Genomic DNA, 140577 nt, shown 5'->3' with positions numbered 1-140577 from the left:
TATTCATCTTTTCCACTATATTTTTTATTGGATTCAATCTCTCCTGTTCTCTGCCAAGTCTCTCTAAATGATAATTTGTAAACTTGGCATTTCTGAATTCCCAGTATAGGTCCATTTAGAAATTAGTAAGAGTAAAATTAGCCAAATCCTAATTTGAAAGAAAATAGGCCTTCTTCTTGAAACTATTGTTGTTGTATTACAATAGTACTGAGAGACACAAGCCAATAATGGAACTGCATTGTTACAAGACACTGAACAGATATAGTAGGAGATGAGTCAGACCTTGAAAAATGTACAATCCCAGTAAATCAGAGACAGAGAGAGCAAGGAAGTGACTCAGTGAGTGTCACACAGTAGGCAATGGCAGAGGCAGAGCAAGATCTTCGAGTTCATCTGTAGAGTCATGCAGTTGAGTTCCTGATTGCTCACTTGGACCTTAGTCCACTGTCTGACTGCACTGGGTACAGCTCTGCTGCATGCCTCCCTCCCTGGAGAAACTAGAAGGTGGAATAGAGGCAGGTGCACCTTTGAGCTTCAGTCCTGCAGACAGTGTAAACACAAATCGTGTTCTGGGACTCCATGGTGTCAACACAGCTAGCTTACACAGTCTGGGGAGAAAACATCAAGTATGCACTTCAGCACTGTCCCAAAAGTAGTAAAATACCTTGGTCTCTTGTCTCCCAGTCAGGTAACCTTTCCTTTGATTGCTTTTAAAGAAATATAGCAAGCTCCCCTCAAAACAAATACCCTTTCCCTCCTCTAGGAGAAGGAGGCAACACCAACATAAGCAAGAACACAACCAACGGTCTCTAGTAGAGGCAGCATTGGGTGGGTGGTTTTGTCCGTGTGTCTGCGTTCAAAAGGATCCTCTGATGTTCACCCTTCCACGTGTCCCTTTGTGCCAAACAGCCCCATTTGTGGCCATCAGCACCAGAGCCTGTCCTGTGCTGTCTCAATTCTGCCAGATGCTCGTCCTGCTATCAAAGCTAACCAACAGGGAAAAGAAAGACCAATTTCACCTCTGCTGTTGGAGTGATCCCACCTCTCAGCAGAGTTCAGGACTTCCCAACAGGATGGACAGAATTGAGTTGTGCCATTCAAAGGAGGAGAGAATAAGTCTAAATCAGTGCTAGGTCATATGAAAGAGAGACAAAGAGAAAGGAGCATAGCTTCAATCTCATCAATGTGTACAAGTATCTGAAGGGGGGGTGTCAAAAGGATGGGGCCAGACTCTTTCTCCGTGATGCCCAGTGGCAGGACAAGAGGCAATGGCCACAAACTGAAACACAGGCAGTTCCATCTGAACATGAGGACAAACTTCTTGACTGTGAGGGTGACAGAGCACTGGAGCAGGTTGCCCAGAGAGGTTGTGGAGTCTCCTTCCCTGGAGATATTCAAAACCTGCCTAGATGCGATCCTGGGCAATGTGCTCTAGAGGCCCCTGCTTGAGCAGAGGAGTTGGACTAGATGATCTCCAGAGGTCCCTTCCAACCTCAACCATTCTGTAATTCTGTGGGGCTAACAGCTGGGATAGAGTGCTGAAGAGCTGGCATTTCTGTTCTTCATGCTGCTGGGAGGGCAGAGAGGACCTGGGCAGTCATGGTGTCTACCCTACATGCCGTGATCCCTTTCATGCCTCAGTGGTATGTTGGCTATTTTTCTGCCCACAGGACACTTTTGAGCTTAGGATCACAGACAGTTATCTCACATCTTTGTTACCACTGTGCTACAGTTGCAGAGAAGTGGGGAGTCTCTTAAAAGCTCCAGTCTCTTCCCTGACTTTTTGGTGTACTGAGTTGCTACAGTGCATTGCTCCCCTGTTGATACTTCTCACCAGCCATGCTCCAACATGCACCCTGCCTGTAGGTGTGCAGAGGGTGGTGACACAGAGCTTCTGCACAGGAAAATTCTTGTGTGGGTGCAGTTCTAGGTGGCCAGTTCTGCAAAGTGTGTAACTTCTTCCTGTGGCTGTAATGGTGCAATGGAGCCATGAAAAAATGGACCCAAATGCAAAGCAAAATTTATGCCACCATCTCAGACAAGCTTATTACTAAAAAAAAAATAAAAATCACCAATAAATGGTTGAAAGATTACTTAAACTGCAAGCAAATATCTTCTCTTGATAATAGATGCAATACTCAGCATAACTGGATAGTAATTCGTCTTTGAAACCCTGAAAATAAAAAGGGATTAGTACTGCTCGTATTACTATTAAACTGAAGTCTAGGAACTGTCTCCCTATTAAATATGAGTGGCTTTACATTGTCAAATACCACGCTATGGGAAAAAAAAAAATATTCTTCTTTTTTCCTCACACAATAGTAGTTTTCATTTTATGTTAGCACCTTTGGTACTATTTCCTTCCCACTCATAGTGCATTAGTGTCAGTCTTCTCATACCTTTGAAAAAAATAGCTATAATATGCTTTGTTCTTGTATGTTGAATTAACCTTTTTGTATCTTATTACCGTCTTCCCCTTCCCACCTCATGCTGTGCTTCTGCCTTGGCTTGTTGCACATTTCTATTGAAAGTCGTGCCTTTCATTTTATATTTAGGAACTGTGCAAAAATATATATATACATATATATACACACACACACATACACACATGCATATACACATACATGCATACATACATACATAAATATATTTAGTCCCTGAGATTGTCCCAGTCTGTTTCCCAGATGAAAAGAGCTGGCTTGATCCCTGTTAGTCACACGACACAGCTTTACCCTACATGTGATTTTCTTCACAGCTGCACATCTTATCTCAGCAGTGCAAAGTGAGTATCAACAGTCATCAGCCACAAAGAAATGTCAATGTTATTGTTTAATAACTTTGAACTTTTGGCTTTAGTTCCGTGATTTACTTACTGGTGCTAGCGTGGAAGTTGTACGCGTTCTTGTTTCCTCTCGTGTCGCAGGCACTGGCCACTCATTTAATCTCAGACTGCTGTTTACTTAGTCACCTCAGACAGCTAGTACTATTGAAAAAAAACTTTAGCTTAAGATTGAAAATCTTAAAAATGAATAAAACAAATGTAAAAAAAAAAAAAGTCTTATGATCATCTTTCAGAACTGTGTGCACAAGATTGTCTTGGTCTTGGGGTCCAGTTTCTGCTCCAATACTTAATGTGGAATGGGGTCAAACATGCTGGAAAACCAGCTGGAACCTAGGTTTTCCTGGTGAGTCTCTAACCACTGTGTGCTCACTTTGACTTGCATAACCAACAGTCGAGTATTGTATGTAAAAATGAATTTAGTGAAGAAGCCAAATTTAAGTGATCCAAATTGGATTCTTTGCGGGGGCAGCTACCTTCAGTTACTACAGGGGGAAGTTAAAGAGGCTAGCATCCCTAGACCAAGTTTAGACTTTGTAAATGTGCCCTCAGGCAGTAATATGCAAGTTAGTGCAGCCATCCAGAAGAAAACAATTTAGAGATTACTTTGCTTGAGGTTGCAACTACCAGCTTAAACAAGCTGGTTTCAACAACCAGCTTTGGTTGTTGAAAACATACAACCTCCTGAGCAGACTCTGAGACTTCAACTTAAATGCTGTTTCTGGTTTTCATAAATAGAGGTGAAAGCTGAAAGCTCAGCTAGAGATCTCAGCTCTAAATGCCCTCCAGAATGAAGGCTGCAGAAATAGCCTGATTGTTAAATAGAAGGAAGTTATTTCAAATTCTGAGATTTTTACTGGAGAGTTTAGTGAAGTCTTCTCCTCAAAGGATTTTGAAATAGGTAAGATTTGTTGATGAAAAGGCCTGAGTGTGCATCGTGGCAGACTTGTTTTGGAGCAAGGAGAACGCACACAAAGGGGACTGTCCAAGTAGATTGTTCTTCAGTACTCTGCTCAACTTGAAATCTCAGAGTCTTCACAGACTCTGGACAGAGCAGCCAGAGATAACAAGGATGGCAAAGCCATGTTCCTCTTCGAAATGACACATGAACTTTGATAGACACAAATTCTGTGCAAATATGAACATAGATATATACCCCAAATATGAACATAAATACATGATACCAAACCAAAACCAATATTCTTGGCTCAAACAGCTCCAAACCTTGAGACATTTTGTCTCTGCACAACGAGCTGTCACATCCTGGCAAACTGGCAGTTTATAGCCATTGTCTTGCTCCTACAAATTTGGAATTTCTTGCTCCTACAAATTCAGAATTTCAGCATTTTTCAGCAATTTCAGAAGGAATTTCCACAATTCCTTCAGAATACTCATAAAAATTATTTTCTATGGAAAGGAGGAATAAATCTGTAGGGCATTCTAACTCACTATCGTCAAGTAATTAGTCAAACCATATCCTGTTTTACCTCGACAATAAGAATTTGTTATATATATATAAATGTTTATATCAGATATAGGTATATGGTTTCATGACGGGTTCATTTTTTGTTCAAAGTGTCACACAATGTTTCAAAAATGAGTGACTCTCAACTTTATTCTTCCATCTGTCTTATTTAAAGAGTACTTTCTTAAATTAAAGAAAAGTTCCCAACATATTAGGGACACTGTCAAGATGTGCAATCTTTGACTGTGCTTTAGCTGTAAACAGACGCTCTAAACCGATCTGAAGTGCAGAAAGGTATTATGCTGTGTATGACTTGCTATTGTTAAATGACACATGACTAACGCACTGGGTTTGGGATCAGCCAACTCTTCTGGTTTTAATCATTTTTTTTTCTTTTCCATTTTGTAACCAAACTGTTGATGTTATCCTGTCTCATGTGAATGCTAAGTTCAGGGTTTCACAATAAATGAAATGTCATCTAAACCAGCATGAACTATCCACATAGTGTAATCTAAGGTGCCCGCAGAAGTTGAAAGAGGACTAGGCTTCTGATATAGCCAGTGGGGTCTCTTGGGAGTAATTCAGTTCTCAAAAATATGTTTCAGTTCTGCCTCTGGTTTCTCTTTGCCTTCCCAAAGAAATTTAATATCTTATTTCAGCAGTGAGAAGATGAACCATGCAATGGGTGGGGAAGCAAGTGCTCTGGCTTGGTTTAGGGTGATATTAGGCAGTTACTCCATCTTCCTGTGCTGAGACCTTGGTCTTGTTTCCACCCAGAAAGGCCCAAAACAAACATTATATGAGCTGACTGTATAACACAAGCCAGGAAAGGAAACCTTCGCAATAATTTTATTTACCAGAATTATAAGCTCTACTTGAGCACTAACAATCCATTAAAACAGGCACTCATTTCTTGTCCTAAAGACTGCAACTTGTGAGAGAGAATCTATCACCTTTTCAGCTAAATGTTTGCACTCAGGATAAGAGCAAAGCCCATGGGCTTCACATGTGCCAGGGAAGTAAAAAATGCCAGATCCTGATCTCTGGCTTTGGCATCAGTTGGCACAGTATGGACATACCCACCCCATTAAATTCTCTGCGTCTTCAAAATCGGTGACCTTATCGCCTATTGGGAATCGTCCTGGGACCATTCTAGCCAACCTATGCCTGGAGGGGTTGTACAGTGCTAGCTGACCCAGCCTAAAGCTATGCCAGAAAATGCTCTGTGAATTTAATAAAGTGAACAGTCACATAGCAGTATCTGGCCCTGTTTAACTTACCAGTTTAGATGTAGCTATTAAGATTTTTTGTGCGCTACACTGAATGAAGTCAGAACGTAGCTATCTTCTGCTGTCACAGGATTTGATACATCTCTTTGTGACTCTAGCAGAAATTTCTTCCCCAAATCGTGATCAAATGGTAACCTGTCATCTCTCTTGAACAGACAACACAGATCTGATCAAACTATTTAAGACTGTCATTACTAGATATGTTTCTGAGACATCACATTTGTCTCTCTTTTGATCCTTTTCCAATTTGAGAACTTCCTTTTGTTATGAAGACTACATACATCACATCTCCCCAGTCTAAATTGACACCCTCTTGCTTATACACCTAAGGCTCAAGATGCATTGCTGCAAACAATCGCTTTCAGCTTGTTATCTGCTGGAAAGAGACATTCAATGAAGTACATCTGCACTGAACATCTAGTGAGTAGGTTCTTGATCTCTCAATTTGATTAGGGGTTGTCATCTAAAAACCTATATGAGACTTTGAATGAGACCAGAGAAGGACGGATCCAGCAGAGTGAAGCAGGCTCATCTCAGGACAAACCAAACAACTTTGAGACCAACCATCACAGAACCACAGAATCACAGAATGGTTGAGGTTGGAAGGGACCTCTGGAGATCATCTAGTCCAACTCCTCTACTCAAGCAGGGGCCTCTAGAGCACATTGCCCAGGATCGCATCTAGGCGGGTTTTGAATATCTCCAGGGAAGGAGACTCCACAACCTCTCTGGGCAACCTGCTCCAGTGCTCTGTCACCCTCACAGTCAAGAAGTTTGTCCTCATGTTCAGATGGAACTGCCTGTGTTTCAGCTTGTGGCCATTGCCTCTTGTCCTGCCACTGGGCACCACGGAGAAAGAGTCTGGCCCCATCCTTTTGACACCCCCTCTTCAGATACTTGTACACATTGATGAGATCGCCTCTCAGTCTTCTCTTCTCCAGGCTGGACAGGCCCAGCTCTCTCAGCCTTTCTTCAGAGGAGAGATGCTCCACTCCTCTGATCAACTTTGTATGGACTCCTCCGCTGGACTTGCTCCAGGAGTCCCATGTCTCTCTTGTAGTGGGGAGCCCAGAATTGGACACAGTACTCCAGGTGAGGCCTCCCCAGGGCTGAGTGGAGGGGAAGGATCACCTCCCTCGACCTGCTGGCAACACTCTTCCTAATGCAGCCCAGGATAACATTGGACTTCTTGGCTACAAGGGCACGTTGCTGGCTCATGGCCATCTTGTTGAGCACTAGGACTCCCAGGTCCTTCTCGGCAGAGCTACTTTCCATATGAACGCTTACTGCAGCGAGGTCATCCAGGATAAGCTGTAGCTGCGTGAAGCTTGTCTGACTTTCATTTTCGAGGTTGGTCTAAGTCTAAGAAGCTCAGGTTCGTCTAAGTCCACCCCTTAACTAGATTCAGCTCATTGCCCATAGGACCTTCCAGAGCTCTGCTGGTTTCTACGCTGTGCTTACCAGTGTGAACAACACTTGGGCTTTGAAAGTATGCCCTTCCATCCACCTGTATTTAAGGGGTGTATCATTCTGTTAAGTTAATCATACCGAGTGATTCAGCTAAATGAGCTTTTTCAGTATCCACTGACCTTTTAGTCTATTAAACTGCTTTCTATCAGCACGTATCATCTCCTAAACAAACGTTAACTGTAAATTTGACTAGCAATGATACAGCTTATTTCAGATCATCGATGAAAAAAAATGAACCCTTGGCTGAGAGCGGATCTCAACTCAGAAATTCTACCTGTGATGATGTGAAAAATTGCTCTTTGTTCAATAGGTTTTTTTACTCATTTATTTTGAACTAAATTGATTTTTGTAGAACTAACTTCAAGAAGTCTGAATGTCATGTGGGACTAATTACAAGAGAATTGTTTTAATATATTTGGATATACCTGAGAGCTGGAATACTTATGACTGCTTCCAAAACTACAGCCAGGTTGTTATATAAGATAAATTTTACATGAAGTCATGCTGACTGATGATTATCTTCTGTTATTTGTCACTCAGTTGACATCAGGCTGGCTCTGGGACTTGATGTCAAAACCTGAATTTTCCTTTAGTACAACCTAGTCTTTTCTCCTAGATTGCCCAGCTTTTTTGGCCCCCAAGTGCAGTAGGTATCTTCTTCCTTTGCTGGAAGTTCTCTACCATTAGGCATCCACGTATGCTCTGAAATGTCTGTTCTGAGAAGGCAGCCATTGCTCCCTTGAACAGCTCTCCCCTATGACCCAGGAGGTGGAGAGCCAGCCACCCACCACCTCAGTTCCTGAAGGAGTTCTGAAAGCTAAGTACAGCTCTGAGGACAATTAATGTCACCTTTGTGGAGAGAACAACAGGAGAGTTTTGTCAGTGAGCTACAGGTTAAAGCCCTTTCCAGGAGGTGTGGGACCTTGATTCAAGGCCTGACTCAGCCTGCAGAGACCCCAGTGCCATGACCTCCAGGCACTGCAATACTCAAGGCAAAGGTACTTTCAGCCCTCTGCTTTAAGCATTCTTTGTGTAATTAGGAACACAGGAGTTTTGTGGTGAGAAGGAAAACAGGAAAGAAGGAACACAGTGGATACCTAAGAATCCTCATAGCTAGAAACTCTGCTAAGATGAAATGAGATTGTTATTCACCATTAAGGGCTTTATTTAATTGTTTAATCCAGTGAATTGTTTAATCCAGCTCCTCAGGGAGGAGGAGTTTATCTTTTTCCTGCCTTGCTTTTTAACAGGGTAATTTGTAAGGTAAGGGCTGTTTCCTAACATGTTCATACAGCAACCTGGCTGCGTCCTTTAAATATGAGCAGATAGGAAATCCCTTCTGTGATTCGTTTCTTATTTTTCTGCAAAAGTTCCTTTTACTGTCTATTCTCAGAGGAATCGGATGTCCAAGGATCAGAGACCCAAAGTGGCTTAGACCTTGTAGTGCTCAGTCCTATATAAAAATAAGGTTTATGTCTCTGGGAGCAGAATCGGATTTGAATTTGTTACCTGAATTCTCTGTTCAATTAATGAGGCAGATGTAGTAAGACTCACAACACCCAGCATGCTGCCAATGGGAAATCCTGATGCAGGGGTATGATCCCAGACAGGGATTTTGTTGATCCCAAAAGACAATTACACCCTGAGCAACCTCCATGAGATTGGTTCACTTGGAAGCTATAGCTGGTGGCCAATGCTGAACCACCCTTGCAGAAAAGCCTAATAGACTACCTCCTCAGAAATGAGTAAACAGGGTTTCAGGTACAGCCTTAGGACTCAAAATGATTAAAACCCATCATATATATTTCTCAAGTAAGTACCTTATCCCTCACACTCACAGGAAGCCAAGAGCAGAAATATGTGATGGGATCATTTCAAATTCTCAGAAGGGCCAATGCACAACAAGATTCTAGCCCTGATTCTGCTCGATGTTGTCCATTTCTTTATGCCATAACTGTTAGCTGTCAAATGTATAAATAGCTTTTGGAGCAAGGACACCTTTCTGCACCATCCTGGAGGGTCATGTACCATTTGTTTTCTCTCCCTCCACGTTGTGATTTATGTGCAGAGTGATCCAGGTTCAACCTGAGGAGAAAGCATCTCTCCTTACCCCATTCTCCTTACCCCAAGGCACTATAACCTGCAAAAGAAAACAGGTTTTTGAGCCTCTGAAACCAGAGGAGGGAACTGAATCCCTCACTGAGGGGAGGATGGCTGAGCTTTTAGCGAGAAGGTGCCCCCAGAAGGCTGTGACTGCTACTGAGTCCTGCGCTGTGCGTGTTGTGCTGCCTGTACTTGGTTGCTGAATTAGATTTCTCAAAGCCCTTGAGGGGACTTTCTGCAGGGATCCCTTGTGTGAATCCCAGATGACTTTGGTAGGGAAAAAGCAAGCACACATGCAGCTTAGCTGAGGTGGCAGCATTTTTGGGCCTGGGCTTGCTGGTGAAACTCAGGGCTTTTAGACACTCTCAGATTCCTAAGGATTTCAGAGTTTAGGTGTTACTGCTCTACTTAAGCACCTAAATTCCATCTAGATTGCACATGAGATGCCTACACGCTTTGAGGGATCCTACTTAGAATTCCTTATGTCTGAACAGAGTAAACTAGGCCAAGCAGAGTGTGATGCTAATGCAACTTAGCATATCCAGGTACTGGAGTTAAATAATTTAGAATAGCTCACATTGTCAGTGTGCTGACTGGATGTTGTCCAGGCTACAAGTCAAGTTAATGGCATTTCAACCACAGGTCTGTAAACTGCGTGCACTAAAATCAAGACTTGCATGTGTAAAGATGAGCCTATACCACCTGTTTGGAGCCTGGAGCAAAAGCTGGCATTGTTCATAATGACCGAGGGAGCATTATGATGATTTTAGGCTCAGACATTATAAAGAGAAGATGGATTTGGGTGTGAGGTTTTGCTCTCTGGTCCCTCATCAAATAATAACACAAAGACCTGGAGCGACTCAGAACTTGGTTCTGATCTGCGACTCTGCAGCTGTGCCCACTGGCCTGAGAGCATCCTCCAGCTCTGCCCACTTGTCGTATGTGCAGCTCGGAAAGTCCTGCTGTCAGCAATGTGACCGTGACCCTTCTGAACCCCTTTGGTGAACAGCTTTCCTCTAATAATTCAGCACAGAGACCCTCCTCCCCATACCCCCCCCCCCCCACCCTCTTATTTCCCTGGAAAAAAAGCTAGAAAACAAAACCAAAACTCCTAACCCTCCTTCCCCTGCCCGATCCCGCAGCCTGAATTTATTTCCCAAGGCTGCTGATAGCTGAACGGCAATTGTTTTTGCTCAGTAATGGCACTCTGAGGAGATTTGCGTCGCAAAGCTGCTGGAGAAGGCACGGCACAGAGCGGAGCGAGAGGAGGGGGTGGGTGGAGAGCTGCTCTGCCAAGCTGCCAAGCGGGCAGGCAGGCAGGCAGGCGGGATCGCCCTGGCAGCGGCTGTGCTGAGCTTTCGCTCTGTGCCTCCCCAGGGACTGCGCCTGTCTCTCGCTCCAGGCTTCTCCCATGCCACATGAGAGGGAGGGAGAGAGGAGAAAGCAGAAGGGTCCCTCCGCACCGCCAGCACCCAACTGCCTGGCTCACGCCTGCAGCAGGCAAACCATGAGGAAGGGTCTCTTTGCCCCAACAGTCACTTCACCTTTGGTTTAAAAGCTTTGTCCACTTCCACAAGGGACAATGGAGGAGCAGTATATTTCCAAACTCCACCCAGTAGTGGATTACGGAGCTGGGGTCTTTCTTCTGATCACAGGTGAGTTCACAGCCTGTCTGCTTGTTTAGGAAGCCTAGGAACGGACACACCAGAGCAGCCCCGTCCATGCTGCTGTCCAGAGGAAGCTGGAGGGAGATGAGAGAAAATTTGCTCCTGCACAGGTGCCCTTGCTTAGTGCCTTCTAGCTGGTTGGGAGCCAGGATTAATCTCTGCTCTCAGATTTGCAGTTCTTCACTTTGATGCCAAAGACTTGCCAGCACAAGTTCATCTCTGCGGCATCAGGAGTATTCAGAATACGCTCCCTACCTCTTATTCCAGCATCTCAGTCCTGTGCATGAGACAAAGCAGCTTGTCTCATGAGACTGACCAGGGGACAGCAACTTTGGTCTGACTTTTGTGTTGTCTGGCATGGGAGGGAAGGTTTTGTATAAAGAGCAGCTGTGCTTTGGGGGATAACCTGGTAAAGTAGCAAAGGGTTTCCAAGTCACGGTTCTTTTTGTCTGATGGCCTCTTTGCCCTGCTAAAGGCAGATGTACAATGAAATGCAAATGGAGATGAGTACCATGCAGTCTGCTCCTGCATGGCTTTAGTGAAGCATTTTATTCCTTGTCCTTTTGTTGTATGTGCCCAGGTGATCTGTTTATCATAGCTGTAGATTTGGAGAGGAGCCGAAGTGGTTTAGGCATGCAGTCCAGCTGAGTTTTAATAAGATGTGAGTACCTCCCTCTCTTCAGCTCATTTGAAAACCCTGGCTGATGTATATTTAAGAAAGACAAGCATATATATTTTGTGTGCTTTCTTAGATGTGAAATACATTTGCTGGTAGAGGATCTGTGAGAAATACAAAGTAACGGTGATTCATGAGACATTTTGGTCATTGGGGGAGTTTTGGCAGCAGTGCTGGCTTTGGGATTTCACATCTCACCCCTGTTCCTGAACACCTCTCTGCACTCTCTGTCCTGCAAAATGCTGTCCCCTCAGTTGTGCTGGCAGCAGAGAGTGCAATTCGAGGTAAGAAAAAAAAACAGAATCCGCAAAGCAATGAAGGGGTTTGCTTTTAATCCAAGCCAGGATGCTAGCTGCTTTCTCACCTAAAAGTAGATATGCAGATACAGGTTCAGATAAAAGGACAGGGCAGCAACAAGGGGCCAGAAGCTGATGTGCCTTTTGCTGGTATTGCTGCTGAAGTTCCCATGTCATTGTGCAACAGTCTCAGACCTCTCCTAAAGGACTTTCAGGCACCTAAGCTTTAGGCATAGCTTCCAGCAGTCAATCAAGAGCCCTCTGTTAGACAGCCAGGCTTGCTATATGGTATGTAGGAATGGGGTCTCAGCCCATACACGAAGTGGTGAGATACCAGAGACTGGAAACTGTGTTGTGTTTATTTGTAGCTTTGCCACCTCACTGAGGTCCTGCAGCAAGGCCTATTTGTCTCCTGAAATTATGTCTTTAGCAGGGAACAACAGGAGCAGGGCATGAACTGCAGGACTCTCCACCACCCTCTGTGCTATTTGATTACTAGCGCGCTTTGTACAGTTTTGTTCTGTGCCAGCTAACACCCTCAAAGGCAGTGGGACGGAGGGAAATACCATGTGTCAAAGTAAAAGAAACGGTGGTGTGGGATGGCTGCCCTTGATGGTAAGACTACGAGATACTTCCTACCTGCAGTTAGAGCACTCACACAAGAAGTGAACTGGGTTCATTATCCTCCTAAAGCCTGAGGATGTCCAAACCTGTGGTTGCCATTTGGCAGGAGAGTGCTTTCCCCACCAAGTCACAGGTTGCTATTTGTCAGCAAGCGGCTACGTGCCAAGCCACGGTGGGCAGCTCTCTATATGTCCAGATGTACCACTCTGAAGAACTCAGGGACCTTTTAAAGCATGTACAGAGGTGCCAAATGAATATGTGTCATTAGAAAGCAAAGGAATGAAGGAATCTGGGTCTCAGATTTGTGTTTCTTTTCCATTTAAGTCTCACTCTTGGTATTGCTGTCCTTTCTTGGATTTGTGCCAACGTATTTGTTCCGTTTTGTTGCATGTCTCTTGATTCATTCATCTGTGGGCACTTTATTATGTGGTTATCTGTGAGCAAATGCAACCTTCTTCCCTTCACAGCTACAAGAAAACACTGACAAAATCTTTTTCTGTTTCCTTATTTCACTTCTGACTTTACAGGATACCTTCTCAGGAAAACCTTTGATCAAAACATAGCTCCAGAACAATATTCACTTGAAAGAAAAATGAAAATGAGTTGTTCGCTACCTGTGCTTCTGACGCTGTTGTCATTAACACTTCGAAGCCCTATGGCATATCTGAATAATGTATGTCCTAGAGACCTTGTGACTCTTACAAAGTAATCTCTGGTTTGTTGCATGCCTCTAGCAAAACAGTTTCTATGGTCTGTCTTGCTGAACTCAGAGAGTACCACAATAATGTGGCTATCTGAGCTGCAGCACATACTAATTCTCAGCTGCCAGACCTGTGAGGACCTTGAGCTGCCCAGCCAGCCAGCCCACCTAGATTGTCTAGGCAGCTGAGAGCCTAGGAGCTGCACAACCATGAGCAGCAACTTCTGTACAAAGTGCAGAGAAACCCTTGTGCTGGGACACACCAGTGGAAGATATGTTGCAGAGAAGGAAGGTTTGGGGAAGTGGTGGGCACAAGATGGGAGGAGGGGATAAGTAAGTGGGACAGCTGGAGTTCTTCGGTAAGCAAGAGAGGTAAGTGGGGATAATACTGGAGAAAAATGAAGGTGGGTAGGTACTTGATAGTATATCTGAGTAAGATATTGTAGGAAAATGGAGAGAATGGAGGTGGGCTATTCACATGAGATAGGAGCCATGGAGGAATAGGTGGGATATAGCTCAAGAAAGGGAGAGGTGGGTAACATGGAGGTAGACAGCCATAGTATGGTGGTAGGAAGGGCAAGATATGGTCTAGTATTCATATGACAACGTTTCCCTCAGTCATTAAGGCTGGCCAGTATTTTAGGCACTATAAGAGGCTGTGAACAGGAATCTGAAGGCCTCTTTGCTCTAGCAGGTCATTATCAGAAACACAGCCTGACACGATACGGCAGATACACACCAGCACATTTTGAAAGCATCAACACAACACAATGTTGGCCAAGGGTGATGCTTGCTTCTAGCAAGTCTCTCAGTGCACCTGTCTTTGAGACCTTACTTCCAGGCATTTTTCAGGTCCTTTGCATAGTCAAGCTCTTCAGAGGTGTGCTAACTACATGGTATTATTGTTTGTCCTGATTCTTCTCTTTTAGCCATTCTGACTATCCTTGGAAATTCAGCAGTCCTTGCTACAGCTGTGAAACGCTCTTCCCTCCTGAAGTCACCAGAGCTACTCACAGTAAACTTGGCCGTAGCAGATATTGGAATGGCAATCAGCATGTACCCGCTGGCCATTGCATCTGCCTGGAACCATGCTTGGCTGGGAGGAGATGCATCCTGCATATATTATGCCCTGATGGGTTTCCTTTTTGGTGTCTGCAGCATGATGACGCTGTGTGTGATGGCCGTGATTCGGTTCCTTGTTACCAATTCATCCAAATCTAACAGTAAGTAATGAATTACATCTCTGGTGCCCTAGTAATTGTGCTTTTGGCCTGTTATGCTCAGAGAGGCACTTTGCTGAATACGGCATACAGTACCAGTTCAATTACTTTAGGAATCAATATCAAACCTCTAATGTTCCTAGAAGGATCTGGTTAAATTCTTTATTCAGCAAAACACTCAGGCTCCTCACAGCCCACTAATATCGAGCAAAACTACCTGAAGGTAGAGAGCCTAAATATTTTGCTGGATCTTCCCATTCATCTGAAAACAGAAATTTGTGAGGTAGGAGAATGTTCTCCTGAAGTTCCTGGGCTGGGAGTACTAGGCTTTTTTGTGCCAGCTTGATCTTGCAAAGCTGCCTCACTTAGCGGACTTTACATAGGCACTTAGGTCTGCACTGAGGTCTCACCTGATCCATGGACACTTTCTGCTGTGTTTCTCAAGAACACTTATGCCTGCATACCTTATGAGACTTAGGATGGGTAAAGGCACTGTCCTGGACCTCAGCAACTGGTGGTTCAGTTGCTCCCTGCATCACATGCATTTCTGGTTGCACTTACATTGGCCTGCTGAGATGCACGAGGAAGCATCTAGAGTCCTTCCCTTAGTTTATGCATAGTGGAAAATAATTAGGAGCATGATACAGTTCCAGAGGTGCTCTGTATACTTGGATTTTCTTTCCATGGAAATTAAGGCCTGATAAAGGCTGAAAGTTGATGCACATCCAAGTTATATTCCAATATAAAGCGAGGTTATAGCTGAAATGTCCATCGTCACTCAAGAAATGTTAATTGCTTCCCTGTTAGGTACTAAAACAGTGTTATGATGTTATATGCCTCTGTGCTATGGTACTATACACCTCTTTTCTGCCTTTTAACTGATAGAAGTATTAGGAATGGGAAAGTCTCTCACTGGCATATGGATGCACAGGTTTCCTAAGGGTGGAGAGGAGTGTGGCCACATCCCATCCTTTACAAACCAGTACTGGCTAATGAAGCAGTAAAGTTTCCAGTCACATAAGCTGATAGTAGCACAGCTTGTTCATCTAGATCATGGATCCATCCAGTCCTCAGTGGGTATACAAACTTTAGCACAATGGTGCTGCAGCAATAAGAAGGAATATGACACGGTTATGAAGACACTGCTCCCTAACGAGGCATATCTAGCCCTTTAAGACCATGCACACAAGAAACCTTAGCAGTATTCAGAGTGCTGCTACATTTTGGTGCGTCTTGAGCTGCTGGAAGAGTGCATCAGGGGATAGTGCAACTGCAGTGTCTATAAATTGATCCTTGGTCCTTGACTAGCAGCTATTGATCCAAGGGTTAGGGAATTGCAGCAGTAGTGCAGCCATATTTGGTGACACAATTCTCCTGATGAAGAAGAGGTTACGACCAAATTGTGTGGTTGAGGTGCGATCTATATAGACTTGCTCTTCCTCTTTCTTGCAGGTAACAAAATCACCAAGAACACTGTTTACATCTTAATTACTTTCATCTGGCTCTACTCCTTGCTCTGGGCCATTCTGCCCTTGATAGGCTGGGGCTACTATGGCCCTGAGCCATTTGGGATCTCTTGTACAATAGCCTGGAGCAAATTCCACAACTCCTCCAATGGCTTTTCATTCATCCTGAGCATGTTCCTCCTGTGCACAGTCCTTCCCACACTGACCATTGTTGCCTGCTATTTGGGAATCGCCTGGAAGGTTCATAAAGCATATCAAGAAATTCAGAATATTGACAGGATCCCTAATGCAGCTAAACTGGAGAAGAAGCTGACTTTGGTGAGTTATCTCAGTGACCAGAAGAGTCTGCAGTAATCAAGAGCTCACAGAGAACTGGCTCTGGTCATGTACAGCCCATGACGACCTTCATTGCTTTTGTCTAGAATAGACCAAAAGTGGGGACGTGGCTCCAGTCTCATCCAGACTGTGCGCCCCTCAGAGTACCAGACGGCTCCTGGTAACCTTGTTACTGCAGTAGCTTGGTTACAACAGATAATATATCCTAGATACTATGCATACTATTAAACATTCTTTAGACATTTGCATCCATGATTTGCATAAGGATTTCCAGTTATGCTGGAATAGCTACTGAGTCCATTCATAATATAGTTGGAGTACAAGCTTTGTCTTGTCATCTTAAGTATTTTTAACTGACTGAGTAGCTATTCTGAGTGAGAGCTACACAGAAGTTCTCTATAGAAATATATCTTTTTATATAAAATTATTGTTTAAAATAAACACTTCGTTGCTCATTTCCTGTGTAGAACCAAAATTGTCCCAAGCTTTCTAGAGGCCACCATATTGATAAGCTGTACTTTCTGGTAGGACCATGTCTCCTATGATATACTGCAGCCGGAGCCAGGGAAGGAGATGAAAATGATAGCTCCCTTATAGAAGGCCATCTGTGTAGATCTGCTAGGTGGGAGTAAGAGAATATAAGCACTGTCTGGTGTTACCTATGCTTACGTCACAACATAACAAAAATCCTGTTTCAGGTATTTCCTCTATTTCAGGTGTGGTTTCGTCCACACACCATTTGCCTAAGTGTCATGTTTCCCTTTCAGATGGCTGTGCTCATCTCAGTTGGATTCCTGAGCTCCTGGACACCGTATGCAGCTGCCAGCTTCTGGTCCATATTTAACTCCAGTGATTCCCTACAGCCCATCGTTACACTGCTGCCTTGTCTCTTTGCCAAATCTTCAACAGCGTATAATCCTTTCATTTACTACATCTTCAGCAAAACTTTCCGCCGTGAAATTAAACAATTGCGGTGTTGCTGTGGCTGGCAAGTTCATTTCTTCAGCACTGACAACTCTGCTGAAAACCCTGTGTCAATGACGTGGAGTGGGAGAGACAATACACGTCTCTCTTCAGCTGCAAAGGTGGAAAACCAGGGAGCCCCAACTCGCTGAAATGCAGTCAAGATTTCAGAACACAGGTCCAAATTTGGAGTTGCTCATGAGTCTGAATGAGTAGGAATGCAGCACATGGGGTCATCACTGTGTATCTTATGTCAAATACTCAAATTTAAGTATATATTTAAGTATATTTTAAGTATATATTTTAAGTATATATTTTTAAATAACTCCTGATCATTGTTTTTAAGCTATACAACAGAAAAGGAAAGTTTTTTTTTTTTTTCTCCCCAAGAATTTCCACTTTAGAAAAAGTAGATAGATTTATGTTCTAAATAAAACCATTATCAGCTTTGGTCCCACTTATTTTCAGGGAAACACTACAACTAAAAGAGGATTTACTATTTTTGTATTTTCTTTCTTATGCTTTTGACTTTATGATATAATCTATCTGCATACTCTTGGCTCTGTCAATAAAACAACTGTCAGAGAAATGGTAAGTTGAACACAAAGTGCTACCAAATAAATATGGCTGAGACTGTAGTTTTCCCAACAATAGGGATAGAAAACCACATGAGTAGCAAGAATATTCACTGTCAGGAAAAGATGACAAAGTAGCTGGTATCAAAAATGTCTTAAAAAGATCTACAGCTCCTTGCTCCATCAGAGGTACCGTACCAGCTCCTTGAATCACAAGCTGGAAAAGGAGTTTACAAATGTGGCAGCCAGCAAAGGGTGCCTTCTGTATGTCACAAATAGCAGGATGAGAGGTGAAGGAATCTTTTAGCAAAAGGAATTATGCACTTAAGTGATTGTTCACTGCAGTATAAAGCTCTTCTAACACTAAAGCCATCTGAGCATTTGCTTTCTGGAGGAGCATCCTGCATGGTTGGGTATAGCATGCCAGCAAGCTGCCCTGCAGATGCAGTCTTAGCTCTCAGTGAACGCTTCAGTGAGAGGTGAAGACACTCAGTTCCTCACTGGTTGGAGCGCTCACCCGGTCGCAGTTGAGTTGGGTTTACCGATTCCGTGTAAAACATACTCCCAACCACAGAATCATACTGCTCTCCTGTTTTAACAAAAGAGATTTTGAGGTGGAAATGACTAGCTCCTACAGTTTAAACTCTCTCTCTCTGACTTACTTTTTATGACTTTAAAGGGCATAAACCCATCTCTAGATTTCAAAACGTGGATATTGTATAAAACATGGCTTGATAATTGTAGCAGTTCTTGCTTTCACTGTTTGCTCAGTTGAACACATCGATCTTTGCCATAGGTGCAGTGAAAATGGAATGGTTAAGTCAAAGACAGATTTAGCATAGCTTTTGGAGAAGAATCTAAAACAACAGAGACTGGACTTAGAGTTCTTAAAAGCTTCCACCACATTGGCACCCTGATAATTAGTTTTATTGCCATAAACTACAGCTGATGCCAAGAACAGGATTAAGATAGGGTTAAGCATTGCTAGGGAATGTAACATGCTGGAAAGGGAGTTGTTATGGTAAATGTCTATTTTCAGTATTTTTTCAGTTTTAAAAAATAATCTGATAGGAAAATGAAACTTTTTTAATAATCATCTTCCACCTTTCACCAGAGTTTTTGTTTTGACTTGCTCAGTTGCTTGATGTTTAAAATAAACAGCAATATATATATATTCTTATCTGGTAATTGCAGATTTGTGAAAGGGACAATAACATACATGTTAAAAATGTAACATGAGATTCCTCTGTGAAAAATTAGAAAGCAGAACAGCGACACATCCACCTGCAAACACTTTTAAAGTGGGTGTATGCAACAGGAAAAATATGTCACTCTATAATACATATAAAATCTGTGTAACACCAAAAGATTCACATATTGCCAATGTTTAAGATAATGTTTTAATGGCTTGATTTATTACCTTTGTACTTCATTTTTAAAAATCGAAGTCCAAGTGTTTGTGTATGAAAAACAGCTCAACTCTCTTTTCCTTTGTCTAGAGTCAGTGAGGATCAAATCAGAACTTCCTCAGCATAGACTCTACTTTTCAGACATTTTTATGATACATAGAGAAAAACAATTCAGAAAGCAGGGCTCCCCTTGGACCAGAGAACTAGGTCAAGGGACTAGTTTTTGTCTCAGTTTTGTAAAGTCTCCTCACGTTGATTTATGGTCAAATTATCTTTCTGAATTCATGATACTTCCTACCTAGCCCTGGACTATCTTGTCAGCTAAGTGATGTTCTAGACACTGAAGCATTCAGGAGTGAATCAGGGCCCCTATGTTTATAATCACCAGCACGATCATCCCACAATACAAACATTTAAGGTAAAAACTTCAAAAGCATCTAACCTGCTAACACACTAGAGGTAGGAGTGACCTCACCAAATTTTAGAAGTTTAAAATGCAGATTTCCACATCTGAGCTAGTCACTTTTAGCTCCTTTTAAAGTAAGTGGAAAAAAAACCCTAGTTACTACAGGTCAATTCCTCACCTGCTGTCTGGATAGATAGGTTGAATTGTGCCCTAGAAGTGCCAGTTTCTTTCCACTGAGGATAAATGGGACCCTCTCCTCAGGTGATGAGATATAAAGTTAGTTTACACAAATACCATGCTGAATTGCAATAAAATAAACTGGAACTGGATGGTTTACTTGGAAAAGCCTTCTAGGCAGCCCTCTGTCCATGTAGGTGCAGAAATAGCTAGCAGATCAGCCAACTTCTCTTCAGCGTCAATTTTCTCATCTGCAAAATGAAATGTGACCCACTTCAGACCAAAGATGATGGAGATCATTGTTCTAGTGGTCAGCACAGGAGACTAACACTAAGGAACCTTGGCTCCACCCATTCCTTTGCCAGTAAATACTATGTGTTCTTAGGCAAATCGCTTCATCTTTGTCCTGGGTTCTTCTCCTATCCATACAGTAGAGATGGTCTTGCTGCTCATCATGGCAAGGCAGATAATATCTGATGAACAGCGAAACACAAGTGTAAAAGCAGCAACACTGAAGGTACGAAACAGTAAGAATGAAAAATGGACTACAGTTCCCTCACAGTGTTTTGCTCTCTGTAAGATCAAGCTACTGTGTTCTGGAGGTTACCCTACAAAAAAAGAGTGCAGACTTACAGCAGCCAAGTTAACGAAGAGTGTGCACAGTAGCTGAGATTTTAGTTGGTAACCATTCACTGTTGTGCATGAAGACTCACAATCTGACATTAACTTGTCAGTAGCAGCAGCAAAAGAGAAAAAAAGGAAAAACCAAGAAAGAAAAAAACAAAGTCAAAAAGCAAGAAAGAAAAAAGAAAAGGTAAAGCAAGGAGGGGCAAGGCAAGGAAGGGAAAGATAAGGAAAATGTAAAGCAAAACAGGGAAAGATAACAGGCAGGAAAGAAAAAGGAAAGAAAAAAGGAAAATAAAAAGCAAGAAAGAGAAATGGGAAGAAAACCAGGAGAGGAAAGCTAAGGAGAGGGAAAAAAGGGGGGGGGGGGGACCAAGGAGAGGAAAAAAAAAAAAAAACAAGGAAAGAAAATATAACACAAAACAAAGAAAGATAAAAGGCAGGAAAGTAAAGAAAGAAAAAAGGAATGGAAGACCAAGGAGCAGAACAGAAAGGAAAGAAAATATAGAGCAAAACAAGGAAAGATAATGGGTAGGAAAGAAAAGAAAGCAAAAGGAAAAACAAAAAATGAAGGAGAAATGGAAAGGCAAAGCAAGCAGAGGCAAAGCCAAAGCATAGAAAGGGAAGAGCAAAGCAAGGAGGGGCAAAGCAAGGACAGACAATATAAAGCAGAACAAGGTAAGATAAAAGGAAGGAAGGAAAGGACAGCTTGGCAGAGGTGATCCTTGAACATCAACCAGCTTTCTTGCACCCCTGCCTCTTCCCTCAGCTGCCCTATGCCATGGCACAGTTCTTCATGCAGCAACACAGCCTCGTGCACCAGCGACGTGCAAGCGCTTGTGCTGCCACACACATCTCAGCCACTTGATTTAGGAGAGCAACTGGCAGCAAAAGCACTCAGGCATCTCAGCATCAGTGCAGCCTGAGAGAAAGTCCATCCCGACAAGTTTCACAGACATTTGGACGGGCACTCAGATGCAGACTGCACATGTAGTGGGGGGCTTTCATTTCAGTCCCTGTGTGCAAGCATTTCCATGAGCCTGCCTAGTCGCCTGCTTAGTCTGCTTTTGAGTGTCTCTGCAGACTCCTGGGATGGACCTGAGTCCAGGTGGGATTCAGCTGCCTGAAAGTGGGTGCCTAGAGGCCTTTGAGTATACTAGGGCATGGCAAGGTCATTCTGGAAGGCATCACAAGTGGATGCATGCTGGTGCTGGTGTTTAGGCAACTGAAACCTTCCCTAAACTCTTCTCGGACTAGGACTGGAGCCGAGATTCCCACTTCACGCGTGACGCCACCCGTAGACACTTGGCGTGGGGCTGACCACTAGGCTGGCTGCCAGCAGAGGAAGCGTGAAACTTGGGATGTTGGGCACTGTCTGGGCCCTGGTTGTCAAGCAGGCACAGGCCTCCTGCTTGCCCCCTCCAAAGCCTGAGTCCTCCTGTGCCAGCAGCAACAGGCAACGTTGCAGCTGTGTGGGAAGGCCTGTGCATTGCTGCGTTGTCCCCGACACAGAGCCAGCTGCTGAAGCTGGGAGCTCCTCCAGCACCAAGTCCATCTGCTCCCTTGTCCCAGGCACCATTTGCCTCCCCGCAGCCACCATCGGGACACACAAAGGCAGCGCCTTGTCCCTGGGGGCGTTGCGGGAGCCAGCAGCGGTGCCCCAGCCCCACCAGCTGCGCTCCCACGTCGCAGACATGGCAATCCTGTGGCACCAGAGGCACTGGGTGTCCGGGGAGACTCCCCTTTGTGCCCACAGCTCCCGGCCCATGCCCCTGGTGCTGCCCCACCGCCTGGCTGGCGCATCACAATGTGTCACAGTGATGCCCAGGTGGTCCCAGCCACCAGCACCCACCTGTCCTCCAGTGCGGCGCTGTGACAGTGCAGGGCAGCAGGGAGACGCAGGCTCCCAGCCCAGCAGCACTGCCAGCACAGGGACACTGCTCCCAGCCTTGCTCAGGCCTGGCCGGTGCCTGGCGCTGCTCGGTGCAGGGCACGGCTGCGCCGCAGCCGCCTGCCCGGGCAAAGCGCCATGGGACAGGCCAACTGCTGCCGCGCCTGGGGCGCTCCTGGCCCCGCTCCCGGCACGCAGGCGTGGCCCGTGGACCCTGGCTGCACGGCCCCTGGTGCCCACCTCGGGCTCATGGGCAGGGGAGCCTCCCAGTCCCCGACGCCGCTCGGCACCTTCGTGTCGCGCAGGAGCCCCCAGCTCCTGCTCAGCGACCGTGTGCAGGTGACGCGGCACCAGCGGACGAGGAACAGGCACCTCCTGCTCTTCCCCGATGTCATCGCCATCGCCAGCTTCAAGTAAGACTAGCAACCACAGCTGTCCTTGCCCCTGCCACCTCCTCTGGCACCAGCCCCAGGGCACCGCTCCTCCCCGGAGCTGCTCCCATGGGAGCAGAAAGTGCCTCCTCCTTGGGGCTGCCTGCACCGCACTGGCCACAGCGGACACGGGCTGCCTCTTTTTAACTCTGGCAGGGCTGCGCAAGCACAAGGAGCACGTGCTTTCCTGTCAGCCTGAATGCCAACGGAGGCGCCCACAGCTGGGCAGGAGAAGGGATTTTAGCCAAGCTCTTTGCATTTGTTCTTTCCTGAACAGCAGCTCTCGGCAGCAAAGAGCAACACTGCCAAGTAGTGCTTGTCGAAGCCTCTAGGACCCAAAAGGCCCTTGGAGGCTGCCCAGAAGGAGGCCTTCCTCCTGTCCTCGCTGCGTGGGCAACGTGTTGATGCCCTTTGCTCCTGACAAGGACTCGTGGTCCAAATGACCTGCAGTCCCCTGCATGGGTGTCCCTACACGGTGGGGAGGGACACTCCTTCCCTTTAAACTGGGGAGGTGTAAGAGGAAAGGGGGCAGGCTCCTGACTGCTCTCCTGACCCGCAGCCCCTGATGAAGTGCCTGCTGCCATTGCTGCCCAGCAGTGACTTTTCAGAAGTGGCCTCTCTGCGTGCTGGGCCCGCGGCTCCTTTCTCCCACCCGAGGCTCGGGGTGGCCAGCCCAAGGCTCTGCCCCCGGGAAACGGCTCTGCCCTGGAGCACCGCTGGGGCTGCCCCCACCACACGACCTCCAAGGCCATCCCTGCTCTTCCTCCCGGCAGATGGGGCTCCACCTTCCTGCTGAAGCACCGCGTGCCTCTCAGCGAGCTCTGGGTGCTGTGCAGGAAGGACGAGGCGGTGTGCGGGCAGGCGGATGAGGAGGAGGTTTTTGGCCTGAAATGTGCCAATACTCTCGTCCTCGTGTGGCCCAGGGACTGCTGCGTGGTCACTTTCAGGTGAGTCTCGGGGCCACATCCAGGGCCTTGAGGGGTGCAGGGCACTGTGTTGGCCTTCATTCCTCCCTGGGCTTGCTGGAGCTCACGTCAGGCTGTGGGGAGAGGAAGGAGAGGCCCTGCTTGGGTTTCAGACGCTCACACAGGCAGCTCCAGGTGTGCACAAGCCACCCGCCCCCGCCACGTCCCTGCAGCTCTGCTCACGCCAGGGACGCTGCTGGGGGACACCGACCGGGGCCTTGCTGTATGGTGGTGTGGAGCAGGGCCACACGGGTGAGATGTGCCTGGGGGCCTGTGCCTCTGCAGAGGAGGAGGAGGAGCAGTGGGCTCTGAGGCTGTTTCTCCTTTCTGCTGCAGGTCGCAGGAGGTGAAGGAGCTGTGGCTCCAGGCGGTCCTCAGGTGAGCCCTGCTGGGAATTCAGCCTGCCGGTGGTGGGTGTCAAGGCTGCAGGCGGCGGAGAGCTCCCGGGGGAGCTGCCCACAGCGGTGCAGCAGGGGAGGTGGGGGAGAGGGACACCCCCTGCACGGGGCAGCTCCCGGGCAGAGCAGTGGGAGGTGCTTTGCCTTGAGAGGGCACAGGAACAGCAACACAGCGGAGCTGTCACTGCAGCTCCTTGCTCGCCTGCCTGGGGAGCCTGAGCTGTCGCTTCCTGTTTGCATGCGGAAGAGGCCTGGAGGCAGCCGGGCCGGGGCGCTGCGGAGCGGTGCTGCCAGCTGGCGCTGCAGGAAGATCTGCTGTGGCCGGGTGGGCTGGAGGTGCGGGGCTGGGGTCAGGGCGCGAGCAGGGAGGGCTGGCTGTGACCGCGCTCTGCCTTTGTCCCCGCCCGTGCCCAGGCAAAGCCCCGGAGCCCCGGAGCCCCGGCTCACCCGCCTGACCTCCCTTCGGCTCCTTGTGAAGGCCGTTGGCTTCCACGGTCCTGTAAGTGTCCCGGGGCTTTCCGCTCGGCCCCAAGCGCCACGGGGCTTTCGGGAAGAGCCCCTGTGACCAGCTGCTCACGTTGGCTCTTTGCTCTCCTGCCTAGTCGGTGTCGCTGAGCGCCCGGACCGTCGAGGCGTTGGTTTCGGCGGAGGTGAGCAGGGGTTCCCTCTGCGCCAGCCCTTGCTGGGGTGCTGCCGGGAGGTAGCTGAGTCTTGAGAGGGAAGATGGCAGCGGCCAAAGCCCTTGAGACACTGACTGCGGCCTTATGAGGCGGTCTAGGAGGAGCTACCCAGTGCCGGAGCAGCATGGGAGGGCAGCCTGTCTCCCTGGGCCGAGTTGAGGTGCCTTGTGCAGGGCTGCGCCTTCTCAGCATCCACCGGCCGCCCAAAACCACCCGGGGGGCTGTGGCCTGCAGGGCTGGCTCGGGCTGGCCGGCTGCAGCAGCAGCCTTTGCCACCAGCGCCCCTGTTGGGCAGAGAGGCAGCGCCATTCCCCACCCAGTGTCTCCTCCACAGGCGTGTGATGACCTTGGGATTGTCCCTGGAGCTGCTCACACAGTTGTGCGTCACTGCAGCAACTCGCTGGCAGCCCTTGCTGCCAGGTGGGGCGGCTCTATGACCTGAATGCGTTTTTTTGCAGGCTGACACCAAGCAATGCCCTGTCTTGGTCCCATCAGCTCCTGGGGAGGGACTTTGCCACTCGCCTGGTGAGTGTGAAAGAGAAGCTGAGGAGCTGCCTTCCCCCATAGTGCTCGACAGCGGCTCCAAAGCAGGAGCCCCTCCCGCCCTCTTGCCAGCCCCCCTTGGACAGGGGCATGCTCAGACTGTGTAGCCACAACTCCTGTCACCGCCTTATGGTGGTCCCAGAAACCTCTGCCATGACACATGTCAAACATCCCACGGTTCTTTCTGCGCCCTGCGTGCTCCAGCAAAGCAGGAGAGCTGGTGTGCTTAGAGGGATGGTGACACTTTCCAGTTTCCCCCGCGCAGTCCGAGTCGTCGTTCCCACACGCAGCTCTGCCCTTCACTCGGCATCCTGTGGCGCTGCACACAGACAACTCTCCTCCAGCTCTTTTCACCTGACTTTTGCTTTCCTCTTGCTCGCAGCATCTGGGCCCAAGAAAAGAAAGAGGCTGATCCCCTGGCCGTTTGCTCGGGGACGAACCTTGGCCAATGGGGACTGCCCAGGGCAGCCGGAGTCTGGCCTCAAGAGGCCCCTCTTTGGGCAGCCTCTGGCAAGTCTGTGCGGGGAAGAGGAGACCCTGCCCCAGCCAGTCCAGGTAAGCCAGCCTGGCCATGCGGTTAGCCTGTTCCCAGCTTCTCCGGCGAAGCAGCATCGCCAGAGCTTGGGCTGTGGCTCTCAGGAGACAGGGCATTTGGGGGGTTTGCCCTCCACGAGGTCAAGTGTGCGGGCTTGCACAGCCCACACAGCTGCTGCGGGAAGTAACTCTGGAGTGGAGACAAGGCCGGAGCAGGAAGAGGAGAAGCAGGTCATGCTGGTGGCCTTGCAGAAGTCCTTGAAAGGAAGCTCTCAGCAGCATAAACAGCCAGGGATTTGTGGATTTCCCTGAAAAGGGGTGGCTTGGGGGACAGCCGGGTAACTGCCAGTGTAATCTACCGGCAGCGAGAACTAGATGTGAACCCAAGTAAAGTAGAGCGCGTCTCCCAGGCAAAAACTTGCTTCTGCCTCCGAACAAACGCTCCCCTAAGGCTAAAGGGCCTTTCTTCACCTGAGGAACTCTTCTCCCACCGCTGTCCGCTTTTTCCTGCAGGATCTCCTGGCCATATTGTACAGGGAAGGGCCTGCCACTGAGGGGATATTCCGCAAAGCTGCCAGTGAGAAAGCGCGCAGGGACTTGAAGGAGGACCTCAACAAAGGAGTCACCGTTGACCTGGACAGTAAACCTGTGCACCTCCTGGCAGTAATCTTGAAGGTGAATTCTTCTGCCTTGCAGCTCTGAGAGTACACTGCGAACCTGCAGGGGCCTGCTTGAGCGCCTAGATGGGCCCGGGGGGGCTCAGAGCTGAAACTCTGGTGAAGCCAAGCCACATGTTTTTAGGCTTGGGAAGGTTTGGCCTTTTTTGAGTTTTCCATCTGGTTTTCAGTTCCCCTTGTTCTGCCACTCATTTCCTGCCTGCCTGCCCATGGGAAACTCACTTCCTCTTCCTCCTCCCCCTCCCCCTCCTGCCCTGCACCCTCCTCAGGGAGGAAGACTGAGATTCCTGAGTGGACTAAAGGCTGATAGGTACTGGAGCCTATTGCTGCACTCAGACAAGCGTGTCCAAGTAGGGCAGGGACTCACACAGCCCACTGCTCTGTCAGTGGCCATGAGCACCTTGGAGGGCAGGTAGCTCCAAGCAAGCTGCCTCCTTGGGAGCCCAAGTGCCAGGGTGCTCCTTGTGGGCTCAGGGGTGGTGTCCAGAGCCTCATCTCCGTGTCTTGGCCTTGCAGGACTTCCTCCGCAATATCCCCTCCCAGCTCCTGTCGGCGGCCCTGTACGACAAGTGGATGCTGGCTCTGGAGAAGCCGAGTAGGGAGGAAAAGATTGAAGAATTGAAAGAGTAAGTGTTGTAGCCGGTCGCAGCGTTATGGAGTGGCTGGAAGAGGCTGGAGCCTTCTCTGGCAATGGGGAGCCTCATGGAAAAATCTGTCATTTCTGTGAGGTTGCTAGCGCGGATCCTACACAGCACAGGCCCAGGCTTTCCCAGGGCCTTCGCAAGGCCTCCCGTGACGTCTCCTGACAAGCTTGCCTATCTTCACGCTGTCGATCTACTGAAAAGCATGCACCGTGCTGAAACACTCACCTTTCAGTCAAGATCTGGTCGTTCCAGATCTTGTACTGAAGCATGCGCTCCGCTGCCATCAGGGGTTTCTGCACAGCACTTGTGTGAAGCAGTGAAAGCAAGCACAGGTGTTCCTCTCTTTGGAGGACTCACCATTTGTGGCACTTTACTTGAGCCTTGCTCACAGCAAGGAGCAGCGGCCACTGCCCCCTGAAGTCATGGCCCGCTGTGTTTGTGTTCACACAGGGTGGCTGACCAACTGCCTCGGCCAAACGTCCTCTTGCTCAAGCCCTTGCTCGCTGTGCTCCACCGCATCAGCCAGAACGCAGAGACCAGCAGGATGGGCTCCAGCAACCTTGCGATCTGCATTGGGCCCAACATGCTGAGCCCAGGCATGGACAGCCCACTCCCGCTGCGAGTGCAGAAAGAGATGAACGAGAAGGTATGTTGCACTCACCAGTCAGCTAGCTCCCCCATCGGGGCACAGCCAAGCCATCCCCACACATCCCTCGGCCACTGCAAAAGCTAAATGCAGCAGCAGCAGCACCTCGGAGCATGGAGGGGACGCTGCTCAGCTGGGCTGTCTGCAATGTGACAGGCACATCTCTTGCTGGAGCTGCAGCCACAGAGCTACAGCCTTCAGGAGAGAAACAGCAGTCAGGAGCAGCAGAGACTGCTGAGCACGTTTTCAGCCCCTTGCACTGACACCCATGGTTTTCTCTGTGTGTAGGTGACGATGCTGGTGGAGTTCCTTATTGACAACTGCGCAGCAATATTTGGGGAGGACGTGGCCTTGGCTGGCAGCCCCTCTGCCGAGGAGTGCCCCGAGCACACGGACAGCTCTGCAGGTAGGAGGCTGCGCTCAGGACTGGCACCGGCCGGGGCTGCTGGTTCCAATTGTTTAGCTGGCTAGGGGAAGACATCTGGGGCAAAGCAGAGAGGTGCGGAGGGTTCTATACCTTCTGGCAATGCCTTGCCCCTGCAGCACTTTCCAGAAGTTCAGAATGACCTTCCTCACACCACAAAAGGCGTCCCAGATGCTAAGCCTCTGTAGAGCTCTGCTCTGCACAGCATTGCTCACTATGGATGGGAAGGGCACTCTCCCCATGCAGGGTATGGCCCCTGGCGTTCCTTGTGTTTCCTGGACTGCTCCTCACATGCATCGGTGCTAAGGTTGCAGCTTGCCATCTGCCCGGGCTTCATGCTGCCACCGGGAAAGTCCCCCTTTCCCTTCAGAGGGCCAGTACCAACTAGCTAACAGGCTCTTCCTCCCCGCAGGACACCCAGGGGCTGCTCAGGAGGACGCTTCTGCCCACAGCAACCCAGAGCCTGAAGCTGGATGCGGCCTGCCAACCTTGGAGATGCAGCAGCCCAGAGGGAGAAGCCCCAGCAGGAGCAGGACCTATGTCATGTGTGTCTCTGCCCCACCACTGCCTCATCTGAGAAACGACATCAGCGTGGTGCACAGGAGCCTCTCAGAGCCAGCTCTGTCCTTCCAGGACCATTTGGAAGGCAGCAGAAGGCCCCAGAAACGGAGCAGAAGTGTGGACAATGTTGCTGTTGAGCAGCAACAGGTGAGCTTGGAGGAGGAGGCACTGGGAAAACAGCCTGCCATCTTCCCTGCACAGTTATCACCTGGCGCTCCTCCTCAAACGTCCTCCAGGCACTCCCTGGAGAGCTCCTGTCCTGCTTCCCATGGCCCCTCTATAATCGCCCTGGGACCCGATGACGTTCCCTCTTCCTGCCTGCGCGCCTCCAGAACCATCTGAGCAGTCACCAGCATTCCTATTGCACGTTGAACCTGGGTCAGGAGCCATCAGAGCCTCAAAGGTCGTCGTGGGCCCGGATCAAGTCGGAATTGCCTGCTCAGAGGTGCTTTTCATCTGAACTACTGGACAGGCTGAGGTGAAAGCCTCAGTAGCTTCAGGCTGTTTTGTATGAGCAAAGAAGACACAAATACCTGCAAGGAAACATTCTGGATTCCTGTTTTAAACAGCGAAGCATGCCCCTCATATAGGAGAAACAGGAAAGAAAAAACAAAAAGGAAAGCAAAACCAGGAAAGAAAGAAAGGAAAGAAAAGGGGGAAATAAAAGAGGGAAGAAGTGTAAGGAAAGAGTAACAAAGAAAATGAAAGAAAAACCAAGCAAATTAGAAACAAGGCAAGAAACATGGAAAGAAAGAAGGAGCAAAAAGAGGAAAGAAAAGGGGAAAGCAAAAAAGGAAAAAAACCAGCAAAAAAGGAATGAAAGATCAAGGCAAGAAAAAGGAAAAGAAACAAGGGAAAAAGGAAAAGCAAAAAAGAGGAAAGAGGAGGAAAAAGACAGAAAGCAAGAAAAAGGGAAAGAAAATAAAGGAAAGAAGGTAGGAATCAAATAACTAGGAAAGAAAAACACAGAGAAAATAAAGAAGGAAAAAGACAAAGAAAAAAGCAAGAAATAAAGGGAAAAATGGCAGCAAAAAGGAGAAAATGGAAAGAAAGTAAGAAAGTAAGAAATGAAAGAAAAAAGGAAGGAAGGAAGGAAGAGGAAAGAGGAAAGAAAGACAACAGAGGAAATAAAGGGAAAAAAAGAGTAAGTAGTTAAGGAAAGAAAAGCAATGAAAGAAAAAAGAAAGAGAAGAAAAAACGAAAGAAAAATCAAAGAAAATGGAAAGATAAAGCAAAGAAAGGAAGTCTCCTTTCATAGTCATGAAAGAAACAAGGAAAACAAAAAAGAAAAGATAATAGGAAAAAACAGGAAAGAATAAGGGAAAGGAAACAGGAAAGAGTAAAGGAAAGAGGAAAAGGAAAGAACCACAGAAAAGATGAAAAGGAAAAAAATAAGGTGGGAAAAACAAGGAGAGGAAGAAAGAAAGGAGAAAAGGAAAGGAAAGCTGAGGAAAGAAAAACAGTGAAAGGAAAACAAGGAAAGAAAATAAAGAAAACACAGGGAAAGAAAACATAGAGCAAGACTAAGAAAGATAAAGAGGATGGTAAGAATGGAAAGAAAAAAGAAAAAAGGAGGAAAAAAAGAAAAAAGAATAAAGGAAGTGAAAAGGAAAGAGAAGAAGAAAGAAATAAGGAAAGAATAAAGGAAAGAAAAGAGGAAGTAAAAAGTAAAAGAAAACAGAAAAAAGAGAAAAGGAAAAAACAGAAAAAACAAGGAAAGGAAAAAGGAAAGGAAATGTAAAGAGAAGAGGGAAGAAAGACAAGGAAAGAAAAAAGGAAAGAAAGAAGAAAGAAAACCAAAGAAAGTGAAAAGGAAAGACAAGAAAAGAATAAAGGAAAGGGAAGGGAAAAGTGAAAAAGGAAAGGAAAAAGGCGGAAGGGAGGAGGAGAAAGGAGAAAGAAAAAGGAGAAGGAAAAAGAGAAGGGAAAAAGGAAAAGGGAAAAAAGGAAAAAGAAAAGAAAGGGAAGAAAGGGAAGAAAAAACAGGGAAAGGAAAGAGGAAAGAAAAACAAGGAAAGAACAATAAGAAAAAACAAGAAAGAAAAACAAGGCAGGAAAAATAAAGAAAAAGGAACGAAAAGCATAGAAGAAAAGCGTGGAAGAAAAGCATGGAAGAAAAGCATGGAAGCAAAAAGGAAAAAAGAAAGCAAAAAGGGAAGAAAAAGGGAAAGAGAAGGCAAGAAGAACAAGCAAAGCAAACCAGCAAAGCAAAAAAGGAAAGGAAATCTAAAGAAAAAAGGGGGAAAGAACAAGCAAAGAAAGAAAAGGAAGAAAGCAAGGAAAGAAAGAAAACCCCCTTGGCAGTATCCTTATCACCTTGCCACAGTGGGCTCTCTGCTGGGACGTGCAGTGTGTTTTTCCATGTTGAAACTTGGCTTTGGCTAGCACTTAACTGCCCGTTTGGGGCTCAGGGTAGCCTTGGACCCGGAGCAGGGAGACTTTTGATCCAGTCCCGCCTAGCTTCACTACAGTAAAGCACTTTTCTGCAGGACTGTTTAACGGCTCCTTGTCTCTCCTTAAAAAACGCACAGACACTACAGGTATTATTTGTACACTTCTGCGGGCACGGCAGGTCTCTTTGGACGGCCTGGCATACCTAGTAGCAGGAGGGGAAGTGCCTGAGCAGCGGGATCACTGCTCTGCTGTTGTCAGAGACTGCAACGCAGCGAGATTTGGGGAAGAAATACCTCTCTGTCCGGGAATCCAGGGACACCCCCAGAGAGCAGCAGGCACCAGCCAGGTGGGAGAGAAGTCACCAAGACGTGATGCTGCTGCAGAGGTGGCTTATGAGAAAGCGAGCCCACAGGCATGGCAGGTGGGATGTGTCTTGAGTGTAGCTGTTCCCATACCAGCAAGGAAAGGGGCAGGAGAGGACCTGGCCTGGCAGGAGCCATTTTCCTGGCCTCTAAGCACACCAGAAAACCCGGGGAGGATGAGCACAGAGACTTTAACAGAGAGCAAGGGGATCTTCCTTTGGACCCAAGCAGGTATCCTAGTCAGACGTGACAATCACACTCAGCAAGCTTAGCTAGGCTCCAGATATGGAGGATACCTGGACCTGAAGCTTCCAGCTTCTGCAGAAGAAAAGAGTTCTTTATCCATTGGGAGCCTCTTCTGAGGCACTCCCAAAGCAGCAAGGGAAACAGGTGGACAAAAAGGCAAAGGTGGACAAAACCCAGAGGAGCTCTATACAGTGGTAACGAACAAGGGAGAGGGTGAAGGAGTTGTCAAAAAGCGTGGTCCACGCCCCCTCAGCTCACAGAACCGCAGAAGCCTTAGAGATCATCTAGTCCAACCCCCACTGCTCCAGCAGAGTCGCCTAAAGCAGGCTGCCCAGGACTGTGTCCAGATGACTTCTGAATAGCTCCAAGGATGGAGACTCTACAAGCACTCCGGGCAACCTGTGCCAGTGCTCCGTCACCCTCGCTGCACAAGATTTTCCTTCAGAGGGAATTGCCTGTGTTTCAGTTTGTACCCGTTACCTCTCATCCTCTCGACACCCTCCCTTCAGTCTTCTCTTCCCCAGGCTGAAGAGTCCCAGCTCTCTCAGCCTCTGCTCATGTGTTAGATGCTCCAGTCCCTTCATCATCTTTGTGACCATTCACTGTAAATCTGTAAATCTACACCTTTCTTTTATCAAGGAGCCCAGCACTGGACACAGCACTCCAGGTGTGGCCTCACCAGTGCTGAGCAGAGGGAAAGAATCACCTCTCTCAAACTGCAGTGCTCTTCCTAATGCAGCCCGGCATGGTGTTGGCCGTTTTTGTTGCAAGGGTGCATTGCTGGCTCATGGTTAGCTTGTCCCAAAGGACCCCCAACTAAACTGCTTTCCAGCCTGTCAGCCTCCAGCCTATACGGCTTTATGGGATTCTTCTTCCCAGAGTGCAGGACTTGGCACTTCCCTTCACTGAAGTTCATGAGGTTCCTCTCTGCCCTTTTCTCAGGCTGTCGTGGTCCCTCTGAATGGCAGCACAGTCATCTGATGCATCAGCCACTCCTCCTAGTTTGGTATCATCAGCAAACTTGCTGAGGGTGCACTCTCTCCCATTGTCCAGACCGCTAATGAAGATGTTAAACAGTATTGGCCCCAGGACTGACTCCGGGGGTACACCACTAGTTACTTGCCTCCAGCTGGACTTTGTGCTGCTGATCACAGCTCTCTGAGCCCAGCAGTTCAGCAAATTTTCAGTACAGCTCACTTCCCCCCTATCTAGTCCGTACTTCATCAGTTTATCTGTGAGGATGTGATGGGAGAGAGTGTCAAAAGCCACGATGAAGTCAAGATAAACAATATCCTCCACTGCTCTTCCCTTGGCCACTGCGCTAATCATTTCATCGTAGAAGACTATCATCAGATTGGTCAAGCATGGTTTCTCCTTCATAAACTCATGCTGATTTCTCCTAGTCACCTTCTTGTCCTTCATATGTTTGCAAATGGTTTCAATGATTATTTGCCCTACCACCTTCCCTCGGATTGAGGTGAAGCTGCGTGGCCTGTAATTCCTCAGATCCACCTTCTTCCCCTTCTTGAAGCTAGAGGTGACATTAGCTTTCTTCAAGCCACCAGGAGCCTCTACTTGATAGCCATGACCTATAAAAGATAATTGAAAGTGGCCTTGCCACATACCATACCATATTGACCAGCTCCCTCAGCACTCAGGGATGCATCCTGTCAGGTCCCCTGGATGTGTTCATCCAGTTTGTTTAAATGCTCCCTAACCTGATCCTCCTCTACCCAGGGTCTTCCTTGCTCCAGACTCTCCCACAGGTGCCGTGGTCTGGGATTCCTGAAGGCAAGCCCACCAATAAAGAATGAGGTGGATAAGGCATTGAGTACCTCAGCTTTCTACTTGTCCTTTTCACCAGGTCCCCTGCCCCATTCAGCAGCGGGTCGCATCTTCCCTAGTGCTGCTGGTACAGCTATAGAAGCTTATTGCCCTTCACATCCCTTGCCGGCCCCAGTGCCAAATGGGCTTTAGCTTTCCTAATCACAGCTATGGGCACTTAGATAGTGTCTCAGTGCTCAGCAGGCTTAGCTGGGCTCCAAATATGCAGGACACATGGGCCTGAAGCTTCCAGCTTCTGTAGAAGAAAAGAGTTCTTTGTCCATTGGGAGCTTCTTTTAAGGCGCTCCAAATGCGGCAAATGAAACTAAGAGACTTGGACAAAACCCAGAGGAGCTATATACATTGGGAACAAACAGGCAAGTGGGTGAAGGAGTGCAGTCCAAAAGTGCAGGCCAAAAGTGCAGTCCAGCCCCTCCTCACCTCATTCTTGCACTAGTTCAAGTCCAAGAAACACCAAGGTTAAACAGGACCTGCATGCCAACAGACCCCCACAAGAGAGTGGGGGGTCTCATCTACAGAGAACTTTTGTCTTCTGTCATCCCTTTCCTTGAAGACTTGCCCTGTCAGTCTGCAAACTGCTCTTCCAGACATGTCCTGAGGAAGCCTCCAAACAGGAGAAGTTCCCTGAAAGCAGAGAGCTTTACTTCAGCCTGAGGTGGAAGTATGGTTAATGGAATTGGGGCACTATGAATACGCTAACCCTGTGATTGAAATACGCTGACTCTGTGTTTGACCTAGAGTAACCTTGCATAAGGACTGCACTAACTCTTGTTTGACTTAGAGTAACCCTAGCTGCTTGAGCAACAGCAAGTAGATACATGCCTGAATCCACCGCCTGGATCTGGATTTGGAGGTCACGAGTAAGCAGAACGAGACAACTGATAGCTCATGAACTGAGGGACCAGACCAATCAGGCTGATGGAAGATGCACATGGACAAGGGGACCTAACCAATCCAAGCACTGGAAGTGGCGCGTGATAGCTCGGGGGGAAATAAAAGATCACTAGGGGGAAAGCTTCGGGGCTGCTATGCAGACGCTATAATAAAGAGCATTAATTCATATTGAATGACTCTGACCTTTCTTCTGCTCCGGGGAGGCATCGCTGAATTTCCGACTGCATCAGCCCTCGAAGTTTTGCCTTCAGCTCAGAACAGCCTTACCCCGCTACCAGAGCAGCCAACCACAATCAAGGATCCCGCCTAGCCCTCCTGGCCTCCAAGGCTGAGGTACTTGAACCACTATAGCCAACAAGTGAATTATTGGAGGGCCTTGGATTTAGAGCTGCATCAGCAGGAGCTGAAGTAAAGCAGAAGATGCAAGCACTGCAGTGGCAGACAATGCTGCACTTAAGGCTGTTAGTGCAGCCTGAATTAAGCTCCTCACGTCTGCCTCCTGCTGGTGTTTTAGATCGCATGATGATACACTCTTCCCAGCAGGATGTCCTAGGGAGGAACCACGGTTGAACACCTTCAGTCAGGCATTCCCCAGCTCAATCTGCCCAGCAGAGCACCAGGGCTTTGAACATCAGGGTATGTGTGATTTTCTAGGATTTGAAAGAGCAAACAGAGGAAAGAGTTCACAGGATCACAGAACAGTTGAAGTTGGAAGGGAGCCTTAGAGATCACCTGGTCCAACCCCTGCTGCTCAAACAGGGTCACCTGGAGCAGGCTGCCCAGGACCCTGTCCAGATAACTTTTGAATAGCTCCAAGGATGGAAACGCCACAAGCCCTCTGGGCAACCTCTGGCCAGTGCTTCATCAGCCTCATGGAACAAAAGCTTTTCCTTATCTTCAGAGGGAATTGCCTGTTTCAGTTTGTGCCCGTTGCCTCTCGTCCTGCTAGCAGGCACCATGGAAAAGGGTCTGGCCCCGTCCTCTTGACACCCTCACTTCAGATATTTATAAACATTGATAAGATCCCCTCCCTCAGCCTTCTGTTCTCCAGGCTGAACAGGCCCAGCTCTCAGCCTTTCGTCATCTGAGAGATGCTGCTGTCCCTTCATCATCTTAGCAGCCCTTCACTGGGCTGGCTCCAGGAACTCCACATCTCTCTTGTACTGGGGAGCATAGCACTGGACCCAGCACTCCAGCAGTGACCTCCCCAGGACTGAGGGCAAGGATCACCTCCCTCAACCTGCTGGCAACACATCTCCTAATGCAGCCCAGGATACCGCTGGCTGCCTTTGCCACAGGGGTGCCTTGCAGGCTCATGGTCAACTTAGTGTGTACCAGGATCCCCAGGGCCTTTGCCAAGCTCCTTTCTAGCAGGTCAGCCCCCAACCTGCCCTGGTGCCTGGGGCTATTCCTGCCCAGGGGCAGGACTTGGCATCTCCTGTTGTTGAATTTCCTCTTGCCCTATTACAGTCCCTCTGAATGGCAGCACAGCCTTCTGGTGCGTCAGCCACTCCTCCCAGTTTTGTATCATCAGCAAGCCTGCTGAGGGTGCACTCTGCTCCTTCATCCAGGCCACTGATGAACAAGTGGAACAGGATTGACACCAGCCTTGAGCCCTGGGGTACACCACTCTCTGCCATTCAGCCGGTTTCAGTCCAGATCACCATCTGCTCACGTAGCCCTGACTTGCTCAGCTTGGCTATAATGATGTTATGGGAGACAGTGTTGAAAGCCTGTCTTTAGAGAAGCCCTTCTTGTGGTCCTTGACATCCCTCGCCAGATTCAACCCTAGCTAGCCTTTGGCCTTCCTAGCCCTAGCCCTGCATGCTCCAGCAATGTCCCTATCTTCCTCCCAGGTGAGCTGTACCAGCTTCCACCCACTGTACCCTTTCTTCTTAGGCTGGAGTTTGGAACTCCATTCTGGAGCTTGGTGGAGGTGATCCTTGAATACCAACCAGCTTTCGTGCACCACCCCTCTTCCTTCCTGGGCCCTATGCCCTGGCACTTTTTCTCATGGAGCAGCATAACCTCGTGCACCAGCAAGGTGCTAGCTCTTGTGTTGCCACATGCATCTCAGTCACTTGATTTAGGAGAGCAACTTGCAGAAAAATCACTTAGGCATCTATGCATCAGTGCAGGCTGAGAGAAAGACCGTCCTGGCAGGTTTCACAGACATTTGGACGGGCACTCAGATGCAGACTGCACATGTGGGAACTTTCATTTAGGTACCTGTGTCCAAGCATTTCCGTGAGCCTGCCTAATCCCATGCGTAGTCTGTCTCTGAGTGTCTCTGCAGACTCCTGGGATGGACCTGAGTCCAGGTGGGATTCAGCTGCTGAATCCATGCTGACTGCTCCCAAATCCAAGATTAGTTGCTCCAACACTTTCCTAGGGACTGAGATGAGACTTGTGTTCCTCCTTTTCTATCATTAAACATGTTTGCCTAAGTGGAAGAACATGAAAAAAAACCACAAAGTATTTCAATTGTTTTTCCCTCAGCTTAATTCCTAAAAAAAAAAAAAAAAGCAAAAAAAAAAAAAAGGGAGATACAAGGTTAATACTTACCCTAATTTGGTCACCCAGTATACAAGTCACTAAAAAAGTCCAAGGATGTAGTGTACTTCAGAGCCTTGTCAAGCTGTAGGAATTTATGTTACCATTTTGATTTAGTGTTTTCATGAAGAATTTTTAGGCTCATCATGTGATCACTCTGTTGTCATTTATAACTATAAATATTTATTTAAAAGAAAGATCTCAATATGACTGCATCCTAAAGACTCCCTACGTGCAGGAAATACAATGGCACATTTTCGTGAAAACTTGTGAAAAATCAAACTATAAATATAAATATATATAAATAAACATATATAAAAATCAAACATAAAAATCGAACTATAAATTGTGCCATTGAATTAAAGTACACCAATATCAATTACAACAATTTTTATTTTAAAAATATAAGCCTCTGCACTTAATTTGAATATCTCTGCAAAAATGTCTGATTCATTAATTTTGTCTCAACTCTGCAAAGTTTCAGAAATAATTGTTAAGGACTTGTGCTCAGTACTTCTAATCCACTAAAAATAAAAGTGATGCATGAATTAGTGAGTCTTGGTACTTGAGAAGACAGGATTATGATGCGAGCGCTGAATTTCACTTGTGTAAGGCCTCATTCGTTATACATTTGAAAACACTCACATTTTGGTTCATGTTGTATGCTCTGAGTCTGGGAGCCCTATTAAACCAAGTTGTTTTAAATATAATTCAGAAAAAATGCATAGACTCACAAGACAAAAGTGAGATATGAGGATTGTGCTATGGGTTAAAAGTACTAACACTACAATAAGACATTAATCACAGCATTAATGTCAATGAAATTAATGAATGGAAATTCAAACCAAGAAAATTCAGCAGGATTTCACTTTTTAATTGAAATTTTAATACAGCCATCTTCTAGAAAGATATACTTAGCCTAACTTTGTACCATCTAGTTTAATTACAACACTTATACATTTGTAATGGCTAAAAATACAGATCACTGTTATACTACTAAATTGGTAAGGTATCTTATCAGAGGTAGGAACTACTTAAATTAACTAGACTTTTATCTGTGCTATTAATTCTTGTCTTAATTAACAATCTGCTAAAAATACTACATAGTTCTTTTATAGTAATGTTCATTTGTATTCAAGTGTTCGTCTATAGTAGATACTAATTGCTTTTTCCTGCAGTTATAGGAAAGCATACAAATGAAAACACTGTGACTTGATATAACAAGACAGAATCAATGTACTTTAGTCAGTCCTTACCTAGTTCTTTAAAGGGCCCTCAAGGCTTGAAGCGTTTCCAATTGAAGTTGGTGGGAACTTTTTATTGAACTCAAAGGAAACTAAATGCAAATTTTAAAGGTCATTCAGTTAAAAAAAAAAAAAAAAAAAGGAAGCTTTAAGGGAGGCCAATGTAGATTATATACATCACCAAAGAGCACAGAAGCCATAAACAGGAAGAAACAAATGAAATTAACATCGTGACAAAGTTTAGAGCTCACCAACACTTTGACCACATCTTTTCCCGGTTGGCTGGCAAGAAGGCTTTGAGGTGGTGTTTCTACTGCTGATGCTTTCTGTATATCCTAGTTTGAACCATAACAATATTTCCTGATGGGAATCAGATGCTTATAAAAATCAAAGATTAAAGGCCACAGAGTTTTAAAGGTAAATCTGTTTATTTCTGAGCAATGTGAGAGTATGAGCACTTATGCTCCATTAAAGAAGTTTTAAGTAAAGATCTCATCAGTTGCAATCCCTGAAGCAAAGGCAAGATGGTACCGACTGGATCTGCAAATTCCAACTATCTGCAGAAAATTTCACTTTATATGAAGTACGATGGTGTTGAACCTCTCAGAAGTGTGCTACAGCCTAGACATATGAGTTCTACCACACAGAGGCTTTAGTATCATTCTATGATGTGATGCAATGAGCAACAAGGCAAAATGAAGTGAAGTGGGACAGGGCCAGAACGGCAGGGACTGCCCCCGGCAGACTCTCACACCCTTGTTTGCACCGTAAGGATTCCAAAAAGGATTTTGCTCTACTTTTAGCATTTTACATGTATAAATCCAATTCCTCATGTAGGGGAGACAAAAATGGTGAGAATTTAGGATCAAGTTACCTGAAGAGTCCAATTGCTAATAGACAGAAATAGCAAGAGTAACAGCGGACATAAAGACAGAACTAAGTAAGGGAGACGGAAGGAAATGAACTTTATTTGAGGAAGGGTGAAGCATCAGGGAAGAGCAGCGATGTAGACAGGCCAGAGTTGGACAGCTGCTTCTGTATAGGACACTGCCAGATACAGGATTTGTATCTTATTAAACAAACCATGAACTTTTAAAAATTATGGTTTACCTACTCGCACCTTTCTAAAGCGAGTTGAATCAAATTAACAGCAACATCAAAGTGGTGTAGGATTCAATCACATCTCCATTGAACTTGAGTGATTTTGCCTGAGGACTTCTAGGTCTAAATGCCTACCAAATACATGATTCCAAAAATTCAAAAGAAATAATCCATATGTAAAAGAGATCAATGGAATAATCAAACAGCTGAAATGGATATTTTATTTAGCAGCATATGTGGGGAAAAAAAAAAATTCAAACCCAGTTTCTGAATTCCCTTCATAATTTTAGAGATAAAATTTTCAGGTGGATACATATATAAAAAAAATCTTCAGATAGAACAAGCCAGAGAATTTATAACTTTCTTAGAAAGCACGAAACACCACGCCACAGGGCAGTGGAACCAAAGGTACGTGGCTGGCCAACCCTTGCTGATGATTATAAGCAGTTATTATAAGATTAGTTGCGTTGTGTGAAATTTCAGCATTACATAGATTGCTGCCTCTTCTCCAGGCACCTCTCAATATCATCCAGCACTTGTACAGCCGCTTTCGGAATACGAGTCCCTGGACCAAATACATTGGTAACGCCAGCTTCATAGAGGAAGTCATAATCCTGTTCAGAAGAAATTTAAGATCTGTAGTTAATACTGCAACAGAAAATTGACCTTTACAGTAGGTGCATGCTCTTTCTTACATGCTGGGCTTGAGAAAGCATATGCATCAACTCCTAGAAAGAGGCAAGACAGTGTCAAGGGAAGTGGCATGAACAAGAGTTAGGAGGGAAACAGAAATACTAAAAAACACCCACAGGAAATGTTTTACCTGTTTAGCATCAGACTAATGTCAGATCCTTGAAGATATTCAAAAAACAACTGGATGAGACCCTGAATAACCGAAATTAACTTTGATCGAACTTTCAAAAATGTTGCTTTGAGTGAGGGCTTGGACCAGATGACTGCCAGTGGTCCTTCAAACCTAAACTACTCTGACTTTATGATTGTCCTAAAATTTCAAAAAATACTTGGAAAGCAGCTATGTAATCTCACTTATATATAGGATATAGTATATCTGTTTCAACCACAGGCTGTTAGCATCTCCTGGAGAGACACTGGATGGAGCATGGTTTGGTTTTATAAAAAGTACTAATAGATTTCTACTTTTTCATTTTTAAAGTCTGTCCTTCCTGAACACTTATCTGATTGGTTGGAAAAGGAAGAAGTCTGGGAAAAGGGAGTATTTATATACAACATCAGTTTGAATCTCTCTAGACAGAAGAAAAACCTAAAGGTGAAGAAGCCAGGCACTTTGTGGATGAGCTAAGGAAAATTTTAGGACAAAGGCACAAACGAGACTGCAAGGCAATTTGACAAACTGTTGAACAGTTTATAAAAATAGGTAAGGAGCGGGAATGAGAGGCAACCCTCAGCCTAATGAGAGGGAATACAAGGAGGGGCTAAACAGAGAATGAGACGTAGCCTACAGGTGTTGGGACCTGTCATAAGTGTTAGTCCATAGCCATGCTTCTTCAGAACTATTACTGTAGTCATGAAGGTCTCTCAAGATAGGAGCTAGCCTTTATCAGTAATTTGCAAAGTACTAGTAATCAGAAACAACAGAGCATAAGAACATCCCCCTGAGGCTAGTCTTTACACAACAAAACTTATTATTCCATTCAACAAACACTGTAAGTTAAACCAGGACAGGCTGTACAAAAAACCACATCAGTGAGACTTGACAGCACGCTGTGACCAATCTGCAGATCTATACTGACCCTGGTGATCATACACAGCAGCCTTCAGCAGCATAAATCAACTCTGACATATAGGAAATAGCTAAAAACAGCAGAAACTGAAATAAAGCTGTCTCCTGGTCTCGACAGAAATGGATGTTGACCCATACCTGAGGTGGGATGACACCTCCGCACATGACAAGAATGTCTGGGCGGCCAAGAGCATTGAGTTCTTTGATGAGTTCAGGCACAAGAGTTTTATGACCTGCGGCGAGTGTGCTCACACCAACACAGTGCACATCTGCATCGACCGCTTGCTGGGCCACTTCTCGAGGTGTCTATATGGAAAAAGGATTACATTACAGATCACAGTTAGCCTCAATCTAGTTGCTGAATAAGCATCACAGGGAAAATCAAAAATCACTGCATTCAGAATACACTTGAACAGACGCTGCTGATTCAGTCGTACCTGGAAGAGGGGACCTATGTCCACATCAAAGCCAATGTCTGCAAATCCTGTAGCAATAACTTTAGCTCCTCTGTCATGGCCATCTTGGCCCATCTTTGCGACAAGTACACGAGGCCTGCGCCCTTCACGATCCATGAACTTGTTAACTCTGATTGGGAACACACATTGTAACACTGTAAGTCACCGTGTTTCATTAAAAGCACTTCTACAAAAAAAAAAAAAAAAAAAAAAGCAGCACTGTCTACAACTGTAGCATAATTTCGGTATATTAAATCAAAGGATTTTCCAGGTCATGGTTAGTCTGTGTAGTCTGCATACTATTTTAACACGTTAAGTGGTTACTAACTGATTTCTTCTGTCTATCTACTATCCTGAACAATAAAATGTATTTTAAAAAAACCAAACAAAAAACAAAAAACCCTCCAATACTTTTCTGCTCTGCCATAGCCAAAATATTTTATTTTTGGAGGCTTTAATGAGCTGAATTCAAAGTAACTAAAACACAATTATCAGATTTTAAGAATAATTAGGACTCATGACTTCAAAAGTACTTACGTGTCACGTGGAATATAGAGATGGATCCTAGACCTCATGCTGTGCACCTACACATCACAGAATCGTTTAGGTTGGAAGGGACCTCTGGAGATCATCTAGTCCAACCCCCCTGCTCAAGCAGGGCCCTCTAGAGCACATTGCCCAGGATCACGTCCAGGCGGGTTTTGAATATCTCCAGGGAAGGAGACTCCACTACCTCTCTGGGCAACCTGCTCCAGTGCTCTGTCACCCTCACTGGAAAGAAGTTTTGCCTCATGTTCAGATGGAACTTCCTGTGGTTCAGGAAGTGGTTCATCATTCAACTGAGCACAAGTCTGTGCAGAGAAGGATGACCTGTATCCCCGACTCCATGCACTCATTCCAGTGCCTCCCTTTTTCTAGGTTAATGGCAGTCCAGATTTCTGCTGGATTAAAGGAGCTGTACAGCCTTAGAGATCAATCTTTCATCTTTCTTCTCACTATCCATGTACTGTAAGTCTTTATCTTGGAGTGGGACATTAAGACTACTGCCTCTCAGAAATATCATTAAAAGTGGGTTCTTAATATTATCCTGTTCTGTGTATGCTATTAATGATTGATTGCATGGATGTGGAGCATCCATTGAAACCATCTGCTGACATGGCTGGGGTAGTCACTACATGAATCCAGTGGTACAGGTTTGGGAAGAGTGACTCAAGATAAAGCATTTATCAGCAAAGATTTGAACAGCCCAGGATGTGATGCTAAGACAGAAAAAAGCTTCATGTAAGTGGGAAATAAATAAGTAAATAAATAAAAGACTTGGCCAGCTTAAAAAGGAATATGTCAAGAGAGCTGGGGAAAATAGATTGGCAAAGCTTCTGCTTGAGGATCTAAAGAAGCTGGGCCTGCAGAACAGAAGGGCTGCTAAGGATATAAATGAATTAGGTATCTGACTTGATACGTGACTTCTTAAAATCCTTTTCTCCGTATTGCTTTGTGATCCAATACTCTTGTTTTCTTATTCTTCTGCACATAGGCTCTCTCCCAAAGAGAAGAGCTCTAGGTGCTCCAAGCCTGGCAGGCTAAGACCATCTGAGTGACTGCAGTTCAGGGCTTGAGTTAAGAGTGGGGGAAATCTGAAATTCCACTTTTGAAAGGCTGTGCAAAGGTAGCAGGCAGCAAAGCCAGTTTTATTACCATATTTACTAAATGGTACATATTACCTTAGGCATAAGGCACATGTGTGAAAAAGGGAGGTACACCTTGTTTCTCAAGGAATGGTTCGGTTCCATATGAAGTCATAATTATAAATGCTTATCTTGGCATTTAAAATAAAACAAGATGGTGCCACCTCCCAGAACACCTACTTTCAAGTCAGGCTAAACATCACCATTGTGAAGCCACCAGGACATTCCTTTTTAGAGACCCTGTAATTCTTTAATGTGTAAGCCCCACTATAATGGGGACTGATGAGCATCATATTACATCACCACCTACTACAGCAATTCTGCCTCCTCACACATGAGGACAGCAACAAAGGTAGAAGCTGGTAACAGATACAAACAAATACTATTTTCGCACATACTCCCATCCTCTGATGTTTTCTCTCTAGTGATATGAGTGACACCCACAGACTGGAAGTTGTATGTGAATAGCCAGACAGATTTTAGCCTTAGAATTCTAGGAACGTTGAAAGTGAAGCTGCAGGGACAGCTTACGGACTGACCAAAACCAGGTTTTGCAAATATGAATTGCTGGAAATATCTGTAGAGATCCCTACTACATAGTCTTCAAAAGAAGCAATCCAGTGTATGGGCTTTTCAGGCAACGTTTATCAGATTCTTAATCTTAAGGCTGACAAGTCTATTTGAAAAAAAGTGTCAAACCATAAACTATTGCAGTGGATTTTGTTTACAAGCAAATAAAAGTTTGAGTAAGTATTGACTGTCCTCTTATTGTGCTTATTGCACTTTTTTCTTCTTATCCTATCCTGCATATCTGCTTACAGGCATCAGAATGCTTGTGATGGTGTTTGTTTTGTTCTGCAGTCATTTTTAGGATTAATTTCTGCTACCTTGCCCATGACTTGGGAAATGCTTTTCTAGCAAGTAGCGAGTATCACAAATGTTGAATGGATTAAACGTGAGGTCATGTTCAGCTTCTTTGGAAATTACTCTCACCTATTGATGGCATAAAGAATTTCATCACTCTCTCCAAACTCCTGGCGATAAGCTCCGCTCACCATTCGGTCACTGGCTTTATGCTCCCCAAACACCTTCTTCATTGCATCTGTTATTTCTCCAACAGTGCACCTAAGACACAGAAACAAAACCGTAATGTTCTCAGGAGGATTACATAAATACAGAAATCACTGGCCCAATTATTTGCCTTGCTCCAGGAGCAAATTCAATTACACATGGTTCCCCTTTGGTCCTACAACTCTGAGCATCTGACTCGCTCTAGCGTCATCTACTAATAGAACATGTAAGAGTATTAAAAAATAAAAAACAAACAAACAAAAACATACACACACAAGGAAATAAATAAACACATTTTCCTGATGTGAGAAGTGATTTTGCAAAAGACAAGACAACCGAGATTGTTGCACAGCAAAATATTTCAGCACGTTGAATCAAATTCCCTTAACTGGGAATTTTTTAATGCTCAGCTTGCAGGATCTTGTACTTGGACTGATAGTACCATCACACTAAAATTTGAAATATAAACTCAGGAGGAAAAAAAAAGAAAAAAAATACACATAAAAGCAGTTTGGAGCCTAAGTTATTTACCGTAATTTGCTTGCTCTTTCTTTGCTCTTTATATTTTAGTATTTACTAAAGATGCAGAATAACTTGGGAAATCCATTTATATGCCACTTTCAAGCTTTGTTTGCTACTGGAGACACTGTGCATGCAAGATATAATACACTTTTTACTGATGTAGCACAATTGCTAGAAGGACACTGGGTTGTGCTGTCCTTAGCTTTGTACAAATGTAAGAAATAAGAGCCTCTGCCCCAAAGCATTTCAATATCTTGAGCTTAATAGATTCCACCTTTCTGTGAAAAATCTAATCATGCAGACCTGTACCAAAAAGACAACGTTAGGCTAAAACTACAGTTGAGCCCAGAATCAAAGACTGAGGAAGAGCAACCTAATTAGAGGAAAAAGCAACTCATCTGTGGAGAAACAGCAGTTTAGCTACTATCTCCATTACAGCAAGCTTCTTACTTCTGATATGAAGTCAACTGGGGAAGTCAACTGGGAGTCAGTACCGCGTAATGACTGTGAAGGTATGCTACTGAGCTCCTGACACTTTTTGTCAATATAGTCAGTAAAAGTTATATTTGAATAGGAAGAGACTAAGGAATTCACACCTAAATACATACACACAAAGAAATGAATACAACTTGTTACAAAGTCTGTCAAAGTGAAATGAAGAAAAATACTACCCTTATAATACAGTTTGAAAGTACGCTTATAAATACAGAGACCAAACCTCGTCCATCTGGCTACTGCTAAACACATTCCAACCCAAGGAATTTGCACTTTTTCTTGCCATATTACATTTAGCTACAAGCTACTCTTAGCCAAAATTAGATTAAATATCCTCTAAGCTTCTAATATGAAACGCTCAGAGGACACAGGATATTGCTGCTTTATGTCATATTTGGACAAGTTACAGCTTCTTGTCCACATGCTTTTGGAAGGAGATGGCCAAATGAATTGTACTCAGCTCCTCTTCTACTGTTTCCAGTTCCAGTAGTTATCGTCTGATTCTAACCCTACATAACCTGCCACACATACTATATAACTGAAGATGGATTTCTGCTGTACTAACTGAATCCTTTAATAATTTTCCGAGAGATATTTAACTTCCTGTGACTCCCCTGCTATTTTGCTTTTTCTTTCTCAACCCATCTGTTGTAATTCAGCAAGCTTGATCATAATTATAAACTGTAACTACACTAACAAAAAAAAAATCACAGAAATCCTATCTTGAGCATATAGGTGCGTGCATATGCTCGGAGCTGGCCTCTTATCTCAAGGGTATCATTCTTAAGGGTTGGCCTGCTTTCTCTATAAGACAGTATCATGCCATAACATACATTTTTTAGTCATGGTATTGACACACTCTCGGCCACTTCTCCCCTGCAACACAAACGTACACTTTCTGGAAACGTATTTTGAAAGTTCTCTGCTTTTATCCTTTTTTTTTTTTTTTTTTCCTTGGCACACTAGGGAATTCTTATCTGGATTCATGAGGACCACAGTCTAGAAGAGCAACTAATGCTAAATAACACCTAATTTATAGTATCTGTACGGCTGTGTGTGAACGTAACTTAGGCTGACATTCTCTTCAGAATTATTTATCAGTAGCACTTTAGAGACTAGATTTGGTCAGTATTGGTTACAAAGCAACTTCTCCGTGATTGCACCAGAATCTATTGACATCACTGTGTTAATACTTCCATTTTCACAGCGCCTGTGAGATCTCAGAAAGCTTAGCAAGCGCTACTGAGCTACAGTGAAGACTGTCTTCACTGATACAATGATTTTTGTTTTTCAGGACATCTAAATCATCTTGTTAATATTTTTCTCTGATGTTACTAAAAAACAATTTGAAAATTACACTGCGTAACTTCTCCAAGGTTGTACAATGAGGCAGAAGCAGATCTACAAACAGGATCTAGACTCCCTTTCAGAGAGTTAGACACCACAGATTGCAGTGTGATCTAGCTACATCCCACATATAAACATTGTTAACTTACTTCTGCTTAAAAGCTATCTGTTTGCTGAAGGCTTACAGTGGCATAACATGCTCCTTTTCTTCCAGAGAAAACTTTAAGGTTAGATAAATATCTCTCTTCCTTCTCTTTTGCAAAATGAGCACTCTGAGTATAACTTCAGCTTTAAAACAAAGTGCAGCACGCATCTAGTTGTATTTGTGCTTTTCTGTTCTTATTCTGTAGAAAACTGAAAGTTTCAGGTAATAAGTGAAAATGAAATGATCTGGACCATCAGTTTGACTGAAACAATCTGGGAGTTGGAATGAAAAAGTTTTATTTGTACTGCACAAAATCTATTTCTTTCCTCTGTAAATACACGCTCTCAAATCCATTTAGAGTACTCTGAATATTCTGCCCCAAATTTCTGTAACCCTTAAAATTCAAAGTTTCTAAGTAATAAAGGGGTTTTGCTTTAAACTATTCACAAATGTTGCCCTACTATTGGCCAATAAACATATTTTTTTAAAAACTCTGCTCACTTTTTAGTCTTGTTGCATAGATGGGTGATATCTACTGAAATGCATCTGTAGTGGGACAGCTCCATCTGGAGCCAGCATTAGAGCCTCTCCTCTTAGCAAGAGGAGGAAAAGCAAATTTTCTGTGCAGACTGCACTTTTCTTTAGTCTAACCAGATGGTGATAGCATCAGACACTATTTCTTTACAAGCTAGATGTAAAAAAAAAAACAAAAAACCAAAAAAACAACTTTTTATCATTTACAGCAAAGTTTTGCTTTTGAGAGAACCGCTTTCATCTATTATAAAATATATTTACTATAACCAACAACTATTATTCATTTCCAGTTATTTCAATGCATGCTGATAAAAACTTACTGGACAATTATACAATATTGAGGGATTGAGGAAAAAGCAGTCACTTCATCTTTACTTTATAAATTCGTATTTCCTTCATATGACTGTCACTCACATTTGCCTTGTGCTGAACTGCATGTTTTGCTAGCACCCTTCCTTTTGATGGATTCAGACAGTTTACAGCCTAATCTATGGTTTCAAGTAAAGTTAAGATTTTGAAGTGGAGACTAAAAGATAGCTATATACTCTGCTCTGTCCTCCATTAACCTATAGCGCTTAAAACACGTCTTATGGCAAGGATGACATGTTTGTATATAAACTGTAGTCTGCATCCTATAATCTTCTGTGCATCGCTCAGAATTACTGTTGACCAACTGTGCTACATATATCAATCACCAGCGCGCTCAATTGCTTAGATTCTCTAAGCTTCCTGAAAAGCAGGGGATTTTCACACAAGAGGAGCTTGGCTCTTGGCTAAGCTTTTGGGTTGTTCAACAAGATCCATGGGATGGAAGACCATCACAGCTGAAAAGGCCAGAGAGGACATAGCTCAACTCTTATGTTCTAGCAGCCACAGGGTTCCTCCCCTTTAGCTATTTGTGCTGTGACTGCCTCACAGTAGTTCACAACCAGCTGTGCAGAGGCTACACTGCACAAATACAAATGTGAGAAAAGAAACCCAATGAACATAATGTACCTGTTAGGACTGTCACCTTCTCTCTGTTCAGTGTCAGTATTGCTGCTGCCTCTCTGCATTCACCAGTAAAGAGAGAGAGCACTGTCTAATCAGGTGATAGAGCCAGTACTCTGAGGACATTGGCAGGCAGAGAAAGAAGCAGCACTGCATACCACATTACACTTACGGCCTTTCTTTTCCATTACTCACAGTTGGCACAGCAGAAAGTGCAAGTTTGGAGGGGGAAGGAAAAACGCAGCACTGCCAATGAGGAAGATGAGAGCATCCATCTCATAGTACTACCTAATTCCATCCACTTTCCTATAGTGAAATGAGAAGCCATCTCTTTAAAAACAAGCCACAGAAGGGAAGCAGTACTGCTCCCATTCCTTAACAGCTTTGGCCTGCCTCCCTACTTGAGTTGCAATAGTAGCATGACTTTTCTACTTGTGTTGGTCAGCACTGAAATCTCCACGTTAGTCCATGGAGGCCTTTTCCATGGATCAGCACTGAAATTCTGTGCTACTCCTTTTATTTCAATTGCATTAAATTATGCACCTTCATTCTGGAAACCCATCCTTTCCCATTCAGTTGCAGATAGGCATTGGTCTCTAACATGCTAGTAGCACTGGCCTCCATCCACCACTTGTTAAGGATGAAAAAACTTTCACTTGAAAATCTTTTTCCATGTTGCTCTTTACAGAGGAGCTCCCTGAAGACATTCACAGAGCTCACAAAACTCCTTCAAACACTCTATGAGATGTAATGATGATTTCCTCCTATGGTCCATGCCATAGGGGACACAGGCTACACAGTTCCGGGGGCAGACGCAAGATTTTTGTTTCGCATTTGCACCTTACTTACAAAATGGAGTTGCAGTCCATTAATACTTTTACAAATAATAAATACAAGGTCATTAAAAAGAGAAACTAAAAGACATGAATCCCTGCTAAGTCAAGCATTACCACCTAATGACCTCTACAGTTCAAAGACAAGTGCTGACATGCTGCTGAGAGTCCTGACAAGCTCTCTTTGGAAGTAAACGTATTGAACATGCGGCTGCTAGCGTTGAACGAAATTGAATGAAGGCTTTTGAGAAATCATAGCAAAAAATAGGACAGCACCTCAATAAGGAGTAAGCTTCGTTTGCTCATTTCTGGGCCACTGAATTAAAGAACAGATAGATGTGAGATTTTCCAGAGATCAACCCTTAGTTTGCAGTGGGATTGAAAACAGTCTTAAAATTTAACACCTTAGATGAAAAGAGTAAACGGTCCACAGGACTCTAAAGGACATCTCACTGTCCTACTCAGGAGCATCTTTTACAGCTTTGCCTGACTAAGCAAGCTTGTTTCTCCTTCAATCAAAAAATGTCTTCACACCAATTTGTGGTGCAAGGAAGGCTGAAGCAACAGACCATGATGAGACTGTGTATATCCCTTTTCACATCTTAGACACTTTTTAAGCTCTCTGACCTACAAAACAGCAGGCTGGCAAATTAGAAAAATATAGTTCTGAAACTGGTAGGAGCTTGAGCTTTAAACAACAGAATGAGCGTGATCATTGTCATTTTAGATGACGTACTTAGTATCCTTATTGTTCTTTAAGAGTTATTAAAATATAGCTTTAAGAGACTGCATACCATAACAGTCTATCCTACAATGTCAAACTGCAGCCACCTTTTACTTCCATCTCTGAATAAAAACCCAAAACATCTCAGATGGTCAAAAATATACACAAAAATAGTTGAAAGATGAAAATGAACAATTAATTTTTAATAGCAGCTGGATATTTCAACCCCTCTCCTCCACAATACCTTGAACGTGCTGCTTCCACCGCAAGCGCCAATAAGTTGCCTTCCCCAGTAGCAGCACACTGTGTTAGAGCAGCAAGACATTTCTGGGCTGCTGCTTCATCTCTACTAGCCTTCACCTTAAGTGGAAAGTAAAAATACTCAATTAAAACAAACAACAAGGTGAATTGGGAAGTCCAGTATGTTCTACTACGATTTTCTGGTTTCAGATATTTCTGTGGAGGCATGGAATACAACTACTATCAATATATGCTGTATCTTTCAAAAAGGCTAAAATATAAAAAGACATCTCAGGCCTTAAAGCATGTGTACAAGTCCATTAAGTATCCCTAAAACAATTCTCTTCATTTTTCCCACTAATCGTAAAACTGAATCTTGACTGCTGATTCTAAAGACTGTTTGTTCCTTAATAGCATCTGACAGGCTCCACCAAATAGTTTGAGTGTTTAAGTAATGTTGCACACTTTTAGAGTAAAATATTGTATAGTTATTTTCTATCTTATTTTCAAAAAATGTAAAGCTCTCGATTTGAAAGGTCAGACATATATTTAGGAGACTATCTAAACGCTCTAACGATTAAAACCAAATGAACATAGTGAAAACATTTTTGTTCGGATTTTAACACTTTGTTTCTTTGGGGACTCCATCAGTCTCCACGGAAGTTGTTAAACAGAAACCCAGCTTCTCCACTAAGTTTTAGACTGGATCCTCCCAGATTTGAGGGTCAACTTTTTGGCAAGCCAAGTTCTATCTGAAAGTACAAGAACTTTTGAGAAGGTAATTCCCACCTTATTAATCTTCTCAATCTGCCTGCTTCGGACTGAAGTATTATCAATAGCGAGAACTTCAACTGTTTCTTCTTTTTCTAGCTGGTGTTTGTTTACTCCAACAATTACTTCAGAACCTATTTCCAACAGAAACACTAGAAACTCAGAATACAGTTGCAAGCTACTGTGAAAGGACACAATATTTATATGACAAAATTCTGAGCTTTGCTTTATAGCTGTTTGACATCTCAAAGTCTTAAAATGTGCTTTTATAGGAAGGACTTGAGTCTATATTTTTTATTATGATGAAAGATGGTTAGATGTAACAACATTCAGTTCAGTGAATATTGACCTGGAAAACAGATTTGGAAAAAAAAAAAAAAAACATTTATCTTACAAACTAATTTGGTAAGAACACACTAAGATACACTAGCTATTTTTCTCTTTTTCTCTTTTTAGATTTGGATAGCTAGGAGGGTGTCAAGAGGATGGGGCCAGACTCTTTCTCCGTGGTGCCCAGTGGCAGGACAAGGGGCAATGGCCACAAGCTGAAACACAGGCAGTTCCATCTGAACATGAGGACAAACTTCTTGACTGTGAGGGTGACAGAGCACTGGAGCAGGTTGCCCAGAGAGGTAGTGGAGTCTCCTTCCCTGGAGATATTCAAAACCCGCCTGGACGTGATCCTGGGCAATGTGCTCTAGAGGGCCCTGCTTGAGCAGGGGGGTTGGACTAGATGATCTCCAGAGGTCCCTTCCAACCTCAACCATTCTGTGATTCTGTGAATCTTACAGAAAAAAGCAGAAGCGTTGATCTGGCACAGCTCTGGATTTACTCTTCTGATTTACGAGAAAAATAAGAAAGTGAAACTACTCCATGTGAATAGAAACAAATTTATCATGTTGGAAAGCTGCAATGTAGTTTTCAGCCAATACGAATTTAAAAAGCATTTTCACTTGCAGAGCCTGGCAACATTACTACACTCTTCCACACGACGTGAAACAATTAATCTTGGGAGAGAAAATATAGACCTTTATTTATCATTCTCTAATGGTCCTAACTAAACGCCTGTTTCAAACTTATCCTCCAAATGAAAAAACTCTTATTATGTCCTTTAATGTTTAAGTTATCTCTAGTGTCTGCTACCGGAACATAGACTATAAAAAGTGGAATATAAACATACATACACATATATACATCTGCATATATATGTTTATGTATACACACATACTGAACATTTTATATATATAAAGATCTGTATCGTTCTCTAATCTGAGACGACTGCAGTTTTCTGATCTTCAGTACAAATGAATACCGCTCAAATAAAACTGGAAATTTGGTCATATCTATTCAATATTGCCATCTGCTGGCAGTCTAACTTTTAAATTCAGGAGACACAGTTTAAAGGTAATTTTTCTACAGCTTTGTCTAGCCCAGCTTTAAATATGGCAAGCAAGATTGTTTTCATCCATTTCTCTTGGCAGACTCCCATGAACTGGTATCTCTTCCAGAATCTTTCATTAAAACTCAACTAAAATCTTTCCTTTTTATTACTCACAATTTGTTACTCCTAATCTAAGAAGGGAAAACAAATGGAAACACGTATGTTTAAAAAAAAAAAAAAAAAAAAGCTTTATAAAAAAGTATTCTGCTGGAAGTTTTCCTTTCTTTCACCTCCCTGCTCCCTACCAGAGTCAATCCTGGCTTGTCTCCGAGCTGCACACTCTTCAATCCGCAGTTTGGGAATTCCCTCAGCTACAGCTTTGGCCATTCCACCCATTTCTTCAATCTCCTCAATGAGCTGAGAAATGTAAAGGATGGAAAAAATGTGAAGTAATAAGATTCACAAATTCAGCTTTTCACTTTTGCTAATAAGAATTTAGACAGTAGTACTTATAAACAAATATACACTCTTGTGCTCTAGAAGTATATTTCCTATATGCCTGCATTTTAGGCTAAAGGTCTTGGGTATAAATTAAGAGAGATCTCACACAAAAGAACATTCTTATTAACAAAATGCCATGGAATCAACTACAGTGCACAGCGTCTCTATGAAGACCGAGGCACTGATTCTGCAAATAGATAAACTATGGACCTCTGCCTGCCAACCAGCTTTTATAGCTACATGTATGCTAGTAAACCAAACAAAGTCAGGGCAACTTCTCAGACCCCGAAGATAAGTGGAATGACGTGGTTCAGCTCTCACACAGCTAGAGCCCATTCCTCTGCAAAACTGAGTGATTACATTTGAATTTCGTACTGAAAATGACCCTCAGATGCCTGGGCACTGTCTAGAAGCACCTTGGTTGACATGGACCAAAATCACAGTGTGCTAACAAAGCAGTGCCTACAGTCCTAGACTGGTGTTTAAGCCTATTTGAGTTAATTAACAGACTTTGGGACTTTGCATAAAAACAATAATTTGCTTAAAGGGAGAATCACAGAGTTTAGTTCCACAGTCCAATCTTGCAAATGTGTAGGCAGATAACTTTATTCAAGATAGCTACCAGACTACTTGTGTACAGTAGTGCTTGCACATAACTAATGACTAGCAGCTGAAAAAACATTAAAAAAAAAGCTTTTTGATACAACAGAAAAAATTATCCGAAGTTCTGAATATTTTGTCCTAAGTTCAACATAAGGACCATATATATGGTCAAATAATTTTCTGTCTAGATGCTCAGCTATAAAAATTTGCATATAGGAACTAGTTTTAAGGTCTTGAGTAGAATACCACAGATGTAAGTATGCAGGCACCTAGTAGGTTGGCTTGACTTCTTTCATAGAATCTTTGCTTTTATGGGTAAAACACAGAGACGCAAGAAAATCGGGAATCTCCAGAGCCCATGGGAACTTAACAGATCTTGATTCTTTGTTCCACACGGAAAGATTTTCCTTCTGAATGTAATCTGCTGGAAGGCTGAAGTCCATATAGATACACACACACACACACATATGTACACGCATTGTATTTTTATAGGGTACATTCACAAAGAAAAATAACGTAGGCACGACTGTAAAAGAATTCCTTCATAACAAGTTACCAATATATCAAATAGTCCCTGAAAAGACATTTCTGAAAAAAAAACCCACCCCAAAACCTGATGCTCCTACATCCGATCATAAAAAAACGAAAGCTATGCAAACTGACCTTTAAAGCAGCTTCATAGACATCATTGGTGAGGCACTCCATGAGGTAAGATCCCCCCCAGGGGTCTGCCACTTTAGGAATACCCGTTTCCTCTTGTATTATGATCTGCGTATTCCGAGCAATGCGAGCACTCTTTATTGTGGGCAAACCCAAAGCTTCATCGAATGAATTTGTATGCAAAGACTGGGTACCTCCAAATACTGCAGCCATTGCTTCAATTGCAGTACGAATAACATTGTTAAAAGGATCCTGCAAGGAAAAGGAAAGCATTGAAACATAAAGGTTCTGCCAAGTGGCTGAGGCATGTTAAGAACTTAATAAACTCAAATTGGAGAGGATGGAATGGTTAGTCTGGATAACTTCCATCCTGGAATTCCAAAAGTTTTGGAGTCCTTAGCACATCTGCCAGAGAGGTTACTAGTCAAGATCCTCAAGATGTGTTCTGGAATGAAATGTGTTTGATATTTTCATTAATGACAGCATTACAAAGGTAGGAGTTACTACTGAAACTTGACAGTGCTATAAAATTGGAAGATACCTATGGAAGAACTGGGATACTAACAAAAATAAATCTATAATCTGGAGTACAAGGTATAAAATGAGTGTCAATTTAACAGACTAATTTCAGCCTTTTAGCCAATTTTTTTCTCAGCTCATTTTGGACTTCTAGCCAGTTGAAATGTATATATTTGTCTTTATAATCAAAGAATAGATAGCATGATCTCCAGGGGCGACTTGTATGCTAAGATAGGGAAAAGAGTCACCTGCTACAGGTGCCTATCTCCTTTATTTGATTACTGAAGAAACTTAACACTCGCTTAGATTTGACACCTAGTTTTTGGCATGTTTAGATGAGGTGATATGTACCCAAAATAATTACAGTGTTCTAGGACTTTGAAGAAGGCACAAGGAATCATGAGGTCTGTGAATTAAACTATTTTCCATAAAGAACGGGAATTAATATCACTATTTTACAAGCCCGCGATAACACGACCTACATTGGATTCTATTTCTGGTTCAAGTATTCAAATTATGTGAATTAAAGAAAAGTGCGATTTGGATGAGCAAGATTGCAAAAATCTGTTTCATGAGAGCCTGCCTAGCTAAAGGAAGGCCAAAGCAAAATACGTTTGCTTTCTAAAATGCATAAGGAGTAACTACTAAGCAAGGAGAAGCTATATTAAAGTAAAAAATAATGCTTAGGCAGGAAAAGAGGGTTATGAGCTTGTTAGAAATACATTGACACTGGAAACTGGAAGAGGATTTATAACACTTTTTGTAACATTAATGTTTTGCACTCATACCACACAGTTAATCTGAGGACCCACAAAGGGCACTGTTCCAAAAGTCAGTTAATTTAGTTTCACTGCATTCCTGAGATGCAAATATTACATTTGTTAAAAAAAAAAAAAAAAAAAAAACAAGACATAGACGTTAAATAATAACAGTTCCAATCAGAAGAGAATACAAAATAACTCTTATCGCATGACTTTGTTTGAGAAGCAGTCCTCAGAATAAGAGCTGAAATCCAGTTCTGATGTCACTTAAGTTAACTACACATGCAGCCCAATGAGTTATGTGCTTGCTGTGAAGTGATGTAACTCAAAAAGAAATAGCAGAAATGCATCCAATTTCAAAAAAGCAGCTGATCTGCAACCAGCACTGGTCTCTTCAACAGTTAAGAGATACGGGCACGAATGACTTCCTTGGCTGCCAGAATGAATTTTCAACCTAGTGAGCTTGAGACAAGGGTGCCCCTACTGCGCCACTCAGCCATGTTCTCAAAGGGATAACTTATTTGACCAATACAGGAGAGAGCTTCATCTCTCATTCCTGATTTAACACAAACATCTCTCTGCATTTATCTCTCCACTTAACAGGTTTGGATCCTTTTTTCATTCCAGTATCCACGAGACTGGAAGCACAGATGCTGAAGACAATGATTCCAGTACGGAAACGAAACCAGGCAATGGAAAGTTAGGCAGTGAGACTCTGGATATCACCCTACCTAAACTCTTTTGTGAATACAATCTAAAGCCCTTAATTTCTGCGCTTTGACCTGAGCAATGAGGAGTAGCCTGCAATACTGACGTGTTTCCTAATCAGCAATTTGGGAAGCAAAGCTGCCCGCGTTCAAAAATAGCTTTCCTGTTATGTAATCAAAAGACGGATTCAATACTAGGGTGTGCATTTTTCAGAGTAAGATAAGTTGTCTCAGTCAAAAAGCTGCATCTTTGCTAGTTAAAACAGCAACCCCCTTATAGATACGCACCATGAGGACATATTTAAATAATGTATATTATAAAATCAGGAAGTAGCTTGAAGTTCAATTTCTAACCTGTTCAGTGAGTGACCAGCCTGAAGTCTGACAATGAGCTCTCAGAAGAAGAGATTTGGGATCCTTGGGCTTAAACATTTTCTCTACCAGATAAGCCCACAGTCGCCTCCCAGCTCTCAGCTTAGCTATTTCCATATAGAAATTCATGCCAATTCCCCAGAAGAAAGAAAGTCTGCAATGAGATCACATGAACATGATAAAAATATTAAACCATTCTAATAATTTCATTTCAGTAATGGAAAAGTCATGTGGTAAGTTCCCTACTTAATTTATTTTAAAGCCATAACCCTCACATAAAATGATGCGAACGTCCCCAGACACTGATGCCAACTGTAATGAAACGGCACATATTCGTGCTGTCTTAATCTCCAGACAGGGTGACTGCAGGCAAACAGCCAGTGGCAATGGCCCCAGTAACTGCTAAAGGGTCTTCAGGGATTGTTTTTTGGGGGAGCCCTAGGTCAAGCAGTACTCCAGCAGGTCACTAATATAGACAATCACACTAGTGCCAGGGAATGCTCCTGGACACCATTTACTGGAGTAGGTATAGCTCATGAACCACTTAGAATAAGTGGTTACACATTACAAGCTTGCATTCATCCTTCTCCTGAGGATTTTAATCAAAATCTAAATCAAACATCAGTTCAAAAGTGGACAACATACCAAAGAACAGACTGATCGATCTACTCTTTCCCATTTATAATTCCTTTGATCTATAAATGTAAATATGCATAGTTAAAGCAAGTACAACTCTCCATAAAAAAGGTACAGTTTTTAACAGTCAATTAGTTACGAAAACAATCCGCTGAAGGCTGTTACAGATTCTCTCTCACCAGAAAGTCTAAAAATAAAGCTTTATCTTTTTCTATAAGACTCATTTCAGTCTTGTCACAGATCTTGTAAACAGAGGTTAATTCAGCTGATTTTGCTAGCCTGTTGCACAGTCAAGCTTTATGAACCACACTTTTTTTTTGGACTCACTGTATAGTTAGAGAATTTGTAAATCAGAACAACCGGACCACTGAAGCTCTGTCCACTCAATTTGGTAGTCACTATACAGAGAGAGAATAGGCTGGCCAAAATGAACTGACCTTTTAGGAAAATTTTAATTGTAAATTCTATTTCAAGTACCTCAGCTTTCCTTTGCTGAACACATTTTTTTCCAAATACTTCAAAACAGTGTCAGTGAACAGAAAATACTATGCCATAAAACGACTGCGAGAAGTCCTGATGGATTCTGCAATCTATACTAGATATAACGTAAAGGTTTAGGGACCTTTCTGGTCCAGAGACCAACAGTCACAACAGCCGTTGGCAACGCTTGGGCTTGTGAATGAGCTTTATTCAGTTCATTAGCAAAGCTATAATCTAAGTGCCTGTTGAACCAGATATATTTTATCACTGCTGAAACTGTATAACGAAAAAAAAAAAAAACAAAAACTTGCAGTGTGAGCATTGCTAACGTCCCCTGAACAGGAATGCTGAAGGACATTTGAGATTAAACTCTAGAGGTTGTATTCACTCTTCCAAAAGTGACTTTCGTACTTGCAGATTTGTTTTGCTCACCTTGGTGCAAATTCATCAATGGTAAGGCCAGCTTTAAGACCAGTTCTGCAGTACTCCAAGCCATCAGCTACAGTATAAGCTAATTCCAGAATGGCATCAGCTCCTGCCTCTTGCATATGGTATCCACTGATTGAAATTGAATTAAATTTTGGCATATACTGCAAAAATAAAAGACAATAGCGTATGACAGCAGAAGGGGAAAAACATCAGATACTTGTACTATTAATGTTCACAAACAGTCCACTCTTTGTAGATTGACAATACAACCCATCTCCATTAAATTGTGTTTGCAGACATGTACTTCACTTGCATGAAGTCCTGTTGTTCTTCCCTCTCAGTAGGTAAAAGCATTTTTTACTATTTCTGCCTTATACATTGTGCTTAAATTATCATTCACCACGATAAGCCTCCTTTTCTCTGGACTTGATTAGAGATCGCCTTCCACCTCTCTATTGGAAGATGCAAATAAGAAAACTATTGGCACTATCCAAATTCCAGTCATAGTATCAGGACTTCACTCCTTCACTTCTGTCTCATGCTCCATTTCATAGCAGAAGTCCTTCAAGATTTCCTGTCTCTTTGCTCCCGCTTACAGCTGCACCACACTTAACTATGTGGTTTCTTTTATTATGTTCTATGCAAAAAATAGCCTCCTTATTCCTTGTCTCCAAGCTTCCGGCCTTCCTTTCAGGCTTAGCCTTATCTTACAGTCAAGGCTGCCTTACATTTGGCAGCCTAAATTAATAATCCTAAAATGTAGGCTGTAAATGATTTGGGATCTTAACTTCTCCTTTCTCCTCTTTCTACAACCACTTCATCCTTCACTATGAGAGGTCTTTTCATCTTCTGCATTGTTCTGCAAAGAGTTCTGCAAACTCATAGATAGTTTACTAGATATAATAATAGACATAAAAGCATTTAAACATTGTTTACCTTTGAGGTGTACTGAAAGATGTCAGCAATAATCCGCATTGATGGCTCTGGGGGGAAAATGTATGTATTTCGGACCATGAACTCCTTCAATATGTCATTTTGGATTGTCCCTGTTAGTTTGGCTTGGGGTACTCCCTGCTCTTCTCCAGTTACAATGAACGTTGCCAACACAGGAATGACTGCCCCGTTCATTGTCATAGAAACTGACATTTTGTCTAAAGGAATTCCATCAAAAAGGATTTTGGTGTCTTCCACTGTATCAATGGCAACTCCAGCCATTCCAACATCCCCTCGAACTCGTGGATTGTCTGAATCATAACCACGATGGGTGGCTAGATCAAAAGCAACTGACAATCCCTGCTGGCCAGCTAGATGAAAAAAAAAAAAAAAGAAAGAAAGAAAAAGAGAGAGAAAGAGAGAGAGAAATTGATTCAGAAGTGCTAAACACGCTTGCTTTAAAAAATGTGCCTAATTTTATTTTACATCATCTAGGCTTGGGTGATAAACCAATTTTTGACAATAAAAACTGTTCTCTCCCCAAACTTGTCCAAGGTTTTCTAATCTATGCACAATTTAGGCTTTAAATGAAAAAGCTTTTAACTGAGAAAAAAATATTGCAGTCCTTCAAGCTCAGCCACACAATCAAAATGTGGCTTAACAAATTACTGAATAGCAGTTTAGCCACAAGTTAAAAATGTGTATACATGGACAGTATTGTGGTTCAGGTATGGTAACTGTACTTAGCTTAGCTGGAAACAAGTGTAGGTCACATTACGTCCTCTTTATCACAGATTAAACACACACACACACAGAGATTGATACCCTGTATCTGCTCACATATGTTGTTTATTCCTAACAAGAAGTGCTGCATTACTAAAATCTGCAGTAAGAGGCAGTTATCCGTATAGCAGAAAATGGGCAGTTAGAGCTCTGGCAGACTCATCGCAATGACCTAAAAGAAATGCACAAAACTTTACTAACCATAGATGTTCACCAGGGTTGCTGTTCCTGAAAAAACTCTTATCTAATCTATTTGCAAACCAGCTACTCAACACGAGCAGAACTCTTGCCGGGTACCAGTTACCCTTGTTGGTCTAAAAAAGTGAGGTGTTAGCTTTGAAGCATAGCAACAACAGTTTAAATTCATATCCAGTTCACTGCCCAGTCCACTAATAGGAACTTCAGCGATTCTCAGGCTGGATAATTAATTCTCTTCCAGCATTTCTCTAATTACAGAGAGATTTGTAATTATATTATTTAAAATGCTTTACAAATAACTAGGCTGGATTCACAATCTATGCTAAAAAATTCAATATTAACACAATCATTAACACAAAAATAGACAAAATGACAACATCACAATGTCCCAATGTCAAAGCTTGAATAAACATGAAAAATTCCTGGCAACAAACACTCCTGATGAGCAATGCTACCAATATATTCAAACTTTAGCACTTTTACTTGAGCGGAAAGTTTGAGCAGTAACATAGAGTATATTCAGAAGTCTTTTTTTGTTTGCAAACCTTTAATACTTTATATTTGTGATTTCTTAATTTACTGGCATTTTCATTAACGCATAGAATCAAAAAGACATACTTGCAAGAATACAACAGCAGCTAACCTGCTTCATATTAGCTAACACTGGTACTGCAAACGGTAACTTCTCTAAACAAACCAACTAACCACCCCCTGGCCTCCCAAATATTGACATTTCGAGTAGGAAGGGCAGTAAAGCTTCCCAGATGTATTATTCAGAATGCCAGTTTCAGTGGTCTGTTGTTTTGACTGGTAAGGTTATAATGAGCCACCCTTCAAAAGGCTGCTAGTTTTAACACAGTGGCTGTTATAAAAGAAATGCTGCACTCTGTCAGCATCAGAGCACTTGTTAGTGGTGGTTTTGTGATCCATACCTCAGTAGTATATGATGATGAGGATACTCTGGCTATTATCTAAAAGAACTGCTACAATGCACAGTACAGAAATACTGTGAAAACTCCTCTCAAACAAGGAAAATACCAACTTTTAGGAAGCTGGCTTTACAAGTATGCTATGAATTACCCTGTTCATATACATTTATTTGAGTACATTAGAAATTAACAATATGAGAGGGAAATCCAAAATGTCAGAATGCACTAATGCCAGAAGTTTAACTAAGTGACAAGGTTCAGCAGATTCTTCCACCGCAAATCTCTCTCGAGATCACAAAATGACACTAAAGTGCTCCACAGTCTCTGCTGGTTGGACCCTGGGATGCAGCCAAATTTTGCCCCTGTCAGCGCCAAAGCAGAAGATCTAAAAATAGCATATAATACATTCATTTTTCCATCTCAATCGCAAAATGAAACAAGGAGAGTTACAGAAATGAGCTGAAAAGTGCAACAGAGACGAACCTAGCAGAAATCACAAGGCTGAATAATCACAATCACTATGTAATTCACCATACGATTGCTCCCCACTGCTTTGCCAGGCAATATTTTCTGCCAGACCAGCTACCCTACCTTTAATGTTGTCCTTGTAGAACTTGTTGCTCTCCTCCACAGTGCTGAAGCCAGCATACTGGCGGATGGTCCACGGCCTGTACGTATACATGGTTGGGTAGGGTCCTCTAGTGTAAGGTTTCACCCCAGGCAGTTCCTCAGGAAGGTCTTCTGTGTCCCTCTTGGAATACAAGGGCTTGATGTCGATGCCTTCTGGGGTGTGCCAAATTAAATCCTTTGGATTCTTGCCTTTCAGCTGCTTCTCAGCAAGGGCAGCCCACTCGGGGTGCAGAGGCTGCCTGTGCAGCGAGCGCCATGCCAGGCGAGAGGCTGGAAGTTGTGCCAGGCACGTGCAGTGATGGGACCAGAGACGTGAGAGGGCATCCTTGGCTCTTAACATGTTTGCCCCAGCAGGTTGCCAATAAGGGATAAGCTGAAGGAGTTAAAAAATGCAGAATGTTGTGTTTTGCACTATTATACACATCCAAGATGGGAAAAGCAAGCGTCAGAGGTCAAACAGTTTGCTCAAGTCAAAATAATTACTCAAGAGAAAACAGAAGTGAATTTATTCACTTACTTCAACACCCTCCCTGCAATCAGACAATGCAAAAAACAAAGTTAAGGGAACACTCTACATTTTGCTCTAGCAAGGGAAAAACATTCCTACAGTTCCTCCACCTCCACGTTTGAAATGTGTACGTAACGTATGTCAGTCCCTAACTGGCACCATCATTAATCAATCACCAAAAAGTCAGTGTCATGCAGCAAGACGACTGCTACTAACTGGTAGACGTTAGCAGCAGCAGGTTGATGGCTAACTACCCGCTTGCTGCCTGCTCTCTCCCTGATCTAAGAGGTCCTTGACCCCAGAGAGGCGCCCTCAGCGTCGATGAGGGGCTCTGCAGGGAGCGCGCCATCAGGAACCTGCTGACACTACGCATCGTGGAGAAGGCAGCTTGGGCAGGACCAAGCCTGGAAGTATACTGAGAAAGACAGGAGCAAAAAATGCAGCGTGCAAGAACAGAGCGATAAGACGTGCTGCTGTGTTTGTGCCACCGAGCACCTGACAGAGACGGCGGAGAAGCTCAGCAACTCCAGAAAGCTGAAAGCTCTCCTGCTTCCGCCCGCTGTCCCCTCATCCCTGTGCTTTCTTCCAGGGCCAAAACCTCCTCACGACAGCTCCGGCTCCAAGGGCCAGCCACCTCCTCTCAGCCCCACGCCGCCGTAGCTCCCTGGAAACGGGCGGCCCCGAGGCCTTTGCGAGAAAGTCCACGCAAGACCGGGAACCACCTCTGCCACTGCTACGGCAGCACGGCGAAAAGCTCCACACGGCGGTCTTAATATAACAGATACTACGTAAAGTAAATATAGAAGTCGGCACGGGCAGAGGAGGGTCAGACGACCCCCCCCCCCCCAACGGCAGATCAGAGGGGTGCGCTCAGCCGCCGGGCCGCGCTCACCCAGGTACAGCGCCGAGCACCGCGGCTGCCACAGCGCCCCCCTCCCCGGGCCCGCCCCCTCGGCGGCCTACAGGGGCTGGGGGGCCGGCCCCACGGCTCGCTGCCCCAGGGCCGGGGCGTCCCGAGGGCCCAGGACACGGCCCCAGGGCGGCCTTCCTCCCCCGCGGAGAACCCCCGTACCTCAGGCACAGCCCCTGCACCTGGCCCCAACCGCCGGCGGCGGCACTGCGCAGGCGCCCGCCCCGCCCCGCTATGCGCATGCGCCTGGCTGCGCGGGGGGGAAAACGGTTTCCCCAACGGCTCGGCGGTTTAACGGGGAGTCGGGCTCGGCGGGAGTGTTGAGGCGGCGCCAAAGTGGTAAGTCCCGGAGCGGGTGGTGCCGGTGGGCGGTTTTGTGGAGGTCTCCCCTGTGTTACCGGCAGTAATGGGGAGCCGGAGTTTTAAGGGGGGGGGGGGGGCGGTAGGTATGTGGGGAAGACTACAACTCCCGGCATGCGTCTCGCCCTGCGGGTGGGTGAGCGTGGGCTGATGGGAAGCGTTGCATGCTGGGAGCTGTAGTCTTTTCCTGCGCTCGGGGAAGGGGGGTCTGGCAAGTGCGGGTCGCCTCCTCACGCTGTCGCGACAGCCGCCACCGCGGCGATATGGCGCAGTGTCCCGAGGCGTCGTGCTGCGAGTTGGGGTTCGCGCTGGGAAACAGCACCGCAGCCTCCACGTCTCGAATTTTTTTTTTTAGTATTTTCTTGGTGTAGCGGCTCTTGCCACTACCAGGGTGAGCGCCTGTCATGTCGTGACAGGAGACCGCTGCATACCGGCAAGGGGGAACCCACCGTTTCTCACCAGGCGAGAAACGGCCTGAGGGAGCGGATGAAATTCAATAGGAATAAGTGTGACGAGGTGGGCTTGGCAGGAGTACCCCGAGAGCTGAACGTGAGCAGCGCCTGCCGCAGGGGAGTCACCAGGCGTCTTCTTGGAAGCTGCGAGTAGCAGGGTGCCCTGCAAGACACAGGAAGAGCTTCTGCTTGGGGTTGCTATCCTGGCAGTTGGGGAGGTCTCGGCAGGATCACAACGCCCGATTTTGGATGCGGCGCTTCAGGAATGATGCCGGAGTCCTAGGAGGAACGATGGAACCATCAAAGCTCCAGCAAACCTGGCTTATGAAGAAAGACGACGTTCGAGTCGTTCTACTTAGAAAAAAGAAGACTAATGGAATGTAATGCTTACTTTCACCTTTGAGACTCATTGTTTCCTCCATGTCTCTGAGGAGCAAGATAAGAAATTATAGGCTTAAACTGCAGCAGGGAACATTATGGTTAGGTATGAGGATAAAAATTTCTACCAATAGGATGACTCGACTGCGTTGGAAAGATACAGAATTTCTATTGTTGCAGGCCTTTAAGAACAGATTAGATTGTCATTACTTCCGTTTATCATGCAGGTATGCCAGCTATTACATTTAAAAAGTGGTGCAGAACACCCAAATACTTCCCTAAAGAGCAAATGGAGACATTTTTCTAGTGGTCCTGCACTTAAACAAATACCTTGCTCTGTGTAAAGCCTAAACGTTTGCGTATTTCCTTCCTTTTCCTTGATAAGGTTTGGTTTATACTGGATTATAGTTGCTGATTTTGGGGTGCAAGGTGTTTCCTCCCGTTCCATTTGATTTGCAGAGAATGAAACGCCACCGTGCTTCTTCCAGTAAGATGGGGGAGACCTCTGTTGGGCGAACGGTAAAACGATCCCGTAAATCAGTACATGAACAAGGGCCTTCCAGCAAAAAACAGAGAACAGATGGAGGAGGAAGAAAACAAGGTCAAAAAGGAGAGGTAATCACTACTTTGGTTCAAACAGGTTAGAAAAGTAACCCAAGATCAAAGAGGGTTTTTGCCCACTTTTTTCTAGTGGAGTACTTAGAGAATATTTCATTAAATCAAAGTCATCCCCTTGAGGAAGTTCTTTAGAGATGTGCTGCTGTAGCTAGAAAGTCTGGAAACGAGGAAGCAACGTGTGCTATTATGCGTTTGACCAGTAGAGGGAAGTATTGTCTGATAGTTAACAAAAGGGCAAGCTGGCTGTGCGTTTGAGGGGAGGGATAAAATCTATGTTCCTTCAGCTCAAGTGAAGCTGATTCAGTTCTGGAGAATATTCTCTGCACGTCTCAGGGTTGGCCTAGAGAATTTTCTGTTGGAGAGAGCTTGCTTAACAGCTTACCTCATGAGCAGTATTATTTCAAGATGTGGCTAGATAGATGAATTTAAGCACTTTCTTACCTTGTGCATTTGTTATTTCATGACCATACTTTTGGAATGGGAGGAACTGAGAGGAGTGAACTACTTTCCTTAACCTGCTTGAGAGGAATGCTATTTCACAGTGGTCAGTAGTAGCAGACTGCTGTCAAGCACTAAATTGCCTTCACAGCCTTTTCTGTAGCAGGTTGCTGGTAGTAAATGAATGGTTCTGCAACAGAAGATGTTTCCCAGTTATCACATTTGCTGTAAATCTTTCCTTTCAGCAGATCACTCAGACAATCAAATGGAAAGCTAAGGAACACGGGGACTATTCTCCTGCAGGTAGGAATGAGTTCTTTCCTTATGTTTGTCTCACAGCTTTGGAAATACACTGAAATTAAGAAGTAATAAACTGGTATGTTGAAACGATAGCTGTATTAAATATGCTATTGAAATAAGTTTCATGGTTTTCTTTCTAAACAGTAACAATGCTTATTTGCAGTACAGTTTTAGTCACTATGCATGCATATAGCACGTGCTGCATATGCATAGTAATTGTATACTTTGCCTGCAAGTAGTATTTTCTTGTTCTGGGTGCTGGTGGTAGAATATTTCGCTTTTTAACTCACTTTTCATAGATCTTTGTCTTCTGTCTTAAGACTGGCATATGTGATATTGAACATATAAATAAGACAAGGCCTCTACTGCATTGATTTTCCCATTTATTTATGTTCCTACCCTGTTTTATTTCATTTTGGGTTTTCCTGCTTGTATCACCAATGATTTGGGGAAAATACCAGCTTAGAATGAAAGCTTTTAAAAGAAAAACTTTTCTATTTTGTGCTTGCTGCACAACACTATTTATAGCTGTGACGTTCAGACTTAATGTACCACTTAATGTGGCTAGATAGTGAGCTGATATTTTTGTGAGAAGGAAAAAAATCTTACCTGATACATTTCTGACCACACGATAACTGAATTGAGTTATTTACTACAAAGCTGTTTCTGTGTTTGATAAATCATATATTTTCTTTTTTTTTTATTAATACAAACAAAAGAAAATTGTTCTTCAAAAAAAATGAAGCTAACCAGTGCTGAAATAGCATCTTGGCAGACTCTCTCAGAGAGCAGCAGGCAGTTTCTGGAAACTGTGATGGATTCAGTTATACTGTAAGTGCTGGACATTCTAGTGTTTTTTTTCTTTCTATCTGCTTCCCTAAGCAATAAAGTAAAAACCATAATATTGCCTAAGCTGGAAAAGTGTTTGAGCGTATTTGGACAATGTAACTGGCTGTGTATGTTTTATCTAGTAGAATATAATGCTTTTTTATCTGAAGTTGGAAATTTTCATCTAGAGAAGTTCTGACTGTTTACTTTGCTTGCGAAGTTCTTTGTGCTTGCTGGCTCTCTGGTGAAAATTCTGCCTTTATTTTTTTTCCAGATCTGTTTTGTGCCAACAAAGGGAGAGGAAAGATGCTGTTCAGAAACACCTCAATCTACTGAAAGAAAGGTAAGAAATCAAGAAAAAAAAATGAATGAAGGGAATCTGATTTACCCAGTTATTTTGTACCATGCTAATAGAATTGCTCCTGGGAGCAATCACCTTTAGGAAGTCTTGGAAGGGAGATTTGATGCAAAATCAAGGAGGGAAGTATCTTGACGGTACAAGTCATGCTTTCCTATTTTCATAACACAGGATGCTGAGATTTTTCAAGACCTTAAAGGTACCTCCGGGAAAGCTGGGCAACCTGAAGAGTTTCCTGAGCCTTCAAGTGGCAGAAAAGCAAATGCTTGAGACAAATGAAGAGTCTTTGGTACAATTGCAGGTATGAAAGGCAAGAAAGGGAACAAAATATGTCTTGTCCTTCTTCTGCTTGTTCGTGTGTTGTAATCTTTTAGCAGAGGGGCTGTTGGCCATGTCTTCCCTATTCATCATAGTCAACCACCTTCACTATTAAGTGCATTAAGTGTCTTTTTGGCTGTTTTCTCAGTGATTCAGCTGGTATTTTGGAGAAGGTGCTTTGAGTTGGAAAATGCTGATTACTGTATAAAATACTATCAAGAGATGGAAGAGATGATAGTTCTTCAATCCTGTTAATGTCTTGATCTAGGCTTTTTTTTCTCTCTTCAGTCTTTAGGACAGTTTGTGTGGGGACTCTTGCACAGTATTTTATACACAAATGGCTCACCATCTCTAGAGCAGTTTTTGTTATTGTTCTGTGTTTGTGTCTCTTTTACCTTAGGAAGAAATAAATGAAGCTGAAAGATCAGCAGAACACATAGATGAAACTATACAGCAACTACAGTACAAAATCCAGGTGCTCAGGAGCCAGTTGGAGGAAGATGAAAAAAAGGCTAAGGAGGTACTTACAACAAATGTTGCTGCATTCCTATAAGGAGAAAGTTTTTTTCAGTGCTAGCCCATCCAGGCTGTTTCTACAGAGAGCCTAATATAAGGGAGGCCTCATCTGCCTTTGAGAATGTACCTTTTCAATCTTCCCAACTTCATTTGCAAAGCTAAGAAGTTTTTGTGTATTTTTTTTTTTCTGGATGATGACGGTCAGTTTATTTTCCTACATGCGTCTCTGATCCCCCCCTTCCTTCTCCCTTCTCCCCCTAGATATTCCAGGAAGACTGCAGAGGAGCACTCCACCTTCCAGAACTCCCCAAGCACAGTTTAGAGACACCCACTCTGCAGGTGAGCAGGGAGTGTTTCTGAAAAAAGAAACACCTTGGCAATGAGAAGGAGGGCAACAGAAAACGGTCTTATCACTTAACCTCTTTAGCCAGAAGGAGCGAAAACTCTAAAGGGTTTTTTGTTTTGTTTTTTACCATTGAGAACTATATGCTTGTGTGGTGGGTTTTTTTTTTTGGTTTGGTTTTTGTTTTTTGTTTTTAGTCTAGAAAACATGCCATGTAAGGATCACGTGATCTCTATCTTCCTAGTGACCCTAAGGTCCTAGGGAGCGTGTAATCATTTTTATAATAAGTCACCGTGTAACTCTGATGGAAGGAAGTCTGTTGCATTCTATGTCTTTGATCTCTCTCTAAACTTAAAAATAACTACACTGTATTAGCGTGATGGAGTGAAATTCCTGTTGGAGTCAGTAAAATAAATTATTGCCTATTTTTCTTAATAACTTTTTCTTACTTTAGGAAGAAATTTTGAAGATAAAAAATAAGAAGGGTCTTCTGAAGGATATGAACACTATTCAGCAGTCAGCTGAAATGAAGAACATGTTAACCCTCATTGAAAAGATCTATGAGAAGGTGGACAACCTTTGAGAAATCAAAATATGCAGAGTCTGCTTTGAAGCAAGATAACCTATGCCAGTATTCTATGCTAATGCAGAACAGCAGATGTCGATCATGGAAACAGTACTCTGGGTTCCTAAACGTTCTATTCTTGAGACTACTGAATTTCTGTTAAAACATTGCTTATGAATATTGACATAAAAATTCATAGATGCTTTTTGGGACTTTAGTGATTTAAGTACTCATTCAAGAATTTTTTTTGACCAGCGAGGACCTCATCTAATGAGAATAATATATTTTCTTAGAAGAAGAGAGGGAAATGCGTTTTGGGTTTATCTGTACGTTTTTTTGTATGGACTTGGGCAATGTATTCTGTTATATATGGACTTTTATATCAAATCTGTAAATTAGTAAATAAAGTGCCTCTTATAAAACTAACATTCATTTCAGAGTTACATTCTCTTTAAACCTGAAGCACATAGTAAAGATAAGTTTATCTAACGCTGAGTTGCAAATTCCCTTTCCTGCAGGAGATCGAGCCATTTTATCAACTGCAGAGGATTTCTTACGTTTTCAATTTACTGCTTAAAACAAGGCATTTACACCTGGTTTATCCAAATGACTGCGGAAAGCAGATGAGAAGATTATGCAGCAAAATTCTAATCTCAAAGATATGTATTCACTTCATCAATTGCCAGGTATTCCTCAGCATTAGAAAATGAAGTCAACTGTGTGTTTTCCTCATGGACTTCCATCTCTTCTGTATTGGTCAATGGTAGAGCTCCTCCATTTAAAGATTCAGGTATTATAAAGCATTTTCTTTAGCCAAATTATCATCTGGAGAACTTAGCAGTGCTTTTGATATTGACTTACCAAGAAAACATTTATTCATTTGTTACAAGCTGCTGGTACCCTTAATGAGGCATAAGGTAGTTACCTCTATTCCCCTATGAGAGATTAAAGGCTTTCTGTAATTGCTATATGTAGGATAGGACAAATGGGTATGAAAAAGAAGTAGACAAGTTTATAACGGGTATATCTGTCAGTGACTTAAATGGTTAGGAAGCAGTACTCATGCAGGAAGTCCCTGAACTGTTGATTTACTTTTAATCGTACGTAATGATAACTGTGAAGGACAGGATACTGAGCTCAGATGAATTTTTGTTTAGCTATTTGCAGCACTTCTTATCTTCCCCTCTAGAAATTGGAGAGCTTTTGCAGTTATTCCTACATGGCTAGATCTTGGACTTGAATGAACACCACGTTACAGACTTTGAGATTTCTGGCCTATTCCCCTCCTTTCATAGCATACAAATTAGTCAGCTCAGATTATGCTCAAAATCTTCTTTATGGCTAAAGAGGAAGCACACTTTATGTACATATCTGAATATGTGCATGTATGCACACATATATGTAGCACACCTTATGCAAAGCCGAGGATTAGTATACTGTTAGTATAATTGACATCTTAAGAGTCTAGTTGTCTTTAGTCCGGATCCAGTTGTGACAGAAAAAGAAAGAATAATAATGCAGTTTAAGTTGTTACATGCACTTATTTTCTACCCATTTTCTGCATGCTGTGCTCACTCTTCCATTACTCCTCTGGGTCCTAAAGGTTGGTGGTTTCATTCTGGTGGTACTGAGACATGTTACAATGAATTATCAGAATTGGGAGCCCTTTGCTGGAAGGAATATGATCTTCACGCTGATGGTTTCTCCTCCCTCCCCAGGATACCCTTCGGGTCATTTTTATATGTTTGCTAATACACTTTTACACCTTTGCTCTTTCTTCTTGAGTGGCAGTTCTGTGTGATGTCTGAATTTACTGTATATGGTGTCTTCTATGTAGGTTAGATGCTATTTCTTTGTTACCCATAAAACCAGTTTTGTCCAGCTCCAGATCTGTGTCTGTTCAGTTAAAGAACCAACCATGGATAAGTTGCTTATAGCCTTGGATTCTCCAGTACCAAGCTGTCTTATCACCCCATGCCTGTACTTCTCTGTCCTTTGTGTCCACTTCTCAAGGCCTCTGCTGTCATACCAGGCCTCTATTTCTATATGGTACATCGTTATGTTAGTCGTAAATATCTCATCCAGCGTGGAATAGCTCCTTTCTAGTGCTGTGTATATAAAACTATAGTTGTACCCTACCAAGATAAACAAAACAGCCATAGACACCTGGTCAACTAGAGGAATTTCTGTTGCAGCTAAGCTGAATAAAACAGGGTTGCAGGCATATCAAGTAAAGTTCAGACAGAAGGAAAATTCAGGCTGAGACCTGACCAGTCTCATTACTGAGTCCTTGTAAATTTAGTAGAAAGATTATGGCCTGTTACTAGCAATGGCAGTGCTGTAATGCAGGACTACGTGACTGCAAATGCCATAACTTTGTGGATTTTTTTTTTTTTTTTAACTGGCTGTAGATAGTTAATTTTGGATTGTCATACTCACAAATACTACTTTGACTACATAAAACAGGAACTAATAAAGGAGGTGGTCTTAGCTCAGCTTATTTGATGATGGATACCCTTTGGAGTAGCAGAATGATCACATTTTGATTTCTGATTGAGACTAATGGCCAAAGTAGGCCAAAGAAAGATCTATTGATCTGTGTGTGTGTGTGTGTGTTTGTGTGTGTATGATTTGATCTGGTTATAAATGCTAAGTCACTGGAGGCATCAGGAACAGTTCTTGAAATTCACAAACCTTGGCTTAAAGTACGAAGCTACAGTTCTCTTAACACGAGTTAGTAATCCTGCTATATCTTATCTTACTCATACTAAAATGAGGTATCTTGCTGCATGCACTCTCCCATAACAATTTAATGTTCCTTCTTCAGCAGGCTCTTATCCTTTGCTTTGTGCTGTAGGTTATCAGGTCCAAATCAGAAGGGCAGTACTGCTTAGTATCATCAAACTGGCCTGACAGGAAGGAACAAAAAGTTAGGTAAGAGGCCAGCAGGGCTGCAATTCTGCTGCTTGTGGCTGCTTAGTAAGGTGTATTTCCTCTTTGGCAGAAAACGTTTCAGTTTAGTTGAGGTTCTTAATTCCTCATGGCATGAAGCTTAGCACTGAGAATGAATTTGACCTCTGGGAAGAAAAAAGATAATTATAAGTATGTGCAAAGCAGATCATTAATTGATACCAATGCAGAGAGAGATTAAACTTCTCAAAGAAAAATTAAAGGTTCTTGCTGGAGCTCTGTACTTTTAAACAAGTTTAGTACGCTTACAGAGTCCCTCCTCCTCAGAAGGTGTGGTTGGCTCTTGCTTTGATTTCTGTGCTCCCCAAAAGAAAGAAAGAATAAAGCTTTTAGGAACAATATACCAGTTTGGAACAATACAACTATATTTTCAGTGTCAGGCCTTTTTTTTTTTTTTTTTTTTTTTTTGTCTACTGTTCTGTTATTCCTGATGCAGAAAAAGCCACAAAGTGGACGCATTTTCTTATCTCCTAATTTCAAGCTCATCATTGCAATTTGGAAGGACGAGCTACAAAAGCGATTGGGTAATAAGGTAAGTGATCAGTTGGTCAATCAGTGCAACATTTATTTTCAATCTAAACATATTTCTAGGTATAAAGCTGTAAGAAGCATTCTTCCATAGAAGTAGCCGTACACTCAAACATGCATCAATGTTGTGTTTAGATATAGTTATACCGACATAGCCCTTTTGTGACACGGAAACAATTTTACCCTTGGAAATTGTGAGAAAATGCAGTATAAGCTTCAAAGAAAGGCAGATATGCACATGTGATCACAGAATGGGATTTTTTTTTTTTTAATTTTTGTGTTTAGCGAAACAAAACAAGGAACTAGGGGAGAGCTTGATACTGATGCGAGATCACATTGATCCTGAAAGACGTTTTCCTATCTTAGGGCACAAGTGTGTTGGTGTAACAATGTAAGCTTGACTACATTGTTCTGTTGATATTCCTCAGGACTGACCTGGGGAGCAAATTGCCTGTACTATGCTGTGGCCTATTCAGCCCTTAATTTGTCTGCTAAGGATACCGATAAGTGACCCAGTTAGTGCTGATTGTTATGTTGTTTTTCTGTTAAACAAACCCCTGTCACTTAGAAACTGGACTAAATGTTTGAAACATAAATACAGCCTGGAAGTGAATTTCAAGTTAGGAAATGCGAGAACCTTTGGAAAAATAATATGAGCTGTGAAATGTGTGGAAAGTAATACATTTCAGAAGAAGGACAGATCAGCCCACTTGTATTTGAAATAAGTAAATAGAAGCCTTTTTCTATGGGTAACAGATCAACCCCAACGCAGTGATGTCAAAAAGACTGTCATTACTTTGTGGTAGATCCACTATAAGGCTAATAGGTGTGGCTGGGTTGTATCGTCCATGCCAAGCGTCTTCTATATTTGTAGTATTTGATACTTATTTGATCTTTATTCCCAAAAAGCTTTCCATGTGAAAATGCTGAAAGGGGGGAATTGAGGAAGTTATTGTGTTTTATGAAATTGTCAGCTATGTCACCCAGTTCCCACACATTATTATTTTCCTGCATGACTCTTCATACCTTGTCTGCGTTTCCCAGGCAGGTCTGCAGGAAAGATGCTGGTGCTGAACTGTTCCATGAAGCTGCAGATGCTGGAGAAAATGTTAATATTAAGCTTCCCTGAGTCCCTCAAGGTAACACGGAGCTGACCTGTCTTTTTTTATGCTATTTTATTCCATGAATGAGCCAGAACATTTGTGAAGAGATCAAAAGTTGTGGGGAAATAGTTGTGGTTCTTGCAGATTGGCTGATGTTTAGTGTTTGGTTCTGAGATAGAGATTGGTTCTGCTTACTAAACCAAATCCACATACTTAAGAAAAAAAGAAGCAAAACAGTCCACTCCCTCTCCAAAGTAATTAGGTTGCTATAATCGGACATGGGTTTATCTGCATGATAATATGCTTTACTGATGTGTATGCATGCATGCATCTATGCCATATATGTGCATGCATTTGAAAGTCTAAATGTGTGCTTTCAGCTCCATGTTCCTGGTTCAGTCTAATTTACAAAGGGAGATGGCAGGTGCCACGTTAGTATATCTCAAACTGTCTTTTCTCCCTTGACTCTTTATGCTGCAGGTTTATGGAGCTCTGATGAATATCAACCGAGGGAATCCCTTCAGGAAGGAAGTGGTGGTGGACTCGTGGCCAAACTTCAAAGCTGTTATCACCCGGCCACAGAGGGAGGTAGTTTGAGGTGTTTTATTTTTGCTCGTGAGCTGTGAATCCAACAAAGCTTGCTCTCAGCTTTGAGAGCTTTGTGGATGGGACTAGCTTTAGCTGGGAGTGGGTAGGAACCATAAAAATGTAATAGCCCATCCCAGGTGGGTGCCAGCACAACGCCTGCTTCAGGGAGCATTGCTCTTTACTGAAACATACTGACTAGCAATTATAGGCTAATTGAAACTATCCATAAAGTGCATGCTGTAACTGATTGTAAATATCCTACTTGCACTGTCTGAAGAATAACTTGCATAGCTTCTGCGGAAGATACATTTTATCTATGCTCATGCCACTTGACTGCACTTTCCCATGTTTCTTTGGTATCTCTAGATTTAGTGTAGGCAGACAGAAAGAAGAGCCTTAGTGAGCTTGTGATGGGGCAGAGCTTCAAGGTTAATAAAGAGTCTTTTCAGATCTTTTGTTCCAGAACAGACTGTGCTAAGGAGAAGCTGGGAAGGGGCATTGCTTTTCTACAGTGGACAGAAGGCTCTGAGGCAATCATCTGAGCTGCATGGATTTACCTTGGGGGTGGTGGATACCTCCCTGCTCCAGTCAATGAAACAAGTTCTTCTTGGTCTGCAGTCTTACATCAGGTGCTGCAGCTCAGCTGCCTGTGCTGTTAAATCCTTAGCACGCTCTCTGGGACAAGCAGCTCTCTCCCCAACAACTCCTAGGCCAGCAAAACAGGAGTCAGCACAGGCCACGAACAGTCTCCAACTGGCAGTTTGGATGTAGCCACCCTGTTTTGGAGACTGAGACTTTAATAGTGTTGACATGGCCCGACTCTGCTATTTCAGCTTGGGGACAGACAACCGACCTTGGTGCTATTTTGTTTACCAGAAGAGATGTGGTCTAGGTATCCTGACCTCAGGAGCAGGGTAGATAACACAGCATTGGTTTTGGGAGAGACCAGTAGAAGGAATGGCCTTTGATTAGGATTAGGCAAGAATTTCAAGAAACTGCTGCCAGGCCTAGGTTGCTGTGCCTGTATTTAGTGACTCCCTTGGGTACGTGAAAGATAACTTAGGGTAACTTCCTTTGCTGCTCTCTGCTCTCATGGCGCTGTGGAGAGCAATAGATATTTCTGCTCTCTTGCTTGAGAGTCACTGCTGAAAATACCAAAGAAAATATCCTAACAAAGCCATTCTGAAGCTCCAACTATTTGTTGTATCTGTGGGGTTGGGTTTCAGTGAATTTTGATTCCAATGGGAAAGATGTGGGGGAGAGGGGGAGAACTTGTAATTCCTCCATGTTTTTTTATCCCCAGAATTGCAGGGATAACCTTGACCATTACACCAATGCATATGCAGTTTTCTACAAGGAGGTACAGGTTTACAAAGAGCTACTGGAAAACACAAACACCATAAACTGGGGACAAATTTTTCAGATACAAGGTACAGTACAGCTCTGCTTTTTTTTAGGAAAGCAGAATAAGTAAACTAGCTGGTTTAAAAAGCTTTAAGGCAGTGTAGGTGCTCTCATTCTACTTTATATAAAGGTTTCATGCAAAGTATGAGATCCAGGGTATGGCTGTTCTAGCTTTTGAACGTCATCTGTGTTGTTGTATTCACTATCACCATCTCAAGTTCTACTTTCAATTATTTCCTTGCTGGAAGGCGCATCAATATATAAGTTTTCTTTTGGTCGTAGGAGTCTGTAGATGACATATAGGCTGAGCCCTAGTGATTGTGAATGTGGTAGTAGAGGTCTATTGAAAGTCAGTGGTTGGAAGCCAAACTTAGACAAGATTGAAACGGGAAACAAGATTCACATTTTCATGGTGAAGGTTACTAGTTAGTAAAACAACCTACATGTGCAATAGGTGAATTTTCCATTACTTGAAATTTTTGTATTAGGCCTAGGTAACTTACTGTGGCTCAAACTGAGGGTAAGAGTTAGATGTGGAGGTCACTAGGAGAGGGTCTATCTGTGTTGTCATTGTTCTGGTGATCAGATTAGATAAATAGTTTGGCAGCTTCTCATCTTTGATTATATAAAGCTATGGCCAGAGAATCTTGTTAGTAATTTTGGAGGTCTCATATACCTGAATAGTTCCATTCAAGGTGTAATCTTGAGCTTTTATTTTCAAAATATGCTTTCTTTTTAAAATGGCTCAGTGTTTAACTTTTTATATACACAGGGCTCCAGGAAGGAATATGTGAAGTATCCAGAACTGTGGCTTTATCTAAGCAGGTAGATGTGAAAACATCCTCTTTCCAGATGGTTATTCATTCAGACCCAGATACACTGCCAGATGTCAGATTTCGGTATGTAGAATCATATTGATAAATCTTATTGCTATAGCAATATATTTATAGAAAGTACTCTTACATCAAAAATGATAGGAAGGCTGCTGGACTTTATCTGTGACTAGGCCAAAAATTGCTTGAGGCATGACTTGGTAAAGAGGGACTACTACCTTAAGTATTTTTCAAGGTGTTTCTTTAATCAGCGTATCATTTTTGCTGTTTTATATTCCAGAACAGTCCCCATCTGCTCCTTTCTTAGTGTGTGAATGGCTTCCAGAGGTCCACTTTCCATCATCTTTGAGTTTCCTGTGTTGAAGCTCCTTAGGTTTTCTAGATAGCTCTCGGATTCCTGCAAAGTTTGTTTTTTCAGAAGTGGGCTTTACAGAACTGTTTGAAGGCCTTCTAAGTTTTCTAATGTCACTCTGCCGATCAGATATCGGTCTGCCATCAGAGCGGATGAGTAGGTGAACCAGAGGCTCAGTTTTTCCTGGAATTAATTTCTGAGCAGTAAATTTGAAACCTAGAGAGAATCCATCAGTCTGGGAGGCTGAGAGATTAGAAATCAAATCCCTTCCACTCTCCTGTGGCAGCTAGTATGACACTTGGGCTACTTGCTTTCCTTAACATGTTGTCCACTCTTGCTGCAAGGAGTAAAAACTTGGTGTGTTGTATGTACCCAGGATTTCACATTTGCAAAGACCTAAAATAGTCAGGAGTATAGCATATTGCAGAAAATATTTTATTCAGAAGAAACAATGCAATTTAAAAACATCCCAGGAGGGAATTTGAAACCTTATTTAAATCAGATTGTTACTAGGACTGGGAGATAGCTTGTCAACAACTTACATGGGAAATGTAGAGAGGCCCTCCCCTATTAAGTGTTTCCCAGACCTTCAGGCTAATGAACTCACCTGTCTTTGGTTCGGCTTTCTGGTATGGAGCTGGAAACCTATTCAGCTGGAGAAGTCTTTGCATCTAGTGCAGTTGCTTGGAGAATATTAGGAACAACTTTCTGCCTAATACTTTTACTGTACTGTTTCTTAGGATGGACCCTAAATTAACACTGGCTTACCTGGACATCTCCCATGCCAGCCTGCTCAATGAAACCTGGTCACGGGGAGGCAATCCAAGGTGCCAGCAGTACCTTGCTAACCTCATTTGCTGCTTCCCCAGTGTCTGTATCTTGGATGACAAAGGACGTCCCCTCTCCTGGAGCCTGACAGACCAGTTTGCCACCATGATTCACAGTTATACTCTTCCAGAGCATCGGAGGAAGGGTTATAGCAGGCTTGTGGCTACCACTTTAGCTAAGAAAATGCATAGCCGTGGCTTTCCGGCACAGGGCAATGTCATGGAGACGAATATACCATCTGTAACATTGCTGAAAAGCATGAATGCCCAGTTTCTTCCCTGCTCATTTTTCAGAGTGATTCACACACCTCTTCATTTTTTAGCCAAACCTCACTTATAGCTCTGCACTCATTTCCATTCTTTGTGCACTATAGGAATTATTTGGTGACATTTAGCAACTTGAGTTGCATCAGAATTCAGACAAGAAGATCCTGTATAAGCCTAAAATCAAACCTGGTAATTGCTTGTGACTTCTCTGCTGCTGGCAAACTGCTTGTGGCAAATCCAAAAGACTTAGGAATGGATGTAAGGTTAATAGTTTTGTTGTAATTCACCTGTACTTGATATTTCCTTTGTACTGCCTCTGACTGAAGAATTATTCTTTCTGTATAACCTCTGTATAACCATCTTCTGGGATACCTACAACAGAATCCTTGGACATCTCTAACCCTATCTGTCTTGCTTGGTACCAGACCTCAAGCCTCTCCTTTCCCTTGGATAGCCTAAAAGAGATTAGCCTGTGAATGTAAGAAGCAGGGAAACATGTAAAATTAAGTTAAAAGTAATTATAAAAATAAAATTGAATGAAAAGAGAAAAACTTTACTGAAGTCTTTCAATATCCAGCACAGGGAAAAGTCTATCTCCTTTCTTCTCTGTGTCTTCTTTATGATCAAGGTCACGTAGGTGAATTTTGGATGAAGTAGCTGTGTCTTATCAAACACATTTTATACAAAAGAATATCTGCACATCTATCTATCTATTTATCTTTTACTCGTAGAAAAGCTAAACAAGCAAAGGCTGGATAAAGTTTTTGCAGATTTTAATTTCAACCCATAGGTGTTTTATCATAAGTCGGGAGGGTTATCCATCATCCCGGTTATCCAGGCATCTATCAATTCTATGAGTAAATGACTCCAAATGCTTTGGAAATGCTTGTTTTTAGGGTGAAAGTAGGACTAACTGTTTTCACACCAGTATAAAACACACTTAAAATTTGGCAGACAAAAACTGTGCAATATTTACATTGTCTCTTGGTCAAGAATGCCCAAGTAGAGATGTATCTTTAAGGGAAGTGACAACACTTTCTAGGGACACAGGTATCTACTTTACTAAAGGCTGAATGCTGTTGATGAAATCCTGGTCTCAGTGAAATGAATGGAAGTTTTACGTTGGTGCCCTGAGGCTGAATTTTCACCCTTTGATTGATACTTAGAGGATTTCCTATCTGCATCATGGCTGAACTACACAATCTGGAGAGTGCTTGGGAGCAACAGTGAGGATGCTGTAACAGAAGGCTCTAGAAGGATGCATGGAAGCCTTCATTTGCCAAAGCTGATAAGCCTTTTATACAAGAGCCTACGGGGAGAATAGCAATGTGATTGAGAGGTTGTTCCTTGAGCAGCACAACTAGAAAAGCCAGGTTACTATCATATAAAATACAAAAGTGTCTTTATATATTTGGCCAAAGGCATCTAGCGCCCAAGGATACCCTTCCTGATCCGCAGCTGCTGCTCCAGAAGACAAGTTTCCCATCAGTCACGTTTGCTAGCTCCATGTAGATATCCCTAATATGCCACAGTGTCTGAAATGACCCTGGGGCAGGATGCAGCTACTGTTGAACAAACATATGTGTCTACTTAGGGTGAGTTGAATCACTGTCTAAGCTTCCACTGACTATGTTGAGTAGATCTCCATTGACTAATGACAAAGTAGACACCTAGGGCTCTGCTCACTTGCTTAGACATAGGCCTCTAGACCGACTTCAAACACCTTCAGATATATAAGGTATCTTCAGGGTGTTCAAAGGACAGATGGGAGACCAACACTTTTCTGGGTTACCACTGGGTACTAGCTATCCTGAACCATCTCAAGCAATGCTCAATATCTAGACAACTGAAGTCCTAAGTGGACATGTAGACATTTACAGTCAGACACGAAAATGTATTTGTCTAAATTTATAGCTGAATCCTGCCCAGTTGCGTGTACTTTTTAGCTAACAGTATATGTGTCGAGGTACTACCAACACCAGTCACTATAATAGGAAGAGCACCTCTGAAGGTTTTTCTTGCTGGAGGTCATGGTCTTTTGCTGATCAAGGGAAATGTACATTAAAAGCATTCTGCCATTTTTTCAGTTGTTGCTGGGAAAGTTTTTTTTTTTTTTTTTTCTGATTGCTGAGCTGTAATTGTTTTAAATGTTTGATGAAAGCCAGGTGTGTGACCCATTATACCAAGTAATTTTCCTAGTCTTGTGATTTCTTAGCAGAAATGTAAGATGAGAAAACATGCTGGAAGTAAACCACAATTTAACTAAGGAATGAAAATTATGGTGGGTAAAATCATGAGTGTCAGACTCATGAATTTAAATTGGTATGCACTGAAGGGCTACATGTGATTCTGTAAAAAGGGATGGGACCATGTTTGATAGGCTTTCACTTGGGAAGCTGCCACTGATATATCCATGCAGCAAATGTTTTAACTAGTTTCCTGACCTGCATCTGCAAGAGCTATTTCACCCAGATATGTCACGTTGCAGCTTTGTTTTCCCTCTAAACTGCTTTCCCTTAAACTGTAACTGCTTTATTCACATTGCTGCTTTGTTGCCTCCCTGTCCTCCTCCACTAATTCCACTTTCAGCAAGGTACCAATGTAGTTCCTTAGCTAGGAAAGGCCCTCTGTGTATGAGTCACACTGAGATTCAGCTGAATATGTGCTACCATTTTTTTACTGAATCTTAATCCTGAATCTTTTAGCTCTGGCCCAAACCAGCTTAACCAGGATCACACAGAAGGACAGACATAATGTAAAGAATTGAACCTGGGTCAACTGGGACCCAAGCCAGCGCTTTAGCCACAGGCTCAATAGCAACGTCCTGCTTTCATTTCCAGATCAGTTACCATAACAATGCATGAGCTTTGTAAACTTCTTAAGTAATAATGAAATAAATACTTAAAAAAACAACCAGGTCAACAAATTCTATATTGTCCTTAGCAGGGAATTGAGTAATGGATCAATTCCACTCCGTTCTCTCTACATGATGTAATAATAGGTAATGCAATGGAATTGCACAGCGTTGGCTTCTAGCAAGCATTGCACATTAGAGTGACCAGGAAGTTGTTATACAAAGCACTCTGACAGACCTTTATGTTTATGTATGTAGGGATGACTCCACTGAAAATCTCTAATTCTGGGAGAATAAAATTATCCTCTATCTAGTCTCTGTATTAGGGTATGCAGCAGATTCCCACTTATCTCAGTAGGGGTAAAGTTCACTTATTATAAGTTAACAAGGCCTCCTAAGTCTGGAATTATTTTCTTTGTGGTGCTCACCAGTTTTCTGTGAAGAAAAGAGAAGGTAAAGCTTGCTGATTTGTTAAGCTGGATTTACAGCTATGTGTAAAGCAGTCTGCATGTATCACATCCTGGTGAACCTGACCCTAGAGCAGTGAAACATCTGCTGGGGGAGCCTCTTCCACTACCCTGCTGATGCAGGAGGTGGCACTGAAGCCCTCCCTATCCAAGGCTGTCCTCCCCGTCTCCTGAAGCATAACCCTGTTCAACAGAGCATGAAAGAGTGCTTTATGCCAAGTGTGAATCCAAGCTCTGCTGCTTTATTGCTATCTGCCACATCACTCATTGTTCAATCCAAAATATGATTACTGACGATTATTCAATCCAAAAGAATTTCTTACTTGCTTCCTGCTTTTCACAGGCATATTAGTTTCCACACATGGGTGTGAGATTCAGACAACGTTCACCTGCCTCATGCTCCCCTGAGATTAGGCCTGTTTTTTGCAGCCCAGCTCTGTCATTGCCCTTCTGCTTCATTTGCGCTACCCTGGGTCCAGATGTAGGTGGTCCCTCTGATCTGGGACAAGGCATCCATTTGAAATGTATATTCCCAAAAAATAGCCTAGCGCTGTGATTTTTCCCTTGTTATGTGGTACAGTGGAATAAGTCAGAGGCCTTGGTTGCTTGAGTATGAGAAACCTCCTTGGGGCTCAGATAAATGAGTTTTGTATTACAGTTTGCTCAGGCAAAATAATGAAGACACTGATAAGTAGTTGTGAATGCACCAAGGTCTAGGTTGTCCCTATTTCAGTCTAACTGGTATGGAAAAAAATTGATTCTGCTTCTTGAGTTTGTCATAATAGGAGATTTGTTATAGATAGGATTTGTTAGAATGATGGCAAATTGCCCTGACAGATCAATTTTTATGTATAGTTGGAGCAGTTTAAAGTTATATAAAAATAATAATAATTACAAAACTGTAGCACAAACTCCATCTTCTGCTTTACTCATTAAGTGAATTTCTGTTTCAGTGCATCAAGGCAGAATTTTGGCATACATTTGAGACATATACATCAAAAGCTTTTCAAACTGCATAGTAAGAGGTATCGAGGCCATTACAATAAACTCATCTCCCCCTGTACGACTGTGTGCTAAGAGCTTCACTGTATTTTTCTTAAGGTAGAGAGAATCCTTTCTCCCACTTCTGCAGGTGAACGCTGGCAAGCTTAGTATCTTGGAGCTGAAGAATGACGTCAGGTCAATTCTCCGTAATGGGAAAGGGCACTGCACAACTTTAACTTAGAGTCAGGCCCCAAATCTCATAAGATGATTGTTGTTTAAGGACTTTGCATGCTGATGAATCCACCGGCAATGGAAAACTCCCAAAGGTCTAAGTCCCTCATAAGAAATTATGTTTTATTTACAGTTGCTTTAATCTAAATCATCCAGTGAATCCCCAAGCATTTGTCAACTGGAGTAAAGTGCATGTTTTGCAAGACACCGTTTTCTTTCTGGATATTTATACAGTGAGCAGTCCTTTTGTGGTTTTCCCGCTCAGCGCTCTTCCCGCTCAACATCTCATCTCTGACACATTTTTCAGAGCTCTGACTGTTTTTGTGACTTTTTTCAAATTTTCAGTGGATTGTCTTCTCCTCCTTTCTAATCTGAAGTGTGACTGCAGTGGGTAATACAACGTGGATAATGGATCATAATTATAGCACAGAAAGAACAGTTGGGGCAAAAAGCAATCTCAGCCAGTTCTGTAGGAGCATAGAAATTATTTGTCTTCCTGTCCAGTTACTATTCCAAGACTCAGGGAAGAAACACAGTTAAGGTGAAAAGTTTGGTGAATCCAGTTGGTCTTAAGTCTGCTGGTAAGAAAAGCTTTTAGCTATGTGTATCCACAGTAATCTATACTGTAAGTACCTCAGAGCTGGCTGACTGCGAAGCATTGCTCTTGAAACTACTGAAGTCTCTTGGATGAGATGGGAGCAAGGACTTAATGCCAGTGCTTCAGAATCTGATTTTATTTCCAGATATATTTCAAAACCGCATTCCAGAGGACATTCGTAGCTTTTACGATTACTCCAGGTTCCTGGTATTGTATAAATTAGTTGAACTACCTTTGGAGGATTATGCCATTTTCTAAAGATATGTTTATGCCCTTGTCTAGACCACTTCCTCCATTACCTTGCAGAAGATCATTTCAAATGGGAGGACACAAGTTTCACACTGCATCTGCTCCAGTCCTCTCTGGTTCTCTTTTGCACTTTAAAAATCACTAGACTTTATTATTTAGTTAGTATTTGTTAGCTTTCCATGTTACAGCCTCCAGTTATAGTTTATCTATTTTCCCGTCTATCCCCAGAGACAAGCAAAGCGGTGATGCAGCAGCAGTTTCCTCAGGATAATTTGACTTGTGAGCAATGTGTCACTATTGTGGAAACTGCTTCCACCACACTGTGCTGATGCCTTTTACTCATGATAAAGTACACCAGAAAGCATCATGCCGTACGATGTCATCTAAAAAATCTGCATCTTAGCCCAAATCAGACCTCCCCTGGGAAAGAGGACAGCGGGAGACTTATTGTACCACCCTGTCGGTTAGCTTTGACATTGGGAGGTATTATGCTTTCTGTTATACCTATGTCAAAACTGCGTTTGGATTAATCTGAATCCAAAACCAGATTGGCTAAAGCCTTGAGCAGCCTGGTTTGACCTCACAGCTAACCCTATTTTGAGCAGGAGGTTGGCCTCAAGACCTCCTGCAGTCCCTTCCAACCTGAATTAGCCTATGGTCCCATGAATCTATTGGTGTTCCAGTTTTGCAACACAATTTACTTCTTCAGACTCAGCAGAATTTGAATGGGTGCTGCAAGAAGAGAGATGTGATTGTGAAGGGAACGTGTGTGTTTATAGTTGCTGTATTCTGGTTAATTTGCTATGTACCTCTAGTATTTTTGGGATATCTCTGTGTAAACATGTTCCCAGCACTGCTGTTAAGGTTCCTCACACACCTGAGTTAAGGTTCAGTCATTAAATTCTAGTGGAGGACTATTAATACTTAGGTTTAAGCTTGTGTTTACCTACTGAACTGAAAAGGGCCATGTTCACAGCACCTCACAGGAGTCAGGTCCAGAATAAAAGGAGTCCTATTTCTTTTTTTTCAAAAGGAGATTAGCTAAAGCCTGAGAGAGAACCAGCTTATGCAAACCTGGTTGGCGAGGAAGGAGAATAGAAAGGTGGAACAGAGCCAAAAGTAGAACAAAGACTCCAGGTGTTAAGCTGTGAAGGTTTCTGAAGTCGTCTGGGAAACAGAGAAAAAGAGAGAAAGAGGGAGAAAGGGGAAGGGAAAAAAGGTTTGAGTGGCTAACCTATTGGAGAGACGAGGTTATGTTGGACTTTATACTTGAGAAAATGAGCCATGAGTTTCAGGAGAAGGATCTTAGAGAACCCAGCCTACAGAATGGCTCTGAGGCGACTGGAGAGGAAAAGTGGAGCTGCTCATTATATTGTCTGCATCTGCTTATTTCTCCTGGTACTGACAGAAATGGTGTTTTTAGTCCTGTATGAAATCTAAAGTGATTGAACTCCATTTCTGTGAAGGTTTAATACAGAAAACATATGCCCTGGAGGTGTATCACAGAAAGCAAGGGAGGAAAAAGTGCTGCTGCACAGATCCCAGAATATGTAGCTTGCTTAATACTCCAAAGACTATTGGCTCTTCCTCCAAGGTTTGCCTTTCCTCTAAGGAACTGGCTCAACTTATGCCAACACTATCACTCAGATTTTCTTTGATTCAGGTAACCAGGGCTAGAAGCATAACAGTGGCATGTTAATGGCCAAAAAACTGCCAGGGAGGCTCTGAACAACAGCTGTTAGGCTGCTAAAAATTCAAAGATTATGAGCTCTGTCTTCATGTAAGTACAAATCTTCACACGTTACCCAGCTAATTGCCTTGCTTATACATGCTGCTTTTCTTCCTTGCATCTGTTTTAGCATCACTAACAGTATGATTTAATAGGTTAACTGACAATGTCTCTGGAAGGTTGATAAAAGTACATATCTTACATACATAACCTTTAGAAGGGCCAGAGTCACTACAGGGCTGGATGCCTGCAGGTCTGGGGCAAGGCTGGGCTCGATGCATCCACGTGCTAATTCTAGGGTGACATGACATGCAGTGTGTATGCCTTACAGGATGGCACTAGTGGAGGGCCTCTCCCCTTGCTAAATCTACTCCTGGAGCAGAGTAGGAGGCACAAGTGCTTTTGCACAAAAGATATTTTTGGGCAAAACATGCATTCTTGACAAGAGAGAGATAGTAACCTAAGACAAAGAGAATTTCTACATGGTCACAGAAAAGCAAGAATTGCAGGTCACCACAGTGCATATTTCACAGTTTCTGAACATTTCAAGAGTATAATCCTTGCCTTTCTCAAGTCTAGGTAAGTTCTGCCATTGCCTTTGTTGGGGTAAGGTTTCTACCTCTATATTCTATCTTATTCAACCCAATTAAACAATTGTTATGCAAGCCTCCTAGATGCTTTATTTAGAGAGAGAAGAAAGAGTTTTCAGGTATGTGCATCTAGCGGGTGTTTAAGCTGAAGAGAGAAAATAAGCATCTGATAAATTGTGATACCTCAACAAAAAGCCTGAAGAGGCCATATATCATCCTGCCATAAGAAAGGCAGAATTTCAGGAGCTCTTGGAGGAAAAAGCGTGGTCAGTTCAGAGAAAACTATTGACTTTCCAGTCGAAACTCCCATTGTAAAGTCAAGGCAGGGGACCTTACTGGAACACTAATATAAGCTTTGTAGCTTCTGTCTGCTTGACTTCTGAAATGTGTTTATGGGAAGAAAGCCCCACAGAAATGGTTTATCTCTTCCTTCTACTCTTAGAAGTTGTGCCAATTAACAGAAGAACATAAGGCTGAAAATCCGCCTAGTCTATTTATACTTACCCTAGCATACTTGAGAACCTTCTTAAGGCTCTTCGGTGTTAAAGGCATAGATTCTTGGTCTTCCTCAAGTGTCTGTTCAGTGCTTCTGTAATATGCCTCATTTTAATAACAGAGTGTCTAATGTCTAGTTTAAATCTCTTACTGCCATTCAAGCTTTTTGCTTCCTGTCCTGTTCCCAGCACATAGATATAGAGAAATGTTTTCTCCGTTCCTCTGTGCAGCTACTGACAGCCCTAAGGACTTTAACTCCTTCACACTGCCATCTGCTTTCCTTACCTCTGTCATCTTTAGTGTTTCCAAGAAGACCACTACTGTTTCTGAGAATGCCAGCCAATACTTTTGGAGCCAGGACACTTGGCCAAGCACTGGAGCCTGATTGTCCCTGCTGTTAAAAGTTAAGAATGGTCTTTGGTACAATTTTGGCTCAGCAAATTTTCTTGTTGACCCAAGGAGTCCTTGGCCATGGTCTAGGGTCTAGCATAGGTCAGGGACTGTTCTCATAAGGCAGTTGGGATGCAATTATCCTGTTTAAGGGTTCAAGGAGTTCAGCAGTGTGAATGTGATGGACAGTGCCAGCTGGCCTTAGGCGGTATAGGAAAAGTTTCAAGAGAGAGAGAATGTAGCACTCTTGCATACATTTTTCCAAAAATTAGTTATTCTTGCTGGATTTGCCCTTCTGCCTGAATTTGAGAGAAGTTGGAAAAAGCTGTGGGAGCTACCACAAAGAAGTGGAAGTATCAGGGAATGTCACATGTGCGGATCCAAACCCATCTGACTGCCAAGACTGAGCAGCTCTTCTGTACTGGGGAAATGAAGCTCTGAATTTCCTGCATTCACTGTAGAGGCTTTAAGGTGTTTTTTCTCAGCTAGGATAATGCAAGTTAGGCACAGCTTCATGGTCCATAAAATGCCATCTAGACTTAGGAGCCTTCCTAGGGAATATGCTTTCAACAAATGCACATTACTAAGTGAATATTAAAGTAAAAAAGTGAAAGCCGAGGGTCTTTATTTTTTCATTTTCAGCCGTTTTATTTTAGAGGTCACGGAAACATTTATTAAGGTGTAAAGTTGTGAATGACTTTGGCCAAAGAATTAAGAAGGCAGAAATCATGAAAATGTCCTTTGAAAATTTTTGAAACAAACAGATGCAGATTGCACCTCTAGTAACGTGTTACAGCACAGATTTTATAGGGTTTTGGGATAACGTTAAACCCAATAGCAGGGGTGAGGTCCAAGTCTGAAGAAGAAACTCCAGGGGGCAGCTGGAAGGTGAAGCGCTGCAGGAGGCTTGTGAAGAAGAGGAAGAGCTCCATTTTGGCAAGAGTCTCACCAGCGCAGATCCTCCGCCCTAGAGCAAAATGCAGAACAGCCATAAAAACATCAGTATTAGCTGCTTCTTCAATGGTGGGTGGAAATAAAAACTTCTGAGCAGCTTTAATGCTGAGGAAGAACAGCAGGAATCCAGAACACTTGGAATGTTGCGTCCCAAGTATGCATAAAGAACAAACTAGCTCTTAAAATTGCATTGACCAGTAAAACAGAGAATGCAAGATACAAGAATCATCTGAGAGACAGGATATTTGGTCTTCAGAAGTGTGATAATGAAGCCACCAAATGAATTCTTTTCTTTTGCTTTGTCTAAGTGGGCTGACTATGTACTGTTAGAAATGGGAAGCTGTGTACTATGTCTCTGTTCTTTGTTTAATAAAAGGAGTGGCATGAAGCCAATCTGAAGCTGACAGAGTGAAAGATGTGTTGCAGACTTAAATCTAAAAAAGAAGTCCTACGAGTTTGGAATATCAAAAATTTCCTTAATGAAAGAATAGATTTTATTGTATGTTGGGTGGTAGGTATCACAAGAAAAGCCATATTCGGATGCCATGCAGAATTAAAAATATACAAATAAGGTCTAGAAAAAATGGACTATTCTGGATATGATAGAAAATTAACCAGATACTGATATGCAGGAACTTAATTGAACAATGGTAGAGCTTGAAAAGCAGAAAAAATGCCAGAGAAGTAGCAGTTATCACAGTGGTAGGAATCTCCCATGCTTTGGCTGATGGTATAGCCATGTAGATGTGTAGGCTTCGGTGAAGGTAACAGTCTGCAGAAGCCTCAAAGGGCAACCACATCCTCTCCTTTGATTTTACAGGGAACTTGCATATTTATTTAAGGCAATCCCATGGCATAGGTGCAGGATATGAGCTGTTTGATCCTGACTGAGTTGTTGAAGACTTTTAGAAAGGGACATAGAAAAGGGAAATATAGAGTTTTCCAGGAGAGATACAGAAGCCATATTTCCTGTGTACTTTGTATATGGTCATAGACAATGCAGTTGGGTTTGGTAAGAGCCAGAGACAAAGCAACCCAGGATATAGGGCAGTTGCAGCCAGCAGTTTATAATGCAGAGATGTGTGTTATCTAACTATCAAAGAATTTGCTGAAAGCCTCCCTCACATTTTCAAAGGCACTACAAATGCTGCTTCATAATCACTGAATATTAGCTGAGCAGGTAAGAACATCTGCAGCCTGAAGGAAGTAGTAGACATTTGTGAGTACTCTACCTGAGCAGAAGTGTGCCCTGGGAAATCTGTGAAATCTGTAATGTGAAATGGTCCCATGTAAAAGACAGTGTAAGGACGTCAGGCTTCAATACAAAGAACCACTGATATGAGTTAGTCTTTTCTGAGATCTGTACTCAATGGCAATAAAAAAAGAGAAGTTACCTGCTGAAAAAGGCATGAAAGCATCTTTCTTTACAAACTTTCCCTTGGAGTCAAGAAAATGTTCAGGATAGAACATCTCTGGTTTCTCCCACTGTGATTCGTCTTGCAGTACAGAGGTCAGTAACGGAATGATGTAGGTTCCCTGTAAAATTAGACAGTGGAGTTATTCTGTGGAAAAATTTGTTACATGGTGACAGTGATGGTGATAAGATTTTAACCTGAAGAAATCTGTCCTAGACAATGAAATTATTTTGACTGCCGCTATGTGACTTCACAAGAGAGTTAATATTTATCATGGTCTCATCACTCACATTAACAGTTTGAAATGGGAAAAATGATAAGAAAAGCAATCCTGTAAGTATCTCACCTTGGGAATGAAATAGCCTTTGAGAGTGACATCTGCAGCAGTCTCATGAGGCAAGTCCAACGGCAGGATATTAGCAAATCGCTGAACTTCATGGATAACAGCATCTGTGTATGGCATTTGAGTTCGATGCTCAATTCGTGGGGGGTTTGACCCGATCACTTTCTCTATCTCTTCTTGGACTTTTCCTGAGGAGAAAGTCTGCTATAAGAGAGAGCCATGGACTCATCTGTCCCTGAGACATATTATGCTTTACTGATGCAAGGTATAAAAGACCTCAAGTGAAAATAATGAATTCTCTCAAAATCTTTTTTTCCTTTCAGAACAAATTGGGGGTGGACAGTATTACGATGTCTGGCTATTTCTTTACCATTAAGAAAGCTAAATGGGCAATTTTAGAAGACTCTTTGGTGACCAGAATTTTCCCTTGCCAATCATATCTATTTTATATAATCATACTTATATTTTATATAAGTTTATATAATAAGTATATATTCTTGCAACAAAATACTAACAATGGTAATAATGAAATTGCTTTTTAAAATTTCATACTGATTTTTAGATCTTGTGGGTTTTTTTTTATCTTCGGGCAGGTGGAAGACAGTAACTTCAAATCATTTTTGCAGATGTGGTGGAATACCTCTTTTTGAAACTCAGATACGATGCAGTCAGTCCCCTGCTTGCATGTTCTGTCATCTTCCGTGGGCCCGAATAGATAGCAGAACTGTTGTTTGTGTGTGAATCTCTGCAGCCTCTCTCAGTTACAGGTTCATGGAAATTAAACCGAGTGGCTTTATGCCTAAAATATTGCAGATTTAGCCAGGGATTCTAAATTACCATTTCCTGATACAACATAGCGTAAGTAATATCCCAATCCAAAGAAAAAGAATAAATATTTCTTTACTTTGGTCCATTCTGGACCAAGGTTATCCAGGACCCTTTTTGTTTTTTGTATCCCAGTGAGTAAGAAACAATTTCCATTTTTCTCCCTTTCTTCTGCCTGAAGTTTCTTTCGCTGACCAAGAGGTGTCTCAGAAAATCAACTTACTTCCTAACAACCCTATAAAATGGACTGGAATTATACAAAGAACAGTTCTCTAAATCTTCTTAGACATTTAAAACCCTTAGCATCATCCATTTAAAATCTTCTCGGCTCTTTGGTTTACGAAGATCTCAGTTATGAAGGAATCCTTGAACCATTTCATTGCCTAGCACACAACAGCTCCATTTTTTTAACCGTGATTTTACTGAGAGCAGAATCTGACCTATGTGAACCTGGCATGCAATACAGTGGTATGCTGGCTAGTATGACCTTCACTGGGTCTGAACCATAGGGCACAGTAGTATCTAGATAATAATTAGCTTGACATTTTGGCTTTTTTAGCTCAGTGTATTGACTGATATGTTGACCCTCAGGGACTCTATCCATTTCCTAAAGACCTGAGTGTAACAGCATGTGTCACAAGACCACTTACTCTGGATTTCTGGGTACTTTAGCATCAGCAGAAAGCTCCAGTTTAGTGTGGTGGAAACTGTCTCAACACCAGCAGTAAATAAATTGCTCACCAAGCTTAGCAAATTGCTGTTATGGAAATACCTATTGGTAGTGGATTTCTCCTGAAAGAAGAAATGGGCGAAATAAAAGGATGAAATCTTAAAGGTTTTTTTGTGGGAAAATGCAGTTTAGATAGTGAAACATTTCACTAAGAAATAAATCTTATATTTTAAAAAATGTGCGAAAGGGAAGGAAGAGCTTGGGCCTTGAGAAGTCTGTTGACAGTGATTTTGTTTTGCATGGTCTCTGTGCTTACTGGGAGCAGCTGCTAAAAGAGTTAGGCTTCTGCATGAAAAAGGTAACCAAATTATATGCCACCCTCCAAATAAGGATCCCAGTAAGGCCCAGGTACTGCTTTTGTTCTCTAATGGCTTATGTTTGTGAGTGAGCCAGAAGCACTGGGACAAGAGAGAGAGTAGATTAGAAGATAAAGCCTCAATAAATATAACAATACAGTCTGGAGAAAAGCTGAGAGAGATGATAACTTTTTTGGGGTAAATGCTGAGTGAAAGGCTTTGGAACTGCAAATACATCATCTCCTGTACAAGCCTGAAGCTTGTATAACTGTCTTGTTCTAGCAGGGTAAAATATCCATTCAGCTCTACTAGTTTGCTAGACATGCATTTTTTAAAAGATGGACTCCCAAAGAAGTATTGACACAATTATAAGAACTGAAAGAGAATTATAAATGACTTCAGATAATCATGCAAGTTTGAAGTCATGAGAAAAGATTCAGTTACCTCCTGCTGTTTAACAAGGAAAGCATCAATAAAACTTCTCTGATCATTTTTATCCAGAGTTTTGAGATGTTCTACAAAAGTAACTTGTATAAAAGCATGGAATTCATCTCTGTTTCGAAGAAGAGTCTTCTGAGCCCTTAGGAGGAATCTGAGGCAAGGGAAGATGTTGTACATCTACAAGAGCAAAAACATTGCACAGAATTTACCAGCCAAAGGTCTGAAAGCAAATGAACACTATTGTGCTATTGTGACCATTTTGCAGATTAAAAAGACAAAGACTTAACATTAATATATAGAACACATAAAAGTGCCTGGACAAGTTCATGGTGGAAAATCCATCAAGGCCTTTCGAATATCAGAATCCTCTCAGGTTCAAATTACTGGAAGCTAAGAGACTGTGTTGCAAAAATCGTACAAGTGTCAGGCTCAGACAGCTGCAATTGACCACTCACCACACAAATATATACTGAGCACAATTTCAAAATATGAGGAAGAAATCAGAGTAAAAAGCCTTATTTTGGTACTATTGCAACAGTATGAATGGTGGTATGTAAAACCCTTGTCCTTTTGTGAACGAAATTAGAGCTGCTCAGACATATACAATGGGATCTGTGCAGCTGACTGGAAATGGTCAAAAAACCTGAAACTTCAAGTTTTTTACAAAAAGAATCTATAAAACCTGCTAACTGAAATGTTGTCTAGAAACTTATTATGTTGGCTATCCCTTCTACTATTTTTTTTTCTTTTTCAAAGCACGAAGCAACAGAAGTTGAGTGTGCCGCAGCATTGCATAGCGATATCAGAGCATGTTACTCATTGAGACATTTCTGTGTACTGAAAGGATGGGAAAATATATTCACTGCCACGGTTCCTCATTATAGGTAGATCACATACTTTACAGCTTCTTCCTGCGCCCTGTTTTGAGAGAGTGCGCTCTACTGCTCCGTCACTTCACACGTGTGAACTACATCTTTGGCAGATGCTGCGCTTGCTGTGTATGTATGTACTCCACAGGGTATGGATACAGATTTGTCTCTGATTTCTCAGGAAAGAGAGTATCTGGGAGAAGGCTGCTGCCACAGGCGTAATTCAGGTAGCATGCCCCTGACTGTCCTTTTTTTCCCAGGGTCCTTGAGACTGGACCAAGGGAGGAGTAATAGCTCTGGCAATAGCTTCCTCTCCCCACCACTCTCTTTAAGGACCCTCATACCTCTTCCCTGACATGTAATTAGCTTTGTGCTCCAAGGCAGAAGTTCCTGTTGCCGCTACAATAATTGTTCCAGCCTTCAGCCTGCTCGAGAGAGGCACAGGACAGAGAACAACTTCTATCCTGGCACTCATTTCAAGGTCCCCGAAATGGATTATTTTCTACATCCATATCAGTCGCAACAAGGGAGCAAATAGCTTAGAGCAGGGAGGAGGTGAGTATAGTCTGATTTTTTCAGTGCAGATTTAACACTCACTAAAATATGGCTTAAGTCTGTTTTTGAGAGATGGGGGGTTTTGATTGTTCGCTTTAAGATTCCCAGATTATCTCTCAAGCTTTACTTTGCCCCAAGTATTGATAAACCTAAGTATTAACTCTCAGTATCTCATATTTTTCTGGTTATTAGAAATAATTGACTACTAGAGTAAGGGGGCACTGTTAATACATTGATATGGCATCCAGTGAAATAACAGGATAAAAATATTCAACTTTACCGTAACAAAAGGGTTCCCAGCAAGCCTCACGCTTTCATTGGTCAAATTTAGTAGTCTTATAAATCTGGAGTCTTTGTAGTCAAATCGTTTTCCGAGTAATATTGACACAATTATGTTAGCAACTGCTGCATTAATTATTTTACTAACATCAAAGGGTTTTCCTATACAATAGAGAAAAGAACATATTGCACTGCTGCAAGAAGCTGTGTAAATTTAATATTAGATTATTGTTAATTATTATTGTGTTATCATTGATTGTTATTGTGATTATTGCTATTATTGTTATTTTGTTCTAGAGAACCATGCCAAGACACAAAAATTGCCTGGCACCAAGTGGACCTGTTGGATATCCTTGGGTGTCTGAAACAGCACTAGACGGCTGGTTTTATGCAGCTGAATCCCACTCTAGATTCCCTTTGAATGAAATGGGAGCTGAAGCACCTGTGTCACCTGCAGGCTTCTTTGAACAGACACCAAAACACGAACATGTAAGTGTGAATCTGAATGTGAATCCCACCAGAGAGTCTCTCTTGGGCAAACTTAGAAAACCTCTCACCATAGACTCCGTCTTTGCTTTCGGAGCTAGTGAAGTCAGACCTTATATATTCTGAGCCATTTGATCAGGCCCACGAAAATATTTTCCAGTGAGATGTAAAAGAGCTTGCTTTGTCCCCAGCAACAACAGTCTAAGATCAACTCAGAGGTATCAGAAACTGAAGACAGAGGCAACTGCAAAGAATTATAAAAACATTTATTTCTGTAATATATATAATGGCCCAGAAGTTACTTCTAAACTTGTAAATATGTAAGATTCTTCTGAAAAGGGTCATAATGCACAAGTAGGATGACATCCACCTTCTTTAACTTTCATGATCTAAGAATTAAGCGTTAAGTCTTCTAAGCTCCCTCCACTGTGACTAGGTAGCAGCAGTTCCTAGAGACGATTCATCCTCTCCTGTCAGGTGTAAAGAATCATCCCCCAAACATCTGCCTATTTGTCTTTTTCTCTTCAACTGCAGAATAAATCTAGCTAATTGGCTTAAACATCTGCCTTCTGGATGACTCATATTTGATGAGAAAAATTCCACCCTTGCAAGTTTCTTTAATATTACCTACTATAGCTTGTTATTTTATTGTTTCTCCTATTTATGCCTCATGTCTAGATTGCCTCAGAAAGAACATGTAAAACCTCCCATTCCTCAATTTCTGCATGTGATATGTATGCCATGCCTTCCACTTGCAACTTTGTTCACTTAGATTGTGAACTCTTTGGGGGCAAAAATGTATGAATGTACACATAGCTCAGTCGAGTGACATCTGCTAGAACTTCAGAAGAAGCCTTTCATATTTGTGTCAGCAGCAGATAGGAGCCAAAATCAGCAAGACTGATACGGCCTGGAGAACAATTTGAAGAATGAATCATCTTCTCACCTTCTTGTGACCCAATAGTATCTGCGAGATAACCGTATTCCTCCACAATGCGGTCCTCAATGGCCCTCTTTCCCATTCCAAAGTCTCGTAAGGTTGTGAGAGTAAATCTTCTCATGACTTTCCAGTTTTCACCATGAGCAAATACAACCCCTGAAGCAGAGAAGATTTCAAGGCAGCAGAAGAATTTAAATAACTAATTCATAGACCATATAATGTAGATATTTAATATAAATCATTTTTAAAACAGATTAGATTCCATTTAACTGAGAAAAATATCCATAAAACCTTCCTTTAAGTATGCCCAAGCTTTTTGCTGCACAAAAGAATGAAGGTAAACTATTTAAAGTATGTTTAATTAAATCTTATAATGACTCTTGAGAGACAGCTATCACTAAAAGCACGGGAGCACTAGAACTTCAAATTCAAACTACTAGTCATTATACTTCGGAAACTGGAATTGAAACTGAAAGCTAGTGTCACTGATGATTGCAGTAAATACTTGACTATGCATAGATGTCTTCACGATTTAAGTTCAACCTTAATACCTTCTGAATGAATTTTTCATGGAAATTGCTATACACCATAAAACTACTTTAGTTATATTTTTTTCAAATGAAAAAAATAAAGTGTGAAGAAAGCTTATATGTAGCAATGTGATTAAATGATAGATGGAATTATGAGAATGTCCACTGAATTATTACTGAATTTATTGGAAAGGCTTTGGAGACGTAAATAAGAAATTCAGATGCAAAATCAGAATGAAGTTTAGGTGTCAAATTTTCATTTGGAAACCTAGCTCAGTATTGAGTATTTCCCTCATTAACATAAATCCCCAATTCTGTATGTGTTCCATCCTACTGTCACATGTAGATATTAAAAATACTATTCACCATGTGAAATGAGTGGTATAATAGTCACGTGAATTCAGAAAAAGAAGGTTTTATGCTAAACTCCAAACAACAGAAGCCCAGAGCTACACCATGAGAGTAAGAAATGCTTTCCTTGTCATGTATGCCCCTGTTCTAGAGCTTGGAAGCGTGGCACAGTCTCCATTAGCCTTTGTTGCAGTGAGAATAACTAAAGGGACATTGATTTTTTTTTTTGCACGTAGATTGTTACAGCTGTTTTTGTTGTCACTGTCAACAGCTTTACATTTGAACAGACGTGTTGAAGTCAATGAAATTACTCCCTATTTCCACAGCCTTATATGATCTGTGACCCAAAGTGAAGTGTTAGCCTCTGCTCCTTCTGTAGTAAAACCTTCTTAGAATACGTCAGCTGAAGAGCATGAAAATCAACTCACCATTTCCTTTGGTCAGATCTTCAAAGATTGGGATTTTAGGTCTCTCAGCAAATGCATCTGCCTGATTTACAAGAGCCTCCTTCACTGTCTCGTACCCAGAGATCACAACCATTTTCTTTTGCCCCATCTGAACACTGAAGACTGGACCATATGCTTTAGACAGCTGATAGAAGAAGATAACAATGGTTTGCAGCTTTTGCAACCTACAGAGAAATTCACAGCCCTTCAGTGCTGCTTATTCTCCTGTTCTGCCTCTAGGTTACTGTATTGTTCAATTCTTGATAGAAATTCTTAACAGAGGAAGAGAACTTACTTTAATAATGTGAATGTGCTAGATATTATATGACTAATGACTAAATGACAGTCGGGGGTAGAGTCCTGTTGTGCTAAGCAGAGCAGAATTATTAACAGTTTAAACCCTCAGTCTTTCAAGGATTCTACCCACGAGCCATTTATAGACTCCTCTGTGCCAACAGATCTGTCTTCTCCCAGGAACCCATACCAATTCCGTTTTATGACTCGTGTTCGCACTCTGATCCCTATGTTATTATGATTCTTTTGTTTAGGCAGCTCCATTTCAAACTAATTCATTGATTTGATCCTTGGCTATTATTATCATATATATAAAGAGGTGTGTTTCTGGGCCAGGATAATAAGCCTTGGGTGCATTCTCACTATTTATGTGTGACTACATTCACCATGAATCTCTCTGCAAAGGGGATCTCAGAGATGATTTTTGGCATAAGCTGGTAGCTGTTTAGCTTGTACAGGAAGGTTCATGTTCACACAACTCAGCGATGTTCTTGATTCTCCTGCCTGCACTTAACTTCTGGTGTGTTTGGACAGAGAAACACAAAGCAAATATTTAGCAGGGCTATACAAAATGTTCCTCAACTGTATTAAGATAGCCCAGCCAACTATATGAAATGACATAGCAGCCATGACATGTGTCTGAATTGAGGGTAGCTTCTTTGGTGGTGAGATTGTTTCTCCAGACTAATGTAGCCACAACAGAATTTGATCTTTTCAAAGTGTGCTCTCCAGTCAGGGCTCTCCACCATTTGAAATGTCGATGTTACGGAAGAGTGTATGGTTTCTTTTTGCATTGAGACACACAGTATGTGTGAGTTTTAAAGCCTGAGCTAAGTTCAAATCAGAGGACCAGCCTCCTCCATTGGAATGGATCCACTGGAATTACAGCAGAGGCATGATTGCTCTCTTAGTGAAAGAGATGAAGTCTGCTTTTGCCAACATAGTTGTCCTGCTTTGGATAACTGCAGGTGATTTTCTGTAGTTACCGTATCTGAGTGATCTTTGATCTGTGTTGTAACATACCTATGGATGTATAAGTTCAAATATCCCTTTTAATATTGTCAACAAGTAGGATTTGTGGAATTTCAATGTTAAGCAAGAAAGAGAAAAGGAGGAGGAAAGGATCAGTTTCATAGAAGTCTTCTGACTCCAAATCAGAAACAAAATAAGAAATCAGTAGAAGAAAAGTAAAAGATTTATTATTCAGGTTTGCTTAAATCTTTGCTGTATATTATGGCATTTTTTTCCCCTTAATATTGAGAGTGTATAGTGGTCTTCAGCTTTGGGGAACAAAGAAAGCTTGTCCTTCACTATAGGAAAGTGGCATGTAAGGGACTATCAACTCAGTGAAGGCAGAAAGTTGTGGTCACTACCCCAGCTATTTTAACTATGGCTAGGTAGGCCATGAAGAGTTATCCCACTTCTCTAAAATCCCTCCTTTCTAAGCATCTTTTCAGCAAAATGCCATAGAAATAAGGTGAACTCTTGTTATCGATTTCAGAGTTATTTAGCACTGAAACAAACACTCATGAAGTTGCAGGGAATAGAAGGGAGAAGGTGTTACAGTAAAGAACAAATCCTGCTGTGTTCAAAGTTTTCCACCCAAATAGCAGTCTCCTGTTCCTTGCTACAGGCCTACATCATCTGTGAATGTGACACCCAGGCCGTGGTAGGGGAAACACTCTGACATCTTGGACAATGTGGCTTGATGATATGGGCAGTGATGGGAACATCAGAAAAAGTGATGGTTACCTGCAGATAAGTCCTGTAGGGTCTCTTCAAATCAAACAAGTTAAGATTTCCAATGATAGGTAATGCTCTTGGTCCTGGGGGGAAATCCTTCCTCAGGTAGCCATTCCAGAAATTTCCCATTTTCATAATAAATAGAAAAGTCAGGATGAGCACTAAGCCCACAGGAGTGCAGCTGGTCCAATCCATCTCTATTCAGCCAAATATTTGCTGCAAAAGGTCAGAGAGAAATGAAAATCCACACTCCTGTTTTACTGCAGAAATTTGCCATGAGAGACCCTTGTACCTGTTTTCCAGTAAAAGGTGTATTTTTCCTGTGGTTGGTGGTAGGTTTAGTCTCCTCCCCTGTGCTTGCTAATACAGTACAGAGCCAGGTGAATGCTTGCAAGCCAAGCTTATGTGACTGGATAAGTGTGTATCTTATGCTTTCCCTAGGATGAAGTCCAAGAACATGGGGAACCAAAGGTCACCAATCTGGTGTTTGGCAAACAGCCTTACATTCTATCTGCTGTTCAGGTCACTGATTAGTTATATTTGCTCTAACAGTGCGGGCACAGCCTTGATACCCTGAGCACTGAAATCAAAATGCCAAATACTGAAGTGATTAGTGCATAGAGAGATATTTTTTCCCAAGTGTTAAATATTAGTAAAACTTTGTTTCCATTGAATGCATTGGCAGTTTCAAAAGACTTCACTGGAGGCAGGATTAGGCTAGCCCTAAACATCCAGATATCTCCCAGGGTTCCCATAGAGCAGTCCAAATCACTTCTCTTTCTCTGCTAAGACATCATGAAGTTACAATAGGAAGTGGTCTTTGGTCTCTTTGCTTGTGCTTGCTGATGAATCATGAGAGCAGGACACAGCCAGGTAAATGTTTGCAAGACAGACTTCTATGATTGGGTGACAGAGATATTTTTGTGCGTCTCATTGTCCTGGATGAAAGTCCAACAGTCCAGTTTCGCAAAGGTTCACTGACCTAGTTACATACATAAAACTTACAAAATCTCATAGCCTGCTCGGGTTAATAGTAGTGTGTGGCTACGACTCTCCTAGCATTTTAAATGATGACAAGGTTTGGTCTCTGATCTTAAAGTTACCTAGCATGACTTAATTACAGACGTATTAGCAAACTCCAAATTAGTCTCCAAAGCAGATGGCGGGATGCAAAACATCTTTTGGAAATTATCCCTGAACTGTGCCCAAACAGAGCTGACCAAGACCAAAAATCCATACCAGGAATGATTTTGCACTCTACTGGTATAGATGGTAGAGTTCCAGTTCCCTTTAACTCACTAGTGCAGAAATAGCCACCAAGTCCTTCATCAGATATCATGGATAATCACACTATAGTATAACGTACGCATGCAGCATAACTTATGCATTCTGATTAAGTTTCTTTGTTACACAACTCCTACTTTTATCCTCTTTTAGAGCGTTGTTCTTTCTTTTCTTTCTGCTTCAGTGTATTGGCTGGTATCTATTCAGCTAATACATCTTCAAACAAACCTTCAAGCATATCTTATCTCTCTTCCTGGTGGTAACTGTGACTGTAAGTGTGGGAAAGGAGCTGGACTCCGTGAAACAGGCACACTGGCTATTTTTTGAAGAAAGTCTGGGCAACTAAAATATTTAGAGCCATTGCTACTGATGGAGCCAGAAGTGAGCAGCATCGACTTCAGCATTCCAGAACATGCTGAAAGTTAAGTGGGATTATTCCAACCCCACCTATGTGACTGTTTCATATACAAAAACTTGGATCGAAATGGTCTTAGCCTGTGGTCATGAATGATGGATGGGATTAGCTCCAGATTAAAACAAATCCCTATAGGAATTTACATTTGAGGTGGGTATTGTAAGTCTGTTATGCACCTTGGAGTTCTAGTGGGATGTGCTGAAGTTTATAATGTAAGTTAAGTTCAAAAGCTTCCAAACTATCAGCCTACATTCATCTTATATTAAAACTCATTTGTCTAATTTCATTTAGGATGCGTCTATAGTTGTGACCTGTACAGAAAGATTTGACCCAAGGTAGAGGAGGAGAGTTAGAAGGCAGAGAAGGGACGGGGATCTGGAGCCCTCCAGGAAAAAAGCAAAGGCAGGAGGGGCCCCTGGACAGAAACCTTGGAAGAGGAGTGAGTTAGAGAGAGCCTGCTCTTGTACCAGATAGTCTGCTGCTGTCGTTGGGGGTTTCTGGAGCAAAGGCCAGGCCATTTTGCCTGCTGGGAGCGTGTCCTGGAAAAGAGTCCAGGGCTTATGTCCAGCTGTGTGCCAGTTGGCCTGCTTCTACCCCACCTCCCCAAAGGAGGCAGAGGGCACAGTGCACGCCATGTCTTCCACGCACGTTCACAGTTTAACCATTAACAAGGAATGTGTCAGATGCCGACTCTTGAGATGAAATGGCAGGGTGACTCGGGGTTGTCTCCTGAGAGATGGGCACCGGGTTACGCCCGTGCAGCATTTCAGAACAAGCGCTACCTCTACCCACCTGTGCAAGACTCTGGCATTTTGGAAGGAAGCTGGGGGAGTCGGAGGTGTCTCCTGAAATGCAGTGGGAGTCGGAGTCCGACGCCGGCTCCATTTGCCTTGCCTGCTCAGTCCTGCTGACTTCCTCCAGTGGTTGCTCCCGGGTCTGGAGGTAGTGAGGGAGCTGAGCAGGGTGAAATTATCATGGGCACTGCTGACAGGCTGTGTTTCCTCCCTGCCTGGTATCTTTTGCCCCCTAATCTTATTTTGAGATGAAGAGAAACATGGGAGCTTGTTTGTAATCAAGCCAAAGTCTGTGATTCCTCCAGCATCAGATGGCCAATACACTACTTAGGTCTCAGTATACTCTGTTTCACCTGATTTACAGCCTGAAATTTGAGCCTTTGGATCCCTACCAAGTTGCATTTTTCCCATAAGAGTGGCCTGTATTACAGAACGTATTACCAATCCCACCATGTCTTGACTCTCTCCATGGTAATGTCCCCCCAGGCTTATGCTGTAGACAGAGACAAATCCAAATTGCCCACCTGGCTGCACAGCTCTGGTCATGGCAAGTCTGAATTGTCACTAAATCCAGGAAGCTGCAAGGGGGGCTGCTGCTAAGAGCCTAGCACAAAGAAACAGAATGGTAGGGGTGAATGCAGCATAAGCTGCTTCCCATAGGGTAAGTGCTTGATTTGGCTGGTAGCAGAAGAGCAGTGTGCATTGCTGAGCTGTAAAAGCCTACCTATAGCAGCCTGAAGTCAGGTGAGATGAAGTCCACCCTCTGTCTCTGACCTAAGCAAGGATGAGCAAGGAACTACTGGCAAAACTCTAACAGGAGAAGGAAGTATACAGAACGTGGAAAAGAGGATAGGCCACTTGGGAAGAATATAGGGATGTTGTCAGAGTATGCAGGGATGTGACAAGGAAGGCTAAGGACCCTTTGGAATTAAATCTGGCAAGGGATGTCAAGGACAACAAGAAGGGCTTCTTCAAATACATCAATAGCGAAAGGAAGACTAGGGAAAATGTGGGCCCGCTGCTGAATGGGGTGGGTGCCCTGGTAACGAAGGATTCACAGAAGGCAGAGTTGTTGAATGCCTTCTTTGCTTCAGTCTTTACTGCTAAGGCCAGCCCTCAGGAATTCCAGACCCTGGGGACGAGAGAGGAAGTCTGGAGAAAGGAAGACTCTCCCTTGGTGGAAGAGGATCAGGTTAGAGATCTTTTGTCCAAACTTGACATCCATAAATGCATGGGCCCCGATGGGATGCACCCATGAGGGCTGAGGGAGCTGGCGGATGTTATGGCTAGGCCACTCTCCGTCATCTTGGAAAGGTCCTGGAGATCAGGAGAGGTGCCTGAGGACTGGAAGAAAGTCAATGTCACTCCAGTCTTCACAAAGGGCAAGAAGGAGGAGCCAGGAAACTACAGGCCTGTCAGCCTCACCTCCATCCCCAGAAAGGTGATGGAACAGCTCATCCTGGAGGTCCTGGAAGCATCTGGAGGACAAGAAAGTGATCAGGAGTAGTCAGCATGGATTCACCAAAGGGAAATCATGCTTGACCAATCTGATAGCCTTCTAGGATGGGATGCCTGGCTGGCTAGATGAGGGGAGAGCAGTGGGTGTTGTCTCCCTGGACTTCAGCAAGGCTTTGGACACTGTCTCCCATCACATCCTCCTAGGGAAACTCAGGAAGTGTGGGTTGGGTGAGTGGACAGTGAGGCAGATTGAGAACTGGCTGCATGGCCGAGCTCCGAGGGTTGTGGTCAGTGGCACAGAGTCTAGCTGGAGGCCTGTAGCTAGCGGGGTCCCCCGGGGGTCAGTCCTGGGTCCAATCTTGTTCAAATCATTAATGACCTGGACGAAGGCACAGAGTGCACTCTCAGCACGTTTGCTGATGATACTAAACTAGGGGGAGTGGCTGACACACCAGAAGACTGTGCTGCCATTCTGAGGGACCTGGGCAGGCTGGAGAGGTGGGCGGAGAGGAACCTCCTGAAGTTCAACAAAGGCAAGTGCAGGGTCCTGCACCTAGGCAGGAATCACCCCATGCACCAGTCCAGGCTGGGGGTTGACCTGCTGGAAAGTAGCTCTGCCGAGAAGGACCTGGGAGTCCTAGTGCTCAACAAGATGGCCATGAGCCAGCAACGTGCCCTTGTAGCCAAGAAGTCCAATGTTATCCTGGGCTGCATTAGGCAGAGTGTTGCCAGCAGGTCAAGGGAGGTGATCCTTCCCCTCCACTCAGCCCTGGGGAGGCCTCACCTGGAGTACTGTGTCCAATTCTGGGCTCCCCACTACAAGAGAGACATGGGACTCCTGGAGCAAGTCCAGCAGAGGGCTACAAAGATGATCAGAGGAGTGGAGCATCTCTCCTCTGAAGAAAGGCTGAGAGAGCTGGGCCTGTCCAGCCTGGAGAAGAGAAGACTGAGAGGCGATCTCATCAATGTGTACAAGTATCTGAAGGGAGGATGTGAAGAGGATGAGACCAGTCTCTTCTCTGTGGTGCCAGTGACAGGACAAGAGGCAATGGCCACAAGCTGAAACACAGGCAGTTCCATCTGAACATGAGGACAAACTTCTTGACTGTGAGGGTGACAGAGCCCTGGAGCAGGTTGCCCAGAGAGGTTGTGGAGTCTCCTTCCCTGGAGATATTCAAAACCCGCCTAGATGCGATCCTGGGCAATGTGCTCTAGAGGCCCCTGCTTGAGCAGGGGGGTTGGACTAGATGATCTCCAGAGGTCCCTTCTAACCTCAACCATTCTTTCATTCTGTGATTCTGTGATCTTGTAACATCGGCACTGAGAAGACAGGAGACATGATTTTTTTTGAAAGTGGCTGGTGGTTCTGCTAGAGTGTTCTATCATTAACTGATACCTTCAGTGCTCTGTAATGGAGGAGAAATCTGTTCCCGTACCGAAAGGAGTACCTTTTAATTTAGTTGCCCCAGGTGTTAGAGTGCTGGTGGGGAGTTTTGCAGGTGTTCTTATGAGAAAACACTGTAGAAGGGGAGTACGCGCAAAAAAATGGTAGCCCTCCCAAGGTGCCACAAAAGGACTGGTTCGTCCATTTCCCAGTGGAAGCACAGCATGGGTTGCCTGTTTCAGACAAGGGTGCCTCCACAGAAGCCATTTTCAGGCATGCAAGAGAGTCTTTGCAGCTTTGAAGACAACACTGGCAACAGTTTGATTTTTTGGTGGAGAAGGATTTTATATTTTTTCAAGGTTCAATTACTCTTATCAGTATGTACAGTATTCTGAAGTTAACCAAATCAATATTAGCTTCCAGCCAGGGGATTTCTATGTTTTCATGTGACAGTCTTCTGTTCATCTTCACTGTAATTCTGAGTTAGGTTGACATCTAATGTTGTCTTGCTATATTGTTAAGTTATATTTGCACATGTGTGTATGTGTGTGCATGCTTGTATAATGCCAGTGTAAAATGTGTAATGCCATTTCCAATAGGCACCTTGGAAGCAACTAGTCTGCACTGGAGGTGTGGAAGGAGGATGTGTGTGCATGTGTGTGCATGTGCGTGAAGTATCTGTCTGAGGTCTGGCCCGGACACTGGCCCCTTGGCCTCTTTCCTTGAGGGGAACATGCAGAGGTGCAGAGATAGCGTACAGACTTGAATTTTGCTATGTCCCTTGTAGGATCCACTCTTATAGTGACCATCACTTTCCCTTTTGAGTAGTGCCTGGAGCAAGGGTGGGTGAAACACTTCCAGCTAAGACCTGAGATGTGCTTGGGCTAAAAATCCCTTACTGTATTCTGAAGTACTAAACTGCCCACATGTGACTAGAAAGACTAGGATGTTTCATCTGAACATTTTGAAAGAAGGAGGATGCCTGAGAAAAGCTCTAGGAACGTGGCACTGCACAGACCTCATGAACTGCTGGAGGGGTTGTAAGCCCAACGGCAGGGGTGAGGTCCAGGTCTGAAGAAGAAACTCCAGGGGGAGGGTGGAAGATGAACTGCTGCAGGAGTCTTGTGAAGAAGAGGAAGAGCTCCATTTTGGCAAGAGTCTCACCAGCACAGATCCTCCGCCCTGGAATGCAGAACAGCCACAAGAGTGTCAGTAGCAGCTGCTTCTTGGCCTGTTGTCAGGGTCTTTGAGCTCTGTCTGCACAAATTCAAAATTCAGGCCCTTTGGTAATGTTGGACTTGTGAAGTTAGCAGATATAGAATAGAGGAGAGGAGAGCTCTGGGAAGTGTTTGAGGAGCATCCTGTATCCATTTGGCGGAGAAACCCTCCCTATGCTGGTTTTACCTTTACAGGCTACTTCCTAAAGTATTTTCTTTATTGACCCTTGTTGGAAATAGCTAATCCTGTACAGCATCAAAGTATCTTGAATCAGAGCAGTGTGAGGTATTGGACTGGATAGGTATTAAAGTGACAAGACCGGCCCCCCCCCCCAGTCAAGGCCTTCCTTATCATGAATGGATTACAACAACTTTGTCTGACTGTGTGTGCAAAGAATGCCAATGTCTTTCTTGACTGCTATGCTCTACACTCGGTCCCGCAGGAAGGCAGGACACCACACTTCTTCACTGTGATGATTAGATACTTCTATTGGGCAGATTGTTGGCTCTGTGCTGTTCCTGAGGAGTTTTGGTAAGGAGCATATGCCGATGAGAGAGGTGCTACAGATAGAGTGCTCAGGTAAGGGCGGAGAAGGTACATTCGCCCATGTTCCTGGGGTAGTCACGGGCAATGTGCTGGGGGCTAGGAAAAGGCTGCAAGACAAGAGAGCTCAGGGCAAGGGCAGTGCTGGTCACCAAACCACTTGGGAAAGAGTGAGTGTAAGATGTCCAGTCCCCCTCAGAGCCCGACAAATAGAAGAGAAGGTACCTGCTGAAAAAGGCATGAAAGCTGCTTTCTTTACAAACTTCCCCTCAGAGTCAAGGAAATGCTCTGGATAGAACATGTCAGGTTTCTCCCACTGGGATTTGTCTCGCAGAACAGAGGCCAGCAAGGGGATGACGTAGGTTCCCTGCAAGCCAAGGCAGAGCAGTTATTCCATTGCTAATGGCCCTACCGTGATTTTCATAGCAACAGTGATTGCTGGAGCTCCAGAAACCAGGTTTATTTAGCAGGGGAGCTACTGCCAAGGTAGCTATGAGAATGCGAGAGTGAGCGAGCATCTCAACACAAGCAGAACCTAAAAGGGGACGTGTTGCAGAGCGGACATAGGGAAGAGAAGGAGTGCTCAGAGCTTCTCACCCTGGGAACGAAGTAACCTTTGAGAGTGACGTCTTCAGTAGTCGCATGAGGCAAGTTCAATGGCAGGATATTAGCAAACCTCTGGATTTCATGGATGACAGCATCTGTATATGGCATTTGAGATCGATGTTCGATGCGCGGGGAGGTTGATCCTATCACTCGCTCTATCTCTTCTTGGACCTTTTCTGTGAAAGGAATATGGATCATGCACAGATTGCTCACTCAGAGTCCCTTTCTCCTGCTAAGAATAACAGGAAGTGGAGAATCCACTTTTCGTTTGGCCTTGCCCAGTGTGGAGTGCTATGCACAGTGACCTGGTGAGAAGGAGACTGCAGGCTGCCTCATTCCACTTACTCTGAATTTCAGGATATTTCATCATGAGCAGAAGTCCCCAGCGCAAAGTGGTGGATGTGGTCTCCATACCAGCTATAAACAGATTTTGCATAACCTCATCTAAGTTGTCGTTATGGAAGTACCCATTGGTGTTACCTTTCTCCTGGAAAAAATGAATTGTTATCAATATTAACTGATTAAAGCTTTCAGAAGGCCCTTTAAAGCTGGAGAATCAGTGATTATTTTCATACTCAGACCTCATGGAAGTGTTAAGTTCCAGAGAACAGAAAGAAATGTGAAACTATAAGCAAAGACAGCATGTCTTGCTTTGTTTGGTGAAATGAGGATTTGTATTTTATTTATGAACCAAGGGGGACAACAGAAAGCTGTTGTCTGTTTTCAGTTTCTGTCCTAAACTGAAATGATTGCATAGTTTTTCAGCCCAGCCACAGTTCTAGGTAGGACTTTTCCTCAAGCTAGACCTCTGCTGAAAAATACATCTTTAGCTGGCCTGTCAAGTGTGAAAAAGAAACCAAGGAGATTTGAAGAAGCTGCTGGGATTCAATTACCTCTTGTTGCCGGACAAGAAAAGTGTCAATGAAGCTCCTCTGGTCATTTTTGTCGAGGGTTTTGAGATGTTCTGTAAAAGTGGCCTTGACAAAAGCACCAACTTCCTCTCTGTTCTTCACAATGGTTTTGTGGTCCTTCAGGAAGATTCCAAAGACTGGGAATATATTGTACAGCTGCAAGATGCAAAGGTGGAGAGAAGTCAAAGATAACTGTGAAGAAGAGTTACCACAGCTCAGCAGCCCATACTGACAGAAGTTCTTACCGAAAATAGTGTGCGTCCTTACGGTCATGATGCAAAACACCCCCTCTTTGTCCCTCCCTGCACAACCCTGCAAAATGGTTAAAACTGATTGCTTTTACACCATGTCTTAATCACCCTTATCAAAAGTGGCCTACAAATCACTTTTTTTTCTGCAGATGCCCTTGACTACAAACACAATTTCTTCCTTCTGTGCTTCTAGAGAATTCAACGCTCCCTCTCCACACCAGTTGTACTTGTATATCTCAAGTTTAAGAGAAGGAACCTGTTGTTCTCATGCTATTTCTTGACCGTGTTGTTAGTGGGGGAGGTGGGGAACAATGATTAACTTCTGTCACATGGACACACACTGCTAGAATTAGATTACATGGCCTTGAATTCTGCTTTGTGAAATGAAGTACTAGTAATATCTCAGGCCGGATGCTGGCAGGATAAATCCATATACAGTGAGAGAGATCCTTTTTGCAAAGCATTTGTCGTGTGCAGGTATATGTGCTGTGCTGGTGAGGAGTGAGGGGATGTGCAATTACCCTCTGTGTAATGCATGCTTTGGAAGAGGACTATGCAAACAATATGAATTACCGAAACTGATGGACTTCCAAGAAGCCTGACATTTTCGTTCACCAAAGACAGGAGCCTTTTCAATGTGGGATCTTCGTAGTCAAACCGCTTTCCAAGCAATATGGACATAATGACATTAGAGACAGCTGCATTTAGCATCATGGTCATCTCAAGAGGTTTCCCTAGTGTGGGGAAAGGTTGTGCAAAGACCATGGTTAATGATTATTCTAACAAATCAAAGAATTACAGTAGCTACCATGTTGTAGCTAGCCTGTCAGGCAGGCATGCTCTATGCTCCACCTGACCAAAAGAGGGGCATGCCTGGAGTGTACTGTGTTTCCTCTGGAGTATATGAGCCTGGGTTTTCTTCCTGTAGCTGTCAGGGGAAAGACAAAAAGAGTGGGAGGGACCTGTGTGTACCCACTTCTGACGCTGATACACGGTTAAGAAGCTGCTGAGGTTTGTTGAGGAGGGAAAGCAGAAGGTGCACACTTGTCAGGAGGGACAGCTCCCCCAGTCAACATTTCACATGCCCCTGGGGGCCATTAAGGCAGACTAGAGTCTGGATCTACACCTTCTGTGCTCTTCTACTGCCTCAGTGACTGTTACAGACCTGATTGACCTTCCCTTTCATGGGAGCTCCTCTGCTTGGATATACATACATGTTCACTCCTGGTTACTCTTCCTTTCCTGTTGCATATACAGATTTCAGGCCTCTTTGGTGCATCCTATTTTCAGCTAGCCATAGCTCCTGTTTTCAGAGGGTCAAGGGGAATACTTGAAGCCTAGATTAGCATAGGGAAGTAGAAATCTGATTCTAATCTAAGGCAGTTGGGGCAAACCTTGGACAAATAAGGAGTTGTTTGATTTCCTATTTGATTTGGTGTATCTTCTGTCCTCTTCTCAATGTACCCACCTAAAAGTCCTCAGCTCTAAGCCACTTCCTCTGGTATTCCTCTATCCTCACTAGAGATAGAAAGAGAGAGAGAGGCCTCCAGATGAGGGTTCATTCAGTTTGCATCAGAGTTTTCTCCAAAAGGAAGGATTGAATCTAATTCTCCAGCTGCTGAATTCCATGTTCAGTAGAAAACAGGCTAATGAGAGTTCTTTACTTACTGTTGAACTTAAGACCTGAGATCCCTCTGCATAATATCCCCAATTAAGTAGGCAAAATAAGCTGCATGAATTACCCTTTTTTTAATACCTCTTCCTTCACTGAGGAACGATGAGGAATAAAGGACTCTAAACTAGACCAAGGGCTTAGACAAGACATGAAATAATTAGATGGCCACAACAGGGTGAGGTTAATCCATCTTTGGGTATTGATTTCACTGCTGCTTTGCAGAGGAAGAATTCTGTAAGAACACAGCAATGCATGGCCGCAAAAGATTAAGCCTGGAGAGTGCTTCAGATCACCAGCCAGACAAGTCCCTGGCTGCACAAAGGTGGCTACTGCCAACCTGGTACACCCACTTCCTGAAATTCCTGCTCTTGATAAATTAACCTAGTGAGAAATAATCCTGACTGATGCTGGTGAAATGAGTAACTGGATCTTCTGTCCCCTGCTGGAAAGGATTTCTTAGCCACACACATTTAAGGACAATCAAAGTTTTAGTAGATATGCAAGTCCTTGCATTTGCCTCTGCTTTCATCCCCATGCCTCTGAATTTATCAGAGATTGTCATTTGTAGTGACATTGCATGTGGAGGGAAACATTCCTTTCCTCAAATGTGCTGTTTGATGTTTGACTCCATGTTCAAGTTCCATTACCTCATTGAATGCTTTTCATTTGCATATCAGGCAATTGCCAGGTAGATGGGCAGAAAGTTAGATAGGCAGATAGACCATGAAAACTCATGACATCATTGATGCTGAAAAACTATATCTTTGAGGGAGCTAAGAGCTACTTCCTCACCATCTTTGGCATTCCTGCAGGAGGCCTGAGGAAAATCAGAGAAGTTTTAGGAAAGTAAAAGTCTGCCTACCTTTGTGTGACTCAATGGCATCTGCTAGGTGTCCAGTCTCTTCCACAATGAAGTCCTCTATGGCTTTCTTGCCCATTCCAAAGTCTCGTAAGGTTGTGAGAGTAAACCTTCGCATCACTTTCCAGTTTTCTCCACTAGAAAATAGAATTCCTGAAATGTAAAATGAAAGTATAAAATTAGAAATTTCAGAAAGAGAGCAAAGATCCCTTACCCACTCTGAATCCTGGTAAACGTGCACACTGGTAGGAAACACATTCAAACTCTCAAGGCACATTGTGTTCTCATGTAGAGTGAAATGAGACAGGAAAGAAATGCTGGGAGAAAGCTGTGAGGGAAGCAGCTGCTGCTCAAAGTTCATGTTCTTGCTGATGCCTTCTGAGGGACTAAGGATTTTGTTGAGCCTGGATTAGAGCAGAGAGTTGAATTTGCATCTCATCTGTGTGAGATGGGTATGCTTGTTCATCTTAGATGTCTCCTTTGGGAAGAGATGCATCCCCCCTTGGGAGTGTATGTGTTCTTCCACAGACCATAGGAACCAAATGACAACCTCTGATGTGGGTATCTGTGTGGAAAATCTCCCCACTTGGTCAGATGAGTCCCACCCTTGTGCATCCTAGCAAAGCTGCAGAGAATTCTCAGGGGCATCTTCAGAGAAGTTTAGGTCAAGCAGGTGCTGCAATTTACTTTCCTTGCACCTATTCCAATCAAACTTTCTTATTCTTACTGGGAATCTTGTTAAGTCCTGAGGACAGAAAGCATGTAAACACGGGTCAGCTTTTAACAAGACATTGGTTACTCACAATTGGTCACAAGATACAAAAGGGTCCATCCGTGTTCACTATCCAACTCACCATTTCCTTTTACAATTTTTTCGAGGACTGGGATTTCAGGTCTCCCTGCAAATGCATTTGCGTGGTTCACCAGAGCTTCCTTCACTGTATCATATCCTGACAGCACCACTATTTTATTTGGTCCCATCTGAAGGCTGAAAACCGAGCCATATGTTTTGGACAGCTAGTGGGATGAAGGGAGACAATGGGTTCAAATGATGACCACCAAGCCCAAAATAATTAATTCTCAGCCAGTTCAAGACTCTTTTGTTCACCTTCCTATACAGCACTAGAATTTCCCTCTATGTCCAGCATGTGGAGAAGAGGTCATGGAAGTACTCACAGAAATGTTGGAACTGTTATGAGGATAATGCCTCACAATGGGGTCTGCAATCCTCTACTAATATACCTTTTGAAGGGAACAGCCTAAAGGCTGGCTTTGCTCCTCTGAGTGCCCATGTAAGCGAGGATTACATCGTAGGGTAGGACCATGCCTGGGGAGTGCCCAGCAATGGGAGGACAAAGTGCAGACTAGGGCCTGGATGCTGCCCTTGCAGGATAATACCCAGAGGTATGAAACGGTCTGGGAATTTTGGTTTGGGGAGGTAGCGGAGCTGAGAAGCCCTCAGAGAGAAGCATTTCAGGGCCCTGACTTGAACTCGGACAATTCAGAGCTCTTTAGGCTAACACAGGACAGCAGACTTGCTTAGCTACGCATGGCTTTAAAGAGACAAACACAAAGAGAATTTTTCAACAATTGTGAGAGCTGTTCAGATTGTGGTCAAACACTTGACACCATGACTGGTGTCAAGTGCACTTCACTAAGTCCAGAGTTACTGCCTTTAGGGGGACAATGCTAGAGCTCACATCACCCACACCAACACCCTCTCGTGAAATGCCAGTGATGGGAAGAGCATCTAGAAGAAAGAGTGAATCTTGCTATATTTGAAGCTGTCTGCCCAGAGAACTTTTTGTAGTCCTGCTTGTGAGTCAGCAGCTTCCTTAGACAGAGAAGGAGATGTAAGAAAAAGAACAGAAGAGGCTACCTCTAGCATCGTCCGATAAGGCCTCTTCAGATCCAGGATGTGCAGATTTCCAATGATGGGTAGAGGCCTGGGTCCTGGAGGAAAGCCATCTCTTGCATGGCTCTTCCAGAAATATTCTCTTTTCAGAACCAGCAGGAGAATCAGGATAAGCACTAAGCCCGCAAGAGCAAGGTTGGCCCAATCCATTGTTGTTCAGCAGAGGCTTAGCTGGGGAGAGGAAAATGCAAGCCAAAGTGCAATTTCCTGTCACGAGTTAAGAATCTGAAGCACTAATGACACTCATATACTAATGGAGTTATGAGCTTCAGTGCTAACAGATGACAGGAGTTCTCTTCTGGGTTCTCCCCACTGGGTAATCCCTACTAGGCACTCTCTGCACCAGGTGCACTCTTCTACTTTTCTTTGCTCTGTCCTGGTTACTGTTTAATGGGAGGCGTGTGGCTTTCTAAACAAGTCCTGTGCATTGGCGTATAAGTCTTGAGGCACTACTCCAATTTGGAAACAGCAATTCAAACAGCACCTTGAGCTTGGAGGGTGAAAGTTCATCTCTAAAGCAGTAGTCGACACCAGAGAGACATTGAAACCTACAGAAACAGGTCTGCAAAGGATACCCAGGGGTCATCCCTATTAGTTAAAGGCTCTGCTCTTAGACATTGCTGTCTCAATGTCCTCTTTAATACTATCTAGACTTTCCTTTGGGAATATATTCCAGGGCTCTCCATTTCTTACCATCATAAAATCGTATTTATATAATTATGCATGGCATTGCACTATATACTGCAAATTAAGTTCTTATCATCTCCCCACTTTCTCCCCACTTCCCAGAATGAGAAGACATAAACTTCAGTATATAATTTGTATCTGATATGATGCATCTCTCTGGACAAGATATCCAATTGCAAAGGCAAGGCTATGACTGCACAGTAAACTAAACTAGGCCAGGACACTCTCTCTGACACTGGAAGCACAAAGATCTTGAAGGTGTAGAATTGATTTCAACTCCCCAGTGTGGCAGCGAATAGAAAGTGAAGAGCTACTGTGGGTGCTTATGCTTAAAGGGAATATCCTGTATTTCAATCTGTGTCCATTGCCTCTCATCCTGTCGCTAGGCACCACAAGGAAGAGTCTAGCTGCAATGTCTTTATACACTCCCATCAGGTATTTATGCATATTGATAGGATTCCCTCTGAACCTCCTCTTCTCCAGGCTAAGTTTGACTCCAAGGCCAGCCAGTTTTCAGTCCACCTCAGTCTCCATTTATCTAGCCCATACTTCATGAGTTTCTCAATGACAATGTTATGGGAGACAGTGCCAAAAGCCTTACAACAGTCAAGAGCAACATCCACTGCTCTTCTCTCATCCACTAAACCCGTCATATCATTGTAGAATGTTATCAGATTGATCAGACACGATTTCCCCTGCATAAATCCATGCTGACTACTCCTAGTCACCTTCTTGTCCTTCCTATGTTTGGAAATGGTTTCCAGGATTCTTTGCTCTATCACCTTTCCAGGAATTGATCTGAGAAAATATTCAGGACGGAAAATCTCTGGCATCTCCCACTGAGATTTGTCCTGCAAGACAGAAGCTAAAGAGGGGATGATGTAATGCCTTGTAACACAAGACAGTGGAGTTATGCCATGGAGAATCCCCATGGAATGATGGTGATGGCAACAAACTTTTAAGCTAAGGCGACAGACCCAGACAGTAAGATTATTCTGAATGCCACCATGTGAACTAAATGGCTTCTCGAAATTGCCCATCACTTTCCATTGATGCCAGAGGGAACAGCCAAGCACTGCTCAGCTTACTAGCACAGGTGAAGTGTCTCTGAGGGAGACCGGATGCTGTGGAACTGAACCATTGAAGTACATTCTGAGACCTCAGAAAGTGGAAAAACAACAAGAACTCCTGTGCTACCCAGGTATGCAGCACCACTAATGGTGAGGCTCTGAAGGGATGAGAAATGCAGGCAACACAAGAGTTGTGACACTGAATGAGTACAGGTGCACTTACATACATTTTTTTATCTTTGTTTTTTTTTTTTCAGTGTTTCACAAGTTCAAGATGACAACCCCCCCATAAACTCTTTCTCATTCAACTAGCAGTAGCTCTTTCTTCCCACAAGGTAAAGGGAGGCTGTACTTGTAGAAGGAGGAGAACAATGCAGTGCAGACTTTCAAGGTAGTCATGACTTGACACATGCCGAATGCCAGGTTGGCTCAACAGAGATCATTCCCGGGGAAAGAACAGGACCAGTTTGCATGAGATTATTGACTCTCCTGTCAGGAGGACTACAGGGTACGACATGGTCCACTCCTAGAGGCACATGAACCACACATCCCGGGGCTGTTGCTCAGGGCTGTTTGGGTCTTCAAGGCAATCAACAGCTGGCAGAAGTAGAGATATCCTTGTTCAAGTCTCTGTCCTTGACAGCTGTCGACACCTCAGCAGCTGTTGACAATTAATCGTAAGAGTGTGCTATGTCTGGGGAACAGAGGGAATTCTTCCTTCCCTGCAAACCCCCTTTTTCTGGGAGAAGATAATCACAGAGGCCTACATTTTGAAAGAGAGAAACTTCACCAGGCTAGACTGAGGTCAGAGGTGTTCATAACCACCTTTTCCCTCAGATCCCATTGTTAGTTCATGCTCCCTTTTGGAGAAACTCTATCCTCTCCTTCCGAGCTGCTCTAGATTTCCCCTCGGAAGACATTGCAAACGTTAGATCAAGCAAGTAGTAGGTGTTGAACCCCACCCTTTGATGCTGAGTCTCCTGGGCCTGACACCAGCAGCCTGAATTTTGGGCATCCCTCTGTTCTTCAGCAGCAAGGCTGGGACCATGCTGCAAAATGCCATTTACTTCAAGACACAACTTCCTCGTGCACGTTTTGGGGCTAGTGAAAGTCTCAGCTACAAGAGCAGGGTTTGGGTTGTGTATGGATGATGAAAATTGCTGACGGAGGATCGCTCCTCAAAGTTTCCAGATACTGCAGTTCTGATGAAAAGGGAATCAGTCAAGGTAAGTTCAGAAATAAAATGAGTAAGGGTCTGAGATAATTGCTGTGCTTATTAACAGGAGGAATCACTGACAGTGCTTTCTTAATGGAGAACAGACCTCAGCAGCTAAGTTTGAAATGCTAATTTGCGTGTTTATTCAACTGAAGTTACTTTTTTAAGGTTCAGGGCCATCCTTTGTAAAGTGCATTCTCAGTGTATTGCTCATTGTGAGTGTATTGCTCATTTAACCTCTTGCTTTCCTTTTCTGCCAGGTCTGGCTCCTACCCCGTGATGAAGAAAAGAGAGTATCAGGAAAATATTATGAGCCTCTGGTAGAGAATCTAGCAAGATAAAGCACATGGGTGTTATAACTATTCCAAGAGAAACTGCATAAGTTAAGGAAATTCAGAGTGAATGAGGATATAGAAAGGAAATAAAGTCCTGCAAAATGAAAAAAAAAAAAACATATACTTCACCTAAGATATTCATTAGTGACTGGTGCAATATTTTGCACCCCAGATATTCATAAGTGACTAGGTGGAAAAAAGAACTTCAACTTGATTTTTTTTTTTCTTTTCTAGGGGATGTCATCACAGATGTCTTCTGACCTATCTGTTGCACAGAAAGACTTTGTCTAGGAGGACAAGAAGCCTGGCATATGACATAAATGTTTTAAGTCCAATTTCTTTAAATTATGCAATCACATAGTAGAGGCTGTACTCATGTCTTCAGTAGAGGCACTCGCCTTTGACAACTGACCATAAAAATTTCAGGAAGAGAGGAAGAGAGAAGAGCTTTTAGGATTACTTGGCAATGGGGAGTCAAAATTGAAAAGAAAATTGAGAAGAAATGGCCTTGGCTGACCGAGGAAAGAGGGCTGAGGTACAGTTTGCCTTTGTATGTCTTCAAGCCTGATAAAGTGAGGAGCAGAGAAGGACATGTGAAAAGAAGACATGGAGAAAAAGTCATTCAGGGTTTTCAGTGAGCCTGACCAGTGCAGATGAGCTATGGCCTTCAGGACACTATTTGGAAGAGTTTTCTGGTAGGAGAGTAGTGGGGGAAATTGTGCTTGGTTGTGAGATGAGAATGTGCTGCCTGTGTGAGCTGAAGAGCTAAGGCTGAGCTCCTTGTCCTTAACTCCTCAGAGTCATGATCCCTGCAGAGATATGACCCAAGGCAGAGGAGAAGAGTCAGCGCCCCAAGGGACGGGGATCTGGAGCCCTCCAGGAAAAAAGCAAAGGCAGGAGGGGCCCCTGGACAGAAACCTTGGAAGAGGAGTGAGTTAGAGAGAGCCTGCTCTTGTACCAGATAGTCTGCTGCTGTCGTTGGGGGTTTCTGGAGCAAAGGCCAGGCCATTTTGCCTGCTGGGAGCGTGTCCTGGAAAAGAGTCCAGGGCTTATGTCCAGCTGTGTGCCAGTTGGCCTGCTTCTACCCCACCTCCCCAAAGGAGGCAGAGGGCACAGTGCACGCCATGTCTTCCACGCACGTTCACAGTTTAACCATTAACAAGGAATGTGTCAGATGCCGACTCTTGAGATGAAATGGCAGGGTGACTCGGGGTTGTCTCCTGAGAGATGGGCACCGGGTTACGCCCGTGCAGCATTTCAGAACAAGCGCTACCTCTACCCACCTGTGCAAGACTCTGGCATTTTGGAAGGAAGCTGGGGGAGTCGGAGGTGTCTCCTGAAATGCAGTGGGAGTCGGAGTCCGACGCCGGCTCCATTTGCCTTGCCTGCTCAGTCCTGCTGACTTCCTCCAGTGGTTGCTCCCGGGTCTGGAGGTAGTGAGGGAGCTGAGCAGGGTGAAATTATCATGGGCACTGCTGACAGGCTGTGTTTCCTTCCTATTGCTTTTTTTTTCTCCTCAGCCATATCCTGAAGTGTAGAGAGAACGTCTGAGATGTTTGATCTCAAATATCTTGAGATTTTGAGACCCTTTCAGGCCAAAATTTGCAACTCCTCCAACATCTGATGGCTAATTTCTCTAGACAGGTATCTTGAACCAACCTAGCTGTTACCAGAGTACCTTGTTAAGGTCAAATACTGTACTGCTCTATGGTGTTTTATGTAATGTAGGAGGGGAACTCATTCATTCTTTCAGCAGTGTAAAAAAAAATCTTCTGGTTCTTGGTCCTTTCAGTAGCAAACTTAGTAGATCAACACCAATTCTTTTCAATTTCCCAGTGCTCCTTATGTAATATGAACTGGAAAAGAATGGATAGAGGTATAGGAATCATTAGTCTGGACATGGGCCAAACTTTCTGGAAAACTGTGAGACCTGGCCACATTGGCTATGTCCCTCATAATAAGATAAACTGTGCCAAGACACTGGAACATAATCTTGATTTTTTCCAAATCATCCCAGACACATTTTTCATCCTGTCCAACTAGCCAGTCATTAGGTTCATTCCTGGATGAAGTTTTCAGGTAGGCCTGGGCCAGCAATTTCGATGCAAGCAGCTAGTTCTGCAGGGGAGAATGTGCTGAGATGTGTTGGCATCCATTCATTGACGGTGCTCGCTGGTCAGCTGGTATCAGGTCAAGAGAATGGGCCTTATTTTCTGTTAAGCTTAATGGGACAGACACAGCCACTGTGACAGGTTCTAAAAACAAGGCAGAGGCTATTTCTGCAAGGAGCAAGTGCCAGGTATCATGGTAGCAGGTTGATCCTCAGTCTGGGACTCCAAGCTGCTGTGGGAGCTAAGGTGCATGTAAAGAGTTTTTGTGAGTACCTGTGTGTGGAGAGAAGACCTTACCACATCCAGACCACTTGAAATTTTGACTCAAGTTTACAGTGGAAAGTCATTTTATTTGGAATATCTCAAATTTGGAGGAGGAGCACCAGGTGGTGTTTCAGCAGCTTGGCCAAGTACTCTGATGAGGTGCAGCCATGTGCACAGTCCTCTTCCATTGCATAATGGCAGGCTTTCCCTCTGAACCAGTATGTTAAATCATGCATCCTAATGCTTTAGGGCAATACTCTTGAATAATTTTTGAGTGCTGCTAGAGAGGATAGTATTTGCATGTGCTGTGACTTTGCCATTAGGGCTTTGTACTGGAGCAGGAACTTGTGCCAGTAGAACAGGCTATATAACTGATTATATAGCCTTTAAATTTAGTTGGAATGGCTGATAGAGTAGTTTTGCAGGTGCTTTTGTGACTAAAGTGTTATGGCAGGAGTGTATGAGAAAGAAGATGGAGGATACTCGGGGCCGTCAAAGAAAGACTGATTCAGCCAGTAACCACTGAAAGCACAGCACTGGTTTCTGTTCTAGATAAGGGTGCAACATCCACAGAAGCCATTTTTACTTGTACAATGGAAATGCAATTAATTCAATTTAATTCAGTGGAAAAGGTTTTTTATTTTTGAAGACTTCGGTTAATCTCACTAATGTGCACACTACTCTGAAGTGAACCAGTTTTGGCTTCCGGCTGTTGAATTTCCATACACTTTCATTTGATTGTCTCCTACAAGACTGCCCTGTAGTTCTGAATCAAGTCAACATCTAATGTTCTCTTGCTGAAGGCTGTGCTACGCAGTTCTGTTTGTGTGTGGATGTAATGTGTGTGTGTTTTCAGGGTATTACTGAAGGGTAAAATGTGTAAGGAGCTATGGTTTGCCTTGGAGGTGAGGGAAGAGAAAGTTTCATTGTGCGTGTCCGTGATCTGTACAGTACCATTTGAGGCCTGGCTCAGAGACTGCTTCCTGGCTTCTTTCCTAGATTTTAGCCATCTAAAGCACACTTTCCCGGGCTAAACTAGTATTCTAGGATCTTTCTTTGTCAAAAAGAAAAGAAAGACTCATCTAAAAATCATCATCTAAAAATGACTGATAGGTTCGGTGGAATAAATATCCCTCTAGAAGGAACCAGCCTGTTTACTGTGGTTTTTGAGGGACACTGAAGGACTAATTTCTCTGAGGCGGTAGTTTTTTGCAGAGGAGGAGAATCAGTGCTTGGTGAACAAGGTTCTAGGTTACTATAGAAAGAATATAAGGCTGATTCAGAGAATAAAACACTTTATTTTTCTGTTTTGTTTTAACTGACTAAATGTAATTATTCAGGGTATCATTCTGAAAGATTTACTCACAGTGAGTAGTATTATCTCATACAAATATTCCACTGTATTGAGCACCCACAATCACTGAATCTGCTCACGTTGCTGCAGGTAAATGAAAAACCACCTGAATCCTCAAATAGGATTTTGAGGGATAAGGTTTTTACAGTCTCTCTACATATAGAATCTTTTTTTCAAGTATTTTGATACTTTCTATTTGTAAATTATGCACAAAATACTTATAAAATCTTTACATACTCAACATTTGCACTGTCAAATTCCTTCTCCATTTTTACAAAAAAAGATTGTGTGAGGGCTTTGAAGGGGTAAAATATTCCTTCCAGCTGACAAAATAGCAAATAGTCAGTCTGTTAGAGAAGGGACGTGTCCAGCCCGTATATCTTGATTCGAGTTGGTCATCAATGACAGTTGATGAAGTTTTTAATAGATATGGGAGCACAAATTTCAATACTAACACAACAAGATACCGAGAAGCTGGGTGTACGACCTGGACGGCAAAGGGTTAAAATTAGCAGTATGAGCAGAGCAGGAGTTATGTGCCAAACTGCCAAGGTTAGTTTTTGGCTCCTGGGCGAGACACGCATGTCAACTACTCACTTAGCAGTTAAAGTTCACTATGAAAATATTTTAGGCTTTGATGTTTTAAATGGACAAACCTGGCATCTGCTGGATGGCAGTGTGTGGTCCTTCAGCTCAAACATCGACGCTAACCCTGGTAGATATAGGGAGACTACAGTGCACGTACTTTGCACAGCCTCTGCACTCCCTGATTCAAAAATTATTAACATACCACAATATTCAATTTCTGCTGTGGCATGAAGTGGAATTTCTGAAGTTATAGCTGACTCAAAGAAATGACAAATTGTCTCCAGAACCCATATAACTCACATGTCTGACCAGTTCGGAAACCAAACGGTAGGTGAGGTTGACAATTGATTATCGGCGCCTGAATGCTAATACAGCCCTGCTAACAGCTGCTGTACCAAATATTGCAAACTTAGCCTCTTTGCAAGCAGCTGCACGTCCATGGATGGTGGCGCTGGATGTGAAAGATCTGTTCTTTATGATCCCCTTGCAGAAGGGGGATAAAGAGAAGTTTTCTTGCACTTAGAAGGAAATACAGTATACCTTTAACAGACTCCCACAGGTGTATAAACGTTCGCCCACAATTGCTCATGCCTCACTTGCTAACTTTTACAGATAGTCTCATTCCTTCAAGATAGGAAACTGTACGAACACGTAGATGATTTACTGATAGCAAGTACAGATGAGAATACTTGCTTGAAAGGTACTGTACATTTATGTATTGCTTTAGCAGAGAAAGGTCACCGAGTGTCTCCATCTAAACTCGAGCTGTATCAGAAGGAGGTAAAATGTTTGGTATTTATTTTGAAAGAGGGGCAGCAGGAGATAGACCCAGGGAGAATAGAAGCCATAGTGAAGCTCCCTCACCCTATCACAAAGAAACAGTTATAGGGGAGTTCTAGGCGTAGGGTTTTGTTCTAGTAGGGTTTTGTTGATTGTGGATATCGGAATTAGGGGAATTAACCAAACCTCTAACGGAAGCTACGAAAAATGAAGAGGTGGAACCCATTGCATGGGGCCCTGAGCAAGATAAAGCTTTCAGAGCAATAAAAGGAGCCTTAGTCTCTGCTCCAGCTCTTGAACTCCCGGACTATGCAAAGCCTTTTTATTTGTATGCACATGAATGGAAGGGGCTAGCTAACGGACTATTAATATAGAAATTAGGACCCCACCAAAGGCCAGTAGCACACTATTCTATACAGCTAGATCCGGTGGCAGTGGGAGAACCTGCATACATCAAGTTGATAGAGGTGGCTGTAACAATACTAGAGAAAAGTCACTCCCTTATACTAGGGCATCCTGCTATAATCCATGTATCACCTGAAGTAGAAATACTGTTGAAACAGTATGCAACTCAAGTGTTAACCCCACAGTGGGCATGTAGGTATGAACTAATTCTCTTAACAGAAGATAATGTACCCCTAAAAAGGTGTAATAGTTTGAACCCTGCAAATTTGTTACCATTACCCAATGACAGGGAAGAGCACCACCAGTGTGAACAGGTGATGCCTACTCCAAGCAAGCCCCGAGAGGATTTAACGGATATTCCCTTATAGAATCTCTACCTGATCCTGTTTGTAGATGGTTCATCCTCCTACCTACATGGACGACGGTGGGGTGGGTACACCATGGTGAGCCAAGGGCAAGTAATAGAAGCTGAACCGCTTTCAGTAAGGATGAGCGCACAAGGGGCTGAATTAATAGCCTTGACACGCGCAGATCGCCTAGCGAAAGGAAAGCAAGTTAACATCTATACGGACTCTCGATGAGCCTTTGGAATATGTCACGTGGTAGGAATGCTGTGGAAGGAACAAGGATTCCTCACACCGTCAGAAAAAGTGTGTCAAACAGGGGGGAGATATGTGACTTATTATCCTCAGGATAGGTAGAAAGGATGAATAGGACTTTGAAAGAGAAATTAGCAAAAATCTGTGTATGTACAGGGCTAAAATGGCCAGAAGCCCTAAACTTACCTTTATGGGGTATTCAGAATACTCCAAAGCAGCCCATAGGGTTAACACTTGCAGAAATTCTTTTGAGGAGATATTTAACTGTACCAGGAACCTATATCCCAGCCAAGACCAGTCTATTGGATGGAGATGAGCGATTGATTTGGTATGTACAAGCTATGCAAAAAAGATTTGAAACCTTTAGAAAGCAAACCCGATGGTACCAACCCACTCTACTGAAAACATGGGTGCATGATATATTACCTGGGAATGAGGTTTTAATTAAAGTGTTTTCACGAAAGTCTAAATTAGGACCAAAGTGGGAGGGACCATACACTGTTTTATTATATTCTTGCTTCGCTGTAAAAGTTGCAGGTAAAGAAAACTGGATACACCATTCGCATGTCAAACAGGTCGTGAACAACCATCCACTAGATAAGTAATCCACCCCATGAGGTGGCTGGGCATACTGCTTACATGCTGGTGATGTTACTTACCTTAGCCCGTTATAGAGAATCAACAAATTTTTACTTACGACCCTATTAGTAATAAGGCCACAGCTTTTGTCCTAACAATAGACAATGCTTCGGTATACATTATTGTGCTGGGACTGAATCACAATGGAACTATACTCTATCCCGTAGAACATGGAGTGCAGGCCCTAAATAGTGGAAACAAATGGCAAATGGTCGATGTTAGCGCGTGCATCAGGCGAAAGCAACAGGGATTTATCTGTGAGAGGAATACTATCAAGGCCCAGAACATTTGTCTTGATACTGAACAAAATATCTGCCATTTTGAAATATATCCCGATGAAACTCCTGAAACTATATTTGTGTACCTTGGAAAAGAATATGTTTGTATGAGAACCTATTGTGATTTTATATCTGTAGATAATATAAGTGCCAGTAATCACTCGAATATTTGTATCTATAACTTTACTGAAATCCTAGGATGTGACTTTAATCACTCAGCTCCTGTTACATCTCAGAAGCTGTTGCAGTCCGATTACACACACATTCAAAATGTATTGCCTACCCCTATCAGGACGAATCTCACTTTAGTGAGAAAATTGCTGCAACAATTTGTACGAATTACTGAAACACATTCAAGATAATGGACAAAAAACTTTAATTACTGTTTATCACAATACGGAGGAAGTACACTCTGTTTTAGAAAGAGTAAGAAAGGATGGTGAGCATCAATGGTGGGAAACCCTTCTGGGATGGTCACCGACAGCGACAGGAATTTTAATCTCATACGCCATCCAGTAGTAATCTTACTAGCCTTAACACTGCTGTGCTTGTTACTTGTCACCATCTTATATGTAAGAGTATGGTGCCTGATAAAACAATTAATTGAAGTAGAAGTATTTAAATCATATAAATCAATACGCTAGAACACCGCCTGATTAGCAGAAGCGTATAACACATTATATATAGATTATTGATTTTTGCATAACTTATAAAGCCTTATTATAACTTAGAATATAGGAATACTGTGCTTAAGTTTAATTACTCACACATGTATTTAGCAGGAATGCTCATAAAAACAAAGGAAGGACTGTTAGAGAAGGGAATTGTAGCCGGAATTATGCTTCAGCTTAGCATAAGTCTGACTCTTGCTTAGCATAAGTGCCTAAAGCAGGTGAAGCCTGCAGGCCGCGGGACTGAACTGTAACCCAAAGAGCATTGCTGGCAACGTGACTGCAAAGTCAGCTAAAACCAGCCCTCAAGGGCACAGAGTGACCAGAGTGAAAAGAGGTAACAGCTGACCTTTGGATAAGATAAGGTGCTGTGGAGCAGGAACACAGCAGCTGTCCCGGGATGTAGATGTGAACCAATCAGAGGGAAAGAACCGACTCAGCAAAGAAGATTGGAAGAGACTATCACTGGCAGATGGGAAAATAAAACTGTAAAAAGTATAATTTCTTAAGGATTCTTTTGTTCTGGGTCCCTCCCCAGAGGTACCCATCTCGAGCTGTTACTTTGTCATACCATCATTTAATTAAATAATTAATTTTGCTGTTGTACGTGCGTGAAACTCTGCTCCTTGGAAACCTAGGGTCAAACTATTTCCACAACACAGTCCTTGCACATCTGCAAAAGAACATACCTGAAACAGTGCAAAATATACTACAACAATCATGTGTTGTCAGTTATTAGATATGAATCTCACACATAAAGCAGTATACTGCTGATGGATCATAAGGGACAGCCTTGTCTAGCATCTTTCTTAAGTTTTTCAAGGAAAAAATATGTTAACAGAACAGAACAAGTCTCCTGTGCTACTTCATACGAGAGCAAGTTTCCCCTTAAATATGATAAGCAAGTCTTGAAAGTTCATCGACTGTAGCTTGTCCTTCAGAGATCTTAGCGGTAACTTTGTACATCTGAATAAAGCCTACAGGCACTGTTACCCTTCTGTTAGCTCTTCAGCTCTTCTTCATTGCCTCTTGATGGATAGCACCATGTAGGTATGCACAGATGCACGACTCAGCTTCCATCTACTATCATCTCATAGAACTCCTTCAGGTCCCTCAATTTTTGTCTTGCTTAACTGGGCAGTTGTTATAATCAGCACTTGGGTGGAGTTAACTTACCTTAATTTAGCTTCAATTTTATGTTTCTGCTTTGGGTTGTTTTAGGAGGCAGTGACTTCAAAGCAAGAGAGTCGCCACACAGATGTTCTCCATTGAGTCCTCTGCAGTTTGAACATACCTGCTTTCTGACCAGGCTTTAACAATACACATCTTTTCGTAGAGCTAGCATTTTGTTTAGGTTATATCCATTGGTATTAATGGTTCTGTCATCTACTTATTAATGCTGGCTTTAGCAGATAGTATTACTTAATCACCCTTTTTTTTTTTTTTTTTTTTTTGTAGCTCCTACTGGATTCCCTTATCCTGTTTTTGAAATAGCCTTATTAATTCTGTGCCGATAATTAAATTTGTCACTAGTTCACTTCCTTCTCCTTTTAAATAAATATATTAACCAAAACTTGTCATTAGTATTGCCACTTAGCATATTTCATCAATCGCTATATTTCATGCTTTGCAATAAAAGTTAACTTAACATTTTGTTTCCTGTCATTTAATTATTCTTTGACTTATAGTAGGTTTTTTCCCCCATCCAACAATATGGCAACACACTTTCTTAAAAAGTTAATCTAGGATGCTCTGGTGAAAACCTTATTAGAATCCAAATAAACAATATCAATCAATTCCTTCACTACCATCTGCTTGATTAGCCTTAAGCAATTAAAAATGTGACTCTCACTCAGGAATCTTGGAATTAAATATGGTATCCTGTAATACGTTTGAAACGTACAGATTATTTCAAAGGCTATATCGTCGCAGTGATGACAAATGATAAAATACAGATAACTTTCTACAATAATTCTTTTTTTTTTCTCATTATAGATGAACAAATATGTTGGAAGGAGACAATTCTTTCAACTGAGCTTAGCGTAATGACAACATATTCTGAAATAAAGCTTGTTTTATACTACAAAAATATAGCTATCTACAGCTCCTTCTGGAAAAACAGAGTGGTTAGGACAATACTCAGGTCTTTTTTTTTTTTTTTTTTGACATAAGAAACTGAAAATAGCACCATTAGGATAGAGATTTAAAACATTTTTTTTTCTACATCATGGCTTCAGATCTACTGTGCTCATCATGGTTATTGGAAAGAATTTCATGCAGTTTCTCTTCTTCTGGAACCTGCCATGAAAACCAAAGAAGAGTTCAGTCAATGACATATAGAACTCGTTTTGTCCTAAGAGGAGATTAATCTCTCCTCTTCTCTGCACTGAGAAGGTCGTTCTCTGCACTGAGAAGGCTGTTTATATATGTTATCTATTTACTAACAGTGACCCAGACTTACATCAGCCAGCAATTCTGAATTCTGAGGAATGAATTCAGGTGTTCTTAATAGAAGAATACCGTAACATTCACTCTAGCAACCAGTGTGCAAAAGTAATGCCTGGACTTTCAAAGAGCTCTGAGGAAACAAGGTGTCCATCTCTAAAGGGACTCAAAGGAAGTTGTATGCCAACTGTAAACCTCCTTTCCTACTAAAGCTCACTTATCTTATTTCTATGAGTAGTTCTACTGATACTACAGGACCTTCAACTGAGCACAGCTGTATTATTATCACTGGTCAACACAGGGATAATCCAGTCATTCATGGGCTGTGAATTCTTCTGTCACACTTCAAAGTTTTCTTCTTCCTGTCATTTTTCAGCATTTATATATGACAGCCTGTTTCAAGACTTACTGTAAACAGTGCTTGTGACTCTTCCAAGGTCAAATAGCAAATGACTTGCAAAGCTGTCATTAAAAGGTGCTTTTTTCTGATTGTCCCCTCTACCGCTCATCTTTTGGCTCACAACTTCCCTTCTGACCAAAAGCCGAATTGCATTGTTCCTGCCTGAGATTTATTCATGAGAAAATTAATAAATTCTCCTTTTAGGTTCACATTATTTTATTTACGTGAAATTTATATCATGCCTTTCTTATCTTACCTTTTTGAGCTTGTCCTAGCATAAAAGACAAATTTCAGACTGCCTAATTTAAGATTATGTCATCAGTCTATACTGAAGAGAGATGCAGAAAGCCTACAAATAGAACTAGGAGTTTCTTAGGTTAGCCAAGATGAAATGTTTGTCTGAGTTTGTGCACTTGATTGTATTCATCTAACTCAGAGATAGGTGTGAGACTGAACTGATCAAATCTAGATGTCTGCAGTGTAGAGCTCCACATCTTAAGTAGTCAATGAAGGGTCCATCACAATCAGAGGAGGGCATATGGACTCTTAAGATCCTATTTCATCTAACCCTAATACAGGTCTGAAATGATTCAAATGAACTGCAATCTAAAGCTATCTTTCTTTGAGTATAGAAGGACTATTTCAGAGGTAGTTTTTTCTCATCCCCATCTGCATCTTCATGCGTAAACCAACAGTGCCAGGAGGCAGGTCTTCTTCTGAACAATAAGCTCAATTGTCAGATCACTAAATCAGGAAGCAGAAGAGCTTCTCTCAGTCTAAGGGAGACTGCCTCTATAAATAATGAATATATGCTCTAAATTTCATTTGGCAGGAAATCTTAGATGGTGTTACAAAAACAGCCAAGAATGTTGCTAAATATGTTTCAAAATATCAGCAAGGAAGAAGAAACCTACAGAGTAGGAAATGAAAAGGGAATTAAAGCAATTCTGGTCTCAATTCATTGGCTGCATTTCTACTTTTTGCTCAAGGCCAGTATAATGTAAAAGACAGGACTAGGTAAGAAGTCCAAAAAGATACTGGAGACCTTGATAAAGTCAAAGGCTGATGCAAGGCAACAGTTTCAAAGCTGACTCTTGTGTGCAAGTGATCCTTTCTATTTTAACGAAGGGTCACACTGTGTCTCCACAAACACCAAAACAAGACTGTAGTGCTGTACATCTTCCTACGTAACAAAATTAAAGCTTCTCCAACAGGATCATTTTCCAGTCATGGATTGTATCTTACCTCCCAGTAAACAGAGTCATCAAAACAATTCTGATCAGATGCTTGTCCCAAAAAGGGCAGCTTTAGAATGCCACCTGCAGGGAAATGGGTAACAGAGGTTAAAAAATGGACGCTGTGCCCAAAAAGATATTTCTCAGATGTGCCCTAGGGAATCATTTAATTTCTTTACCTTGTTTTCTAGTCTACAGAAACGTACAGCCCTCCTAGGACACTGTGCCTCTCACCAGAGGTGATGAAGGTTGCTGCATGTTGACGTTGATCATCACTACCCATTAGCTTCTTTTATTTTGTTCTCTGTCCCTCCTTAGCTGCTATTATGTCCTTAATCTCCCAGAGCTCTACACAAACAATTTTAATTTTAGCAATTCCTCCCTTTTAGGAGATTAACTTTGTAATAGCCTTTATGTTAGATCTTTGGAGGTTTGTAAACATGCTATCTTTATCTCTGATTACCCTTCAGGATTTCTTAGTGATAGCGATGGATGGAGCATGCACGGATATCCAAAAGGGAAGTGTAAGTCACACGTAGCGTGCAAACAAAATCCTATTTGGATCTGTTCGCTTTCTCTAGAGCATGGCCACAAGTGACCACATAATCTAATCTGTGCACTGGGAACTACTAGACTGCATGACTGAAATTCTCCCTTTTCCCTTGAAAATCAAATCTTAGATTTTTCACATGAAATTGTTGACACGTTGAAGTTCTCCTTGGGCACATCTCCAAATTCACATTGCTTTTAACTAATGTATACATCACACTGACCTGTCACTACTCCGCCTACCAGCGCAATTCCGATTGTACTGCCCAGGGCAGCAGCCTGTATTTCAGGAGTAAAGTGGACAGTTGACCTGTAAAGGACAGAAAAGTAAACCACAGGCAACTAAAAATTGTTACATTTTGACGATGAGCTTCTGTCTTACAGCTCTGTTAATGTTTGCTCTCCGCTGGACAGGATGGCTTATATCTTGTCACTGCTGCGACCATGGCATGAACCATGTGAGACTGATCTTATTTCAGCCTTATTTTAGATTAAAACACAGCATAAAGTTTTTTAAAAGCTTATTAGTATCTTATAAACCTTCAGGCAATGTTACCCTTTGTGAAAATGACCACCATTTCATCTCCCTGTAGCCTTCTTTGTAAAAGAGTAAAGTAATCAATTTTTGGAATTGATCTGTTTCTTGAATATCTTAGAGCTTCCAGTGGTGTAATTGCAGACTCATGATAATGATTCTATTACTTTTGATGAATTGTGCTGTGTGTTGTTGCTTTTTATGATTTTTTAATTTTTACCTGAGCTTTTAATTTGGAACAAGCTTGGCATATAAACCGTGTATTAAAGGAGGGATATCAAGAAGAGTTGTACTTAAACCGTAACACCATGTCTGGCATCAAGCCAAAGGTACATTTTATGAAAATAAGTCATAATTAAATCCAAGGAAGGCAAAAAAATTAGAATAAGTCTTCACTAAAGAAACTTCTTTCTCTCTTCTCTGTAACTTACCTGCTTTCTTCTTTCATTGCGGTTACAATGATGCCTGCGATACCTCCCAGTATTCCAGGTAAACCATGTAAATTATGGACTCCACAAGTGTCATGAATGTTCAGTTTGGAGGCCATAAAAGGCTGAAATGAGAGGAAACACAAAGTTTATGGTGAATGTATAGTCTTCCATTACCTCTAGAACGATACGCAAAAGAAATAGAAGAACAAGAATCAGTTAAGCATGTTTCACGTACATAGGTAAAGTTTGGCTATAAAACCTGCTATCTTCCCCTTCATTGTGAAACTATGTACATAGAGAAAACTAGGTAACTATAATGGTACAAATGTACAGTGTGCCATTCTAAGTATAATGGTACAAAACATGCTAGTTCTGTGATGTTCCTGATCTTTTGAGGCACTGTAAGAAAGATTGAAAGAAGTGGCTGATACGTGCATGACTATTCTGAGTCTACTAGTCACTTTCTTCTAGAATGTTTCTCCATCAGGAAATGGCAGTTTGTTAAAATCAGAAAAAGTAGCACTCCCAAAATGGAGAGTTTTAGTCAGAATACTTTATTTTGCACATGAAACGCTTCCACTTTGGATTTTAAAATTATTTCCATTACAGATTTATTCAGAAATCTTAAAACACTGAAATTTAGTTAATACAATTTCAGTGATCTGAAGCACAGATCTTCTGGTGGAAGTTGCTTGGGAAACATGGTCTCGGAGTAAAATTCTGCCAGTTCCTTGAAACAGAAATCCCAGGTTCAATGAACTCTAATATCTACATGATCCACCTAAATTTTTACCTAGACGATAAATTCAAGATGGTTCATAAACAGGCATTTAAGTCACACTGATTTCAAAATAAGTTAACTAGTACTTGTAATCTATAGAATATAAGACAGTTACTAAAATTCCTTTCTAGTAAACTAAGTCAATGAAGTAATAAAGTAAATGAGAGCAGAGGCAGGTCCTAGATACTTACAGTCAGGAACTTGAACCCAAGGACAGAGATGATCCCGGCAATACTCCCAATGCACATGGCACCAAAAGGGTAGATTGACATGTCAGCACAGGTACCCACTGCTACTCCTCCTGCCAGGGTGGCATTTTGAATAAGAACCTGCACAGAGTTTATAGTGCTGAAGATGAAGCCAGGAAGGCTTGTTTGGGTCTTTTTTTTTTTTTTTTTTTCTTTTTCTTTCCGCTAGATAGGAATAGTCTAATGAAGATTGAACAGGAATTTAAAATGTTCCTACCTGCTGCGCATTTCTAGATTTAGTTCAAAACTGCTTGGAGCCAGTTTAGCCTGGATCTGCTATGGGTATATCCCCCTTCCTGGCTTCTCACAGCAGACTCCCCTTTGTTCTTCTGTAAAGTTACTGAAGTTCACTCAAACTCTTGCTAAGCCTGGCTGAGCCAGCAAGGACTGCATCCCGCAACAACAGCAGCAAATTCTACAAATTCATTGAACTGGACCACCTCACACTAGGCTTAGACGATCACTGCAAAAACTGGAAAGTAGTGGGTGAAAACATGAATTTTAAGGCAAGGAGAGGAAAGTGTGGGATTCTGGCATCTCCAGTCTCCTTTGACTTTGGCTGCTGTGCAGCTGATTCGTGTAAGTTCTTCTTTGGAACAAGACCTCCAAATCAACCTGAACTTGTAAGATGCCTAATGTGCCTATGGCCCATTTGGTTCTGTGGACAAGAGAGATTAAGGGAGCAGAACCATCACTATAATGCCTAAGAGCATCTGGGCTCTCCAGATGAAGTGATCCCACTGAGGATCACATTGAGTATGTGCAGGGAGGGATGACTTATGCTCCAACCTGACATTGTACCTTTTAGAAGCATAATAGCACTAATTTTTCCCACACGTTGAGCAAAGGCTCCAGATAGCTTACAAATGTTGAAAATCTACAGAATTATCCTTACTACAGAGGGATGACTCAATTTAACAGAGGGTTTGACATGACTCTTACCATACTGAATTTGCCTCTCTGATCCACCAGGCTGGAGAGGGCAAATGTTACGACAGCACATGCAGCAAGGGAGTAGTAAGTGTTGATAGCTGCTTTAGTCTCGTCACGTGCAATGGCAGAGTTAAAACTGGGCCAAAACAGCCAAAGGAATAGGGTACCTAGATGAATACAGGATAAACTGAAACAAAGACTGCTCAATCACAGGGGTATGTTAGTGTGAAAAATTCAACACAAAAGAACTACCTACAGGAAGTCAGGAAGATTCTCGGTATGAAAAATGAAATAATCAAAATCCTGGAAGAAATAACAGATTATGCAGAAGCTTTTGATACTAGCAGCTGGGATTCTGACCCATGGTCTCTGTCAAATCTTGCTGCAGGACTTTAAGATATAATAACCCCTTGCCATGTCCTACATACAGCTTACTTACAGAGCTCACAACCTTTGTAAAAATGATGGCAGGATAGGATATGTGCTGGTGCAAGACAGTTTACATACAAATCCTTTATCACCTATTGATATAAGCGATAAGTTTAGCTGATAAATTTATTTATGGACAGGTTCAGTGAGAGATAGATGAATATCCCACTCCATAAACCATATATTTTGTAACATTTATTAGAGGGACGGAGCACTGCTGAATACGGCCAATTTCTATGGACATGCATGCTTATACCAAAAGTCACAAAAGGGGACTCCCCACCAATGCACAGTGAAAATGCATCTTTAATTTGAGGTTTCCTCTTTTTATCCAAAGGAAAAAATGTAAAAATGTGAGTTTCACTGAAAGCTTAAGGCATACATTAGACAAAACAGAACATGACTCCAGAACTGTGTCTGGAAAAATGGATGCAGCATAACAATAGGTAATCTTCAAGACAAACTGAAAGAAGGATGGACAACTAATCAGAGCTCACTATTACTTCCCTGTGCTTCTTCTACTTACCAATCATGGCAAATATGTCAGAGTGGTGGCTTGATTCTTCATTTTCATGTTTATTTTTCAAACCAGGACGATACAAGACTAGGGTTACAGCCAAACCAAAATAAGCTCCAAAAGCATGGATAGTCATTGAGGCTCCAACATCAGTGGCCTGCAACAGGGATCCAAAACAATATCATAAATTTTAAATAGAGGAAGGATGAGGATCTGGTGAATGAGAAGACTGGATAACTCTGATGGTTTATTTTCTATGGAATAGAGTAGAATATATAGACTAAAAGTATTACAAAGTGAAAACATCACTAATAAGAATGCATGTGACACTATAACTACAAATCAGAATTTATATGAAACACTTTTCTACTGATCTTTTTTAGTATGGTCTTTAGTGATTTTTTTGTCTAATCGTATTGGAAAGCAGAATTCCTAATCACTGGTGAAGGATTGCAAGGGATTTTATGAGTGAATATGGTAAAAAGTGAAACATCTCAAGATTCTTCAAAATTGAGTTGTTAGATTTCAATCGGGATAAGGCATTCCTTGCTCAAGTGCCTCTCCAGCTTAAAAATGCAACATTCCTTGACTAGGCTTGACTATACTCTGAGCATAGTATTTACATATTTACTAAACTAAGGGAGATGCAGGGAAAAATAAGATAGTTTAAGATCAAGGAAAGAATATTCAAAGATTTCTGTAATCAAAAGCAAAATCAATGCAATAGATGTTAGAAGATCTTTAGATATGGACACTAGCTTGCTTTTGGCCCTCCTGACCATATCTATTTCTGTAATGCTTTCTTCTAATAAATAGATGATGCTATTACTTTCATGAGTATTTTTCAAATATATACCTAAAATTACCATCACTTTTTGCCCAAACCACGTAATGTTGAAGATAATGCTGAAGCATTTATTAGGGGATATGCTACAGTCAGAAGCTGGTAAATGGAAACATGCGGCATAATACAAAAGTGAAGTCGTCCACTGACATTTGAGATGTGCTCCAGAGGCCAGTGTTGAAAAGCACAGGTCATTATAGCTCCTTTGTCACTATATAGACAGAAGCAGTATCTTAAGTTGGGGTGCAGCAGTGAGATATCTGAACAAAAGAAGCCAGACTGAAGAAGAAGAAGAAGAGCAAAGACTTGGGGAATCCAATGTGAGAGGAGGTAGATGGCTGTGAAAGACAAACTATTCAACAACTACTTCTAAATACTTTTACCTGCAGTATTTCTGTAACTAGATGTTCATTGCATGCAAAGATTGTGATCTCCAAAATCGTCAAGATCAGCATCTGAACTGGACTTGTTTTCCCCAGGACTACTCCAAATGAAATTAAAGCAGTTGCTGTACTGAAGTCTGCATTTATCATGCTGAAGTTAAGAACGTAAATAAAAATAAAACCAAAAGAAGAGAGGAAAAAAAAGAGGCAAAAAAAGAAAAATCAGTTTCCTGGAAATAAAGATGGACTAAAACTTATCATATCAGTAAAATGATAAAGTTTTAACACTTGAGTTTTAAAACCGTTAGGCTACATTCTGCTCTTTGTGGACAAAAATTAAACTTTTCCTTTCCTAGGCAGGGGGATCTTATGGGTTACTAAGGGTAGAGTGTGGGAAGGTTACCTGCTACTTATACCATATTTGTGTGCAGCTGGTTGAAATTACAGTGAAAAGTCACATGAGACTTTTACTGAGGATGCACAGAGATATTTCCATTTCTTATTGTTGCTTGAATTCCGAAGGTAACAGGGAGCTTCTGGTTTTGGTCGGATGGTTTAGCTCATGTCAAAAGCCCTACATGCCTTTCTGACATTGTGCATCAGGTTTGCACTAGCTGATGTCAGGAAGGAGCAGTGTTAGCAGGTTACGGGAAATGGCAAAACATTCAGGAGCTATTTATATTATCCTGCACGTCCCTCAGTAATGTTTGGATGCTCTTTCATTCAAAATAGTCTACAAGTTTTCTCAGGAAAGAGAATTGCAGATGTTTACGGCACTCTGAGACCTTGGCAGATGCAAAACAGATAAGTGGGAAGAGGGTTAAAAATATTTGGAGACATTCATGAGCAAAGGTTTCTGATTCCAGGGCTGGAGTCCAAAGCCTATTGCAGCGCCTGAAAATGGGCCCTAAGCAAGATGATTATGCCAACAATTTCTCTAGAAGTAGGAGAAAACCTCACATGTAGATAAACATACCGGTCCAGCCATTCCTCTGTGACACCATGTACCATGAAAGGACAGGGTACATGTGCCTTTTGTGCCTGCTAGGTGAAGGAGAGATCTGGAGAGCTCCTGGTGCTGTGCTGGTCAGGGAAATATTGCAACTTCCAGGGCTCTAGAAATTCAAAAGGATCTCTCTACATGGCACATGGCCCACCTGTAACTTAGGACCAAAATTTCATCCTGTTTTCCCTTGGCCCAATCCACTAGTGTTGCCCCTTGAGAGGTGAAAGATTGATGAATGCCAAGAGGCGTGCAGTAACGCTCTATCACATTTTAGTGAGCTCAGAAGTCTAATCTCACAGCTGTTGTAGTTTTATGTCTTTTCCTGATATCTTAAGGGGGAGATTATCAATTCTGGAAATGTTGCACATACCTTTTGATATCAACATTAATTTTTCCTCCTTTCATGTGCCAAAATCCTTGCACCAGGGTGCCCCACTGGAGACCCAAGGCAGCAATGAGCATGTTGATACCAACACCGCTGAATCCATATTTCTTCAGAAAGGTCATCAGGAAACCAAATCCAACAAATATCATCACATGGACATCCTGAAAAACTTAAGGGGGAAAAAAAATTTATGCAAACAGGGACTGTAGACACAGGAAAGTCAGGGACAAAGGAGGGTTTAATAAAAGGGAAATTGATTTCAAACTCATATTGTCACTACGATCCATCCATCCATATTTGATGACGACCCTGCTTGTTGCAGATTGAATGTTTTGAAAATTCACGACCTAAATATTTTGTTATTCTGAAGTGTTTAATGTGATTTAATAATCTCTGCAACTACCAGATCTGAGTCCCGTAATTAAGATGTTTTTCTGATTTTATTGTTAATAATATTGTTTCTCTCAATAGAGAGAAACTCTTTATTTTCATTTCTCTTTCATTGGTCCTTAGATGTAGATATGTAGGAAAAACTGAGACAGTGAGCTAGTAAATGTAATATTCGGCTTGAAGTTACATTTGCCAGTTGTGATACTTTCATATGATTCCTATAATTTTGCTACATGCATTGCCATCTTCAGCCAAAAGAGGGCCCATAACCACAATAAATTACTGGAGATCCCCAATAAGCTGTACTGTACTTCCATTGTCACATGCTAGTACTGACATAGCACTGAAATGCATACATGCGTGCAAATAAGAACGTTTACATTGGGTTGCACACTCTTAAGAATTAGGGTCTAAATGCCCAGACATGCCTGTCACTTTCACTTCCTTTTTGGACTGGATTTTTCACATATATTTACTGACTTTGATAATAGGCAGGGATGTGAGTTTCTGAGGCTCCTGCAGTCCTTTGGAATCGTCCCCTTTTCCATTATTCAGTTTCCAGAACTACCTTCCAAAATTTTGTGTTGTACTTACTACTTATTTTAAGAGATACACAGTCAACTTAGCTCCCTCATTTGGACTGCTGCTCTTTTGATATACTTGCAAATTTTGTATTGCAAAGCTGAGTGAAAATAATCATCTTGCTTAGAGTTCAACATACGTCCTTGCTTTAAAGGACTTTGCAAGAAACTGAAAAGATATGCCTTGGGATAACATAAACCATGCTTAAACAACCTTCCTGGTCTTACCAGCAGCAAAATTTTTATGCAATCAAGAATTTAAAATAGTACAGTGCATTCCGTATTCAACAATAGTTCTTAGGGGTCCCATTATTTTTAGGGTTGGGACACTAACTACAGCTACCCTGACATCTGCTGATGCTCAGCAGTTTAGTTGGATTCATAGGCTTGCAAGTGAGACAAAAATGTGTTGGTAGGTCATGTGAAAAAGATCTTCTCAAATAAGGGAAGGAGTCATTAGAGATCCTCCCCTCTCCCCGCCACTTCTTTTGGAGGATATGTGAAAATTGGATACCTAACAAGCCTTTTTCTCCTCTTTTTAAAGTAATTTTCTACTGGTGACTCTTCACGCAGTTCTGTGCGGGATCAGCATCCTTGTATAGTAGAAATGGCCCAGTTTATGGGACTGACTCTTGTAAAGCTATTCTATAAAAGGCTTGTTAATGGTGCCAAACAAATTCAGAACTAGAGTGAAAGTCTATAAAAGAAGCAAATTCTATGACAGTAGCTCTTTTGTTTGACTTCTAGAGAAACAAGTGGAAATGTATTAAATAAATTTATTAGCATAACAAGTTACAAAGAGATACAGGGCTTCAACAATTCAATTTTTATCACAAATGAGTTTCATACACAAAATGAGAGGTGCATTTGAAAATGACCCACTGCATGCCTTTTTAGAGTCTGAATCAACCTAGGTTATGGATTTCCAGTAAAGCCTAAGGAATAACCTAATCCTTAATTGCACACATTCACAGAAGCAGCCAGCTCTGTATGAGAGGGTTCTCCCAGTCTCCCGGGGGGACTGTGATTTGTTAGTATTCATCATATTATTTTCACTTGTTTATAATGTGCTGGTTAAGTCATTACGGGCAAAGTAAGTAAAATGCTCTCATCAAAAAAATGCCATTTGTATTCACAACAGTGCAATGAATCATGTCTAGATTAGTAAAAGATGCTTTACTGCTTAAGTAACCTGACACTAACTAAGCAAGGACCAAAGAACGTTTTTCAAAAGCACCTTGATGACCGAGTAGTTTAGTTATCAATGCCCCTCAACTGTGCTTCTGCATGCTCAAGTCTATTTTGAAAGGTGCTTTTGGAAATCTTACCACAGCCCTAAAGATGCAATTCTGCTGGAAGCAAGTGGCTTGTACACATGCAATCCTGAGGCCTCCTGAGGGCTATCCAGGACTCATATAAATATTTTAAAGCTGTCTGGACTCACTTACATATCAGATCAAAAGTCCTGCGGAAAACTGGGTTAATTCATAGATGTTAAGGACAATTTTCACAAATTGAAGATCTGGAATTTGTCTAGTATGGACCTTGTGCTTGAACTACCTCCTACCCTTTTTTTTAAACAACAGTAGGTCTGTAATGATTTTAAATGATGGAGAAAGCAGCACAATTTGAAATAAGCTGTTTCAATGACTAATTGTGCTTAATAAAATATAACACTTCTGTTCTGTGAAACAGGAAGAGAAAGATTGTGAAGAATGCTCCAGCAGATGCTGGACAAAATCAATGCATGCAGTTCTGCCAAGGCTGCCTGAAGTCAATATATTAATTTCACTACAAGGTCTCTGCATGATGGTCAGTCTCAATGCAAAGATGTTTGTAAAATCGAGTTTTATACTTAAACTGTAATTTTGCTGTGCCTGAAAAAGAAAACCTTGCAACCCAGAACAAGAAGGGCGCAGAAGCCTTTCTGAGCTCTGGGACATGGGTCAGATACAGAACATTACATCCTGGATGCCAGCACTGAAGAAATTGCCTAGGAGTACCTGCGAAACCACTGCTCACCCTTTTCCTGCCATTGCAATGGTACACCACACACAAAGTTGTCCATCCAATTCACCATTGCTGTACTTAGTTCCTCTAGAAATAGATATGATGCAAAGCTATATTATGGGAATGATCTCAGCTCAGGCCTCCTAATCTGAACGCCAGATTATAGTGGCCTTCAACTATTTTTTTCGACTTTCTAAGGAATGAATCCAAAAATGCTGAAACAGCTCATTCCATGGCACTGAGGTATTTAAAGCGTACAAAAGCAGTCCTTACACTGCAGATCTGGCAATATAAACCGGACCCTAGATGAAGCAATTAAATCTACCGTGGAACAAGGTACAGATGAAGCTACCATCCCAGGGCTGCCTGGAGAGAGCATGTGAAGCAGTTTGGTTCCATCATTTTGTGAGTTCAGGGGAAGACTTGTCTCAGAATATGTCTCAATACATCTATACCACCATGGTCTTAACTTTTGGCCAGATACTCCTGAAAACTCTGTGCCTTTATGTGCACTTTGTAGATAACGATCTTTATGAGAAGATGGTCTAAAAGTGAAAGCACGGGTATCAAGAAATACTGCTTCTTTTTCCCACTTGTTTACTGTGAATAGCATTCATCTAATCTTAGGTGAGTGCCTAAAAGCCCATCTATTATGTTTACTTAGTTTATATCCATACTAGTCAACTCAATAGCCCAGGGCCTGTTCTCTGGCCAAAGGACAAATGACACAGCTTTACTCATATCCGCACAACTAAGCAGTATTCTCACCCATGCCGTGTATTATGAATAGTCCTTGATCCATGCAATGCCTAAAGCCATACTGAGGCATGCTGGAGATCAGGGTGCTGTTTTCCATGAGCCGAAACCGTGCCAGAAGCTTCCTACCAGTTCAACAGTGTGGACAACCTGGAGACAATGTACTATTATAAGGTGGTCATAGACTGCCTTTGAGGGGCGAGAAACAGAGCTGGAGAGAGAAAGAGAGCAATATTTTCCATGTATTTCAGGCACTAGTCTTAGAGAGGAAAAGACTATAGATGATCCCTAACTGAACAGCTTACATTTTAAGGCCTATGTTTTTAGAGTTAATATCCTGCACTTTCTCTGCCCTCCTTTTAAAGTAGAGATGTCAGAGTGAAAAACAGGGCTCCGCACAAGGGCAGGGACAAGGTTTTGTTTGATGCTGTTTCAGGAGCTCCCCAAGAAATTCTGCACCCATGGTGCTACGCGAGGCACAGAAAGCTTCTGTCCAGAAGACTCCAGAAGACTCACAATTTAAAAAGAAATGTGCTTCACTCTGATTCTTAAAAATGGCCAACCCAAGCACCTCCTTTCTTTTTCCTTTGCAAGGGGGACTCCAAGAAAGTGCAGGGCAGCAGAGTACTAGAGCCAGAAGGGTGATATTCAACCTGGAGAAGGTTGTTCTTGCAGAGCAAATAGATCTTAACCTGAGTGTGAGGGATACATGACCTAGATGGCTTCCTTACGGCTTCCCAAACTATACCAGGAGGCAGATGCCCAAAACACTATTGGTCTGTGACTGTACTTGTGGTTATTGTTTTGGGGAAGAGAAGAAGCAGCTGGAGAGGTGTTTTAGGCTATAGCTTATGTAAGTAAAATAAAAGTACTACAGTACAACGGTCATCTGTGCTGTTAAAGTGTTAGCATAGTCCCAGGCATGGTTTTGGCCTAGGCCATCTACCACTGTGCCAGGCAACAGTGGACCTGAGATCATTGCCAACATACTGTCGGGATGCAACCAACTAGTTTAGGAGCTGAGATAGTTCAATATGATGGACATAGCCAGGCTGTGCCTCAGACAAAGAATAAGCTCTGGCACAGCTTAATTTACTAGTAAATTAAACTGAAGCAAACTAATAGGCAGTGCAAAATTCATCTCTTGGAGACACTGCTACATTGCAATGGAGTTGCCTGTAATTGGCCCCTGATGTTCATCAGCTGACTTGCATCTGGAGCTGAATAAATCCCTGTATTCACTGCTCTCAAATGGACAATGTTCTGTGTAAGGATTTACAATGCACGGCTAATGAGGTGTGAACTGACCCCAGGACTACATTCCCCTGTAACAGCTGCTGAAAGGCCTTCTGGAATAACACAAAAAGAGCGATATATACATGTGTACTACATGCAGGCTAGGAATTCTGCATCGTTTGATCATCATTAAGAGGATTCCACTGAGGATTACAAATTTTTACTATATCAGAGCCAAGGAGAACAACAAACTTTCATTAGTTTAAGACACAGGATGTTCCTCTGCAAACTTCTCTTGCTATTTATTCGTAAAGGCTGACTCTTCGCCTGAGAAAGGAAGGTGGGAGAGGTCAATAACTACTTCTCATACCAAAAGCATTCTCCCTAGACTCTATCAGGCATTTTAATAATGCTGAATATGCTGGCTGTTTTCATGTTGTGATAAGATGGCCTTTTGAAACCTGGTTAATAGTAATGGCAGGCTATATTCATTGTCTTTTTTTGATACAGTAATCAGAATAGAAGGACTTGCAAGGAGCACTGTCATTCGCCTCTGGAAAATGGCAGAACTGTTCAAAGAAATTCAGATTTCTCCAAGTTTCAACCTATTATACAAACACTAGGACTCTTTTCAGGACTTTTCTCCTGGAATGGCTAACTTCTCAGCAGTTAGTCACTTTCGGAACATATGCACTCAACTGGAATTTATCTTTGAAGTCTATTGCTTTCACACTTGAGAAAAAGTTTATCTCAAAGCCTGCCTTTCTTTTATAGCTATATTATTTGGTCTCATAAATTATATCCTCTTTATTTAGCAACCTTGCTTAGGATTATTTCAAAGAACTTCTAACTTCTGTAAAAGTTAGATAGCAATACTTACGTGGGTATATATTTTCCTGGGAGGCATCGCTTCTGTCATATTCCACAAATATCCCAAACAAAACAATGATGATCACTTCCAGGAGAAGAGCCAGGAGAGAGAACTTGAACCTCATGTTGGTGTCAAGGGCTGAAGGCATTGCAGGACAGCAGAAGGCTGTGAGAGCATGATAAAGAAAGGGTTGCCTAATTCAGTGATATAGCAAGGGAGAGACAGGCGAACCCACTGTCACACCCACTATGGGAGGGAAATAGTATAGGTCGATATAGTAATTGCTGCTCGCCGGGCTATTTCTGTGTATGAAATGTTGGTTTAAAATTTGTTCAAATTGTATTACTAAATAGCTCATTTAATCATAGATAGGCTTCTCAGTATCTTATATATATTTTAAAAGGAAATAGTAGCCTGGAAGAAAAATCTCACATAGCCCGATTTGCTGCACATAGCAAGGAATACAACGGCAGGCTGTTATGTTTCCTGCAGTCAATCCCTTCTCCAAGCTGTAGCTTTAATTTTAAATAGATAGATTTTTTTTCCATGTGATATTAAATGTGGATAATCTCCTGTCTCGTGGCAATAGGATAAGTAAGCAAAGTGAATTTATTTCACTAAGCTGAAGAAGCATGTACTCTTTCTATTTCATAGTGAATGACATTTGCATAAATGCAGTACAAGTTCTCAGAGTGAACTGATGTTAAAAAGAAAATAATTGTACTTCCTAAAACCAAGAAAAGATGTTAAAAATAAAGCTGTAGGTTATTAAAAAGAGAAATTTGAAAAAAACAGCTGTATTTTTCAGTTTTTATTTTGCATTTCCCTTAGCTCAGACAATGAGAATAGATCTGAGATAAAATTTTTTAAAGGATTTTAAAATGCTCAGTTTGTTTACATTCTTATGAATAAGGAGCAAATTAAATTTTGCTAAGGTTAATGGAAGAATGATTACTTATTCTTGAGTATACAGATTGCTTACCAAACTTTTTGTAGAGTCTTAAAAGTTTTGTGAATTTTAGGATAAGCTGAGTACCTCTCCCTCTGTTAATCCAGTAATCAGAAGATAGTACTAAGCATGTTTAAACATCATCAGTATATACACTATTTTTCAGGTGGAAATTTAGTGTTGAAGACCACACGGTAATATCAAATGAAAATGGAAAGTCTAGTTCTTGAGCCAGAATGCATTTGAAAACTCTTGGTAGTAACTAATGAATGAAATAATGCCCTGTTAATAATTCCTAAGTCTGCAGGTTTTTTTAAGTTAGGCAGAATCATTTCTACACTTAATATAACTAATCACAGTGCTATGCATCTAAGAATAAAAATATAGGCCAAAATTCCATTGTATGAGTCTGTTTCTCATGAAAAGATGCATCTACAAAACGACTGATAGTATCACAGTAGAAAATTAATTGATCATATAGGAGGAGTGGAATAGTAGGAATAAACTTCCATAGGAATTGTTGGGTGTAAAATGGACATATTCTGTAGGTGCTGTGAAATGATGCTACCTTGGGCTGCAATCCTTGTGAGACTACTATTGGAAAGGTGCTCACACAATTTATGAGATTTAAAGAACTTAATTTATTTAGGGTACACTTGTATCAGTATACCAAGCCATAATCTTTTTACTGGTCCTGAGGCCAACTCTTATATTTTGGCATCTTGAGCTGGCCAAAGAAAGTGATTGCCTCTCAGGTGCCTCCTAGGAATGGAGGCTGGTTCGTGCTAACTCCAGGACTATGACTGGGAATTGCTGGGAATTGCCTGGGAGACAAGTGGCTAGAAAGCCTGCCTGGCACTGTTGCCTAGGCCCTGACATTACACAATTTTCTAGTGAAAAGGTGTAATTGCTCCGTTGTCTGGGTTTAATTTAAAATGAACTCAGCCATTACTAGACCCCCTTGAAAATGGATCTGTGGCTTTGGAATGGAAAATAAGCTATTTAGCAAGACAGTACTTAGCAACCTATCGCAGTATTAAACTTGCAAGTGGCAAAGCTTAAATGAGCACA

The 140577-nt window shown here is 42.6% G+C and overlaps 8 protein-coding genes across 14 annotated transcripts; 4 read left to right on the top strand and 4 right to left on the bottom strand.

Moving 5' to 3' along the window:
- Positions 1-10513: 10513 nt before the first annotated feature.
- On the top strand, positions 10514-17367 carry LOC104139691 (opsin-5). Of its 3 annotated transcripts, none has more exons than XM_068936427.1 (5): positions 10734-10821; positions 12957-13102; positions 14059-14352; positions 15802-16133; positions 16919-17367. In XM_068936427.1, the coding sequence occupies exons 3-5, from the start codon at positions 14172-14174 to the stop codon at positions 17264-17266; spliced, it is 861 nt and encodes a 286-aa protein (XP_068792528.1). In that variant the 5' UTR covers positions 10734-10821; positions 12957-13102; positions 14059-14171; the 3' UTR covers positions 17267-17367. The 3 variants fall into 3 exon arrangements, with proteins under 3 accessions (XP_009666275.2, XP_068792528.1, XP_068792530.1); XM_068936429.1 differs by lacking the exon at positions 10734-10821 and adding an exon at positions 11411-11494; XM_009667980.2 differs by lacking the exon at positions 12957-13102 and having other exon boundaries at positions 10514-10821.
- Positions 17368-22334: 4967 nt separating this feature from the next.
- On the top strand, positions 22335-29043 carry LOC138066528 (T-cell activation Rho GTPase-activating protein-like). Its single transcript, XM_068936398.1, has 11 exons — positions 22335-22609; positions 23401-23574; positions 23878-23970; positions 24405-24489; positions 25129-25195; positions 25596-25768; positions 26261-26422; positions 26941-27050; positions 27519-27714; positions 28003-28120; positions 28551-29043. The coding sequence occupies exons 1-11, from the start codon at positions 22335-22337 to the stop codon at positions 29039-29041; spliced, it is 1944 nt and encodes a 647-aa protein (XP_068792499.1). The 3' UTR covers positions 29042-29043.
- Positions 29044-38643: 9600 nt separating this feature from the next.
- MMUT (methylmalonyl-CoA mutase) lies at positions 38644-63094 on the bottom strand. Of its 2 annotated transcripts, none has more exons than XM_068936969.1 (13): positions 63015-63094; positions 61396-61807; positions 58898-59265; positions 57965-58122; positions 56399-56570; positions 54061-54309; positions 52599-52710; positions 50931-51046; positions 50146-50261; positions 44234-44365; positions 41538-41685; positions 41239-41406; positions 38644-39952 (listed from the first exon to the last, which is right to left on the bottom strand). In XM_068936969.1, the coding sequence occupies exons 2-13, from the start codon at positions 61772-61774 to the stop codon at positions 39824-39826; spliced, it is 2247 nt and encodes a 748-aa protein (XP_068793070.1). In that variant the 5' UTR covers positions 61775-61807; positions 63015-63094; the 3' UTR covers positions 38644-39823. The 2 variants fall into 2 exon arrangements, with proteins under 2 accessions (XP_068793070.1, XP_009674360.1); XM_009676065.2 differs by lacking the exon at positions 63015-63094 and adding an exon at positions 62438-62574.
- On the top strand, positions 63061-68752 carry CENPQ (centromere protein Q). Of its 2 annotated transcripts, none has more exons than XM_068936972.1 (9): positions 63061-63191; positions 64502-64657; positions 65344-65401; positions 66118-66229; positions 66501-66569; positions 66756-66885; positions 67303-67422; positions 67680-67757; positions 68216-68752. In XM_068936972.1, the coding sequence occupies exons 2-9, from the start codon at positions 64505-64507 to the stop codon at positions 68342-68344; spliced, it is 849 nt and encodes a 282-aa protein (XP_068793073.1). In that variant the 5' UTR covers positions 63061-63191; positions 64502-64504; the 3' UTR covers positions 68345-68752. The 2 variants fall into 2 exon arrangements, with proteins under 2 accessions (XP_068793073.1, XP_068793072.1); XM_068936971.1 differs by having other exon boundaries at positions 63082-63191; positions 65347-65401.
- A 277-nt stretch (positions 68753-69029) lies between these two features.
- On the top strand, positions 69030-77396 carry GLYATL3 (glycine-N-acyltransferase like 3). The gene is made up of 7 exons (XM_009676069.2): positions 69030-69116; positions 71778-71828; positions 72869-72963; positions 73408-73515; positions 74819-74945; positions 75692-75818; positions 76845-77396. The coding sequence occupies exons 3-7, from the start codon at positions 72886-72888 to the stop codon at positions 77269-77271; spliced, it is 867 nt and encodes a 288-aa protein (XP_009674364.2). The 5' UTR covers positions 69030-69116; positions 71778-71828; positions 72869-72885; the 3' UTR covers positions 77272-77396.
- Positions 77397-86408: 9012 nt separating this feature from the next.
- LOC104144861 (cytochrome P450 2K1) lies at positions 86409-98085 on the bottom strand. 3 transcript variants are annotated; one of them, XM_009676071.2, is made up of 10 exons: positions 97575-98085; positions 97292-97498; positions 95228-95390; positions 93925-94074; positions 92494-92654; positions 90793-90966; positions 89973-90114; positions 88501-88685; positions 88134-88275; positions 86409-86752 (listed from the first exon to the last, which is right to left on the bottom strand). In XM_009676071.2, exons 2-10 carry the CDS (start codon positions 97475-97477, stop codon positions 86565-86567), a joined length of 1491 nt encoding a protein of 496 aa, XP_009674366.2. In that variant the 5' UTR covers positions 97478-97498; positions 97575-98085; the 3' UTR covers positions 86409-86564. The 3 variants fall into 3 exon arrangements, with proteins under 3 accessions (XP_009674366.2, XP_009674367.2, XP_009674365.2); XM_009676072.2 differs by having other exon boundaries at positions 97292-97479; positions 97575-97726; XM_009676070.2 differs by having other exon boundaries at positions 97292-97733.
- Positions 98086-102936: 4851 nt separating this feature from the next.
- LOC104144862 (cytochrome P450 2K6) lies at positions 102937-110984 on the bottom strand. The gene is made up of 9 exons (XM_009676074.2): positions 110560-110984; positions 109535-109697; positions 108684-108833; positions 106720-106880; positions 105878-106051; positions 105330-105471; positions 104976-105160; positions 104604-104745; positions 102937-103799 (listed from the first exon to the last, which is right to left on the bottom strand). Exons 1-9 carry the CDS (start codon positions 110743-110745, stop codon positions 103612-103614), a joined length of 1491 nt encoding a protein of 496 aa, XP_009674369.2. The 5' UTR covers positions 110746-110984; the 3' UTR covers positions 102937-103611.
- Positions 110985-123678: 12694 nt separating this feature from the next.
- RHAG (Rh associated glycoprotein) lies at positions 123679-138740 on the bottom strand. Its single transcript, XM_009676888.2, has 10 exons — positions 138567-138740; positions 132699-132882; positions 131323-131473; positions 130105-130252; positions 129159-129316; positions 128160-128297; positions 127188-127309; positions 126446-126531; positions 125683-125756; positions 123679-123890 (listed from the first exon to the last, which is right to left on the bottom strand). The coding sequence occupies exons 1-10, from the start codon at positions 138703-138705 to the stop codon at positions 123813-123815; spliced, it is 1278 nt and encodes a 425-aa protein (XP_009675183.1). The 5' UTR covers positions 138706-138740; the 3' UTR covers positions 123679-123812.
- Positions 138741-140577: the final 1837 nt, after the last annotated feature.

The sequence above is a fragment of the Struthio camelus genome, chromosome 3 (genome assembly GCF_040807025.1).
Source record: "Struthio camelus isolate bStrCam1 chromosome 3, bStrCam1.hap1, whole genome shotgun sequence".
Lineage (NCBI taxonomy): Eukaryota > Metazoa > Chordata > Aves > Struthioniformes > Struthionidae > Struthio > Struthio camelus.
Note: the sequence above shows the minus strand (reverse complement) of the source record. Positions and strands in the feature narration are given on the sequence as shown.

What these genes read in the sequence shown, in the direction of transcription:
- LOC104139691 (XM_009667980.2), top strand. Translation starts at nt 10,749, where the DNA reads ATGGAGGAGCAGTATATTTCCAAACTCCACCCAGTAGTGGATTACGGA. An exon ending in GGTCTTTCTTCTGATCACAG is followed by an intron (nt 10,822 to 14,058) that starts GTGAGTTCACAG and finishes CTTCTCTTTTAG; the next exon opens with CCATTCTGACTATCCTTGGA. An exon ending in TGGAGAAGAAGCTGACTTTG is followed by an intron (nt 16,134 to 16,918) that starts GTGAGTTATCTC and finishes TTTCCCTTTCAG; the next exon opens with ATGGCTGTGCTCATCTCAGT.
- LOC138066528 (XM_068936398.1), top strand. Translation starts at nt 22,335, where the DNA reads ATGGGACAGGCCAACTGCTGCCGCGCCTGGGGCGCTCCTGGCCCCGCT. An exon ending in TGGCTCCAGGCGGTCCTCAG is followed by an intron (nt 23,971 to 24,404) that starts GTGAGCCCTGCT and finishes GCCCGTGCCCAG; the next exon opens with GCAAAGCCCCGGAGCCCCGG. An exon ending in CCGTTGGCTTCCACGGTCCT is followed by an intron (nt 24,490 to 25,128) that starts GTAAGTGTCCCG and finishes GTTTTTTTGCAG; the next exon opens with GCTGACACCAAGCAATGCCC.
- MMUT (XM_068936969.1), bottom strand. Translation starts at nt 61,774, where the DNA reads ATGTTAAGAGCCAAGGATGCCCTCTCACGTCTCTGGTCCCATCACTGC. An exon ending in GCTGGTCACTCACTGAACAG is followed by an intron (nt 54,310 to 56,398) that starts GTTAGAAATTGA and finishes TTTTCCTTGCAG; the next exon opens with GATCCTTTTAACAATGTTAT. An exon ending in ATTCTTTATGCCATCAATAG is followed by an intron (nt 41,686 to 44,233) that starts GTGAGAGTAATT and finishes GTTCCCAATCAG; the next exon opens with AGTTAACAAGTTCATGGATC.
- CENPQ (XM_068936972.1), top strand. Translation starts at nt 64,505, where the DNA reads ATGAAACGCCACCGTGCTTCTTCCAGTAAGATGGGGGAGACCTCTGTT. An exon ending in ATGAAAAAAAGGCTAAGGAG is followed by an intron (nt 67,423 to 67,679) that starts GTACTTACAACA and finishes TTCTCCCCCTAG; the next exon opens with ATATTCCAGGAAGACTGCAG. An exon ending in TAGAGACACCCACTCTGCAG is followed by an intron (nt 67,758 to 68,215) that starts GTGAGCAGGGAG and finishes TTCTTACTTTAG; the next exon opens with GAAGAAATTTTGAAGATAAA.
- GLYATL3 (XM_009676069.2), top strand. Translation starts at nt 72,886, where the DNA reads ATGCTGGTGCTGAACTGTTCCATGAAGCTGCAGATGCTGGAGAAAATG. An exon ending in ACAAATTTTTCAGATACAAG is followed by an intron (nt 74,946 to 75,691) that starts GTACAGTACAGC and finishes TTATATACACAG; the next exon opens with GGCTCCAGGAAGGAATATGT. An exon ending in CTGCCAGATGTCAGATTTCG is followed by an intron (nt 75,819 to 76,844) that starts GTATGTAGAATC and finishes ACTGTTTCTTAG; the next exon opens with GATGGACCCTAAATTAACAC.
- LOC104144861 (XM_009676071.2), bottom strand. Translation starts at nt 97,477, where the DNA reads ATGGATTGGACCAGCTGCACTCCTGTGGGCTTAGTGCTCATCCTGACT. An exon ending in CTGGGAACCCTTTTGTTACG is followed by an intron (nt 90,967 to 92,493) that starts GTAAAGTTGAAT and finishes TTGCTCTTGTAG; the next exon opens with ATGTACAACATCTTCCCTTG. An exon ending in AAAGTACCCAGAAATCCAGA is followed by an intron (nt 88,686 to 89,972) that starts GTAAGTGGTCTT and finishes CTTTCTCCTCAG; the next exon opens with GAAAAGTCCAAGAAGAGATA.
- LOC104144862 (XM_009676074.2), bottom strand. Translation starts at nt 110,745, where the DNA reads ATGGATTGGGCCAACCTTGCTCTTGCGGGCTTAGTGCTTATCCTGATT. An exon ending in TTGGAAGTCCATCAGTTTCG is followed by an intron (nt 106,052 to 106,719) that starts GTAATTCATATT and finishes TGCATCTTGCAG; the next exon opens with CTGTACAATATATTCCCAGT. An exon ending in TTCTTGTCCGGCAACAAGAG is followed by an intron (nt 105,472 to 105,877) that starts GTAATTGAATCC and finishes CATTTTTTCCAG; the next exon opens with GAGAAAGGTAACACCAATGG.
- RHAG (XM_009676888.2), bottom strand. Translation starts at nt 138,705, where the DNA reads ATGCCTTCAGCCCTTGACACCAACATGAGGTTCAAGTTCTCTCTCCTG. An exon ending in ATTAATGTTGATATCAAAAG is followed by an intron (nt 131,474 to 132,698) that starts GTATGTGCAACA and finishes TCTTAACTTCAG; the next exon opens with CATGATAAATGCAGACTTCA. An exon ending in AGAGAGGCAAATTCAGTATG is followed by an intron (nt 128,298 to 129,158) that starts GTAAGAGTCATG and finishes AACTCTGTGCAG; the next exon opens with GTTCTTATTCAAAATGCCAC.